At 41.1% G+C, this 140,398-nt stretch overlaps 10 protein-coding genes, 1 long non-coding RNA gene, 8 other non-coding genes and 1 pseudogene across 23 annotated transcripts; 4 read left to right on the top strand and 16 right to left on the bottom strand.

The window, feature by feature from the left end:
- Positions 1-233: 233 nt before the first annotated feature.
- On the bottom strand, positions 234-327 carry trnai-uau. Its single transcript has 2 exons — positions 290-327; positions 234-269 (listed from the first exon to the last, which is right to left on the bottom strand). It is a non-coding gene; the product is annotated as a tRNA-Ile (tRNA).
- Positions 328-1,543: 1,216 nt separating this feature from the next.
- Positions 1,544-1,637, bottom strand: trnai-uau. Its single transcript has 2 exons — positions 1,600-1,637; positions 1,544-1,579 (listed from the first exon to the last, which is right to left on the bottom strand). It is a non-coding gene; the product is annotated as a tRNA-Ile (tRNA).
- A 2,166-nt stretch (positions 1,638-3,803) lies between these two features.
- Positions 3,804-3,897, bottom strand: trnai-uau. Its single transcript has 2 exons — positions 3,860-3,897; positions 3,804-3,839 (listed from the first exon to the last, which is right to left on the bottom strand). It is a non-coding gene; the product is annotated as a tRNA-Ile (tRNA).
- Positions 3,898-6,630: 2,733 nt separating this feature from the next.
- On the bottom strand, positions 6,631-49,050 carry LOC120737906 (NAD(P)H dehydrogenase [quinone] 1-like). 4 transcript variants are annotated; one of them, XM_040038818.1, is made up of 6 exons: positions 49,032-49,050; positions 7,648-7,812; positions 7,442-7,572; positions 7,255-7,362; positions 7,078-7,179; positions 6,631-7,001 (listed from the first exon to the last, which is right to left on the bottom strand). In XM_040038818.1, exons 1-6 carry the CDS (start codon positions 49,033-49,035, stop codon positions 6,702-6,704), a joined length of 810 nt encoding a protein of 269 aa, XP_039894752.1. In that variant the 5' UTR covers positions 49,036-49,050; the 3' UTR covers positions 6,631-6,701. The 4 variants fall into 4 exon arrangements, with proteins under 4 accessions (XP_039894752.1, XP_039894751.1, XP_039894750.1 ...); XM_040038817.1 differs by lacking the exon at positions 49,032-49,050 and adding an exon at positions 19,405-19,423; XM_040038816.1 differs by lacking the exon at positions 49,032-49,050 and adding an exon at positions 13,598-13,668.
- On the bottom strand, positions 6,640-13,712 carry LOC120737905 (NAD(P)H dehydrogenase [quinone] 1-like). 2 transcript variants are annotated; one of them, XM_040038813.1, is made up of 7 exons: positions 13,598-13,712; positions 13,280-13,444; positions 13,078-13,208; positions 12,582-12,689; positions 12,405-12,506; positions 12,011-12,328; positions 6,640-6,674 (listed from the first exon to the last, which is right to left on the bottom strand). In XM_040038813.1, the coding sequence occupies exons 1-6, from the start codon at positions 13,599-13,601 to the stop codon at positions 12,029-12,031; spliced, it is 810 nt and encodes a 269-aa protein (XP_039894747.1). In that variant the 5' UTR covers positions 13,602-13,712; the 3' UTR covers positions 6,640-6,674; positions 12,011-12,028. The 2 variants fall into 2 exon arrangements, with proteins under 2 accessions (XP_039894747.1, XP_039894746.1); XM_040038812.1 differs by lacking the exon at positions 6,640-6,674 and having other exon boundaries at positions 11,969-12,328.
- Positions 8,686-8,779, bottom strand: trnai-uau. The gene is made up of 2 exons: positions 8,742-8,779; positions 8,686-8,721 (listed from the first exon to the last, which is right to left on the bottom strand). It is a non-coding gene; the product is annotated as a tRNA-Ile (tRNA).
- On the bottom strand, positions 15,845-15,938 carry trnai-uau. Its single transcript has 2 exons — positions 15,901-15,938; positions 15,845-15,880 (listed from the first exon to the last, which is right to left on the bottom strand). It is a non-coding gene; the product is annotated as a tRNA-Ile (tRNA).
- LOC120737913 lies at positions 20,585-21,213 on the top strand. The gene is made up of 2 exons (XR_005696868.1): positions 20,585-20,845; positions 21,127-21,213. It is a non-coding gene; the product is annotated as an uncharacterized LOC120737913 (long non-coding RNA).
- Positions 30,309-30,402, bottom strand: trnai-uau. Its single transcript has 2 exons — positions 30,365-30,402; positions 30,309-30,344 (listed from the first exon to the last, which is right to left on the bottom strand). It is a non-coding gene; the product is annotated as a tRNA-Ile (tRNA).
- Positions 31,823-33,237, bottom strand: LOC120737911 (NAD(P)H dehydrogenase [quinone] 1-like). Its single transcript, XM_040038825.1, has 6 exons — positions 33,119-33,237; positions 32,832-32,996; positions 32,631-32,758; positions 32,447-32,554; positions 32,270-32,371; positions 31,823-32,193 (listed from the first exon to the last, which is right to left on the bottom strand). Exons 1-6 carry the CDS (start codon positions 33,120-33,122, stop codon positions 31,894-31,896), a joined length of 807 nt encoding a protein of 268 aa, XP_039894759.1. The 5' UTR covers positions 33,123-33,237; the 3' UTR covers positions 31,823-31,893.
- trnai-uau lies at positions 38,096-38,189 on the bottom strand. Its single transcript has 2 exons — positions 38,152-38,189; positions 38,096-38,131 (listed from the first exon to the last, which is right to left on the bottom strand). It is a non-coding gene; the product is annotated as a tRNA-Ile (tRNA).
- LOC120737910 (NAD(P)H dehydrogenase [quinone] 1-like) lies at positions 39,566-40,961 on the bottom strand. The gene is made up of 6 exons (XM_040038824.1): positions 40,858-40,961; positions 40,573-40,737; positions 40,372-40,499; positions 40,187-40,294; positions 40,010-40,111; positions 39,566-39,933 (listed from the first exon to the last, which is right to left on the bottom strand). The coding sequence occupies exons 1-6, from the start codon at positions 40,859-40,861 to the stop codon at positions 39,634-39,636; spliced, it is 807 nt and encodes a 268-aa protein (XP_039894758.1). The 5' UTR covers positions 40,862-40,961; the 3' UTR covers positions 39,566-39,633.
- Positions 46,133-46,226, bottom strand: trnai-uau. The gene is made up of 2 exons: positions 46,189-46,226; positions 46,133-46,168 (listed from the first exon to the last, which is right to left on the bottom strand). It is a non-coding gene; the product is annotated as a tRNA-Ile (tRNA).
- Positions 49,051-57,883: 8,833 nt separating the features above from the next.
- Positions 57,884-59,284, bottom strand: LOC120737907 (NAD(P)H dehydrogenase [quinone] 1-like). Its single transcript, XM_040038819.1, has 6 exons — positions 59,149-59,284; positions 58,888-59,052; positions 58,682-58,812; positions 58,504-58,611; positions 58,327-58,428; positions 57,884-58,250 (listed from the first exon to the last, which is right to left on the bottom strand). Exons 1-6 carry the CDS (start codon positions 59,150-59,152, stop codon positions 57,951-57,953), a joined length of 810 nt encoding a protein of 269 aa, XP_039894753.1. The 5' UTR covers positions 59,153-59,284; the 3' UTR covers positions 57,884-57,950.
- A 909-nt stretch (positions 59,285-60,193) lies between these two features.
- On the bottom strand, positions 60,194-89,554 carry mta3 (metastasis associated 1 family, member 3). The gene is given in 20 exon segments (XM_040038810.1): positions 60,194-62,490; positions 69,010-69,128; positions 69,210-69,241; positions 69,832-69,993; positions 70,121-70,213; positions 71,891-72,113; positions 73,565-73,722; positions 75,117-75,168; positions 75,170-75,236; positions 75,386-75,444; positions 76,842-76,916; positions 77,615-77,803; positions 77,897-77,996; positions 78,506-78,608; positions 78,778-78,895; positions 80,363-80,426; positions 80,606-80,732; positions 86,166-86,259; positions 87,309-87,376; positions 89,284-89,554. Coding segments are annotated over 20 exon segments (2,103 nt in total). The 5' UTR covers positions 89,312-89,554; the 3' UTR covers positions 60,194-62,318.
- Positions 89,555-90,794: 1,240 nt separating this feature from the next.
- On the top strand, positions 90,795-97,126 carry kcng3 (potassium voltage-gated channel, subfamily G, member 3). The gene is made up of 2 exons (XM_040038811.1): positions 90,795-91,776; positions 93,371-97,126. Exons 1-2 carry the CDS (start codon positions 91,160-91,162, stop codon positions 94,014-94,016), a joined length of 1,263 nt encoding a protein of 420 aa, XP_039894745.1. The 5' UTR covers positions 90,795-91,159; the 3' UTR covers positions 94,017-97,126.
- Positions 97,127-100,506: 3,380 nt separating this feature from the next.
- LOC120737912 (cytochrome c oxidase subunit 7A-related protein, mitochondrial) lies at positions 100,507-108,824 on the top strand. Its single transcript, XM_040038826.1, has 3 exons — positions 100,507-100,671; positions 106,626-106,760; positions 108,470-108,824. Exons 1-3 carry the CDS (start codon positions 100,600-100,602, stop codon positions 108,608-108,610), a joined length of 348 nt encoding a protein of 115 aa, XP_039894760.1. The 5' UTR covers positions 100,507-100,599; the 3' UTR covers positions 108,611-108,824.
- Positions 108,825-118,043: 9,219 nt separating this feature from the next.
- Positions 118,044-121,945, bottom strand: LOC120738125 (phosphatidylinositol-glycan biosynthesis class F protein-like). Its single transcript, XM_040039197.1, has 5 exons — positions 121,562-121,945; positions 120,842-120,933; positions 120,424-120,540; positions 120,227-120,335; positions 118,044-118,388 (listed from the first exon to the last, which is right to left on the bottom strand). The coding sequence occupies exons 1-5, from the start codon at positions 121,787-121,789 to the stop codon at positions 118,275-118,277; spliced, it is 660 nt and encodes a 219-aa protein (XP_039895131.1). The 5' UTR covers positions 121,790-121,945; the 3' UTR covers positions 118,044-118,274.
- Positions 121,946-123,502: 1,557 nt separating this feature from the next.
- Positions 123,503-132,494, top strand: cript (cysteine-rich PDZ-binding protein). The gene is made up of 5 exons (XM_040039198.1): positions 123,503-123,637; positions 123,886-123,951; positions 129,185-129,239; positions 129,390-129,493; positions 132,164-132,494. Exons 1-5 carry the CDS (start codon positions 123,622-123,624, stop codon positions 132,226-132,228), a joined length of 306 nt encoding a protein of 101 aa, XP_039895132.1. The 5' UTR covers positions 123,503-123,621; the 3' UTR covers positions 132,229-132,494.
- Positions 132,495-138,909: 6,415 nt separating this feature from the next.
- The window catches only part of LOC120737894, a 6,518-nt pseudogene continuing 5,029 nt past the window's right edge, over positions 138,910-140,398 (bottom strand).

The raw sequence follows: 140,398 nt of genomic DNA, 5'->3' as shown, positions 1-140,398 counted from the left end.
TAAAAGGTACACACACACACAAACAGCCAAAATTCTCTGACTTTGGAAGAACATGTATATCTCGATGGTTAATAGCTCGCATTGAAAATAAACGGAAACAAAAATAACAGAACAAACATACAGAGAGTTTCTTAATCTTTATTTTGAATGTTGTTCATTTTTAAAGATGCTATAAAGTCTGTTGGCATTTTCAGTGTGTTCAGCATTTATCGCTTTCATTAGCTCAAAGTTTATGCTCCAGGTGAGGCTTGAACTCACAGCCTCGGCATAGCTCAGCCCAATACTGCCATATAAGTACCGCGTGCTAACCGATTGCGCCACTGGAGCACATGCACAAAGGTTTTATTCCTTTCTCCCTTCATTCAACTGGTCTAATGGAAAAAACAGGGGGACAGAAGCAGCTTAGTCAGTCACTCATAGGACAAACGCTTTACACTATACTATATTGCCACAAATCTCACGCTTGTAGTCTATGTACTATATATAGGATTAATCTATAGATGCATTGTAACAGAGTCTGGCGAGGGAGGAGCGGTTAGCAGGTCCAGCAGGCATGTGGTGTGGAGGTTAGCCGGTTTTAGTGTAGTTTACTAAGAGATATTGAACTAATTGATAAAGAATTCAAGCATGTGGCAACAAAGTCTTTGTATCCCTGTATTCTACCACTATACCATGAACTTCCATTTAGCAAAACTAAATTAAATGAACGAAAGTGTAAGTCTGTCTACTTCTTTTCATATGAGCTTTGCCTCAAATAAAATTTGCCTCTCTGTTATACTATTTCCCAGTAATGTTTTAGAAGCAGTTAACTGTACTATTTGATCGACTTTCACGCATTTAAATGAGCTATTCTGACATCCTTGGCTCTTACTTTTTAAAAAGCAGCTAACTACATATAAATGTTATTTAGCCTTCAGTACAGTTAGCGTGCTGCCACTGCAGCGAGAGGTGATTGGCTTCTACAGTTCTTGGTAGTGGAGGAGCACATGACTGGCTAAATCTTGGTTGAATTGGGTACACAAAACTATTGCCTCTCACATGATGGATTTGCTTGACCAACCGGTGGCAGGGGAATAGAAATGCTTAAAAGCCTTCAGTACAAATATTAGAAAAAGGACAAACACAATCTTTAAATATTAAACATGCTTTACTCTTCCTGTGCACTGGCATCACAGTCAGCTGATTTCACACACATCATTTTCCCAATGGTGATTGTTGCCCAACATGACGAACCAATGATTTGCCTTACGCCCTGCGGTCTGAGAACCTTTGGTATAAACTATACATAAGGATTTAAAAGGTACACACACACACAAACAGCCAAAATTCTCTGACTTTGGAAGAACGTGTATATCAAGATGGTTAATAGCTCACATTGGTCGACAAAAAAGAAGCAGAAGAAACACAGAGAGGTACAGTTCTGGGTTTGTTAATCTTTATTTTGAATGTTGCTTGTTTTTAAAGATGCTTTAAAGTCTGTTGGCATTTTCAGTGTGCTCAGCATTTATCTGTTCTCATCAGATAAGTATTAGCTCAAAGTTTATGCTCCAGGTGAGGCTTGAACTCACAACCTCGGCATAGCTCAGCCCAATACTGTCATATAAGTACCGCGCGCTAACCAATTGCGCCACTGGAGCACATACACAAATATTTTATTCCTTTCTCCCTTCATTCAACTGGTCTAATGGAAAAAAGAGGGGACAGTAACCACTTGCTCAGTCATTCATAGAAAGAATACTTTACACTATACTATATTGCCACAAATCTCACGCTTGTAGTCTATGTACTATATATAGGATTAATCGATAGATTCATTGTAACAGCAGTCTGGCGAGGAAGGAGCAGCTAGCAGGTCCAGCGGGCATGTGGTGTGGAGGTTAGCCGGTGTTCTGACAAACCATCCTACTTTGGCAAAACGTCCTACCGTAAGTAGTTTATGCACATTTCTGCTGTCACAGAGTAATTCCAGCACAAAATTAAGTAGGTATGACGGTTTGCCCATCACAGTATGCTTTTAGCTCATATTGATAAAGCCAGGATGGTTTGTCACTTCATTTTACCAGTTAAAGTATGCTTGTAGGTAACATTCACAAAGGTAGCATGGTTTGGCACTTAATTTTACCCGTCAGAGTATGTTTCTAGCTCTTATTAACAAAGGTAGAATGGTTCGCCACTGAATTTTAGCTATTAAAGTATGCTTCTAGCTCAGATTAACAAAGATAGGACGATTTGTATGGGCTCAAATTGTGGTCATAAATATTTTGTACTTTTAAATCAGTTTTGTATCTGTAAACTGGGATTTGTATGTGTAAAAAGAATTTGTGTGTGCGTAAAAAAGATTTGTACGTGTAAAAAAAAATTGTATGTGCGTAAAAAAGATTTGTGTGTGAACTTAGCCAAAAAATACGTGTGAAACTCAAGTTACAAGTATGAATTTCTGAAGGTCTGAGGAGATGTGGACACCAAGATGTCCACAGGACTGCACCCTCTCCACTGGAGCTCCATTGATGATAATGGGCTTGTAGTCTCTGTGCTGACCCCTTCTGAAGTCCACCACCAGCTCCTTGGTCTTGCCGATGTTCAGCTGGAGGTGGTTGTCCTGGCACCATGATGCCAGATTCTTCACTTCATCCATGTAGGCCGCCTCATCGTTGTTGGAGATGGCACCCAACACCACTGTGTCATCAGCAAACTTCACAATGGTGTTGGAGCCGTGGGTGGCCACACAGTCTGAAGTGTAGAGAGAGTAGAGCAGTGGCGAGAGGACACATCCCTGAGGTGCTCCTGTGTTGATGGTGATGCTGTTAGAGACGCATCTACACACCCTCACCACCTGAGTTCTGCCAGTGAGGAAGTCCAACACCCATGCACACAGACGGCTGTTAAGTCCCAGATCCCTGAGCTTTGTGAACAGTCTGCAGGGCACTATTGTGTTAAACGTTGAACTGTAATCAACAAACAGCATTCGCACATAGTTACCCTGTTTCTTGTCCACGTGGATGAGAGTGGTGTGTAGGACGTGGGCGATGGCACCTGCTCCTTGTCGTTTCTATCTCAGACTTTATGTCCTCTACAAGAGTTTCTGTTTTTTTTTTGCTAGTTCTTCAAATGTTCAATAAAAACATGTATGCTAATTCATAACGAAGAAAGCTTTGTAACTATCCCCACCAATGAAGACTGTCATTTCCAGAAACCCCCCCGCCCATGGTCCGCAGCGCTGTTGAAAAGGCTGTGGAAGTCCCTGTATTAAGCACGTAAACCTGTGACACAAAAATCACCAAACTCGGACCACCACAGACTGTTTTCCTTCGTGGTGATGAAGGAAAAAGGGCATTTATTCCCTTCAAGGACCTGAAGCTCCATAAAGCACCCCTCCAATAGCCAAACCCATCTGTTCTCTGATTGGATAGTTAAATTTGTGATTGACATGACGTTGGCCAATCAGATGAAAGGAAGAAAAGTAGGGTCAAAATTCATACTTGTAACTTGAGTTTCACGCGTATTTTTTGGCTAAGTCCACACACAAATCTTTTTTACACACACACACAAATTCTTTTTACACATACAAATCCTGATTTACAAGTACAAAATATTTATGACCACAATTTGAGCCCATAGAGTTGCCACTGAATTTTAGCTGTTAAAGTAAACAGAAACAAACAATAGCACAAACAAACACAGAGAGGTATAATTCTGGGTTTCTTCATCTTTATTTTGAATGTTGTTCATTTTAAAGATGTTATAAAGTTGATTGATATTTACAGTGAGCTCAGCATTTATCTTTTTCATTAGCTCAAAGTTTATGCTCCAGGTGAGGCTTGAACTCACAACCTCGGCATAGCTCAGCCCAATACTGTCATATAAGTACCGCGCGCTAACCAATTGCGCCACTGGAGCACATGTGCAAAGGATTTATTCCTTTCTCCCTTCATTCAACTGGTCTAATGGCAAAAGCAGGGGGACAGAAGCAGCTTAGTCAGTAACTCATAGGACAAACGCTTTACACTATACTATATTGCCACAAATCTCATGCTCGTAGTCTATGTACTATATATAGGATTAATCGATAGATGCATTGTAACAGCAGTCTGGCGAGGGAGGAGCGGCTAGCAGGTCCAGCAGGCACCTGTGGTGTGGAGGTTAGCCGGATAACTCAGAGCCAGTCAGTTAAACAGACCTTTATTTGACGTTAGCAACATAAGACCATACAAGCCAGGTCCCACGGCTCTACCCTGTCCGTACATACATGTGCGGGGATCGGTAGTCGCCGGCGCCAGCCAAGTTACAACGGTAAGGCTTCTCTGAACAGCAACGCGATCAGCATGTAACGGCCACCACTATACTCCCACACCCACTAGCAGGGATGGGTACTGGTATCCGGTGCCATGATGGCACTGGTTCTGACATAAACGGTAGTAACCAGACCGAAAAGCAGCACAAATTTCGGTGTTTTTTTTTCGGTGCTACTGCGGGTGTGGTGCCTGCTATCGGACCTGGAGCAACATCCCCCAAAAACCCAAAGAGGGGAGTCCTGGCCCGTAGCCCTGCCAGTGTAGCAGAAATGATGGCGGATGATGATGGCAGCAGCAGCCATTCTTCTCTGCGTGACTAGCTTAATGTTGTTTGTGTGTAATTTACGTTGAGTAGGCTAACCACATTATTACATTAATGCACGTAAGGTGAGCTAGCAAACACCGTCGTAGTTACATGCGGCTGTCTTCTTGTTTGATGGCAGATACTCCCTTCACCCTGGCTAAAAAGGCTAAATGACCAAAGAAAAAGTGGAAAACGGCTAAATATGAGAGGTTTTTGGACAAAGTTAGTGTTCTCCATTCTTTAAGGACCGGTTCAAGCACTGTTTAAGCACCAGCACCATTTCAAAAGTACCGGTTTGGTAGTGGTATCAGATAAAACCTAAACGATACCCATCCCTACCCACTAGGGGACTCCCCCAACTACAATAATAGTAGGGCAGTGGTGCTATAATACAATAAGGGTTGTCACAGCATGCATTAACACACACACACATACAGCCAAAAATCTGACTTTGAAGGAAAAACTATATCTTGATGGTTAATAGCTCACATTGGTCGACAACACAGAAGCAGAAGAAACACAGAGAGGTACAATTCTGGGTTTGTTAATCTCTATTTTGAATGTTGCTTGTTTTTAAAGATGCTTTAAAGTCTGTTGGCATTTTCAGTGAGCTCAGCATTTATCTGTTCTCATCAGATAAGTATTTGCTCAAAGTTTATGCTCAAGGTGAGGCTTGAACTCACAACCTCAGCAGAGCTCAGCCCAATACTGTCATATAAGTACCGCGCGTTAACCAATCGCGCCACTGGAGCACATACACCAAGATTTTATTCCTTTCTCCCTTTATTCAACTGGTCTAATGGAAAAAAGGGGGACAGTAACCGCTTGCTCAGTCATTCATAGAGAGAATACTTTACACTATACTATATTGCCACAAATCTCACGCTTGTAGTCTATGTACTATATATAGGATTCATGGATAGATCCATGCATTAATATATGTGGGAAATCAGTCTTTTTTTCTATACATCTACCTTACAAATGTTTTTTCAGTCTGTACACGTTTGTTTCAGATCATTTATGTTTCCTTTTTTCATATTTCCCTTTTATTCTTTAATTTTTGTAGTTTTTAGTGTATTTTACCTAATAGATATGGAACTAATGGATAAAGAATTTAACCATGTGGCAATAAAGGCTTTGTATCCCTGTATTTTACCACTGTATCCTGAACTCCTGTTTTACAAAACTAAAATAGATTAAAGAAAACTGAAGTCTGTGTGTACTTCTTTTCATGTAAATGAAATGTGCTTCTCTGTTATACTGTTTTCTAATAACGTGTTAGCAGCAATTAACTATACTAATGGACCTAACGGCACACATGTCATTGCTATTCTCACTTCCTTGGCTCTAACTTTTTAAACAGTAGCTAAGTGAACGACACATAAATATTGATTAGCCTTCAGTATGATTAGCTCGCTACCACGGCAAGAAGAGACCATCATATCAATACTTCAGTGTTTTTAACACTAACCTTTGACAGATTTAATTACAGTATTGATGCGAGTCAAGCAGAACATTGGTAGCAATAACAATGAATGGTCAAATCCTGGTAGGTGGTTTGCTTCTCTATTCCTTGGTAGTGGAAAAGCATATGATTACCTATTTACCAAGAATTAGCCAAAGATACTGATTTAATTCATTTCCCTCCACAATTCCAGCAGTGGTGCTGCCGGAATAGAGAGACAGTACAGGAAAGCAGCAATCAAGTGTTCCCAAGTAAACCATCACGTTATAGATGGTGTAGTGAGCTGGATGGATCAAGCTGTTACTCAGCAGGATCATGTGGAGAAGCTAACCAAATTCACCATGCATTCCATCAGTTTGTGTGCAGTTCCAAGTTACCATTGCCAGCTCACATTTCGAGTGGGCAACAAAGTCCCAAGCAGCAATTTGGTCAGTGTTGGGTAATGACACCAGTCTTGAAAGCCTACAAAGACAACTTTGTGTATCCTGTTATGTATATGTACCATTTTCTAGATGGCTGAACTGTATGAAACCAAGTGGTGCATTTGAAACTCATTGCTCAAACTGAAGTTCCAATAAAGCAGCCTTTTTATTGCAGCACACATTTTAAGACAAAGACATTTCATGGACCCACTCCATCGTCAGATCCCGGCCTTGGTCTGGCTGTTGGCTGGCAGTGGCTTGCCCATGTGGATCCCCACTGTGAGGCCAGACTCTTTGCTGGCATATTTCTCTTTGACCTCAGGCTTCAGCAGGAAACCCTTCTCCTTGTCAAAGTAGTCCAAGGGAGCAAAGTACACAGTGGCTTCCCCACAGAGGTTTTGCAGTCGTGTGCGCCAGCCCTCCAGCATGGAGCTTCGAGATTCAGGAGAACCAGTAGCAGGATCCCAGAAGATCTGAGGGGCAAAAACCTGGAAGCCACAGTAGTTCAGGATCCCGTTCTGCACACAGGGAGGAGCAGCTGTTACCACATGACAGATCATTTCATGCTTGGCTCTGTTTATAGTGAGACCTCACCTGCAGTGGCCACAGTGTGACATTGATGTCACCATTGATGCCAGTGTCACTGTACACAGATTCAGGACAGTCAGTGGTGAAGGACAGCATGGCTTTCTTGTCCTGTACAGAGAGCAAGGAGTGAGCAGAGAGGGAGAGGACACAGCCTGAACACAGACATGTTGGTGGAGCTCTCACCTTGAAGATCCCCTCACTGTACCGCTTCTCCTGTGCGTAGGCAAAGCCCAACACCCGATCCATCCACCCCTTCATGATTGCAGGAACAGATGACCAGTACATGGGGAACTGGGAACACCGGTTTAATGGTCATTTTGATGTGGACACCTGTTAGCTGACCACAAAGTCAATTCCAGTCAGACACTACCTGAAAGATGACAAGGTCTGCCTCCTTGAGCTTCTCCTGCTCTTTTTTGATGTCATCGACTAGTTTGCCCTCCTCTGATGCCAATTTGATCTCCTTTGCGTAGCAGAAGTTCTCAGCATCCTTCACTCCACCTGTGACAAAAATCCAGTATTTGTATCTGAAGAGCAGAGATAAAGCATTGCTATACTTGCAGAATGTTTGTATACCAGTGATGTCCTCAGTAGTAGCAGCAGCTTTGAACGTCATGGCGTACAGATCAGACACCTCTACAGTGCAGCCTTGAGCAGTCAGAGCTGCCACAGCAGCATCTTTGGCAGCAGCATTGAAGGAGGCAGGGCTCTCATGGGCATACACAATCAGGACTTTCTTGGCTGCAAAGCCAAAGAATAAAACAAAACAAAACATAAAGTTCCATTCAGCACAGAAACCTTTCACTCTTCTTGTCAAAGATTATCAGCTTTGGCCAAACAAGTTTCAGCAATTACCAGGAAGAAAAAGTCTTACCCATTCTCAAAACTGGTGCGCAACAGTAAATGATGCGTTTTCTGTCTAACTGGTATAACAACAGAAAATGTGCCCATATTGAAGCAAAACACACCTGCTGCTTTTATACACACTTCAAGCACTACTTCACACAGATGCTGTCAATCAGCAATAAACCTCAAGAGTCAGCCAGCTGGTACTGCGGCATTTTCTCTCAGACCAGTTGGTGGCGGTAATGCTCTATTTTGCTGTTTGCCAACTGCCAATAAACCGTATAAAGAAGTAGAAGAAGAATTTCTCTCAGGTTTCCCATTTTGTATGGAAACTGGTGGAAGTAACCCTGAGATTAACTTAAACCTTCAGCCCAGTTTAAACACAAGATGAATATATACTTCATATAATCATAATCATCTTAGTTTCACACACATCATTTTCTCATGGTGATTGTTGCCCAACTTAGCGAACCAATGATTTGCCTTACACCCTGCGGTCTGAGGACAAAAAAGGTACACACAAACACACACACACACACACACACAGCCAGAAATCTGACTTTGAAGGAAAAACTATATCTCGATGGTTAATAGCTCACATTGGTCAACAAAAAAGAAGCAGAACAAACAAAGAGAGGTACAATTCAAGGTTTGTTAATCTCTATTTTGAATGTTGCTTGTTTTTAAAGATGCTATAAAGTCTGTTGGCATTTTCAGTGAGCTCAGCATTTATCTGTTCTCATCAGATAAGTTTTAGCTCAAAGTTTATGCTCCAGGTGAGGCTTGAACTCACAACCTCGGCATAGCTCAGCCCAATACTGTTATATAAGTACCGCGCGCTAACCGATTGCGCCACTGGAGCACAGGTGCACAAAGGTTTTATTCCTTTCTCCCTTCATTCAACTGGTCTAAGGGAAAAAACAGAGGGACAGAAACAGCTTAGTCAGTCACTCAAAGGACAAATACTTTACACTATACTATATTGCCACAAATCTCACGCTTGTAGTCTATGTACTATATATAGGATTAATCGATAGATGCATTGTAACAGCAGTCTGGCGAGGGAGGAGCGGTTAGCAGGTCCAGCAGGCACCTGTGGTGTGGAGGTTAGCCGGATAACTCAGAGCCAGTCAGTTAAACAGACCTTTATTTGACGTTAGCAACATAAGACCATACAAGCCAGGTCCCATGGCTCTACCCTGTCCGTACATACATGTGCGGGGATCGGTAGTCGCCGGCGCCAGCCAAGTTACAACGGTAAGGTTTCTCTGAACAGCGACACGATCAGCATGTAACGGCCACCACTATACTCCCACACCCACTAGGGGACTCCCCCAACTACAATAATAGTAGGGCAACACCCCCCCCTCCCCCCAGTGGTGCTATAATACAATAAGGGTTGTCACAGCATGCATTAATATATGTGGGGAATCAATTTTTTTTTCCTATACATCTATGTTACAAATGCTTTTTTTTTCAGTCTGTGCACATTTGTTTCAGATCATTTCTGTTTCCCTTTTTTCATATTTCACTTTTATTCTTTAATTTTCGTAGGTTTTAGTGTAGTTTACTAAGAGATATTGAACTAATTGATAAAGAATTCAAGCATGTGGCAACCAGTGTTGGTCAAGTTACTTGAAAAAAGTAATCAGTAACTAATTACTGATTACTTCCCCAAAAAAGTAATCCCGTTACTTTACTGATTACTTATTTTCCAAAGTAATTAATTACTTAGTTACTTAGTTACTTTTTAAAAACACGATTTACAACCTGAATAGGTGATAAAGAAATAGATCTTTCAGCCCAATTCTACTTTTTTTGCATAATCCATGATACAAAATGTAATCAAATGGAAAAGTCTCTTTTTAAAACTTGTTTTATTAGTTTTAATCTTTTAACTTTATGCATCAAGCAAAAATGTAATTATATGCAACATTCTCTGACTGGAAGAAATTTGTTTAATATTTAAACCTATTTTCTGCACATTCCAGCACATAAAATATTTTTTTTTTGTGTGTGTTTACACCCAGTCTTTCAAATAGATGCAAGTAAAACACAGCAGAAAATAAATAAAGTCAAAGACTAGCAGTCCTTTTGCTCTATTTTCACCTGTAAAGCAGGAGCAGGGTAGGCGGAGGTTTACCCTGGTGCAGGTGTGCCGCAGCGGTCAGTGGAAGAATCCACGAGTTTCTCTGTGAATTTCCCATTACATCGTAGCGCACTCGGTGCTTGCTTGGAAGTTTAGGGGGTTTTTTTTTGCTGTAAAAATAAGTTTTCGTCCCACGCACAACGGACACTAATGTTTTTGTCACTTTTTATGGAATCAAACTCAAAGTAAGGTCAGTACTTCCACGCTTTAAACGCTGCACGCTCGTACTCTCTCCCGTACTCGATATATGATCCACTGTTGATCTGCCCACAGCTGTTGTCACGAACGTTGCACTCGCTTACGTCACTGTCATGAGACACTCTCGCAAGAAAATCACGGTTTTAGTAACGCAGTAACGCAGCGTTCCTACGGGAAAGTAACGGTAATCTAATTACCATTTTTGCAATAGTAATCCCTTACTTTACTCGTTACTTGAAACAAGTAATCGGATTACAGTAACGCGTTACTGCCCATCTCTGGTGGCAACAAAGTCTTTGTATCCCTGTATTCTACCACTATACCATGAACTTCCATTTAGCAAAACTAAATTAAATGAACGAAAGTGTAAGTCTGTCTACTTCTTTTCATATAAATGAGCTTTGCCTCAAATAAAATTTGCCTCTGTTATACTATTTCCCAGTAATGTTTTAAAAGCAGTTAACTGTACTATTTGATCGACTTTCACGCATTTAAATGGTAAATGGCCTGTATTTATATAGCGCTTTACTAGTCCCTAAGGACCCCAAAGCGCTTTACATATCCAGTCATCCACCCATTCACACACTGGTGATGGCAAGCTACATTGTAGCCACAGCCACCCTGGGGCGCACTGACAGAGGCGAGGCTGCCGAACACTGGTGCCACCGGGCCCTCTGACCACCACCAGTAGGCAACGGGTGAAGTGTCTTGCCCAAGGACACAACGACCGAGACTGCCCAAGCCGGGGCTCGAACCGGCAACCTTCCAATTACAAGGCGAACTCCCAACTCAATAAGCTATTCTGACATCTTTGGCTCTTACTTTTTAAAAAGCAGCTAAGTGAACTACATATAAATGTTATTTAGCCTTCAGTACAGTTAGCGTGCTGCCACTGCAGCGAGAGGTGATTGGCTTCTACAGTTCTTGGTAGTGGAGGAGCACATGACTGGCTAAATCTTTGTCGAATCGAGTACACAAAACTATTGCCTCTCACATGATGGATTTGCTTGACCAACCGGTGGCAGGGGAATAGAAATGCTGAAAAGCCTTCAGTACAAATACTGGAAAAGGACAAACACAATCTTTAAATATTAAACATGCTTCACTTTTCCTGTGCACTCGCACCACAGTCAGCTGATTTCAGTTCATGTGTGGGAGGAGGGAAATCGTGGGAGATCCCACAGTGGCAATAGACATTTTGACCTCACAAAAATGTCAAGGGTGCAATGGTAGGGTATAAACTGCATGTAGGACAGAAAGAACACATACTGCTGAAAGTGATCCATGAAGCACCTTGAGGTGACTTTTGTGATTTGGTGTTATATAAATAAAATTGAATTGAAGCTGCGTTGATCCCAAACCCAGCCAAAGTCTGTAGTATAGGCAGTGAGGCGCAATAGGGCTTGCAGTCACCTGATCTAAAGCAGCAATCAGGTGTCAGTCTTGCTTTCAACCTTGGTGTACGGTCATCTCTACCCCCAAAAAGAAAAACCCTAAACACCTTTGTGTTCCTATTAGAACAGGGATTTGCATTAGCATGTGGAACCATAGCCAGCCCCCTAAACTCAGTTCCCCATCACATTTAAAGCCATACATGACTGGATCCTATACGGACTAAGAACAATCATTACATTGTGGTAGTATACATCATGTTCTAGAGGGATAACATGTATGAAACCAAGTGGTGCATTTATAACTCATTGCTCAAAGTTTGAATAAAGCAGGCTTTATTTTAAGATCAAGACATTACATGGACCCACTCCATCAGACCCCGGCCTTGGTCTGGCTGTTGGCTGGCAGTGGCTTGCCCATGTGGATCCCCACTGTGAGGCCACATTCTTTGCTGGCATATTTCTCCTTGACCTCAGGCTTCAGCAGGAAACCATTCTCCTTGTCAAAGTAATCCAAGGGAGCAAAGTACACAGTGGCTTCCCCACAGAGGTTTTGCAGTCGTGTGCGCCAGCCCTCCAGCATGGAGCTGCGAGATTCAGGAGAACCAGTAGCAGGATCCCAGAAGATCTGAGGGGCAAAAACCTGGAAGCCACAGTAGTTCAGGATCCCGTTCTGCACACAGGGACGAGCAGCTGGTACCACATGACAGATCATTTCATGCTTGGCTCTGTTTATAGTGAGACCTCACCTGCAGTGGCCACAGTGTGACATTGATGTCACCATTGATGCCAGTGTCACTGTACACAGATTCAGGACAGTCAGTGGTGAAGGACAGCATGGCTTTCTTGTCCTGTACAGAGAGCAAGGAGTGAGCAAAGAGGGAGAGGACACAGCCTGAACACAGACATGTTGGTGGAGCTCTCACCTTGAAGATCCCCTCACTGTACCGCTTCTCCTCTGCGTAGGCACAGCCCAACACCCGATCCATCCACCCCTTCATGATTGCAGGAACAGATGACCAGTACATGGGGAACTGGGAACACAGGTTTAATGGTCATTTTAATGTGATGAGAGCCTTTAGTGCAAGAGAATGTGAAATTCACATTGTTGCAGCAGTAAAGTAGACACAGAAGGAATAAAATAGCAGTTTACTTAAGCATACTATGTGAAGATATTTCTTCTACATTGTAGAGTGTATCCAATTTAGATATAAATATATGTACATCTATATGCAAATTACAGAACTACAGTATTTTGGTAGCACCAGAACAGAATCTTTCACAGTGCAGTGGCTGATGTTAATACAATAAAATATGTGCAGAACCTAGTGTGTGCTCATATGGTCTGTTTTGAAATGTACATTCACTGCTGATGTGGACACCCTTCATCCTATCACAAAGACACTTCCAGTCAGGCACTACCTGAAAGATGACAAGGTCTGCCTCCTTGAGCTTCTCCTGCTCTTTTTTGATGTCTTCTGCAAGTCTGCCCTCCTCTGATGCCAGTTTGATCTCCTTTGCGTAGCAGAAGTTCTCAGCATCCTTCACTCCACCTGCAATTAAAGCCAGTGTTTACATTTGAGAGCAATCAAAGCATTGCGATACCTGCAGAATATTTGTATACCAGTGATGTCCTCAGTAGTAGCAGCAGCTTTGAACTTCATGGCGTACAGGTCAGACACCTCTACAGTGCAGCCTTGAGCAGTCAGAGATGCCACAGCAGCATCTTTGGCAGCAGCATTGAAAGAGGCAGGGCTTTCATGGGCATACACAATCAGCACTTTCTTGGCTGCAAAGCCAAAAATAAAGATTTGATAGAGTTCCAGTCACATACAAATATTTCACATTAATTGCCAAAGGAAACAGCCAAAACAAAAACCAAACACTTTCACAATTAGAAACCAAACACGTTTCAGCAGTTACCAGGAAGAAAACCTCTTACCCATTCTCAAAACTGGTGCACAACTGTAACTGATGAGTTTTCTGACTAACTGACGTAGGAACAGGAAAAAAAAAAATACTCATATTGAAACAAAACACAGTCTGCTGCTTTTATACACACTTTGAGCACTACTTCACACAGGTGCTGTCAATCAGCAATCAGGGTCATGAGTCAGGCAGCTGCTGGGATTTTCACTCAGGTTTCCTATTTATTACTAAAACTGGAAAATATTTTAGTGGGAGTAACTCAGACTAAATTGAATGTTCATCCCAGTTGAAACACAGCATAAATGTATAACAGCTCATTATATTCATTCTGTTTTTTAATTTCCTCTTATAAATAATATTCACCTCAGTTTTTCTCCATCATCTCCTGTGATGATTGGTGTTCAACTTGGACCAATGTTGGATGTTTGACCAAGTCCTGCAGTCTCAGAACCACTGATATAAACTATACAAGAGGACACACACACACACAGACACACACACACACACACACACACACAATAATGCTTTATTTTTAAATCATTATTAGGAACGTTTACAATAATTTCTTAAGGTGTTCTACAGTGCCATCATGTGGTCGTGGTTTAAGTCATCATAATGCTTATGAAGCCAGACAGTGTTTTATATCTCTGAAAACAAAGAGGTGGGTTTTAAGAAAGAAGTTTTTATGTAATAAATAGATGGCAAAATTTCTATAAAATAATCAGAATCAGAATACTTTATTGATCCCTAGGGGAAATTACTTTTCGTTACAGTGCTCCATTATAAACAAACATTAACAAAGACAGATAATACACTAACTAAGATGCTTCCCCATCATGCAACAGCATAGAGGATCGCACTGGCCACAACAGACTCATAGAAAATCCTGAGCATTTTCTGGCAGATGTTGAAGGACCTCAGTCGCCTCAAAAAATAGAGACGACTCTGACCCTTTCTGTAAAGTGCTGTGGTGTTTGTAGCCCAGTCCAGTTTATTGTCAGTGTGTACTCCAAGGTATTTATAGTCCTCCACAATGTCAACACTGACCCCCTGGATTGAAACAGGGGTCAAGTGTTTCCTGGTCTTCCTGAAGTTCACTATCAATTCCTGGGTCTTTTCCACATTGAGCTGCAGATGATTCTGCTCACACCACGTAACAAAGGAGTCGACCACAGCCCGGTACTCTGTCACATCATCCCTGCTGACGCATCCAACCACCGCGGAGTTATCAGAAAACTTCTGAAGATGGCAGGTCTCTGTGCAGTGGCTGAAGTCTGTGGTGTAGAGGGTGAAGAGGAAGGGGGAGAGGACAGTCCCCTGTGATGCCCCTATGTTGCTGATTACCTTGTCAGACACACACTGTGGGAGACGTACATATTGTGATCTTCCTGTCAGGTAATCAACAATCCAGGACACCAGAGAAGCATCCACCTGCATTGCTGTTAACTTATCACCCAGGAGGGTCAGCCTGATGGTGTTGAAAGCACTGGAAAAGTCAAAAAACATGACCCTCACAGTGCTGGTCCAGATGGGTGTAGACACGATTGAGCAGGTAGATGATGGCGTCCTCTGTTCCGAGACGAGGCTGATAAGCAAATTGAAGGGGATCCAGATGTGGTCTGACAATGGGTCGCAGCTGGTCCAGGATGAGCCTTTCCAGGGTCTTCATGATGTGGGAGGTCAGTGCCTGTAATCCTGGGGGCCACTGGGACGTGGCGTCTTTGGAATAGGGATGAGGCATGATGTCTTCCACATCACTGGTACCCTCTGCAGACTCAAACTCAGCATAAACAGTTTATGAAAGACTCCACACAGCTGGGGGGCACAGGCCTTGAGGACGAGGGGACTCACTCCGTCTGGTCCAGCAGACTTGCCTGAGTGAAGTCTCCTCATTTGCATCTCAACCTGGTATTGAGTGAAGGTGATGGGTGGGGGAGGGGTGTCAGGAATCTCACAGGAGGCAACAGCGCCATGTGAAGAGAGAGGCTGGCACAGTCCTTAGTCACCCACGGCTTGTTATTTGGGTAACAATGAACAGTCTGAGCTGGAACAATGGAGTTGGTGCAGAAAGTTATGTAGTCTGTGATACACTCAGTAAGCCCATTGATGTCCTCGGCGTGAGGCTCACAAAGATACTTTCTTTGAAGAAAGTACACAAATTCACTTTATAATAGGCATACATGACATTTGTTGTCTCTTAAAGAAAACAGGTTAAGGAGAAATTTCTTTCCCCTTTAGGTAAAGATTAATTTCAAGAATCTACTCCAGGTGAGGTTTGAACTCACAACCTCGGCATAGCTCATCCCAATACTGTCATATAAGTACCACGTGCTAACCAATTGCACCACTGGAGCACATGCACAAAGCTTTGATTCCTTTCTCCCTTCATTCAATAGGAAGCCAATGTAGTGAAGTCAGAATCGGAGTGATACGATTAAATTTCCTTCTACCAGTTAAAAAACGTGCTGCGGCATTTTGCACTAATTGCAAGCGTGACAGGGTGCCCAACCCAACCCCAATTATAAGGGAACTGCAATAGTCCAAACGTGAGGTGATAAAAGCATGAATAACGGTTTCCAAATTGTGTTTGGAAAGGAAAGGCTTGACCTTCAATAGGTGTCTGAGGTGATAAAAAGACGATTTTACCACCCTATTTAAATGACCATCAAAGGAATTTTTAGTATTATATAAAACACGGGGGTTGTGTGAGTTGGCCGAAATAAGTTGAGAAAGACAGGCATGTTTATTGGCTTTAACCGCCTTCTGATAACTTTTCCAACTACTTTTTAAGGTTTCCAGACAGAATTGCAGCCTGTTTTTTCCGCTGTCTTTCACATCTCCCACATTGTTTTCTAATTTCTCGGGTGAAATCAGTTAGCCAAAACCTTGTCTTGGATTTACATTGTCTTAGTGTCAATGGGGCAACAACATCCAGCGCAGACTTACAAGCAAAATCAAAGTACAGAAGTAAGTCATTTGAGGTAGGCAACTCCGAAGAATATGACATGAGATTGTCAAACAATATAAAACTGTTCGGCAGTATCAGAACGAAGGGCACAATAATATCGAACAGGCACAGCCCAATTTGCAATGGCGTTAAGAGAAGCAATATCAAATAAAATAGGCATATGGTCGGAAAAAAACGCATCTTTAATACATACATTGCACACAGATAGATCATAAGATAAAACCAAGTCTAGCGTCTGTCCACATTCTTAAGTGGCACCATTTACAAATTGGACGAAATTAAAAGACTTTACTAAGTCCAGGTATTATTAAACACCGTGAATTAACAGTTTGGAGCACTAGAAGAAAGGGTGTACCCTGCCTCTTTTTTCATCTTGTTTAAGTCATCACAATTAAAACGCCTTGTAGTTGAGACATACTAAAAACACAGGAGTTTTAATAAAGAAAGATTTTAGGTAATATGTGAATGGCAAAATGTCTATTTTGTATTACTTATATTGAGTATACTTGATGTAATCAGTCTCTATTATTTGATAGTCTATGTATATTCTGTATATGTTTTTCCTATTTCACAATAGAGTGCTACCTAACACAACCTTTGTAGCAGTGACTGCAAGATCGCAGCACTGTAGCGCCAAAAGAGTTCCATTTATGAGCCTATAATAAATTACGGGGAAATAAATTTCAGGCCATTTAAGATATAAAATTGCCTCTGCAACAGGCTGGTTACCTACAGAGGTGGGGAAAGTATAATCGTTCTGTACTTAGGTAGAGGCACAGATACTAGTGCCAAACCCTCAGAAACACGGGGAGAATATGCAAATTCCACACAGAAAAACCCAAGGACGATGGTGGAATTGAACTCAGGTCCTTCTTACTGTAAGGCAACAATGCTAACCAACGTGCTGCTTCAAACTACTTACTCAAAGAAAAAATTAGCCTCTGAAATATACTCAAAATCAAAAGTCAAAGCTCTTTGGAGAACATTACTAGCAGCTATTTTTGTGCAAAGCTAAGTGAACACTGTGCTGTATGTATTATATAATAACAGTAAATGTGAATAAAGACTTTATTTCAGTGTAAGGTTGAGTCCTAATACATTGGGTGTACCTTGCCTGTTGTCCTATAGGTGCTGGGAAAGGTTCAAGTCCCAAGTCCCCATGCAGATGTGAGTTATGTATATATGGAAAATTAAACCAGAAAATGAACTGCAGAACAATTCTCTTTCCATACCAAAAGATTAGATAGATATAATGGTTACTCAATGAGAGTAACGTATTCTGAATACTTTGGATTACTTAATATATTATCATGGTGTTTACAACTACATGAATGTGACTTTTCAATACAGGGATCTGTCTTTTGACCATGACTAAAAAGAAAGTCACATTTCCTGTCCTCCCACATGCACAGCTGAGGTTTTTAAACATGGCAATCAGAATTCATCCAGTCTTGAAAGCTTGCCAAGTATCCTGTTATGTACATAGACCATTTTCTAGGTGGTTGAACTGTATGAAAGCAAGTGGTGCATTTAAAAATCACTTCTCAAACTGAAGTTACAATAAAGCAGCCTTTTTATTGCAGTAGACATTTTAAGACCAAGACATTACATTGACCCACTCCATTGTCAGAGCCCAGCCTTGGTCTGGCTGTTGGCTGGCAGTGGCTTGCCCATGTGGATCCCCACTGTGAGGCCAGACTCTTTGCTGGCATATTTCTCTTTGACCTCAGGCTTCAGCAGGAAACCCTTCTCCTTGTCAAAGTAATCCAAGGGAGCAAAGTACACAGTGGCTTCCCCACAGAGGTTTTGCAGTCGTGTGCGCCAGCCCTCCAGCATGGAGCTGCGAGATTCAGGAGAACCAGTAGCAGGATCCCAGAAGATCTGAGGGGCAAAAACCTGGAAGCCACAGTAGTTCAGGATCCCGTTCTGCACACAGGGAGGAGCAGCTGTTACCACATGACAGATCATTTCATGCTTGGCTCTGTTTATAGTGAGACCTCACCTGCAGTGGCCACAGTGTGACATTGATGTCACCATTGATGCCAGTGTCACTGTACACAGATTCAGGACAGTCAGTGGTGAAGGACAGCATGGCTTTCTTGTCCTGTACAGAGAGCAAGGAGTGAGCAAAGAGGGAGAGGACACAGCCTGAACACAGACATGTTGGTGGAGCTCTCACCTTGAAGATCCCCTCACTGTACCGCTTCTCCTCTGCGTAGGCAAAGCCCAACACCCGATCCATCCACCCCTTCATGATTGCAGGAACAGATGACCAGTACATGGGGAACTGGGAACACAGGTTTAATGGTCATTTTGATGTGGACACCTGTTAGCAGACCATACACATTTCCAGTCAGACACTACCTGAAAGATGACAAGGTCTGCCTCCTTGAGCTTCTCCTGCTCTTTTTTGATGTTATCTGCAATTCTGCCCTCCTCCCATGCAAATTTGATCTGATCTGCATAGCGGTCCGCTGCATTCTTCACACCACCTGCAACAAAAATTTAGTGTTTGCATCTGAAGACCAATCAAAGCATTCCTATACCTGCAGAGTATTTGTATACCAGTGATGTCCTCAGTAGTAGCAGCAGCTTTGAACTTCATGGCGTACAGGTCAGACACCTCTACAGTGCAGCCTTGAGCAGTCAGAGTTGCCACAGCAGCATCTTTGGCAGCAGCATTGAAAGAGGCAGGGCTTTCATGGGCATACACAATCAGCACTTTCTTGGCTGCAAAGCCAAACAAAAAATTGATAGAGTTCCAGTCAGATCACAAACATACAAATATTTCACATTGCTCAAAAGAAGAGACCAAACAAGTTTCAGCAGTTACCAGGAAGAAAAAGTCTTACCCATTCTCAAAACAACAGTAAATGATGAGTGTTCTCTCTAGCTGGTATAATAAGAGGAAAAAGGTGCCCATACTGAAGCAAAACACACCTGCTGCTTTTATACACACTTCGAGCAATACTTCACACAGATGCTGTCAATCAGCAATCAGCCTCATGAGTCAGCCAGCTGCTACTGCGGGATTTTCTCTCAGGTTTCCCATTTTGTACAGAAACTTGGGCATAACTCTGAGATTAACCTAAACCTTCAGCCCAGTTCAAACACAAGATTCATTTATAAGTCATAGTCATCTTAGTTTCACTCATTCTACAGTGCCATCATGTGGTCAAAGTGTCCTTTCAGTGTAGGAGCTATGGTACATGGTTTAAGTCACCATAACGTACCTTCTTCTAGAAAGTTGGTTCTGTTCATCTGGATGGTTTGTTTATAGTGGAAGGAACCTTTTGTCAGTCATCCATGTGAGCTTTTTGGTGAGAATCGGCTGATTTGAGGTTTTTCCAACATTAGAAACGCACCTTTGCACAATGTCTGAACGTTCCATCAGTATGTATGAATATGCAAATTGTCATGACCATAGACCAGGAGCATATTCGCAGCGAGATAGTATCTGCAACCACAGCACCCTTCCTTGGTTCCCATTTCAGATCAGTTCAATTCAATTCAGTTCAATTCAGTTCAGTTCAAGTTCAGTTCAATTCAATTCAATTCAATTCAATTCAATTCAATTCAATTTTATTTATACAGTGCAGTTTTAAATATTCTGGGAGACACAAGTCAGCCTGCAGTCTAAGAGAAAAGAGCTCTAATAGGGTGATATGATACTAGAAAGTCACTGAGTTAAGATGGGGCCTGATTATTGAAGACCTTGTATGTAAGGAGCCAGATTTTGAATTTGGTTCTGGATTTAACAGGTAGCCAGTGAAGGGAAGCCAATATAGGAGAAATATGCTCTCTCTGTCTACTCCCTGTCAGTGCTCTTGCTGCAGCATTTTGGATCAGCTGAAGGCTTTTCAGGGCGTTTTTAGGACATCCTGATAATAATGAATTACAGTTGGCCAGCCTAAAAGTATTAATTAATGAACTATTTTTTCAGCATCACACTGAGAGAGGATCTTTCTAATAAATATATGTGTTCCCTTCCATTTGCGCAAGATATTGCGCAAATGGAAGAAAGCAGTCCTACTGTTAGAAAGCCCACTGTTTACACATTATTTGCTTGGTTGAAGTGTTGTGGTTTGTTTATAGATAGTGTTTGCGCTGTGGAAATTGATATGTCCTACGTCATTGAACTCACCATATCTATGCTGACGCTCCTTGAATGCACCACTCTGTGCCGTGTGCTGCTAGTCTGCCTTGTAGCTGCTGATAGCCAGCATTGCTCCTTGTGTCCTCTCATCAGCATTTCGTGGGTTTTGGTTTATTGCTGTGTGTGAATGCCAGAAGGTGGGTTCTGTTTACATGATGTTGCGTATGTCAGATGCTATTGTGTGTATTTGTTCCCTCGTGACTATGCTAATGTTATCTTATGCTAATGCACTAATACGCTATGTAAGCTACTAAGCTAGTTAATGCTAATTATAAATCTTGTGTAATTATTGAAGTTGTTATAGATGTGAGTATTGAATACAGTTCCTTGTGCTATCTCTGTGCTAGAATAATGTCTGGGCATGTTGAATGTTTTATGTGTGCTGTACTGATAGTTGCTTTATGTATCGTTACTACAGACCACAGCTGAATAAATCTCCTAAACTTGGAAGCTGCCTCCGTGTTCTTTAACCGGAACACACCCACCATACCTTGCCGCTCTAAATCAAATCAGCTAAACTCCCGGGGACAACATTCTCTCCATTTTATGGTCCTTCGAGCCGGATTAGAGTACTGATTAAGGTATGGAACAGACAGATGTTCAGGCTGACTCAGCACCCCCACGTGTTTCGCAGAGAGAGCGACGGCCACCTGCTTACCTGACCGATTATGAGGTTTCAACACTCCCTCCTGAGGGACAAACTCAAACCAAGCAACCGGCTACTGCTTCCCAGTGTTCACATAGTGGTAAAACACGCTCATCCCAGAGGAGCTCCAGCTCCAGATCCACAAAGGCATCACGCTCGTCGATAGGCAGATTCCCTTCCCACGCCTTATCAGACCTGGAAACAGCCCAGCTCGAAGAGCGAGTGAAGCAGATGGAACTTGAGGAATTCCAGCAGCACCTAGAAGAGGATCAACAAGTCGAATATGAATGTCAACGACTTCAAGCTCAAGCCAGAGAGGCCCAGCAGCTACAGGAAGAAGCCATTAGAACTCAAGAGTCGTTGAGCAGACAGCTGGAGAGGCGACGACAGCTAAAAAAGAGGGTAAACGAGTTGGAGATAGCCAAGATGGTTACTTCTCTCCTTAAAGAGAAAGCACAAGAACCCAGTGGTTCCAGAGTCTCACCATGCCCATCGGAGAATAGTAATTCGAGCACCCATGCAGCTCTACCTTCAGTCGGTCCCGTGGGTCAGCCTCCTGTACCGCTAGTCGCTCCACCCTCAACACTTACTGTGGCTCAGCCTCCAGCGCCCGTGATAGCTCCACCTCCAGTAACCATGGCCTCGCATCCATTGCATTCTCAATGCATGCCCCAAGTGCTGCACCCAACTGTTCCAGCTGGACCTCGGTCTACTACCTTTGCGCCTGATATCTCTTACCAGGCATCTACTCCATTCTCAGTTCAGCCATCGCAGTACGCTCGTGCAGCCTGCACTAACCCTGCCAAAACAGAGTTATCTTGCACTCCCACCCGGACTAAGTCCGAGCTACATCAACTACCGACAGCTAATGCGTACCCTTTCCTCGCCACAGGTCATGGCATTCCCAAACCTATGATTCCCTCCTTTGAGAGTGGCCGTGAAAGTGACTTTGCCTTATTGAAAATGGCCCTTGACAACCTGTTGAACAGTCATCCACACCTGAATGAGCAGTATAAATATCAAGTGCTGCTTGGGCACCTACGGCTACCTAGTGCAATCCAGCTAGCTAAGGCATACATGCACGACCCAATGCCGTACACCACAGCCATGCACGCCCTGCAGGACAAGTATGGGCAACCCCGTCAGCTCGTCCAAAGTGAATTGGGCACAATTCTGAATGCTCCAGCTATCAAATTCGGCGACGCAGAAGCCTTTGATGCATTTGCCTTGTCTATCCAATCTCTAGTAGGGATGCTTAGGACACTAGAGGGCCAGAACGGCTTTGAGCTAAGATGTGGGTCTCATGTCGACCGACTACTGAGTAAGATGCCACCCAGTTATCGCGATGGGTTTGTAGAGCATTGCCTGAACCAAGGCATTCTTCGGACAGGTACTGACCAAACCTATACCCTGCCTGATCTGAGTTCCTGGCTGCAGATGAAATCCCAAGCGAAGCGCATCGCAGGTAGAGCTGCTTCACTCTATAGTCCTGAAGCTTATAAGCCGACAAAGAAAGACCAGCGTCTTCCCAATAAACCAAAGGAGAAATCTACAGCCTTCTTCCTGACTTCCCGGGAGACCCCCAGCGCAGAAGGGAGTTCTTTCCGACCAAAGACCTCATCCAGACCAAAACCATACTGTCCGCACTGCGAGAATAAGGAGCATTTCCTGAACGCTTGTGTAGAGTTTAAGAAACTGACCACTGACCAGATGGTGAGGTGGTTAACTGATGAACAGCAGTGCTGGAAATGTGGAAGAACTCACCAGCCGGAGGTTTGCACCCTCAAACGACCTTGTAATACCTGCAGAGAGCAACACCTGACTGTACTGCATGATGCTGTCCAGCAGATCCAGAAGAGTGTGCTCATGATGACTGCTCCGACTACAACAGTGTACTTGGATAGGCCAAATCGTTCCCCCAAGGTGATGCTGAAGGTTGTAAAGGTTTTGCTGTACAACAGGGACCAAACATTGGAGACTCATGCAATACTTGATGATGGCTCAGAACGAAGCATCATTTTACCACAAGCTGTTCGACGCTTAAAACTCACCCCAGAGCCTGAGACGCTTACCCTGCAGACTGTCCACCAAGAGGTAGTGCAGCTTCGTGGCGCCTCAGTCTCCTTCCAAGTGTCTTCCCCCTACAAACCTGGGGAGAAGTATCATATACAAAGGGCATTCACCGCCGATGCCCTTGGTCTCTCAGAACATTCCTATCCGGTGAGGATTCTCCAACGCCGCTATAAACACCTGCGTGACTTACCTCTGCCTTTGGTAGACCATGTTCAACCTCTGCTGCTTATCGGCTCTGACATGCCTCATCTCCTGGCCCCTACAGAACCAGTTCATCTGGGCCCGACAGGGGACCCATCGCTGTCCATACCAAGCTTGGTTGGTCGCTCCAAGGTCCCATCAGTATCGACCAGACTCCTGCAACTGAGCAGCAGTGCCTGTTCACAACAACCGTTGTGCCAACCAGTGAGCTTTTCAGGAATGTTGAGCGTCTCTGGCAGATTGACACACTCCCTTATGTGAGCGAGAAGCAGGTAACCCGATCGAAGCAAGATCAGCAAGCTCTGAACCTACTCCAGACATCCACTATCAGGGTCACTGTCGATGGGACACAGAGGTATGCCACACCACTGCTTCGTCGCGCCAACTCCGCCACGCTTCAAGCTCCTATGGACGCAGTCTTGCCAAGTCTGCGCAGTACAGAGAGGAGACTTGTCAAAGACCCACAACGTGCCGAAGTGTATTGTCAGGAGATTCAGAAGCTAGAGAAGTTGGGCTATGTAGCTGTGGTGCCACATGAGATAGCTAGAACCACTGCAGAATCCTGGTTCATACCTCACCACATGGTGCGACACAATAACAAGGACAGGATCGTCTTTAACTGCTCTTTCCAGTACGAAGGGAAGTCCCTCAACTCTATTCTCCTCCCTGGACCTGCCCTAGGTCCATCTTTGCTAGGAGTTCTTCTTCGGTTTCGACAGTATCCAGTTGCTGTGAGTGGCGACATCAAAGGTATGTTCCACCAGATACGCCTGTTGCCAGCAGACAAACCAGTGCTGCGCTTCCTCTGGCGGGACATGAAGAGGAATGAAGAGCCGAAGATCTATGAATGGCAAGTGCTACCATTTGGCACTACATGCAGTCCTTGCTGCGCCATCTATGCACTGCAGCAGCACGTCCGGGACACTTGTGGGTCCAATCATGACCTCGTCCATTGTGTAGAGCAGTCGTTCTACGTGGATAACTGTCTCCGCAGCACCCACTCCCAAGAGGAGGCTAAGGCCCTAGTCGACAGTCTGCGCCAGCTGCTCCACACCGGGGACTTTGAGATACGTCAATGGGCCAGCAACATCCCTGCTGTCATTGAACATCTTCCATCCAATGTCAGATCTGAGAGTAGTGACCTATGGCTCTCTCAGTCTAGCACGGACCTTTGGGAGCCAACTCTGGGATTGACATGGGATTGCCTTCGTGACTCCTTCAAATACAGACATCGACTGGGGGAGAGAACTGAACCCACACTGAGGAACGTCTACAAAACACTTGCGTGTCAGTATGATCCGCTAGGTTATATAGTACCGTTCACCACACGGGCCAAGATTCTGGTACAGGATCTTTGGAAGGACCAGCTCGGCTGGGACGACCCGATCCAGCCACCTAGCCTTCGTGACAGATGGCTTGCCTGGGAAAAGGAGATTCCTGATCTTATCCAAATGGAAATCCCCAGATGTTATGCACCAGCGTCTGCTGATTCATCTGCCTCGAGCAGAGATCTCCACATCTTTTGCGACGCTTCCGAGAGAGCGTATGGGTCTGTCGCTTACCTACGGACAGAAACTGCTCAGAAGGAAGTCTATGTTGCCTTTGTAATGGCTAGATCCCGAGTGGCCCCAAAGAAACAGTTGTCCATGCCACGGTTGGAGCTAAGTGCCGCTCTCACTGGTGCACAACTAGCTGGTCTCCTTCAAGCTGAGCTCACGCTGCCCAATCGAAAGGTTATTCTGTGGTCGGACTCTACTACCGTTCTCCACTGGATCAAGTCAGAATCTTGCAGCTATAAAGTTTTTGTGGGCACGCAGGTGGCAGAGATCCAGAGTCTTACAGATGGGAGTACCTGGAGATATGTGGATAGCGCGAATAACCCCGCTGATGACATTACCCGGGGCAAGACCTTGAAGGAGCTGTCACGACCACACCGGTGGCACCAAGGCCCTGAGTTTTTACGTCAATCCGAGGAACATTGGCCGACCAGCCCACCAGTATATCCAGAGCCAGAGGATGGTGAGCTGAAGAAATCATATTTCTGTGGACAGGTTAGGGTTAACTCCTGCCCTCAACTTCCTGAAATCAGCCTGTTCTCTACCTGGAAGGATCTCATGAAGACAACAGCGCGGTCCCTACATGGGGCGGCTGACCCAAATTCAAGCTCGCACAGTGAAGCAGATGATTACATCAAAGCTGAGAAACTCCTCCTGATGAAGGCCCAGTCAGAGTCATTCCCAGATGAGGCTAATGCACTCAGGTCTGGCAGACCATTGCCAATCAACAGCCGTTTGAACTCCTTATCACCCGAATATGATAAGGATACGGAACTCATCAGAGTTGGTGGAAGGTTACGAAGAGTTGAGCAGCTGGAGCTAGACACGATCCACCCGATCATACTGGACCCAAAACATCCTCTGACTAAGCTCATCATCCAAGATTTTGATGAGACCCTCCTTCATCCTGGACCAGAAAGAGTGTTGGCTGAACTACGTCGCCGGTTCTGGATCCTCCGGGGGAGGGAAGCAGTCAGACGGTATCAGAGGGACTGCAGGCACTGTCAGGCTTGGCGTGCCAATCCTTCCATTCCAAAGATGGCAGATCTGCCACCAGCTCGTCTGCGTCTGTATAAACCACCCTTTTACTCGACTGGAGTCGATTGTTTTGGACCCTTTACCGTGAAAATTGGACGTCGAACAGAGAAGCGTTGGGGCATAGTCTTCAAATGCATGACGACCCGCTGTGTGCATCTAGACCTCCTCGAGAGCCTTGACACTGACTCCTTTCTGATGTCATTAAGGCGCTTTATTGCCAGAAGAGGCAAACCCTTTGAGCTCCTGTGTGACAATGGGACAAATTTTGTCGGTGGAGCCCGAGAGCTCCATGAGGCCTTTGAGACCATGGCGCCTCAGTTGAAGGAGCGTTTGGCAGAGCAGCAGATTGCTTTCCGTTTCAACCCTCCCAGTGCTCCTCACTTCGGTGGTGCCTGGGAGAGAGAGGTCAGGTCCGTAAAAACCGCTCTTAAGGTCGTACTCAAGGAGCAGACAGTCCCTGAAACTGTGCTTCGTACGGTCTTTGTGGAAGTGGAAGGCATCGTAAATGCTAAGCCTCTCGGCTACGTCTCATCAGACATAGCAGATCCAGACCCCATCACACCTAACATCCTGCTGATGGGACGCTATGATGCATCACTCCCTCAAGTGGTTTACGATCCCAGTAACCTTATTGGGAGTCGCAGATGGAGACATAGTCAAGTTCTTGTCGACCATTTCTGGTCCCGATTCATCCGTCACTACCTGCCTAACTTGCAAGAGAGACAGAAGTGGCAGAAGGATGCGGAATGCCTCAAACCGGACCAAGTGGTGCTCATAGTTGATCCTCAGCTCCCAAGAGCTTTATGGCCTGTTGGTAAGGTAACGACTACTTACCCTGGAGCTGATGGACGCATCCGGACTGCTGCCGTTAAGGTCAAATATCGAACGTATATTCGACCGGTAGCCCGCTTGGTCTCACTCCCTATGCTTGAAGATGATAAGGATCCACGTACTTGAGTGGCCTTCTACCTTGGATTCGACTGTCTGTGCAGACAGTTGGGGGCGGCTGTGTTAGAAAGCCCACTGTTTACACATTATTTGCTTGGTTGAAGTGTTGTGGTTTGTTTATAGATAGTGTTTGCGCTGTGGAAATTGATATGTCCTACGTCATTGAACTCACCATATCTATGCTGACGCTCCTTGAATGCACCACTCTGTGCCGTGTGCTGCTAGTCTGCCTTGTAGCTGCTGATAGCCAGCATTGCTCCTTGTGTCCTCTCATCAGCATTTCGTGGGTTTTGGTTTATTGCTGTGTGTGAATGCCAGAAGGTGGGTTCTGTTTACATGATGTTGCGTATGTCAGATGCTATTGTGTGTATTTGTTCCCTCGTGACTATGCTAATGTTATCTTATGCTAATGCGCTAATACGCTATGTAAGCTACTAAGCTAGTTAATGCTAATTATAAATCTTGTGTAATTATTGAAGTTGTTATGGATGTGAGTATTGAATACAGTTCCTTGTGCTATCTCTGTGCTAGAATAATGTCTGGGCATGTTGAATGTTTTATGTGTGCTGTACTGATAGTTGCTTTATGTATCGTTACTACAGACCACAGCTGAATAAATCTCCTAAACTTGGAAGCTGCCTCCGTGTTCTTTAACCGGAACACACCCACCATACCTTGCCGCTCTAAATCAAATCAGCTAAACTCCCGGAGACAACATTCTCTCCATTTTACCTACATATTTATTTTATGTATGCACTGAAGGACATATCCTGGTCAAAATGACTCAAAGGTTCCTGACAGTTTTACTGGAGTCCAAATTCATCCATCCAAATAGAATATTATGGTCAACAGTATCGAACGCTGCACTAAGGTCTAGCAGGACAAGCACAGAGACGAGTCCACTGTCAGAGGCCATAAGAAGATCATTTGTAACCTTCACTAAAGCTGTTTCTGTGCTGTGATGAGCTCTGAAACCTGACTGAAACTCTTCAAATAAGCCTTTCTTCTGCAGATGACCTGTTAGCTTGTTGACAACTACTCTTTCAAGAATTCTTGAGATAAAAGAAAGGTTGGAGATTGACCTGTAACTAGCTAAGTAAGAGAGTAAGAGATTACTTTTTAGGTAATAGTTTAACTACTGCTAGCTTGAAGGCCTGCGGTATAGAGCCGATTATGAGAGATGGGTTGATCATATTTAAGATTGAAGCATAAATTAATGGCAGGATTCTTGGAGCAGTCTCGTCGGAATGGGGTCTAAAAGACACATTGATGGTTTGGAGGATTTAATTACTGAAGTTAACTCAGAAAGATTAATTGGAGAAAAAGACTAAATGAATACAAATTGTACTGAAATTAGATGGATATAATATTACGTCTGTGAGATGATTAAAGTTTTGTTTGTAAAGAAATTCATGAAATCATTTCTAGTTATCATTAAAGGAATGGTTGGCTTAACAGAGCTCTGAATTTTTGTCAGTCTGGCTACAGTGCTGAAGAGAAACCTTGACTCCGCGCTCAAACCAGCGTTCCTCCCTGTCCAGGATGTGTACATCCTCATCACTGAAAGAGTGTCCACTGGCCTGTAGGTGTAAATAGACTGCAGAGTCCTGGCTTGACGAGGTAGCTCTTCTGTGTTGTGCCAGCTGCTTCACCGGAGGTTGTTTGGTTTCTCTGATGTATAAATCCTGGCAATCCTACTTGCACTTAACAGCGTACAGTATATTACTCTGTTTGTGTCGAGGGACCCGATCCTTGGGGTGGACCAATTTTTGGTGCAGCGTGTTTTGGGGATCAAAAGTAACCGAGACGCGGCATTTAAGAGGAAATGTGTCTCAACTGTTCTGATACTCCTGACACATACGAGATCACTAAGGGTTTTTGCTTAGGCAGCAGTTGTCCTTCTCTCCTGGATTGGTTGGAGCTTTCTTTAGGCCCCTGGTTTGAGCGGGGAGTCAAGGAGGCCATTTGCGTGAAAAGGGAAAGACCATCTCTGAATCGAGGAGGGGGCCTAAGGGTAGATCTTTTGCCATCTTACAATGCTGTGATTGCAGCCATTCCCCAACTCTCTGTGAATGGTACTCATGGCCATTGATCAATGGGCTTTGATCAATGGGCTTTAATCAGTAAGCTTTGATCAGTGGTTGCTGATCAATCGTCATGACAATTTGCATATTAATGATCAAGGAACTGACCTCTGTGCAAATGTACTGTTTATAAGCTGGGGAAACTTGCAGTCAGCTGAGACTGAAGAAGTCACTTGGAAGAGTGACGAAACGTTTCTCCCATTGAAAACACTACGTTCAGATGAACAGAATCAACCTTACCTGGATCATTGAGCATGCATCAAGAGATTTTTAGTTTGTTGTTTAGGAGCTGACACAGTCTCTAAGGGGATGGGGTTTGGAGGATAACCGGAAAAGAGAAGCTGCAGAGAGGCATGTAAAACTGCAACTCTGCTTCCTGGTCCCAGTTCTGGATAGTCACATTTTGGGGGTTTAATCAACTTGGCCAGATTTCTAGAAATGAGAGCTGCTCCATCCAAAGTGGGATGGATGCCGTCTTTCCAAACAAGACCAGGTTTCCTCCAGAAAGTTTCCCAGTTATCTATAAAGCCCACATCATTTTTTGGACACCACTCAGACAGCCAGCAATTTAAGGAGAACATGTGGCTAAACATGTCACTGCCGGTTGGGGAGGGGAACAGAGAAAACTACACAATCCAACATTGTTTTGGCAAAGTTACACACCGATTCAGTATTGATTTTAGTGACTTCCTATTGATGTAACCGAGTATATCATTATGGGATATGGCATATATCTATAAGTTTTTAATTACATTTTCTGACAAGCTACACAAAAACACCACCGTATGTTGCAACAAGAACAGGAAGCTATACTCTACCACAAAGAGAGCACCACCCTTTCAACCTGGCACCAGCTTTTCCCTTCAATGGCCCCCTCAACTCCTCTTCAAGGTGAGTCAAGCGGTTCTCTTTTTGAAGAAAGCAGACAGTAGTGCTGTCAGTAGCATTTGCCTACATGAGATTTGTTATTTTCTCAAGAAACAAGGACACATTTTTTTTCCTTGAGCATTTATCTATTGGCATTAGGTAAAAAAAAAAAATAGCTTGAACACTCTGCTCCAGGTGAGGCTTGAACTCACAACCTCGGCATTGCTCTGCCCAATACTGTCATATAAGTACCACGCGCTAACCAATTGCGCCACTGGAGCTCTGAAAAAAAAAAAGCCATTCATGGACCTATAATAAATCAAAGAAAAATTAATGAACAAATGAGTACTAGGCTTGAGATAGGCTGGCAGCCTGTCTAGGGTGTGTACCGCCTCTTTTTGTTTGTTGTGTATTTTTGTCATTCAAGGACCATGGACATAGAGCCACAACATTGCTCTGTCTGATACTATCATACATGCACTGATTGGAGCACCACAAGAAAGGGTGTACCCCGCCTCATCTTAACGCTTAAAGTACAAGATACTTGTTTATAACTCAGCATACAAATAGGCTGAATTATTCGACAATCTGTTTATGTAGTATTTATTGCATATTTTCCTATTTCATATATGGGTGTTAGCCAACACAACCTTTGTAGCAGTAACCTACAAGAGTTTTTCTATCATAAATGTGGAGAAGCATGAAGCCACTGCTCCAAGTGAGGCTTCAACTCTCACCCTCAGCATTGCTCAGCCAAATACTGTCATATAAGTACCGCGCGCTAACCGATTGTGCCACTGGAGCTGCATTCAAATCTGGAGCATTCATGTACCTATTTACAAAATTAAGGAGAAATGAGAAATTTCACACCATAGGATATAAAATGGACTGTACAACAGGCCAGTTTCCTATTTAGGATGTACCCTACCTCTTGCCCAATGAGAGTTGGGATAGGTTCCAGCCCTGAATCGGTATCAGTTGGTGAATGGACCAAAACCAGAAAATGTATTGCAGAAAAATGAAATTTTGGATGTAATTGGACCCAGTGTTTTTAGGTTGCCGGCTTCAGGACAACTATTCCCATTTCTCTCAAAGACATCTTATGTTGGAATTTTGCATATACGAAATTCTAAATAGCTAATGAGTTAAAATATATTTAGATGTGTCATTTTTGGCCTTCTTTTGACCACTACTGAAAGGTAATGGTGGTACTGGCTGACCACACCTTCATATTTTAAAGTGCCACATTTCCCCTCTGCTCACATGCTGAAAATTACTTGATAATTGAGCTCCTCCCTCCCCTTGATGAAAAGCACCAACATTCCCCACAATTCCAGCAGTGGTGCTACTGGTAGAGAGACAGTACCTGTACAGGAAAGAGGCAATGAAGCAGTGCCAAGTGAACCATGAAGGTGACGACACCATCATGTTCTAGATGGTGTAGTGAGCTGGATGGATCAAGCCGTCACTCAGCATGCTAATGCCACATTGCATCAGTTCTTTGTGTACCATTGCCAGCTCACATTTCTGGTATACAACAAAGCCCCAAGTGTCAATTTGGTCAGTGTTGGATAATGACACCAGTCTTGAAAGCCTACAGAGACAGCTTTGTGTATCCTGTTATGTATATGTATCATTTTCTAGATGGTTGAACTGTATGAAACCAAGTGGTGCATTTGAAACTCATTGCTCAAACTGAAGTTCCAATAAAGCAGCCTTTTTATTGCAGCACACATTTTAAGACCAAGACATTACATTGACCCACTCCATCGTCAGAGCCCGGCCTTGGTCTGGCTGTTGGCTGGCAGTGGCTTGCCCATGTGGATCCCCACTGTGAGGCCAGACTCTTTGCTGGCATATTTCTCCTTGACCTCAGGCTTCAGCAGGAAACCCTTCTCCTTGTCAAAGTAGTCCAAGGGAGCAAAGTACACAGTGGCTTCCCCACAGAGGTTTTGCAGTCGTGTGCGCCAGCCCTCCAGCATGGAGCTGCGAGATTCAGGAGAACCAGTAGCAGGATCCCAGAAGATCTGAGGGGCAAAAATCTGGAAGCCACAGTAGTTCAGGATCCCGTTCTGCACACAGGGAGGAGCAGCTGTTACCACATGACAGATCATTTAATGCTTGGCTCTGTTTATAGTGAGACCTCACCTGCAGTGGCCACAGTGTGACATTGATGTCACCATTGATGCCAGTGTCACTGTACACAGATTCAGGACAGTCAGTGGTGAAGGACAGCATGGCTTTCTTGTCCTGTACAGAGAGCAAGGAGTGAGCAGAGAGGGAGAGGACACAGCCTGAACACAGACATGTTGGTGGAGCTCTCACCTTGAAGATCCCCTCACTGTACCGCTTCTCCTGTGCGTAGGCAAAGCCCAACACCCGATCCATCCACCCCTTCATGATTGCAGGAACAGATGACCAGTACATGGGGAACTGGGAACACAGGTTTAATGGTCATTTTGATGTGGACACCTGATCAGCGACATACACATTTCCAGTCAGGCACTACCTGAAAGATGACAAGGTCTGCCTCCTTGAGCTTCTCCTGCTCTTTTTTGATGTCTTCTGCAAGTCTGCCCTCCTCCCATGCCAATTTAATCTGATCTGCATAGCAGTCCTCTGCAGTCTTCACACCACCTGCAACAAAAATTTAGTGTTTGCATCTGAAGAACAATCAAACCATTCCTATACCTGCAGAATATTTGTATACCAATGATGTCCTCAGTAGTAGCAGCAGCTTTGAACTTCATGGCGTACAGGTCAGACACCTCTACAGTGCAGCCTTGAGCAGTCAGAGTTGCCACAGCAGCATCTTTGGCAGCAGCATTGAAAGAGGCAGGGCTTTCATGGGCATACACAATCAGCACTTTCTTGGCTGCAAAGCCAAACAAAAAATTGATAGAGTTCCAGTCAGATCACAAACATACAAATATTTCACATTGCTCAAAAGAAGAGACCAAACAAGTTTCAGCAGTTACCAGGAAGAAAAAGTCTTACCCATTCTCAAAACAACAGTAAATGATGAGTGTTCTCTCTAGCTGGTATAATAAGAGGAAAAAGGTGCCCATACTGAACACACCTGCTGCTTTTATACACACTTCGAGCAATACTTCATACAGATGCTGTCAATCAGCAATCAGCCTCATGAGTCAGCCAGCTGGTACTGCGGGATTTTCTCTCAGGTTTCCCATTTTGTACAGAAACTTGGGCATAACTCTGAGATTAACCTAAACCTTCAGCCCAGTTCAAACACAAGATTCATTTATAAGTCATATTTGTCTTAGTTTCACTCATTCTACAGTGCCATCATGTGGTCAAAGTGTCCTTTCAGTGTAGGAGCTATGGTACATGGTTTAAGTCACCATAACGTACCTTCTTCTAGAAAGTTGGTTCTGTTCATCTGGATGGTTTGTTTATAGTGGAAGGAACCTTTTGTCAGTCATCCATGTGAGCTTTTTGGTGAGAATCGGCTGATTTGAGGTTTTTCCAACATTAGAAACGCACCTTTGCACAATGTCTGAACGTTCCATCACTTACTTGCAACTGGCCATGAGGTCAGTCAGTATGTATGAATATGCAAATTGTCATGACCATAGACCAAGAGCATATTCGCAGCGAGATAGTATCTGCAACCACAGCACCATTCCTCAGTTCCCATTTCAGATCAGTTCAATTCAATTCAATTCAATTCAATTCAATTTTATTTATACAGTGCAGTTTTAAATATTCTGAGAGACACAAGTCAGCCTGCAGTCTCAGAGAAAAGAGCTCTAATAGGGTGATATGGTACTAGAAAGTCACTGAGTTAAGATGGGGCCTGATTATTGAAGACCTTGTATATAAGGAGCCAGATTTTGAATTTGGTTCTGGATTTAACAGGTAGCCAGTGAATGGAAGCCAATATAGGAGAAATATGCTCTCTCTGTCTACTCCCTGTCAGTAGTCTTGCTGCAGCATTTTGGATCAGCTGAAGGCTTTTCAGGGCGTTTTTAGGACATCCTGATAATAATGAATTACAGTTGGCCAGCCTAAAAGCATTAATTAATGAACTATTTTTTCAGCATCACACTGAGAGAGGATCTTTCTAATAAATATATGTGTTCCCTTCCATTTGCGCAATATCTTTAAAGATATTGCGCAAATGGAAGAAAGCAGTCCTACATATTTATTTAATGTATGCACTGAAGGACATATCCTGGTTAAAATGACTCAAAGGTTCCTGACAGTTTTACTGGAGCCCAATTTCATCCATCCAAATAGAATATTATGGTCAACAGTATCGAACGCTGCACTAAGGTCTAGCAGGACAAGCACAGAGACGAGTCCACTGTCACAGGCCATAAGAAGATCATTTGTAACCTTCACTAAAGCTGTTTCTGTGCTGTGATGAGCTCTGAAACCTGACTGAAACTCTTCAAATAAGCCTTTCCTCTGCAGATGACCTGTTAGCTTTTTGACAACTACTCCTTCAAGAATTCTTGAGATAAAAGAAAGGTTGGAGATTGACCTGTAACTAGCTAAGTAAGAGAGTAAGAGATTACTTTTTAGGTAATAGTTTAACTACCGCTAGCTTGAAGGCCTGCGGTACAGAGCCGATTATGAGAGATGGGTTGATCATATTTAAGATTGAAGCATAAATTAATGGCAGGATTCTTGGAGCAGTCTTGTAGAAATGGGGTCTAAAAGACACATTGATGGTTTGGAGGAATTAATTACTGAAGTTAACTCAGAAAGATTAATTGGAGAAAAAGACTAAATGAATACAAATTGTACTGAAATTAGATGGATATAATATTACGTCTGTGAGATGTAATATTATGAATTCATATTCATGAATTTCTTTGTTTGTAAAGAAATTCATGAAATCATTTCTAGTTATCATTAAAGGAATGGTTGGCTTAACAGAGCTCTGAATTTTTGTCAGTCTGGCTACAGTGCTGAAGAGAAACCTTGACTCCGCGCTCAAACCAGCGTTCCTCCCTGTCCAGGATGTGTACATCCTCATCACTGAAAGAGTGTCCACTGGCCTGTAGGTGTAAATAGACTGCAGAGTCCTGGCTTGACGAGGTAGCTCTTCTGTGTTGTGCCAGCTGCTTCACCGGAGGTTGTTTGGTTTCTCTGATGTATAAATACTGGCAATCCTACTTGCACTTAACAGCGTACAGTATATTACTCTGTTTGTGTCGAAGGACCCGATCCTTGGGGTGGACCAATTTTTGGTGCAGCGTGCTTTGGAGTTCAAAAGTAACCGAGACGCGGCGTTTAAGAGGAAATGTGTCTCAACTGTTCTGATACTCCTGACACATACGAGATCACTAAGGGTTTTTGCTTAGGCAGCAGTTGTCCTTCTCTCCTGGATTGGTTGGAGCTTTCTTTAGGCCCCTGGTTTGAGCGGGAAGTCAAGGAGATCATTTACGTGAAAAGGGAAAGACCATCTCTGAATCGAGGAGGGGGCCTAAGGGTAGATCTTTTGCCATCTTACATGCTGTGATTGCAGCCATTCCCCAACTCTCTGTGAATGGTACTCATGGCCACTGATCAGTGGGCTTTGATCAATGGGCTTTAATCAGTAAGCTTTGATCAGTGGTTGGTGATCAATCGTCATGACAATTTGCATATTAATGATCAAGGAACTGACCTCTGTGCAAATGTACTGTTTATAAGCTGGGGAAACCTGCAGTCAGCTGAGACTGCAGAAGTCACTTGGAAGAGTGACAAAACGTTTCTCCCATTGAAAACACTACGTTCAGATGAACAGAATCAACCTTTTGGGATTTACTTACCTGGATCATTGAGCATGCATCAAGAGATTTTTAGTTTGTTGTTTAGGAGCTGACACAGTCTCTAAGGGGATGGGGTTTGGAGGATAACCGGAAAAGAGAAGCTGCAGAGAGGCATGTAAGACTGCAACTCTGCTTCCTGGTCCCAGTTCTGGATAGTCACATTTTGGGGGTTTAATCAACTTGGCCAGATTTCTAGAAATGAGAGCTGCTCCATCCAAAGTGGGATGGATGCTGTCTTTCCAAACAAGACCAGGTTTCCTCCAGAAAGTTTCCCAGTTATCTATAAAGCCCACATCATTTTTTGGACACCACTCAGACAGCCAGCAATTTAAGGAGAACATGTGGCTAAACATGTCACTGCTGGTTGGGGAGGGGAACAGAGAAAACTACACAATCCAACATTGTTTTGGCAAAGTTACACACCGATTCAGTATTGATTTTAGTGACTTCCTATTGATGTAACCGAGTATATCATTATGGGATATGGCATATATCTATAAGTTTTTAATTACATTTTCTGACAAGCTACACAAAAACACCACCGTATGTTGCAACAAGAACAGGAAGCTCTACCACAAAGAGAGCACCACCCTTTCAACCTGGCACCAGCTTTTGCCTTCAATGACCCCCTCAACTCCTCTTCAAGGTGAGTAAAGCAGTTCTCTTTTTAGTTAGTTAGTTTTACTGGATCTCAGTGCAGCATTTGACACAGTTGACCACAACATATTACTCAAACGACTGGAGAACTGGGCAGGTCTTTCTCGAACTGTACTAAACTGGTTCAAAACATACTTAGAAAACAGGAAATACTTTGTATCAATAGGTAACTTCACATCTGAGCAGACAAGTATCACATGTGGAGTTCCCCAAGGTTCCATCTTGGAACCCCCTCTGTTTAACATTTACATGCTCCCACTGGCACAGATTATAAAGAACAACAAAATAAACTACCACAGCTATACAGATGACACACAAATATATATCACAATGTCACCAGGAGCCCGAGGCCCTGTACAGGCTCTTGGTAAATGCATTGAGGAAATTAATGACTGGTTGTGCCACAATTTTCTCCAGCTAAACAAAAACAAAACTGAAGTAATAGTCTTTGGCGCCAAAGAAAAACGATTACAGGTCACCAGAGAACTTCAATCTATACACCTAAAAACCACAAACCAGGCGAGAAATTTGGGTGTAGTGATGGATGCAGACCTAAACTTAGAAAAACACATTAAGACAATAACAAAATCAGCTTACTATCACCTCAAGAATATTTCAAGGATAAAAGATCTGATGTCTCAACAGGATCTGGAAAAACTAATCCATGCATTCATCTTTAGTAGGCTTGATTACTGTAACAGCATCTTTACAGGTCTACCTAAAAAATCAGTCAGACAACTACAGCTCATTCAGAACTCTGCTGCTCGAGTCCTCACTAAGACCAAAAAAGTGGACCACATCAGTCCAGCTCTGAGGTCTTTAAACTGGCTGCCTGTCCGTCAGAGGATAGACTTTAAAGTTCTGATGCTGGTCTATAAAGCTCTGAATGGTTTAGGACCAAAATACATCAGTGACCTCCTGACCCAGTATGAACCTTCCAGATCCCTCAGGTCATCTGGATCCGGTCTTTTATCAGTTCCCAGAGTCAGAACCAGACACGGAGAAGCTGCATTCAGCTTTTATGCTCCTTATATCTAGAACAAACTCCCAGAAAGCCTCAGATCAGCTGAAACACTCAGTTTATTTAAATCCAGGTTGAAGACTCACCTATTCTCAGCTGCATTTGAATAAAACACCAAATACACACTTTTAAGCTTAAATTTCAAAACTAACATTTTAACTACTGATTTTATCTATTGTTCGGATTTTATCTGTTTTGATTTTATATACTGTTTTGTTTGTTTGTTTGTTAATTAGTTAGTTTGTTTGTTTGCTTGTTTTAATCAATTTTAAATCATGCTTTTTATTTGTTTTTGTTTCTAATGTCTCTGTAAAGCACTTTGAATCACCTTGTTGTTGAATTGTGCTATACAAATAAACTTGCCTTGCCTTGCCTTGAAGAAAGCAGACAGTAGTGCTGTCGGTAGCATTTGCCTACATGAGATTTGTTATTTTCTCAAGAAACAAGGACACTTTTTTTTTTCCTTGAGCATGTATCTATTGGCATTAGGTAAAAAAAAAAACTTGACCATTATGCTCCAGGTGAGGCTTGAACTCACAACCTCGGCATTGCTCTGCCCAATACTGTCATATAAGTACCACGCGCTAACCAATTGCGCCACTGGAGCTCTGAAATAAAACACCATTCATGGACCTATAATAAATCAAAGAAAAATTAATGAACAAATGAGTACTAGGCTTGAGATAGGCTGGCAGCCTGTCTAGGGTGTGTACCGCCTCTTTTTGTTTGTTGTGTATTTTTGTCATTCAAGGACCATGGACATAGAGCCACAACATTGCTCTGTCTAATACTATCATACATGCACTGATTGGAGCGCCACAAGAAAGGGTGTACCCCGCCTCATCTTAACGCTTAAAGTACAAGATACTTGTTTATAACTCAGCATACAAATAGGCTGAATTATTCGACAGTCTGTTTATGTATTATATTTTCTTATTTCATATATGGGTGTTAGCCAACACAACCTTTGTAGCAGTAACCTACATGAGTTTTTCTATCATAAATGTGGAGAAGCATGAAGCCACTGCTCCAGGTGAGGCTTCAACTCTCACGCTCAGCATTGCTCAGCCAAATACTGTCATATAAGTACCGCGCGCTAACCGATTGTGCCACTGGAGCTGCATTCAAATCTGGAGCATTCATGTACCTATTTACAAAATTAAGGAGAAATGAGAAATTTCACACTATAGGATATAAAATGGACTGTACAACAGGCCAGTTTCCTATTTAGGATGTACCCTACCTCTTGCCCTGTGGGAGTTGGGATAGGTTCCAGCCCTGAATCTGTATCAGTTGGTGAATGGACCAAAACCAGAAAATGTATTGCAGAAAAATGAAATTTTGGATGTAATTGGACCCAGTGTTTTTAGGCTGCCAGCTTCAGGACAACTATTCCTAATTCTCTCAAAGACATCTTATGTTGGAATTTTGTACATACGAAAGTTAAAATTTATTTAGTTGTGTCATTTTTGGCCTTCTTTTGACCACTACTGAAAGGTAATGGTGGTACTGGCTGACCACACCTTCATATTTTAAAGTGCCACATTTCCCCTCTGCTCACATGCTGAAAATTACTTGATAATCTGAGCTCCTCCCTCCCCTTGATGAAAAGCACCAACATTCCAGCAGTGGTGCTACTGGTAGAGAGACAGTACCTGTACAGGAAAGAGGCAATGAAGCAGTGCCAAGTGAACCATGAAGGTGACGACACCATCATGTTCTAGATGGTGTAGTGAGCTGGATGGATCAAGCCGTCACTCAGCATGCTAATGCCACACATTGCATCAGTTCTTTGTGTACCATTGCCAGCTCACATTTCTGGTATACAACAAAGCCCCAAGTGTCAATTTGGTCAGTGTTGGATAATGACACCAGTCTTCAAAGCCTACAGAGACAGCTTTGTGTATATGTACCATTTTCTAGATGGCTGAACTGTATGAAACCAAGTGGTGCATTTGAAACTCATTGCTCAAACTGAAGTTACAGTAAAGCAGCCTTTTTATTGCAGCACACATTTTAAGACCAAGACATTACATGGACCCACTCCATCGTCAGATCCCAGCCTTGGTCTGGCTGTTGGCTGGCAGTGGCTTGCCCATGTGGATCCCCACTGTGAGGCCCGACTCTTTGCTGGCATATTTCTCTTTGACCTCAGGCTTCAGCAGGAAACCCTTCTCCTTGTCAAAGTAGTCCAAGGGAGCAAAGTACACAGTGGCTTCCCCACAGAGGTTTTGCAGTCGTGTGCGCCAGCCCTCCAGCATGGAGCTGCGAGATTCAGGAGAACCAGTAGCAGGATCCCAGAAGATCTGAGGGGCAAAAACCTGGAAGCCACAGTAGTTCAGGATCCCGTTCTGCACGCAGGGAGGAGCAACTGTTACCACATGACAGATCATTTAATGCTTGGCTCTGTTTATAGTGAGACCTCACCTGCAGTGGCCACAGTGTGACATTGATGTCACCATTGATGCCAGTGTCACTGTACACAGATTCAGGACAGTCAGTGGTGAAGGACAGCATGGCTTTCTTGTCCTGTACAGAGAGCAAGGAGTGAGCAAAGAGGGAGAGGACACAGCCTGAACACAGACATGTTGGTGGAGCTCTCACCTTGAAGATCCCCTCACTGTACCGCTTCTCCTGTGCGTAGGCACAGCCCAACACCCGATCCATCCACCCCTTCATGACTGCAGGAACAGATGACCAGTACATGGGGAACTGGGAACACAGGTTTAATGGTCATTTTGATGTGGATACCTGTCAGCCGACCATACACATTTCCAGTCAGGCACTACCTGAAAGATGACAAGGTCTGCCTCCTTGAGCTTCTCCTGCTCTTTTTTGATGTCTTCTGCAAGTCTGCCCTCCTCCCATGCCAATTTAATCTGACCTGCATAGCATCCCTCTGCAGTCTTCACACCACCTGCAACAAAAATCTAGTGTTTGCATCTGAAGAACAATCAAAGCATTCCTATACCTGCAGAATATTTGTATACCAGTGATGTCCTCAGTAGTAGCAGCAGCTTTGAACTTCATGGCGTACAGGTCAGACACCTCTACAGTGCAGCCTTGAGCAGTCAAGGCTGCCACAGCAGCATCTTTGGCAGCAGCATTGAAAGAGGCAGGGCTTTCATGGGCATACACAATCAGCACTTTCTTGGCTGCAAAGCCAAACAAAATTGATAGAGTTCCAGTCAGATCACAAACATACAAATATTTCACATTGTTCAAAATAAGAGACCAAACAAGTTTCAGCAGTTACCAGGAAGAAAAAGTCTTACCCATTCTCAAAACAACAGTAAATGATGAGTGTTCTCTCTAGCTGGTATAATAAGAGGAAAAAGGTGCCCATACTGAAGCAAACCACACCTGCTGCTTTTATACACACTTCGAGCAATACTTCACACAGATGTTGTCAATCAGCAATCAGCCTCATGAGTCAGCCAGCTGCTACTGCGGGATTTTCTCTCAGGTTTCCCATTTTGTACAGAAACTTGGGCATAACTCTGAGATTAACCTAAACCTTCAGCCCAGTTCAAACACAAGATTCATTTATAAGTCATAGTCATCTTAGTTTCACTCGTTCTACAGTGCCATCATGTGGTCAAAGTGTCCTTTCAGTGTAGGAGCTATGGTACATGGTTTAAGTCACCATAACGTACCTTCTTCTAGAAAGTTGGTTCTGTTCATCTGGATGGTTTGTTTATAGTGGAAGGAACCTTTTGTCAGTCATCCATGTGAGCTTTTTGGTGAGAATCGGCTGATTTGAGGTTTTTCCAACATTAGAAACGCACCTTTGCACAATGTCTGAACGTTCCATCACTTACTTGCAACTGGCCATGAGGTCAGTCAGTATGTATGAATATGCAAATTGTCATGACCATAGACCAAGAGCATATTCGCAGCGAGATAGTATCTGCAACCACAGCACCATTACTCGGTTCCCATTTCAGATCAGTTCAATTCAATTCAATTCAGTTCAGTTCAGTTCAGTTCAATTCAATTCAATTCAATTCAATTCAATTTTATTTATACAGTGCAGTTTTAAATATTCTGGGAGACACAAGTCAGCCTGCAGTCTCAGAGAAAAGAGCTCTAATAGGGTGATATGGTACTAGAAAGTCACTGAGTTAAGATGGGGCCTGATTATTGAAGACCTTGTATGTAAGGAGCCAGATTTTGAATTTGGTTCTGGATTTAACAGGTAGCCAGTGAAGGGAAGCCAATATAGGAGAAATATGCTCTCTCTTTCTACTCCCTGTCAGTGCTCTTGCTGCAGCATTTTGGATAAGCTGAAGGCTTTTCAGGGCGTTTTTAGGACATCCTGATAATAATGAATTACAGTCGGCAAGCCTAAAAGTATTAATTAATGAACTATTTTTTCAGCATCACATTGAGAGAGGATCTTTCTAATAAATATATGTGTTCCCTTCCATTTGCGCAATATCTTTAAAGATATTGCGCAAATGGAAGAAAGCAGTCCTACATATTTATTTAATGTATGCACTGAAGGACATATCCTGGTTAAAATGACTCAAAGGTTCCTGACAATTTTACTGGAGCCCAATTTCATCCATCCAAATAGAATATTATGGTCAACAGTATCGAACGCTGCACTAAGGTCTAGCAGGACAAGCACAGAGACGAGTCCACTGTCAGAGGCCATAAGAAGATCATTTGTAACCTTCACTAAAGCTGTTTCTGTGCTGTGCTGAGCTCTGAAACCTGACTGAAACTCTTCAAACTCTTCAAACTCTTCTTTTATCTCAAGAATTCTTGAGATAAAAGAAGAGTTGGAGATTGACCTGTAACTAGCTAAGTAAGAGAGTAAGAGATTACTTTTTAGGCAATAGTTTAACTACCGCTAGCTTGAAGGCCTGCGGTATAGAGCCGATTATTAGAGATGGGTTAATCATATTTAAGATTGAAGCATAAATTAATTGAAAAACATCAAATAATAAATGTTGGTCAGTATGGTTTCAGAACGCAAAGCACCACTTCAATGGCGATAATTGAGGCAGTAGAAGAAATTACTGATACACTGGATAAAAATAAATATGCAGTTGGTATTTTTGTTGATCTCAAAAAGGCCTTCGACACAATCAATCACTCAATTTTATTGGATAAATTGGAAAGATATGGTATTCGAGGGAAAGCTGGTAACTGGTTAAAAAGTTACCTAACGGGTCGGGAACAATATGTTAGCATAGGGCATTACCATTCAGAGAAACTTGGTATTACATGTGGTGTTCCCCAAGGGTCAGTGTTGGGACCAAAACTTTTCAATGTATACATAAATGATATTTTTGATGTTTCTCAAGTACTTAAACTCATACTGTTCGCAGATGACACCAACATATTTTTCAGTAGCGATGATTATACTGATCTTGTAATGACCGTAAACAGGGAGCTAAAATTAATTTAAAAAATGGATGGACATAAATAAATTATCATTAAATATAAATAAAACTAAAGCAATGTTTTTTGGTAATTTAAAATATAATATAGAATTACCAATTATCATTGAAGGTGTACCAATTGATAATGTGAGTGAAAACAAATTTTTGGGAGTCGTAATTGATAATAAAATTTCATGGAAACCCCACGTCAGACACATAAAAACCAAAATTTCCAGAAGCCTCGCAGTTTTGAACAAAGTGAAACAATTCCTTGATAAAGATGCACTTCGTACTCTGTACTGTACCCTGGTTCTTCCATATCTTACATATTGTGTGGAAGTGTGGGGAAATACATATAAAAATACAACTAATCCATTAGTCACAGTACAGAAACGAGCACTGCGTATTATTCACAAGGCTGGTTATCTAGATCATACTCACAAACTCTTTCTTCAGGCAAAGTTACTTAAATTCCAGGATCTGGTTAATTACAATACATCCATAATTTTGTATAAAGCTTTTACTAAACTTTTATCGGCAAATTTACAAACTAGATTTGAAATTCGAGAAAAGGTTTATAATGTGAGAGGCTTTGGAGAATTCAAATTACCCAGAACTCGAACAACCCGTAAAGGTTTTTGTGTGTCTGTATGTGGTGTGAAAATCTGGAACAGTCTGAGTTTACAATTGAAACAATGCAAAAATATTCATAGATTTAAATTTCTCTACAAACAGTTGGTCTGGTCACAGTATACTCAATGATGGTTTTTAGTGTGCTCTGTAATGTCTGTTCTCTTACCATTGCTGGTATGGATTCCGAAAAAAAAAAAAAAAAAAGTGTGCGTATGTATGTACATATATGTACATGTGTGTGTAGATATATATGTATGTATATGTATGTGTGTTTGTTACTTGTAGTTATTACTGCCTGTTACCTGTGGTAATGCAATTTATAATTTATATATTCTGTATTCAGTTATGAAAGCTCTAATTGTTGTTTGCGAGCTGCCGTTTAGATGCTTGTATGTGCCCGGGGCTGTTGATGGGTCTGTATGCAATGATGGGCGTAGCTGCGGGAAGTTTATTGGGTTTTTTTTGTTGATGAGTGAGTATAGGGGTGGGATTTAATAAGTTTTCTTCGTCCCACTCCTTTTTCAGGCAATTTTTGTTTTTTGTTTTGTGCATTTTATGTTCAATATAGGTATTTGTTGTGCCTGAAAATGAACAAATAAATGAAATGAAATGAATGAATGAATGGCAGGATTCTTGGAGCAGTCTTGTAGGAATGGGGTCTAAAAGACACATTGATGGTTTGGAGGAATTAATTACTGAAGTTAACTCAGAAAGATCAATTGGAGAAAAAGACTAAATGAATACAAATTGTACTGAAATTAGATGGATATAATATTACGTCTGTGAGATGATTAAAGTTTTGTTTGTAAAGAAATTCATGAAATCATTTCTAGTTATCATTAAAGGAATGGTTGGCTTAACAGAGCTCTGAATTTTTGTCAGTCTGGCTACAGTGCTGAAGAGAAACCTTGACTCCGCGCTCAAACCAGCCTTCCTCCCTGTCCAGGATGTGTACATCCTCATCACTGAAAGAGTGTCCACTGGCCTGTTGGTGTAAATAGACTGCAGAGTCCTGGCTTGACGAGGTAGCTCTTCTGTGTTGTGCCATCTGCTTCGGCGGAGGTTGGTTGGTTTCTCTGATGTATAAATCCTGGCAATCCTCCTTGCACTTAACAGCGTACAGTATATTACTCTGTTTGTGTCGAGGGACCCGATCCTTGGGGTGGACCAATTTTTGGTGCAGCGTGTTTTGGGGTTCAAAAGTAACCGAGACGCGGCGTTTAAGAGGAAATGTGTCTCAACTGTTCTGATACTCCTGACACATACGAGATCACTAAGGGTTTTTGCTTAGGCAGCAGTTGTCCTTCTCTCCTGGATTGGTTGGAGCTTTTTTTAGGCCCCTGGTTTGAGCGGGGAGTCAAGGAGGCCATTTACGTGAAAAGGGAAAGACCATCTCTGAATCGAGGAGGGGGCCTAAGGGTACATCTTTTGCCATCTTACAATGCTGTGATTGCAGCCATTCCCCAACTCTCTGTGAATGATACTCATGGCCACTGATCAGTGGGCTTTAATCAGTAAGCTTTGATCAGTGGTTGCTGATCAATCGTCATGACAATTTGCATATTAATGATCAAGGAACTGACCTCTGTGCAAATGTACTGTTTATAAGCTGGGGAAACCTGCAGTCAGCTGAGACTGCAGAAGTCACTTGGAAGCGTGACGAAACGTTTCTCCCATTGAAAACACTACGTTCAGATGAACAGAATCAACCTTACCTGGATCATTGAGCATGCATCAAGAGATTTTTAGTTTGTTGTTTAGGAGCTGACACAGTCTCTAAGGGGATGAGGTTTGGAGGATAACAGGAAAAGAGAAGCTGCAGAGAGGCATGTAAGACTGCAACTCTGCTTCCTGGTCCCAGTTCTGGATAGTCACATTTTGGGGGTTTAATCAACTTGGCCAGATTTCTAGAAATGAGAGCTGCTCCATCCAAAGTGGGATGGATGCCGTCTTTCCAAACAAAGACCAGGTTTCCTCCAGAAAGTTTCCCAGTTATCTATAAAGCCCACATCATTTTTTGGACACCACTCAGACAGCCAGCAATTTAAGGAGAACATGTGGCTAAACATGTCACTGCTGGTTGGGGAGGGGACAGAGAAAACTACACAATCCAACATTGTTTTGGCAAAGTTACACACCGATTCAGTATTGATTTTAGTGACTTCCTATTGATGTAACCGAGTATATCATTAAGGGATATGGCATATATCTATAAGTTTTTAATTACATTTTCTGACAAGCTACACAAAAACACCACCGTATGTTGCAACAAGAACAGGAAGCTATACTCTACCACAAAGAGAGCACCACCCTTTCAACCTGGCACCAGCTTTTCCCTTCAATGGCCCCCTCAACTCCTCTTCAAGATGAGTCAAGCGGTTCTCTTTTTGAAGAAAGCAGACAGTAGTGCTGTCGGTAGCATTTGCCTACATGAGATTTGTTATTTTCTCAAGAAACAAGGACACTTTTTTTTTTCTTGAGCATTTATCTATTGGCATTAGGTAAAAAAATAGCTTGACCATTATGCTCCAGGTGAGGCTTGAACTCACAACCTCGGCATTGCTCTGCCCAATACTGTCATATAAGTACCACACGCTAACCAATTGCGCCACTGGAGCACTGAAAAAAAACACCATTCATGGACCTATAATAAATCAAAGAAAAATTAATGAACAAATGAGTACTAGGCTTGAGATAGGCTGGCAGCCTGTCTAGGGTGTGTACCGCCTCTTTTTGTTTGTTGCGTATTTTTGTCATTCAAGGACCATGGACATAGAGCCACAACATTGCTCTGTCTAATACTATCATACATGCACTGATTGGAGCACCACAAGAAAGAGTGTACCCCGCCTCATCTTAACGCTTAAAGTACAAGATACTTGTTTATAACTCAGCATACAAATAGGCTGAATTATTCGACAGTCTGTTTATGTATTATATTTTCTTATTTCATATATGGGTGTTAGCCAACACAACCTTTGTAGCAGTAACCTACAAGAGTTTTTCTATCATAAATGTGGAGAAGCATGAAGCCACTGCTCCAGGTGAGGCTTCAACTCTCACCCTCAGCATTGCTCAGCCAAATACTGTCATATAAGTACCGCGCGCTAACCGATTGTGCCACTGAAACTGCATTCAAATCTGGAGCATTCATGTACCTATTTACAAAATTAAGGAGAAATGAGAAATTTCACACTATAGGATATAAAATGGACTGTACAACAGGCCAGTTTCCTATTTAGGATGTACCCTACCTCTTGCCCTGTGGGAGTTGGGATAGGTTCCAGCCCTGAATCTGTATCAGTTTGTGAATGGACCAAAACCAGAAAATGTATTGCAGAAAAATGAAATTTTGGATGTAATTGGACCCAGTGTTTTTAGGCTGCCAGCTTCAGGACAACCATTTCTAATTCTCTCAAAGACATCTTATGTTGGAATTTTGTACATACGAAATGCTAAATAGCTAATGAGTTAAAATATATTTAGATGTGTCATTTTTGGCCTTCTTTTGACCACTACTGAAAGGTAATGGTGGTACTGGCTGACCACACCTTCATATTTTAAAGTGCCACATTTCCCCTCTGCTCACATGCTGAAAATTACTTGGTAATCTGAGCTCCTCTCTCCCCTTGATGAAAAGGGCCAACATTCCCCACAATTCCAGCAGTGGTGCTACTGGTAGAGAGACAGTACCTGTACAGGAAAGAGGCGATGAAGCAGTGCCAAGTGAACCATGAAGGTGACGACACCATGTTCTAGATTGTGTAGTGAGCTGGATGGATCAAGCCGTCACTCAGCATGCTAATGCCACACATTGCATCAGTTCTTTGTGTACCATTGCCAGCTCACATTTCTGGTATACAACAAAGCCCCAAGTGTCAATTTGGTCAGTGTTGGATAATGACACCAGTCTTCAAAGCCTACAGAGACAGCTTTGTATATCCTGTTATGTATATGTACCATTTTCTAGATGGCTGAACTGTATGAAACCAAGTGGTGCATTTGAAACTCATTGCTCAAACTGAAGTTCCAATAAAGCAGGCTTTTTATTGCAGCACACATTTTAAGACCAAGACATTTCATTGACCCACTCCATTGTCAGATCCCAGCCTTGGTCTGGCTGTTGGCTGGCAATGGCTTGCCCATGTGGATCCCCACTGTGAGGCCAGACTCTTTGCTGGCATATTTCTCTTTGACCTCCGGCTTCAGCAGGAAACCCTTCTCCTTGTCAAAGTAGTCCAAGGGAGCAAAGTACACAGTGGCTTCCCCACAGAGGTTTTGCAGTCGTGTGCGCCAGCCCTCCAGCATGGAGCTGCGAGATTCAGGAGAACCAGTAGCAGGATCCCAGAAGATCTGAGGGGCAAAAACCTGGAAGCCACAGTAGTTCAGGATCCCGTTCTGCACACAGGGAGGAGCAGCTGTTACCACATGACAGAGCATTTCATGCTTGGCTCTGTTTATAGTGAGACCTCACCTGCAGTGGCCACAGTGTGACATTGATGTCACCATTGATGCCAGTGTCACTGTACACAGATTCAGGACAGTCAGTGGTGAAGGACAGCATGGCTTTTTTGTCCTGTACAGAGAGCAAGGGGTGAGCAAAGAGGGAGAGGACACAGCCTGAACACAGACATGTTGGTGGAGCTCTCACCTTGAAGATCCCCTCACTGTACCGCTTCTCCTGTGCGTAGGCAAAGCCCAACACCCGATCCATCCACCCCTTCATGATTGCAGGAACAGATGACCAGTACATGGGGAACTGGGAACACAGGTTTAATGGTCATTTTGATGTGTACACCCTTCAGCTGACAACAAAAAAAAACAAAAAAAAAACCCCACACACCACACGATTCCAGTCAGGCACTACCTGAAAGATGACAAGGTCTGCCTCCTTGAGCTTCTCCTGCTCTTTTTTGATGTCTTCTGCAAGTCTGCCCTCCTCCCATGCCAATTTAATCTGATCTGCATAGCATCCCTCTGCATTCTTCACACCACCTGCAACAAAAATCTAGCGTTTGCACCTGAAGAGCAAATAAAGCATTCCTATACCTGCAGAATATTTGTATACCAGTGATGTCCTCAGTAGTAGCAGCAGCTTTGAACGTCATGGCGTACAGGTCAGACACCTCTACAGTGCAGCCTTGAGCAGTCAGAGATGCCACAGCAGCATCTTTGGCAGCAGCATTGAAAGAGGTAGGGCTCTCATGGGCATACACAATCAGCACTTTCTTGGCTGCAAAGACAAGGAGAATAGATTAAATTCCTACTCTGTCAAGAATATTTTAAATCACACACTATTGGGGGGGGGGGGAAACAAAACAAAACAAAAAACACTTTTACAACTGCCAATGTTTAATTTAAGTAACAATACCAGCAATCATGACCACAGAGAAGAATGGGGAGGAATAAAAAGAGATACTTACCCATTTCGAAGCAAGCACCTGACTATGACTGATCAGCTTTGCAAGTAGGTTGTTGGCGAAAGCTGCTGCTACTAGTGGAAGGCTTGGCATGGTGGTTTTATATACCTTCTAGCTCTCGTTACTTCAGGTGCTGTCCATCAGCAATCAGGGTCATCAATCAGACAGTTGGCTGATTGATGTCTGGCTCTGAGTACCACTGAATTGGCTCAATAACAGCTAATAGTATTATTAGTACTAGTATTAGTATTTCAACAGGTGTCTTACCTTGAGAAATGCAAATATACAATTACCTGGCAGAACACAGGAACTGGACTGTACTTCATAGTTAGCAAAAGGTGCAATTTAAAAAAAAAATCATGTTAAATGCAAAGTAAAATGATCAAAGTCAGAAGTGAAAAGTATTGTATAGAAACAGATAAAACCGCAGTGACAACTTAATTGGGAAAACAGTACAAGGGGAAGGCATTTGTATTCATTACTAAATAAAACTGGCACCCTACTCTATCAAAGGATCAGTAGAAGGAAGCATAGTCTTAAACAGAAGCCCCAGTTACACCACCAACCCGTTCATGTGTCTAACCGTTTTTCCCCACTCGGCGACACACCCGCCGCGGGTCAAACTCTGGTAATTGGTGATTCTGTTCTCAGACATGTGAAGCTAGAGACACCGGCAACCATAGTCAATTGTCTTCCAGGGGCCAGAGCAGGCGACATTGAAGGAAATTTAAAACTGCTGGCTAAGGGTAAACGTAAATTCAGTAAAATCATAATTCACGTCGGCAGTAATGACACCCGGTTACGCCAATCGGAGGTCACTAAAATCAATATTGAATCGGTGTGTAACTTTGCCAAAACAATGTGGGACTCTGTAGTTTTGTCTGGTCCCCTCCCCAATCAGACCAGGAGTGACATGTTTAGCCGCATGTTCTCCTTAAATTGCTGGCTGTCTGAGTGGTGTCCCAGAAACGATGTGGGCTTCATAGATAATTGGCAAACCTTCTGGAGGAAACCTGGTCTTGTTAGGAGAGACGGCATCCATCCCACTTTGGATGGAGCAGCTCTCATTTCTAGAAATCTGGCCAAGTTGATTAAACCCCCAAAATGTGACTATCCAGAACTGGGACCAGGAAGCAGAGTTGCAGTCTTACACGCCTCTCTGCAGCTTCTTTCCTCCTGCTACCCCCCCAAAAACCCATCTCCATAGAGACTGTGTCAGCTCCCAAACAGACAAAAAACAAACTAAAAACCAGCAACAAACCACTTAAACATAAACAATTACAAAGAAAGAACAATACAGTATCCACATCTGAACCAAAGAGTAAAACAGTGAAATGTGGATTATTAAATATTAGGTCTCTCTCCTCCAAGTCTCTGTTAGTACATGACTTAATAATTGATCGAAATCGATTTACTCTGCCTTACAGAAACCTGGTTGCAGCAGGATGATTATGTTAGTTTAAATGAATCAACACCCCCGAGTCATTCTAACTACCAGAAATCTCGAAGCACAGGCCGAGGGGGCGGTGTGGCAGCAATTTTTCACACCAGCCTATTAATTAACGAAAAACAAAGACAGACTTTTAATTCATTTGAAAGCCTGATGCTTAACCTCGTCCACCCCAGCTGTGAAACTCAGAAACCAGTCTTACTTGTTATCATCTATCGTCCACCTGGGCCTTACACAGAGTTTCTCTCTGATTTCTCAGACTTTTTATCTGATTTAGTTCTGAGCTCAGATAAAATAATTATTGTGGGTGATTTTAACATCCATGTAGATGCTAAAAATGACAGCCTCAACATGGCATTTAATCTGTTATTAGACTCAATTTGGCTTCTCTCAAACTTTAAAAGAACCCACCGATCACTTTAATCACACTCTAGATCTTGTTTTAACATATGGCATAGAAACTGAACATTTAACAGTGTTTCCTGAAAACCCTGTCTGATCATTTCCTGATAACATTTACATTTACAATAATTGATTACACAGCAGTGGAGCGTAGACTTCATCACAGTAGATGTCTTTCTGAAAGCGCTGTAACTAAGTTTAAGAATATAATCCACCCACTGTTATCATCTTCAATGACCTGTACCAACACAGAGCAGAGCAGCTATCTGAACGCTACTCCAACAGAGGTCGATTATCTTGTTAATAATTTTACCTCCTCACTACGTACGACTCTGGATACTGTAGCTCCTGTGAAAACTAAGGCCTCAAATCAGAAGTACCTGACTCCGTGGTATAATTCTCAAACAGATGACTCGTAATCTGGAGAGGAAATGGCATGTCACAAATTTAAAAGATCATCATTTAGCCTGGAGAAATAGTTTGTTGCTTTATAAGAAAGCCCTCCGCAAAGCCAGAACATCTTACTATTCGTCACTGATTGAAGAAAATAAGAACAACCCCAGGTTTCTCTTCAGCACTGTAGCCAGGCTGACAAAAAGTCAGAGCTCTATTGAGCCAATCATCCCTTTAACGTTAACTAGTAATGACTTCATGAACTTCTTCACAAATAAAATTTTTATCATTAGAGAAAAAATTACCAATAATCATCCCACAGATGTAATATTATCTACAGCTACTTTTAGTACCATTGATATTCATTTAGACTCTTTTTCTCCAATTGATCTTTCTGAGTTAATTTCAATAATTAATTCCTCCAAACCATCAATGTGTCTTTTAGACCCCATTCCTACAAAACTGCTCAAAGAAGTCCTGCCATTAATTTATGCTTCAATCTTAAATATGATCAACCTATCTCTAATAATCGGCTCTGTACCACAGGCCTTCAAGCTAGCAGTAGTTAAACTATTACCTAAAAAGTAATCTCTTACTCTCTTACTTAGCTAGTTACAGGTCAATCTCCAACCTTTCTTTTATCTCAAGAATTCTTGAAAGAGTAGTTGTCAAACAGCTAACAGATCATCTGCAGAGGAATGGCTTATTTGAAGAGTTTCAGTCAGGTTTCAGAGCTCATCACAGCACAGAAACAGCTTTAGTGAAGGTTACAAATGATCTTCTTATGGCCTGTGACAGTGGACTCGTCTCTGTGCTTGTCCTGCTAGACCTTAGTGCAGCGTTCGATACTGTTGACCATAATATTCTATTTGGATGGATGAAATTGGGCTCCAGTAAAGCTGTCAGGAACCTTTGAGTCATTTTAACCAGGATATGTTCTTCAGTGCATACATTAAATAAATATGTAGGACTGCTTTCTTCCATTTGCGCAATATCTTTAAAGATATTGCGCAAATGGAAGGGAACACATATATTTATTAGAAAGATCCTCTCTCAGTGTGATGCTGAAAAAATAGTTCATTAATTAATACTTTTAGGCTTGCCGACTGTAATGCATTATTATCAGGATGTCCTAAAAACTCGCTGAAAAGCCTTCAGCTGATCCAAAATGCTGCAGCAAGACTACTGACAGGGACTAGAAAGAGAGAGCATATTTCTCCTGTTTTGGCTTCCCTTCATTGGCTTCCTGTTAAATCCAGAATTGAATTCAAAAACCTGCTCCTCACATACAAGGTCTTAAATAATCAGGCCCCATCTTATCTTAATGACCTTGTAGTACCATATCACCCTATTAGAGCACTTCGCTCTCACACTGCAGGCCTACTTGTTGTTCCTAGAGTATTTAAAAGTAGAATGGGAGGGAGAGCCTTCAGTTTTCAGGCCCCTCTTCTGTGGAACCAGCTTCCAGTTTGGATTCGGGAGACAGACACTATCTCTACTTTCAAGATTAGGCTTAAAACTTTCCTTTTTGCTAAAGCATATAGTTAGGGCCGGACCAGGTGACCCTGAATCCTCCCTTAGTTATGCTGCAATAGATGTAGGCTGCCGGGGGATTCCCATGATGCATTGAGTTTTTCCTTTCCAGTCACCTTTCTCACTCACTATGTGTGAATAGACCTCTCTGCATTGAATCATATCTGTTATTAACCTCCGTCTCTCTTCCACAGCATGTCTTTATCCTGTCTTCCTTCTCTCACCCCAACCGGTCGCAGCAGATGGCCGCCCCTCCCTGAGTCTGGTTCTGCCGGAGGTTTCTTCCTGTTAAAAGGGAGTTTTTCCTTCCCACTGTCGCCAAAGTGCTTGCTCATCAGGGGTCATATGATTGTTGGGCTTTTCTCTGTATCTACTGTACAATATAAAGCACCTTGAGGCGACTTTTGTTGTGATTTGGCGCTATATAAATAAAATTGAATTGAATTGAATTGAAGAGACCAAGCCATGTTAAGTGGAATCCAGAGTGGGCACAGCAACCTTAATAATACTTTATTCATAATAGAACATTCATTTGGTCTCTGTGAACAATGCCAATAGACTGAGACAGTTAAGCACGTTCTTCTGTGATGTAGGAAATTCATTAGGGAAAGAAATGTTACAAAATTATGTAGACTGAATCAAGGGAAGCACTACAGAGTTATCTTTAAGTGACCGGACTAAATAAGGGCATCTACAGGGAGTGCAGAATTATTAGGCAAATGAGTATTTTGTCCACATCATCCTCTTCATGCATGTTGTCTTACTCCAAGCTGTATAGGCCCGAAAGCCTACTACCAATTAAGCATATTAGGTGATGTGCATCTCTGTAATGAGAAGGGGTGTGGTCTAATGACATCAACACCCTATATCAGGTGTGCATAATTATTAGGCAACGTCCTTTCCTTTGGTAAAATGGGTCAAAAGAAGGACTTGACAGGCTCAGAAAAGTCAAAAATAGTGAGATATCTTGCAGAGGGATGCAGCAGTCTCAAAATTGCAAAGCTTCTGAAGCGTGATCATCGAACAATCAAGCGTTTCATTCAAAATAGTCAACAGGGTCGCAAGAAGCGTGTGGAAAAACCAAGGCGCAAAATAACTGCCCATGAACTGAGAAAAGTCAAGCGTGCAGCTGCCAAGATGCCACTTGCCACCAGTTTGGCCATATTTCAGAGCTGCAACATCACTGGAGTGCCCAAAAGCACAAGGTGTGCAATACTCAGAGACATGGCCAAGGTAAGAAAGGCTGAAAGACGACCACCACTGAACAAGACACACAAGCTGAAACGTCAAGACTGGGCCAAGAAATATCTCAAGACTGGTTTTTCTAAGGTTTTATGGACTGATGAAATGAGAGTGAGTCTTGATGGGCCAGATGGATGGGCCCGTGGCTGGATTGGTAAAGGGCAGAGAGCTCCAGTCCGACTCAGACGCCAGCAAGGTGGAGGTGGAGTACTGGTTTGGGCTGGTATCATCAAAGATGAGCTTGTGGGGCCTTTTCGGGTTGAGGATGGAGTCAAGCTCAACTCCCAGTCCTACTGCCAGTTTCTGGAAGACACCTTCTTCAAGCAGTGGTACAGGAAGAAGTCTGCATCCTTCAAGAAAAACATGATTTTCATGCAGGACAATGCTCCATCACACGCGTCCAAGTACTCCACAGCGTGGCTGGCAAGAAAGGGTATAAAAGAAGAAAAACTAATGACATGGCCTCCTTGTTCACCTGATCTGAACCCCATTGAGAACCTGTGGTCCATCATCAAATGTGAGATTTACAAGGAGGGAAAACAGTACACCTCTCTGAACAGTGTCTGGGAGGCTGTGGTTGCTGCTGCACGCAATGTTGATGGTGAACAGATCAAAACACTGACAGAATCCGTGGATGGCAGGCTTTTGAGTGTCCTTGCAAAGAAAGGTGGCTATATTGGTCGCTGATTTGTTTTTGTTTTGTTTTGTTTTTGAATGTCAGAAATGTATATTTGTGAATGTGGAGATGTTATATTGGTTTCACTGGTTTAAAAAAAAAAAAATAATTGAAATGGGTATATATTTGTTTTTTGTTAAGTTGCCTAATAATTATGCACAGTAATAGTCACCTGCACACACAGATATCCCCCTAAAATAGCTAAAACTAAAAACTACTTCCAAAAACATTCAGCTTTGATATTAATGAGTTTTTTGGGTTCATTGAGAACATGGTTGTTGTTCAATAATAAAATTATTCCTCAAAAATACAACTTGCCTAATAATTCTGCACTCCCTGTAGAAACAGAATGGTTAGTAATGTTAAATGACTGGAGAATCCTACAGGAGGCAGTACTGCATTGTCCTGGATGCCAGCTGTAATAAAGCACCAAGCAAGAAGAAGCAGCAGACCACTGAACAACTCATAGAAGTGGCTTTAAGCATATATGTTCTACTTCAAAACAATGTATGTGTTTTCTTTCACCGGGTCGCCCTCAGTTACTGTCTCAGTGAAAAGAAAGTTAAATGAGATAAGACAGCTTTTAAGTATCTGACATTTATCATTTATAAAGTCAGTTTATTTATATGTGCCACTGTTATATTTTCACCTTCTTTGTCTCAAAGTTGTGTGCTCATTTATGATCCTTTGATTTTCTTATAATTGTCTACTTCTGAGCTCTACAGTATAATGTGCAGGGAACAATGGCTGACAAATTTGGAGTAGCAAGAACTGCTGCTGCACAAACCTTCAGGCCAAAACTCAGTCCTCAAAGGAGAGATGAAAACAGTGTAAATGACCAACATCCACCAACAGAAATATATTTTGCTTCCAAAGAGCCAGACTCTGTTGTAATTTTTCAAAGTGGTCTTTAGCAAAATGACTTTTTGCTAAAGTCAGTTGTCTGTGTCTAATTCTTTGGACATTATCTTCAGTTCAGTGGTTCCATATAAAGGATGCCTAACTCAAAGGATGAACCAGTGTTGTGTCTACACATAATGGACAACTTGGCAAAGAAACAACATTAAATTGTATATTTAGGCACTTTGTTACTAGCAGCCAGTTGCCCAAACACATAATTGGTTCCATTTTCTTCATCTGCATCTATTAAAAATGCCAAAGATAACAGAGTTTGACAGCTAAAAATTTTACTTTTTACCAAAAAGGTGATTCTCAAATAGCTTGTAGCCAATAACTTATCTTAGTCATATCTTAGTAAGTGTCCTTAAAAATGAGGGAAACTGGAAAAGTGGAGAACAAAAGAAGAAGTGGCAGAAGTAGTGAAAAGCAGATGGAAAGTATCTGAAATCCCTAAGAAATAGGGGGAAAAGCAAAGACCTGATACAGAACCTGAGAGATGCATCAGGCCCTTTAGCTGAACCATCTACTGTTCACTGAAGGCTCATCAGAAATGTTCTCAGTGGATGGTTGGCTGTCAAGAAGCCATTCTTACGGAAGGGAAATGGGGAGAAAAGGCTGAGGTATGCCAAATTACACAGAAACTGAAGTGAAACATCAGTGGTATTGGGTCTCATGGAGTGATGAATCCAAATGTGAACATTTTATTCACGTTATTGTCAATATAAGGTCAGGAGAATGATGAACAGTGAGTATCCATGGCCACCTGTAAAACGTGGTGGGTGCCACATCAGTGTCATGGTCTGGGGCTGCTTTTCTGACAGTGATGTTTGGATCCACAATGATATAACATCTGGAAACTTCAGACTGGCAACATTTTTCACCATAACAATGATCCCAAACACATTGCCAATGAAGCAACGCAGACCTGGATAGAAAAACACACACTGGGACACTATCAGTCATTGATTGGCATCCCCAGAGTCCAAAACTCAACATTACTGAAGCAGTGTGGGATCATCATCAAAGAGAAAAGAAAAAAAGGCAGCAAACATGAAAAGAAAAGCTTTGGTGTGACCTCCAAGAGACCTGGAGAATTATTCCCAAAACTATTATGGAAATCACAAGAAAGCTTTCCAAAGAGAGTTCAGAATAAAGGTGTCATACAAATATTGCCAAGTTTGTTAAAATTGTACATGTACTGTATTTCCATGTAAGTTTGCACACATTTCAGTAAGTAGCTCCACCGATTTCCTATTTTCCTAACCACCCCTTATATAAATAAAAAAAGGTGGCTCAAGATGTTCCAAACTCTTTCAAATATCTGCTCTAGCTACCATAAATAAAGCCATTTACAAAAGCATTCCTGCATAAAATTGCACACTTTGAATGTTATCAGCCCCAACCACCACTCGGTTGTTTTAGTCACTAAATTAGGTTGAGAGTCAGTGGAGTCAATGCTCTGACAAAAACACTTTAGAGGATTATGTATGAGATATAAGAGAAAATATACTGTATGCCAATGTTTAAGGTCTGGTTTGCTAGACACATGTAATTAAAACTTTAAACTTTACTGTTGATGCTGGGAGTGACTCAGCTAGGGAGAATATTAGCATGGCCATGTTAGCTGCTAGCAGTGACAGAGTTAGAAATATGGCAACATTGGTTTTATAGTTGAAAAGAAAAGTCAAGTGCTAAATTACTGGCACAGGTGGCAGGACTTAAGAGTCCTGTGAGGCCTCTGGCAGCTCTCATTTCTTGACCTCAGCATGGTGATTAGCTCGCCAACTATAACCCAGTGTTCAGATTTTGCTGCAAATAGCATATTGTAGAAGATTAATGAAGTCCATTTGACAAAGCCAGAAAAAAAAAAAAAAAAAAAAAAAAAAAAAAAAAAATCACTTGACTGCACTTTTAAACACTTGGGTGGCTGCACTGTACAATTGCACCAACCTGCTCAGTCGCGTAGATTGGTCAGCACAATTACACGCGTTTGGTGGCAACTTGTGTCAAGTGATGACTATAAATCAATGACGCGTCAGACTAATCAGGCCAGCCTGAATAAGAACAGGCATCTCCATATAGAAGTAGTCTCTATACAAACTTGCTATGCAGGGTCGTCAGTGAGTACTTGTAAGTGGCAAGTTTCTGTAAGTCATTGTGCAGTAGTAGTGTCCAAATTACTGAACTCAAAACCACTTTACACACATTATCCAGTTACAACTTGAGAGCGTTGATCCATTAATAGACTATGCTCAAAAATCAGAATAAAGCAGCCTTTTTATTGCAGCACATATTTTAAGACATTACATATTGACCCACTCCATTGTCAGACCCGGGCCTTGGTCTGGCTGTTGGCTGGCAGTGGCTTGCCCATGTGGATCCCCACTGTGAGGCCAGACTCTTTGCTGGCATATTTCTCTTTGACCTCGGGCTTCAGCAGGAAACCCTTCTCCTTGTCAAAGTAGTCCAAGGGAGCAAAGTACACAGTGGCTTCCCCACAGAGGTTTTGCAGTCGTGTGCGCCAGCCCTCCAGCATGGAGCTGCGAGATTCAGGAGAACCAGTAGCAGGATCCCAGAAGATCTGAGGGGCAAAAACCTGGAAGCCACAGTAGTTCAGGATCCCGTTCTGCACACAGGGAGGAGCAGCTGTTACCACATGACAGATCATTTCATGCTTGGCTCCGTTTATAGTGAGACCTCACCTGCAGTGGCCACAGTGTGACATCGATGTCACCATTGATGCCAGTGTCACTGTACACAGATTCAGGACAGTCAGTGGTGAAGGACAGCATGGCTTTCTTGTCCTGTACAGAGAGCAAGGAGTGAGCAAAGAGGGAGAGGACACAGCCTGAACACAGACATGTTGGTGGAGCTCTCACCTTGAAGATCCCCTCACTGTACCGCTTCTCCTGTGCGTAGGCAAAGCCCAACACCCGATCCATCCACCCCTTCATGATTGCAGGAACAGATGACCAGTACATGGGGAACTGGGAAAACAGGTTTAATGGTCATTTTGATGTGGACACCTGATCAAAGACAATTCCGGTCAGGCACTACCTGAAAGATGACAAGGTCTGCCTCCTTGAGCTTCTCCTGCTCTTTTTTGATGTCTTCTGCAAGTCTGCCCTCCTCTGATGCCAGTTTGATCTCCTTTGCGTAGCAGAAGTTCTCAGCATCCTTCACTCCACCTGCAACAAAAATCTAGTGTTTGTATCTGATGAACAGAGCAAAGATGTTTTAATACCTGTAGGATACTGGTATACCAATGATGTCCTCAGTAGTAGCAGCAGCTTTGAACTTCATGGCGTACAGGTCAGACACCTCTACAGTGCAGCCTTGAGCAATCAAAGCTGCCACAGCAGCATCTTTGGCAGCAGCATTGAAAGAGGCAGGGCTCTCATGGGCATACACAATCAGCACTTTCTTGGCTGCAAAGTCAAAGAGAACAGATAACAAAGTGCCCATTAGAGCAGAACCAGTTCATTAAAGCACTGAAAATAAAAACAACCATCAAAAATACTTACACATTCTGACACAAGTGCTCCGCGGTGACTGATGATGCTCACAAGTCACTAGTACTCTAATGGGGGGGGGAAACTGCTACTGGTGTAAAGCTCAGTATCCAGGATTTATACACCCAATGGGCTCTGCTTCAACCAGGTGCAGTCAATCAGCAATCAGAGTCATCACTCTGCCAGCTGGAAATGGGGGATTTTCTCTAAGGCCTCTCATCTTCAGATCTTTTTGTCTTTTAACTGCATGGACACCAAGCATGCGTCACTCCTATGATTAAAATTAGTTTTTCAATGTCTGTCATTTAAAAGACATGAAAATGAATCATCTTTCAGAGAAACTGATGTCGTCACCATGACATGAATGTTATCTAAGGGTTAATTAATTCTATTAGATGTTGAAACGAGGAGCTAAGCAATTAAACAGGGGAATGATCTTCATTAATCTATATACTTATGCAAAATTAGCGCCAAGATAAAAGTTTGGAGCTATTACAGATATTATGAAAGCAGCCGTGAAATATTATTACTAAATCCTTCATGCCTGTAGCTGGAAAAGCAAATTATAACATGTCAAGTTCAATCTGCTACAGATCGCATAGAAAACATAGGTTGAGAAAGCATCAAAACAATCGCAACAGTTAACTGTGGTCATTCTTCTCTAGCTGCAGGCTGTGGGGGGAGCATAAGCTGCAGGTTAAAAACCTTTTTAAACAGAACAACGGGGGTGCAACAAAGCGTGCACATGTACACACAGTGAAGTCACTCAAAGAAAGCTGCGTGCTCCCACTAACATGATTTATATTCTGAAAACACTCCTCATTCTTCACCTCTGTGTCAAATTGCCATATTTTGTGGGGGTATATTATGGCAACCTCACGCAGGCCACAGTGCGTATGAGGCCCCATCTATCATATACAACCCACCCTCTCGAGAACAACACAAACAGACACACAGAGGCAGAGAGATGGAGTAGGCGGCTGGTAGACAAGGCAGAATGTGAGTGTATAACACCACCAAATGACTCTCTCTGACAATGGACACCATTATCTAGCACTGCGTTGTTTTTCTCTTTTATTGGTCTCAGCATATTCATAATTCAACACATGACATACAGGAAACACTAACATAAACATTCTGACTGAAAGAAGAAATCAAGTGACCCATCGGTCAGCTGAGGCTCTCACCTCAAAGACATGCGGCGGCAATGCCAGTTCTAAAACTCAGAATAAACACACCCGGATGCGCTGGCAGGCAGCTTTTTGAGGCAATTTGGCGGTACAGCAGGGGGAGAGAGGTTTGAAATCAGTAAAAATGCAATCGTTAGCTTTAAAGAACAAAAAGCAGAGGATGTTAGCTCATAGCAAACAGCTGCTGGCAAAGCCGCATGTATTTTTATGCCTCAAAAAGTTGCCGGGACATCACAGCCTTGAGGGAAATGTGACGGATCCATGCCCTTTTCTGCTGCAAAGGAAGTGCTTTAGTACCCATGTTTGGGATAGGTAGGTAGAACTGGCCATAGAAAGAAGATGAGTTCAATTTACAGTGATGTAATGACATATACAATATATTATACAGCGGTTTATGTGGGAGGTTTATGTTGTTTGATGTAAGCTGGCTCTTAATTTCTCTGCCTCATTATACTTCAAGCAGATTCATCATGAGTAACATAGTTTCTTAGGTAGAATTATACACGTTTTGTTTTTATTGTTGTTTTTAAGAGGGCCTGTTATGCATTTTCTTATGTTATGACATATATATATATAGAGAGAGAGAGAGAGAGAGAGAGAAATTACAAGTTTCATGACCATATTAAAGAGGATCTGTTCTATTCATTTATAGTCCGTATTTCTATTCCTGGGCACTACTAAAGTACCTTTTAATAAAAGCAGCTCAAAATAATCCTTATTTATATTTATTTGATCCTTTTTGCAGCCCTTGCTCCGTCCTCTGAGTGAAACAAGTTGCTCAACTGTGTCGCCGCTCCATGTAAGCTATCTTATTCTAATTGGATATCCCTCGTAAACAGAAGGTTTGAACAACAGGTGGGCGGGACTTCTGTTGTCACAGTAAGAGAAGGAAAAACTGTGTGAAACTGAGCATTTGGCTCACAGGCGTTACTTGTTAAACTTTTAATATCAGCAACACTGATAATACGACCCCTTTAAACATGCCAAAAGTGTGTGTGTATGAAACAAAAGCTTTTGCTTGAGACAGTTTTTTCCATTATTAACTCTGAATTCCTTTTAGGATGTTCTGTTTGCAAGAAGCAGCCAATCAGTTAAAAGTTGGCTTGAACAGGAGAGGAGATAAAAATGCTTTACTTTGCTTGTGAGAATCTGCACCAAAGCCCAGCATAAGATATACAAGGCTCATTTTGAGCCTGAGTGAATGATGCAAAACCACTTCAAGTATAGTCCAAGAATAGAAATATGGAGCCAGAAACAGACCCCACTTAAATATCTCATCTCTCTTCAACACTGATTCCAGCTCATTTATTTAGATTTCAAGAGGTGTGTGAATGACTGAAACTAAAACACAGTTTATAGCAGTCGTGTCTTAAATGGCCAATCTCAGTATAGTGCATTTTCTTTTTCAATGTTAGCAGTGGACTCGTGTCTTGATACCCATATTAAAAGAACCCCATTCCCCCTTAAATGCAGCGCTACCCCTTCCCCACACTAATTCAAGCCCCCATGCCCCCACCCAAAATAACTTTATACAAACTGATAAAACTTCACGAAAATTCACCATCAACACAAAGGTCACACAAAGTCCTGTGGTTACGTCCATCCTGTAAAAACTAAAAACAGCGGATATCAACATCCGCTCGGACCGCTCCCTCATGTGTTGGTTGATAGGGTCACATATATATAAGCACGCTCTCTACGTGCACCCAGATACAGTATATACATATACAAATGTAATCCCCAGGGGAGTAAAGACAGGCAGCATTTGCAGTCAGGTCAGGCTTATGTTTCTATTGCATTGCAGCTCATTGCATCCTTCTGTTGCCAAACAGTTAGACAGGTTGTTTAAGTGTTGTCAGGGGATACAATGGTATTTTTAGGACTAAAAGTAAAGGGGGAGTTTGAGGATTTAATGGCAGAACAGGTGGTGAGAATTCATTAGTGTGTACGCAGAAGTGCAGGTGGAGTGGAGGTCGGAGAGTCCATATCCGATCAATCGTGGATAACAATGGGGCCTCGCATTCTCAGGCTGGGGTGAGGGTGTGGAGGGGCGAGGACAAGCCCCTGCGGTGGACCCTGGGAGACCCTGCGCAGGGTGATTTGCTCACAAGGTTGCCGGCAAGCATGCCTCAGCTGGGAGCGAGACAACATCCGTCGAGCCCGCCTAGATGGATGGAGACAACATGGGACAAGATGAGTGAAGAAAAAAAACAGGGATGCAGAGATAAATAGCATTAATAAAACTAAAAGGATGTTCCTGATCTTAGGCGTTTGGTACTTGTTTTATGCTTCCTCTCTGCCATATTTCAGGGGCTTATATTATGTTTTTCATTCAACTCCAGGTCTGAAGCAAACTTCTAAGTGCCTCAGTCCTACAAAAGACTACCAGAGACTGGCTTCATAGTTGGTTAGTCTGGTTGCCATAAACTCATGTGTTAAAATGCACAACTTTGCAGCTGAAATTAACATGTTTACACCTGGGCAGTAGTTCAACTATGCTTGTAGGATTTTGAAATTTTTTTAATGCAGTAATCTGAAAAAATGGCATACTGTGTGGTGCAGTTTGTGCTCAACATCAGACTGGCTATGTTCATACTATATATTCATCTTTTATTTTTACAACCTTTTCTAACAATCGACACTACTGACTTTGCAAATTCAGATTAATAATACAAAGATTTGGTAAATTTTATAGGTAAGACTTTATCGATCCCCTAGGAAATTCCCTAGCAAGCCAAGCTGCAATGTCAGCAGTTATAACCCATTAGACGACATTTTACAGAAATGATATTATAAGTAAATTTACCTTTGGTACTTTAACTGTATTTCACTGCTTAAAAATGCAAATATCAGCAGCTAATCCAACTATTGCCTCGAGGGTCAGGGAAACGATAATCACTCAACTCCACATGAGTCGAAAATCCTTAAATAGATAAAACAAAACAACAACAACAACGAAAGGTGTTTTTACTAATACTTTAGCACTGAATTGCTGTCATGTGACTGACTGATTGTACAGTAACAAGCAGATGAGTAGGTGTACTTAATAAAGTGGCTTCTGAATGTATTTCTTAGCCTGCAAATAATGCTTGTCTGAGACGATTACTCATGTTGACTGCATCAACACATAGAGCCCAAATATACGAATTATGAAACTGACTTCATGAGACAGCTGATTTATCACCGTGCCATACTGCGCTACTGGTTGTTAATCATCTGGTTGTTTGGCTGGAAAAAATGTAATCATCAGTCAACATCTGATTCTGGTTTTAGAATCAGTATCTCTTAAATATGAGCAAGAAAATGGCTTCTGATTTCTCTGATCAGCACAACTTAAGTAGAAAAGTGCAAACAGCCAGAGAACGGCGAGTTCAAGACACAAAGATGAAAAATCTCATAAAGAGAGAAAGCTGTGAAGTTTAGGGTAGTTTGAATGATTTAATATGAGCACAGTTCAGCTGGAGGGCAATACATTGCGGATCCAGGCTGTTGAGAAGGTAATTAGATACAACTAGATTCTTCTCATCTCGAGAGATTTACTATAGGAGAGTGCAGCGCGTTCCGAGCACCAGAACAAATACACGTGTCTGTTATGAAGTAATAGAGGAGAACATTTTTGCAGGATTTTCTGGCTCGTAGACGGTTTTGTAGGTAATTTCCAGACTGCAGTGGGCTTTGCGGCGTGACAGGAAAGCACTTTTTACAACCCACAGGCACTAAAGAATCCCAGATTCTTGGGACACACTCACAAGTCTTGGACGGAGCGCTAATTGAATCTAAATGGAGACAAATGCAAGGTGCATAACCACAATGTATAGGTGATTATTCATGGTCCCCTTAGAGCAGTCTGAGACTTAATGCACAGCAAAGCTCTTTGTGCAATCTCATTTTCTTCCCCTTTCCTATTGCTGTAAATGTTGTCTCGTATTGTGAATGCAAAACACACCGGCTGCCTCCAAATCCCCGCTGCACTGCACAACTATAATGTGCCGAACCACAGGGATCTCCTACCGAGCAGATTACAGTACATTATGTGCCAGTACATCCAACAACACCAAATGTGTCTGAATGTGCATGTAAGAGTCTCCACACAAATCTCTCAAGTACAGTATACCCTGACACTGAGCACCGCATGCGTGTGCTATGGCTCAAAGTTAGAGGACACGCAGTTATAACACGGAGGGAAAACAGAACGGATTTATCTCTGCTGGTTGTCTGTTCATCTGGTTGTTGGGAGGAAGAAAGCAAACATGTAAATCTATCCTCAAACATATCAGCCTGTCTCATTTATATTCTGCTCTGCTCTGCTTCTGTATCCTAATGTTCCCCATTTCTGACGCTTTGCTATAGACAATCATTCGATATATGATATTATAACACTGTTAATACTGAGGCATTGTTAAGCACTTTAAGCACCATTTTGCTGTTTTAGCTGTGAAGCTTGTGTATCCATTTTATTTGCAGTTTGATTGCTTAGTTCAGAAGTTCGGAGCCTCTCCAAATGCAAATCCATAAAATCTGAAGGATAATGTGACAAATTTGGGGAAGAAATGAGACGTGCTCATTTTCCAGCTCCATATTTAGCGCTTTGAGTGCTCCGGAAGAGTAGAAAAGCGCAATATAAGAATCAGTCCATTTATCATTTGCCATTTATTTTTAATCATGGATTCTACTATAGTAGCTTATCATGATTCATAGTTTAAAATAAGCCCCTTAGTTTTAGCTTTTCTATCCTTAATCTAGTTTTCTTCTGACTGGCTGCAAAAGATTTAATCACCAGTTGGGTGGAGCTTCCTTGCCTCGGATGACCAATCTAGGGATAACCAATTTGTCTAAGACATCATGAAGACCAAAGCCCTAGCCTTTGTTTCACAAGGATTACCTTTACATACACTTATTATTTAAAACATTAGCCGTGTTAATGTAGAGCTCCACCATTGTAGTATAACTTGGTTGTTGAGTGTTTATCCAAGTTACATTCTATGTAAATCCTAGATATGGTTGTGTGGGAAAATCTCTGTGAAACTGAAGTTTTGGAAAAATCCAGATCAGCCGATCTGGCACAAGAGCCCGACCACATTCAAAGTCACTTGAATCCCATTTCTTCCTAATTCTCATGCTCGATTTGAACTTCAGAAAGTTGTGCTGCGAGTTACTGTCATGCGACTGGCTGATTAGAGATTTACAAGCGATTAAACAGGTGTATCTACAAAAGTATTTGGTAAGGATATATGAGAGAAAATAAGGAAAACATATTAGGTCCAATTTATAGCAATTTCTCTTTGCAAACATCTGATTTTTGTGATATCTTGGGAGTATTCGATTTCAGGAATTAAACAAGCTGCCATTCATTTACTCACCAAAATGCAATGGGGGGTTTTCCAATTAAATAAGGGGGAAAAAGTCACTGGAGTGCTATTTTTTATCAGCAATGAAAGAAATGAGGAACAGTGGTGTAATAGTTTCGTATTTACTGGTTATTTATGGACTGCAGTCACCTCAAGGGAGGAAAACATTAAAAGGTAGTAAAAGTGGGCTCTTTATACCTGGTTTATATTTTGAGTGTAAAATGCAATTTACATGCGAACAAAATATTTTAACATACAGTCTTTACATGAAAGCCATGAAAGATTGCTAAAGATTATTATAGTTCCCAGAGGATGTTCTCGCTTGCTTTCTTGTACTTTCTTTAAGTAGTCTTCAGGAATAGTTCTCCGGGCTACATGAAAGACATGCTTTGGATGTTGGCTGCCTTTTGTTCCATTTACAGTTGAGTTCATCCACCTCTGCCTCAATAATGTTGAGGTCCAGGCCCTGGGGGTGCCAGACTGATGGTGTTCCATTCTCTGTTTTTCTATCCAGGTATGTTTTTATTGCACTGGCAGTGATTTTGGATTCATTGTCCTGCTGAAAAATTAAGTCATGCCAAGTAGATCCTTTCCAGATGGCATTGCACGGTGGATGAAAATCTGACGGTACTTTCTGCATCTACAATGCCATCAAGTTTGACAAGATGCCCAACACCACTGGCTGAAATGCAGCCCTAAACCATGACAAAGCCTCCAGCATGTTTTACAAATAGCTGTAGACACACATGTTTTGCTTTTTTCCTGACCTCCTCTAGACACAATGATGGCAATTCAAATAAAAAGTCTTTCATTTGGATTGATCTCTCTGTAAAACCTGCTGCCGCTGATTTTAAGTCCAGTTCTTGTGTGATTATTGCACAATATTTTAAAAAGTTTAAATTTTCCTGTCCATAGTTTCAAATTTTTTATTGCCTAACTAGTAGAATTGTTTTAATGACGCTCCACTGCGTCACCTAAAATGAAACACATTTTGTCATGTCTACTTTCATTTCTATTTATCTCTCTCCCATCTCCGAATTAGTGGGAGACATCTCCAACCCCTTGTCTATACTCTGTGTTTTCATCATACTCAGAGAGAAGGAGAGGCAAAGAAAGGGAGTTGATGAAACCTCTGATCATTTCTCATTAGCACCAACTTTTCAGGGCACATCTATTAATGCATTTTGTTCAGAAAGGCATTAATTGTCTCTACTAGGAGACAATTAAACAAAGGGTGCAGAATTCAGATCGATGCTGTCCCACTCACACGGCCATGTTGCCTTGGTGGTAACTGAGTGATTCATGCAAGTGCAGCCATGGTTAATGTGGTAATGATATTTCCACTCAGGGCACAACGGTGCCAGGCTCCATCTGCACCAGTTAGCCTCCTCTAATTTTAGCCCCAGCGGTCCGAGGGCGGCTGTGAGAGCCGAGCGCTATGGCTCATTTAGACACAGGCTTAATGGAGGAACATCTTTCTCTTGCACATGGGAACACACACATACGTGTATGAGTCCATGCGGGAAAGTGCATGTGTACATTTAAAGAAAAAGTAAGTAGGTGAATACACTTGAATGAAGAGGTTTTTTATTAAAAATGTATACGCGTATTCAAAGCTTTAAAAACATTTGTTTATAATGCAGAAAAAAAAACCAACAGCAACAAAATCAATGGCAGGCTGTTTCAGCTGAAAAGCTGGAGGATGATGAAACAGCATGTTTTGAACAGCTGTTTAAGACACAGTTAATCGCGTTTATTAAATGTTTTATTAAATTACCTGAATGCACCATGAAATCTTACATTTCAGCTGGACTTTGATTAAATCTTCAGAAAGTATACCATCTTTCACCCGTGCCTTCAAAGACATGCTTGTGCTTATGAGAGGATTCATCATAAGTGGGATATGATATTCACATTCACCCCTTGGGAACCTGAATGTCTGCACCACCTAACCCTCAGACCCACAGGGCTAATGTAGCTAAAAGGTAACTGAACTGAATCAGACAGCAATAAATAAATAACCAGAAATCTGACCGAGACAAATCCTTAAGCGCCTTGAGGCAACTATTGTTGTGACTGAATTGAATTCACAGTGAAGCACAAGATTAATGTCTATATGGGAAAAAAATGCATCCACATCCTTGACTGAATCCAAAGGTTAGTCTCAAAGGTTTGAACTGGAATTGTTGTTCTCTGTTTGTTTCTTTGCTCTCTTTACTGTTAGTTTTGATTTTATGTGAGTCTTCAGTTCTGGATACATGTTAGCTCTAGTTTGTTTGTGTGTCTGCGTTTCACTGTTTCCAGTTAAAAACTATGTCATTTTTTTTAGTTATCAGGCTCTTATGTCTTCCATCTTTGCTCTTTAGCTCTACTTCCCTTCCTCATTGTCAGTGATTGTCCTCTGCTGTGTGATTCACCTTCACTTGTGTTTCATTACCACACTGTGTTCATGGGGTAATCCCCTGATTAGCCCATGTGTATATAAAATAGTCCAATTCTTCTCCTTAGTCTCTGTTTACTTACCTGCATGTTCTCTTGTGCTGTCTGAATAACATCTGTTTAACATTTGGGCTTTTATCAGTGAATATACAGCTTGTTGTTAATTGGTCTGTTGCACTTTGGCTCTTATGCACTGCACACTCCCCACAGTCTGCAAACTTTAACAAACTGTGACAGGGGGCCAAATTTAGATATAGTGAGCCTAAAAACGCAAATCAAGCATGAAATTTGTACTATTTATAGATCCATTAATTTTCTCCCATGTATCTAATTCGAAGGAGGGGTTTTGAGTCTATCTCAGTGGCCATAGGGCAAGAAGCGGGGTACAGCGGGGACTTTGGACTGCGGGAGGAAGCCATAGTACCCCAAGAGAAACCACGCAGACACAGGGAGAACATCTGCACAGAAAGGACCTTCAAATCCAGGACCTTCTTGCTGTGAGGCAACAGTGCTAACTATCACACCACTGTGCTGCCCAAGCTTCTTACTGATTTAAAATCCTTTAAAGTTGTCAAAACCCCTTAAACCCCCTCAAAAATAGTACAATATGACATGAGTGTGTTAATCAGTTTCCAAATTTTCCATCCAGTTGGTCAAAACAGTGTTGAATGATGCGCTGATGTGTTTGCACTCTTAGGGCATTGTGTTGTATCCTTTTGAGCTGATGTGCATTGTGCATCTGTCTCAAGGTCACCATGAGACAAAAATAACTCGCTGTCCATTTCTGTCCCAGCCTATTTCCTGTCATCTGCTTTCGCTCAGCTGTCAGCATCTTCCTTCAGACACACACACACAACAAGCCTATCAGAATTCAAGAAAGGGTCACCTTTGCTTACCTGGTCTCCCGTGTGACAAGGAAGAAGCTGTCATCGGGAGCATCAATCCAATTAGGGCGCCTCTTGCGAATCATCACTCCTCCCCTGGTATTTCCACTGCTGCTGCTGCGGCCGTTATGCTGCAAAACATACATCCGAACGTTAGAGAGCAGTCGATGCAGCTGTAGAGGAAGTGTAAAGCAAATAGAAAATAAGCCTACCATGAGAGGTCCACCTGTTGTACCTGGGTTCTCTGCAAAAACAAACCCACAGCAGTGAGAGAAAGAGGCAAAGTACACATGAGGGAATCTGCCAGTTGCGAGTAGTATTGATTGGTTTTATTTCTTGTCCTAGTTACAAGTTGTGCAACAAATGACTGTGTTTCAATTTCAGTAAAAAAAAGTGAAGTTACCAATAAAAAACAAAGTGTCAAACTGAAGTTGAACCATCCAAATTATCCAAATGACCCCCATCTGCTGATTCGTTTTCATTAGAATTAGTTGTCATTCTCTCCAACGAGCTAGTTTAGATAAGAAATGGCAGAAAAGGTTATCAACTCCAGATGTATTCCTACTAATTGGATTTTTTATTAAGCATAACGATAACAAAACATTGGATATCAACACTATTTATTCCCCAGACTTAATTCACATTATGAGTAACTTAAAAAAAAGAAAGAAGGGATGCATTTTCTTTTTTCTTTTGAATGTGGGGGGCTTTAAACAGAATGGACTTTCTGCTTTTGAGCAGGATTAAATTAAGCAAATCTGAAAATAATTACCTTTGTGGGATTAAATCAGATCTCTTTTTCTTTTTACTGATTAATAAGAGTCTGTGATGTACCTGTGCGCCTGTCTGGGTCAGCCCTGCTGTGGTGATGATAGCTGCGTTTTCCCAGCATGCCGTGAGGCCCGTGTGGTAGAGAGGAGAGGAGGCGTCTAGGGGGAGGCGTCTGAAGGCCCGGGGTGCGGTGGGAGCGAGGGGCGTGGGTTGCTGGACGGGACTCTGGAAAAGACACACCGGAGGTGCATGAAGTGGCTCCTACAGACCATCTGAGTTATTTCTGCTCATGTTTTATTGGCTTAATGGGTTAGACTCCTACTGCTCAAACACTGACTGTGTGTTCATTTACCTAGAAACTGCAGGACACTAGTCAGAGTGCTCCTTTGGGCGGCTCTGGTTTTAGGTAGGCGAGTCCCCTGCCCTTCCGACACCCTTAACATGTCTAAACCAAACACACATACACAGAAATTTTTGTCAATCCCCTCTTCTCCCTGTATTTAAATAAAAAAAAAAAACAACCCTATTTATCCGTTTATCAACATGAACATCTCATGCAGATGAAAATGGCCTTTTCTCAGGTACATGATTATGGATAAAGACCACAAGATGCAGGATTTGATGCAAAGGAGCAAATGACTGAGGTATTTTGCAGCGACTTGCTCTAAGGGAGGAGAAATCTCTCACCCTCTCACATGCGCATACAGATGTCAGCACATGCTTACATGCATGAAAACATATCGTAGACACATACATTCAATTATGAAGACGGCATGACAGCAGGCACTGGAGGTTGAGTCCATGCTGAGGAGTGGGGGAGGCGGGGGTGCCGCTGTGCTTCCTCTGAGTGTGGTGGAGTTGATGGACAGAGAACACAGACACATGAAGCACAAGGACTCGGAAAAGATGCTTTCAGGTGTGACTTTATTGCAGGTCTACTCCACATTCACACAGCAATGAAAGAAAAGAGCAAAAAAAAAAAAAAAGTAGAGGTAGAAGATGAGATGAGAATATTGCAACAGTCGTTAGAGAATGAAAGATGAGGGAGGGGAAATCGAAGGCGAGAAATGAGTCTGAGTGGCAAATCCTGTCCACAGGATATACGAGACAGGGTGGATTCATATGAATATTGCATGATTTGAAACACAGGAAATTAGCTGAGTGAATAATATGGCAAAAGGTCCATCCCCAAATGGGATCTGGACTCCTTATGATTGGGCCTGATCTACTAGGGGCGATGCAGCCAGCAGCTATACCCAAGTCTTCTCTTCACCTTCCTTCCTTCAGGGTTCCAAATCTGTCTGAAGCTCACAATCAATCCAAACAGTTCACTTTGTCTTGTACACAGATACACACATGATCAATAGGAGGGAAAAACGCATGTGCAAAAAAAAATAAAAAATAAAAAAAAGAAGTTTAAATTAAAAAAATATTTAAAAATGGTGATGGCAAAGACAGTGAAGCTGAGGTTCAGTATTTACAATGAACATATGTGGCTGAGACAACTCACTCAGTCATAACAGCACAGACTGGACGCACCTTTACCAGGAGCGCCGTGCAAAATAGAGCTTTTCTTAATAAAATACATTTCCTCTACCAGCAACTTCAGCAAATATATACGGCTCAGACTAGACTTCTACTGGATGCTGTTACAATCTATTCATTATGACAGGAGCGACTTCAGTCACAGTGTGTGTGTGTGTGTGTGTGCGTGCGTGTGGGTGTGTGTATCCCTGTTTAACCACTCGAACAATGGCTTTTGGTTCAAAGTGACTCAGAAACATAACAACAGGCAAAAGAATAAAAAAAATAAAAAATAAAGAAAAAAACACGAATGAAAAGATGATCAAAACTCATAGTTATGAGGACAGGCAGTCTTTATTGGAAACGGGGGGGAGAATACAAAAAACAAAATAATAACAATAATTATAATAAAAACAGAAAGAGACAGACGGGGGGGTGGGTGGGGCAGAGGCGAGCAGAGATGTTGGGGGTTGATGGTGGGGCAGTCGGGGTGAGGGGAGGTGTGTGTTGGTGTGTGTCTCTGTATGTTGTGTTCTGTCTGGAGATGTGTATGTGTATCCATGTGGCAGAAGTTAGGAGGAATTGAAAGAGCTCTTACACTCTGCCTTTATGGCCCCACAGTTAATGGGGACAAAGGGCCGGCGCGCAGCACGGCGCAGCCTGATGATGTCACGGCACATGTGCCGGGCCAGCTTGGTGAGGCGGGTGGCCTGCAGCAGGAAAGCCTGCTTGGTCTTCATGGAGGATTTGGGGCTGTTGCTGTTTCGCATCGGCACCATGTGGTTGGACTGGCGGGGAGCGTGACCCCTTGAGCGAGACTCCTGAGATCGAGGGAGGGACAGAAAGGAAGGAAAAAAACAAACAAACAAAACACAAAAGAAAATTTAATCAGTTTGACATCCGGCAGAAAATGTAAAAGTCAGAGATGGTTCAACAAATCCAATGGTTTTTAAACTCTTGGGCTGGGAGTTGGAACTTCAGTTGAATGGTTATATTTTTGCAGGGGGAAAAACTCATCTTCATTTAAATGCAGCCTTAGTGCATATGTGCACATTTGGTTTTATTAACAAAGGCTATTACCGGTAGTTTAAAATGTAGAATGGTGGCTTTCTTGGAGGGGGGGTCATGCCAGAAAAGGTTTGATAACCACTGCACTAGCTTCTGTATTATTGGATTTTATTTTGAAAAACCATTATCAAAAGATTCACATTGGCTGGTTTGAAGGCTTTAACAAAAATCTGAAAAACAAAATAGATTTTACTGTTATTTATTATTAAAAACATGCATGTTTAACACAAAACTGTTTTGTGGTTCAAACTGTTGTAGAGGGGAGTCTAATTCACTCTGTCGTCACTGTGGAGGCTACTGTTCGTGGTGCTGTTGAACTGTATTGTGTAATACAGTGAGGAGAATCTAATCATTTGCCCGCCCCGTTTATCCCAGCGGATAATTACAGCCTCTAAAATGGCCATAAAGTTGAATCAGCACCCTTCTGAAAACAGTTTAGATAAAAATCAAGCATTACAACCTTCCTGAGGGAAGGATTTATTGCAGGGCCGCTGCATTAGATAACTGGCAATCAAGCTTGTTTTGTGAAACAGAAGCAAAGCCACTGTTTGGAGATGAAGACTGATATTAGTAAAAGCTTCTATTATGGTTTCCATCAGCCACTTTCTTGGACTACTATTATTTTTACGTCTGGATATTTTGATATTTTGTCACTGCATCCATAAAATTTACATCAAGATGGTAAACGGGTTAAACTACTGAGTGCCTGATGGTCCCTTAAAAATATTTTTACTGCAGCACAATCAGCAACCTCTCCGGTGAGTCATCATGCAGCTAAACTCCAACTCCTTCGTCTTAGACTGCAGCTAGTAATGGTAACCCTTGTTCTGCTCTGCACCAACGAGGGGCTTAGCATAGAGCACAGCTGGGTAATTAATCTTCCCAAGAGGCCACGAGATGTATTCCAGTTTAAGAACATTTTTACCACAGCTTAAGATCATCTTTTTGGGATTGCCTCATCAGTGATGTGAAAGGGCCAGGAGCTAGCTGGTTTCTAGTGTCTGAACTTAAAATAAAGGCAAATTGTGGCCAAAAGAACAGCTTAAAATGTGTCACCAAATTTAAAGTGTCAGGAACGCTGCATCACACAGGAGGTACAGATTTTTACAAGTTTGTTTCAAAGGCTTTGTTTTTGTCTAACTCTAATATGAACATGTTTTAAGGACCTGCAGAAACCCTTCTCTGTACCCTCCACTGAGCTTACATTGCTTGCTGGAGTGGGTGAGGTCCTCTCCTCTGGACCCTCAGCTCTGCTTGGCATCTTCAGACCACCGTACTTCTTCCAGTACATCCAGCAGGAGACGCACAGACGACACTGCATGTTTGGAGGCCCCCATGAATACCACTGGGCAGACTGCATGGCTGTTAATGTATGGAATCCATTAACACTTGTTAGAGAGATGGCAGAAAAAACTGGTCTCAAGACACTAAGAATATTGATCACCATCTTTCCCTGTGTGATTTTATCAATATTCATACTACACAAGACGTCACTATATGCCTGCTACTGACTTTAAGTGCTTACAAACATGAAACGGTGCACGAGGCCGTTGTACTGCAAAGTGAGCAGATATTAGGCATTTAGATTTATCACTTCCATCAAATAATTTTAGTTGTCAGCTTTTTTAAATATTCTACATTTTAAAGTCGATTTTAAGGGGAATGTTAGGATGTGTTCAAGAACTAATAAGCAGAACTCAGGTTATAATTTTTACAATTCTCCCAGTTCTCAGTGCAATTGAGTCCCACCAAGGGACACAAAAATGAATATCATCAATAAAACGTGACATCAGCAGAAGTCTGCCGCAGACAGTTTTTATGTCCAGCAGAATTATTATTACTGAAAAGTCAAATATCCAGAGAATCTTGCAACTTGTGTTATAGTGGATTGTTAGAATTCAGAAACAGTTATGTTGAAGGAATTTTATGCTACTTAGATTTTTGTTGACAAGGGGCAAAAAAATGTGTATCCTCCAACAGGTTGATTTAAGGTGAAACTGGTCACAAAGAGTTAAACACTGCTGCACCAAAAGCCTTGGGGCAATGGGTTTGTTTTGGTTGCTAGCAGACTGCCACAGTTGCCTGCAGTTTGCACGCAAGATTCAGATTTACCTACAAATATATGCCAGCCCTTCCCTGAGCAGCAGCAAAACTGCATGGCACTACACAACCAGAAGCAGAGTCTGTACACCTTCAGTCTGTTTGGGAAATACTTTTTTTCCCCCCTTCTTTGTGATCGGTGGTTGCAGTGGGTCATCAAACGCTCTCTGGGCCTTTGTTCCAGGTTATTTATCAAAATCATTGCACCCATGCTTAAAAATGGCTCTCCTCGTAAGGGTGAAAGTAAAAGTAATAATAGAAGAGATAAGAAAGAAAGCAAAGTAGTTAAAATTATCTTGGTTTTGCTCTAGGAATGTGTGACTTGGGCTGTAGCTAACCACCCTGCTTGCTAATCCTCTTGCTAAGTGAAATCTAATATTTTTAGGCAGCTAGAGGCACTCTGTTAACACTCTGGGTTGCATACTGTGGGACAACGATTTCCCCTTTCAGTCTGTGAAGCTGTTAATAATAAGCAAAGACTGAAAATAAAAGGAAAGCATTTCTTCTTTAAGTAAGAGAAGCGACAGCTGTCTAAGGCTTCATTTGTTTCCATTAGATTTCTAATTGACTTATGTTCACTGCCCTCACCACTTAATTTCACACTTGCCATGGCTAATCACACACTCACTCACTCTCACACGCACACACTAACTCACTGTAGCAGCTTTCGCAGGCTCTGCCCCCCCCCTGCTGCGTGGTAGGCCCCGGGGCCCGCTCCGTTCACCGTCGCCATCTTGCCATTGGTCATCGAGATCTGGTTGGGGTTGGGTTTGTTACTGTCAGAGGACAGACAAAGTGATTTAGGAAGCAGAATGACAGCAGCTATACTGCATAAAATCATCATCTGTCCACCACAAGCAGAGTAACAGACAAAAGACATCCAATGTCATCTGCAAACACTGAAATATGAAATAAAGAAACTTACTATGTGGGGATATAAACCTGCTTCAGCTTGCTTTCTGCCTCTGCTGCCTTCAGTCTCTTCTGTTCAAAGAGAAAAAAAAATGGATTTCTTCATTAATCCCAAAATAAAAACAACTGTTGTCTTTAACAAGCATTGCTTCAAATAAAACTCAGCCCTGCATCCTGAAAGTTGGAGTGTGGAATTACAGTGCTAATAATTAAATCTGTCGATGTAATTCAAAGGAGTTGTTTTCTCCCTCTATGCTTTTTAGGGGCACATAAACACAATTTATATCTGAGCACATGAAATCCTTGGAGAGCAAAGGCTATCCCTTTGTGCATGCTATACATTTGGTTGCTCTTCTCAAACACAAGGACCTTTTTAACCAGATTTTTTGCTTCTTTGGTTGTAAACATGTTCTGCACCACCACGCCTATCTTAAAGGGAACTACCCTGTTTCTACACAGAGGGCAGTTTTATCATAAGACGTAACACTTAGTCTGTGAATAGCTATATAAAGTTTTCGATAGCTCTAGAAAAAGAAAAGGTTTAGTAGGCCGTGCAGCAAGCATTTTTCAAATTTATTAAGCAATGGAGGTCCAAGGAATGGTGCAACTGAATTAGACGTAAAAGTATCCTACAGTTTTTAAGCTGCACTCGTACAGACTGCCACTTCAGAATTAATCACTGCAAATACATTTATATCGGTATAATAAAAACATAATGAGGACCATTTTACTATGTGTGGCAGCTCAGAAAAAATAAAATAAAGTAAAAAGAATAAAAAAAGACATTTCAAAAGTGGTCAGAGCTGTGGGTGAGAACTTTATTTCAATAGAAAGCCTGTCTCTAGCCACTTCTACTTATTTTGTATCCCTAGGGACACGGTTATAATTTTAAAAACTGAACAAGCATGAAAACGTCACTTTTTAAGAGGGCAAAAGCATTTTTTGTCCCCTTTTATTTTAAAATGTTGTGGGGACAAATTTTGAACTGTGTGAAACCGTTTGATTTTACAGAAAGACAGTTGGAATAGTTGTCGTGAACTGCTTTGGTTTAGTTGTGCCTTTCTAATGAATCAATGAGTTTTTGCGCATTTTTAAAAGGAAACAAAATCTTGAGCTTAAGCTATTCAGCCCCTTTGAGAAGTCTTTTTTTGAAGATGTTGACTGCCTGATACGCTTTTCCTTTTCTTTTTTTTTTTTTTTTAACTCTTGCAGCTTCAAATAAACATAAAAACTGGAGTATCCTTTTCAGATTAAAGTCCCTTGTAGTAGTCAATAAAAAAACAAAAATAAACAAAGCTAGGACAAAGTTGCTTTATTTATTTATGCAGGAGGAGTTTTTGCCCACTAGAAGTGCGATGCAGTTGTTAGGGATGGCATCGTTTAGTTTAATCTTGTGTAAATGTAAGAAAAAACACACACTAATTACAAAAAAAGATGCATGTAGCATAGCAGCTACATGGTTTTCTCACCTGTTGCACATATCTGTCTGTAGTCTTCCACATGTAGTAATACTCTATGATACTGGTCAGAGACTTCCACGGCAGCTTCACAAGAAGAAACGGTCGAGCACGGGGAGAGAAAGAGAGACAGACACAGAGCAAATTAATGATATTAATATCTCATGTTCTTGCCATCTGGGTGCGAAGCCTTCATGTATATTCATGAGCAAGAGGCATCGTGACCACAGAGGCTCAGAGTTACTGGCTTTGCTTGGTTCTGGGCCTCAGACGGAAACACAGAGAAATTCACACATTTAATAAGTATTCATGAGCACCTGGTGCCACCGCATACACCCATACCCTGGCTTTATTGTACAGTAGAGGTAGATGGTGGGAAGGAGAGTTCAAAACAACCAAACAGTCATCCCTCACCCCCACAGGCTTGAAAGGCGAGTGCTAAAATTGGTAATTTTGTGCTTCACAGAACAGCAGCTTCAATTTATGCAGATTACAATGGATTTCCATTGTGACAGATTTTCACTGATGAGGGAGGACGACTCTTTGGAAACTTCTCAAAGCCTCAAAGTCGAACCTCTCAACTGTCCATCGGCATGCTGTGAATACATTTCACCACATGAAGACTTTAACTGCACAGTGAGCAGTCTCTCACAGTAACGGGTAACAACCAATCAAATGCTACATAAAAACAAAATATCTTAAAAGCACCATAAATAATGTAATATTCTTTTGAATAACTTCTACGTTAACAGGATTACCAGGCAGAATGATAACAAAACACTTACAAAGTCTTGTCGGATGTCATTGAAGTCTTTTCCATATTTCTCTAATGCCTCTTCAAACATGGCAGCTTCCGAGGCGCTCCACTCCTCCATCTCATCCCTGCAAAGCACCGGGCCCCCCGCTGGGACCAGTACGCTCAGCGCACTGGACAAATCGTAATTATGGCGGTGCAATGTGTCCATCGCATGGAACTGTAATCAATGCACGCAGAAAAAAAGCTTACAAAACCATAAATTAAATCCCAGCGAGGTGCTGCAGGGTTCGACTGTGTGTGTCCCACTGACCAGTGTGATATCTCGTGAGGCTGCAGCTGCACTCATGTGTAAGCTTGGCTGTCTAACAGAGCTGCTGCAGTCCAGCGCTCGGGCAAAGGTCCCGACCGCCCTGAAAATTACCCACAGTCAGTCAATACATGATACATATATGCACAGCTTACTGCATGGTCTGACATATTAATGTGCAGGGCATGTCTGCAAAGAAAACACTAACAGCCTCACAGCTCAAAATATGCACTGGGTGGTATGGAGCAAAAATAAATGGCAAACACAGATGAGTCGTTCATCAGAAACAGTAAACAGTCGTTTGTTAACCAAAAAGCGATTTAAATCTCTGCGTGATTCATTTTTAATTCATTTTCATCCTCCCTTATAAATAAAAACCCATGACAAATTCACATATTGAATGAATAAAAATGAAAATAATGAGCCAAACTTATGAGCCATGGCTCATAACAGTGTGCATTTATATTATCTCACACACTAAATATTTCAGCCAATCCTTCACAGCACCACGGGCTATTAAAGTGCTAAAACTCAGAATTATTACATCTGTGAAACTGCCTATCCAGTGCATGCGATCGAGAAGTTGTTGCTGTAGATGTGAGGGCGACCTACCGTGCCACCACTAAGAATTGGTCTATCTGTTTGTTGGTGAGTGGGCACTCTGGATCCCACAGTTTCTCTTCTAGTTTGGCCTGATCTCTCTCATCTGCCTCACCTGCAAAGCCCAGAGACAACAGCTCACACACACACAGTAGGATAACAATGGATTTGCCTTCCACGCTTATTTGCTTATTAGTGATGGTTTTAATTATAAACTAATTACATTTTGTTTATGCTTTAGAAAAAGGGTTAGGAAAGAAATAAAGGTGAAATCTGCGATTCACCTTCTTGTAGCATTTCAGGTACATCTGCCTGAAAACGCGGTCCCACTCTGATCTCTCCTTTGTCAGCCAACAGGGTTTTCTGTGTTGGGTCATAAACCAGCGAATAGAAGAAGGTATCCTAAGGAAAACATCACATCCATTAATGTGGAGCTTCCCAGATTTTGGCAGGGCTGGGATTCCTGTGATCTCCAGGTGTTATAACAGATATAATTATACTTATGTGACAGACAACATGCAAAATATAATAAAGAGTTTTAGTAAAAATATAATATAATCAGTCAACTGAGAAGAAAATATTACTCAACTGTTTACTGATTATTTGTTTAGGTCATTTTTAAGCCATACATGTTTTGACCGTTAAAGTAAACAATAAAAAACTGTTAAAAAAAAGAAAGTAAAAGGAACGTAGCATCAGCCACACGGACCTAGCGACGTCCACCACCCCCAGGCACCCTGTGGTTGCAGGGGGAAAATATTTATTTCCCCAACTGGTTGTTGCTAGGTGAAATTGTTGCAAACAGTGTGACGGTTTTTTTGGTGCAGCACCGTATACCTGTGTTACTAATTTCACCTACCAACTGCCGGCAACCTCCAGCAATCACTCAGCCAGAAAGTGGGGGAATACAAACTTCCTAGCAACAAGTTGCCGACAGGTCCAGGCTTGCATTACCTCAGCTTTTTGATAATATTGTCAAGATTCTTCCCACAAATGGCAAACTGTTTTTGTGCATTCCCCAATTTTTATTCATCATTACCAATATAAATGCATCACAAGTCACTAGTTCACCTGGCCGTTCACTCCCCACCAGTCAGGCCTTACTCTAAGACAATAAAAAATTCCCGCTTTCTGTGCTAATCAAGCCTAATTCTTTGCAATGGTATTTCTGTCATGTAACAGCTAGCTCCTAGGCCTTATCCAGTGAGCTACAGACACTGTGGATTCTTTATGTATTCCACTTTATGTCTACCCCAACAGCACCCTGTATTTTCCTGATGAACGAAATGAAACACTACGTTTTTCTCTATTGGTTAACAAACCCATTTTATAGCAATGTGAACCAGCGCTGCGTCTGCCTCCGTGTACCAGAGGAACTTGTGCGCATGATGTCTTGATGCATACTCAATCATCCAGGTAAGTAAACCTGTAAGTAAAATTATTCTGTTCATCCAGATGAACAGAATCATCCAGATGAACAGAATCAACTTTTGGGGAGTTGTGCACATGATGTTACAAATGAAGAAGAGTGGGCCAAGGTGCAGGCACTAATTTGGATCTTCATAGATTTGCTCATGGTAAATGAAGCAACGGTGTAGGCAGCTGCATCTAAACCCTTTAAGACACAAATTGATTATTTGTATTGAAACAGATTTCTAATGTGAGAGTCTTTTTTTAGGAGTTTAATAACTGGCAGGGACACATCTGAAAAGCCTGAATACTTCCTGAAGCAACAGAATTTAACAACAACAACAAAAAGAAGAAAAGGAAAGAAAAAGCATGTAAATTATGACCGGACTTTCTATGATGCAGCTTGAGGTAACAAAAACCAGAAAGAGACATCAATTTGTTCCCCCCTCTCAGGCTTACCTCTTTGTCAAGGTATGAAAGAACGGCTTCAGTCTCATTCAATAATGCGACACTGCACTTCCCCCTAATGGAGAGAGAGAGGGGAGGAAGCACACACCATATAAAAACACAAACAAAGGAAGTGCGCACTGTGTGATGGATGGATTCATGGCTGAATGAGTGACTATCCATGGGCACTGCCTTTAGTTGGCGAGCTGTACAGTCCATTTTCTGTATGTATTTGTATGCCTCTGTGCACTGTACCTGATGTGTGTCGCAGGTAGACTCTCATACTGCCGGGAGAGGAAGAGCTCTCTGTGGCGGAGCTGGTGTTTCTGTTTTTCTGTTAGCTCTGTCTCTGTTGGGTTCTCCTTCTCCTCCTCGAGCTCCTCTGCAAAGGAAAACACAAAACAAATGAATCCATTTTATGAGACACTTTTGTCATCAATATATCCCAGAGACAAAAAAAACAAAAAAACAAAAAAACAATGACTGATAAATGCAAAAAAACCCATCAAAACTCACAGATTCTTCAATTTATCCCTCAGACTGTAATTTCACATTTGTTAGCAGTGCTTTCTCAAATGAGGAGGCCCATGCTTTTATGACTCTGGATTTGCTGGTTGGCACATAATACTAGGCAGTATATAAACATATTAAATCACTGGTAAACAGTGCAGGCACTGCATACACTTTGAATAAATATATTTCTATAAGTGGATTTTCAATATACTAGAACTTATATAGTGTCACATTTATATGAGGGAAATGCATGCATTTGTCAGTTTCAGAGAGAAATATAATTATTTTGTACACAGTCAGTGAGGTAAGACAAAGATCTTAATTAATAGGTTTGACATTTACAGGGGAATTACTTCAGCAGCTTTCATACCATATACAGTGAAAGATCCCAAGTGATGCTGAAAGAGGAAGCAGCGAAAAGCAGCCTTCATTTGAAAGTGAAATTTTTCAACTGCCACGAACATTATTTTATTCATCTGCAATGTGCTGAGGGAACAGCAAAAATTGCTTTGCTCGATTGATTAAAACCCAGTCTGCCAATCATGCGTCAATGGCTAAACTCTGAAAACATGACAGTATTGTTTGCTGAAGACAACATGTGGGTGGAACAGCAGCAGCAGCGAAAAATACACCAACATTAGAGTCTGGAAAATGGTGGCATTTCAGTTAATGTTACATTAAGAAATGAAACAAATGTAATATCCTGAAAAGAGTTACTGTTAAAATGTATAAACTGCAACAGATAGCATTTGTTGCAGAAAATACTCTGCACATCATCTGCAAAGGCTCATGTTTTTGTAAAATACTATTATATATAATCCCCCTCTCACCCTGTGGGCAGTCTTTATTCATTCTTCCAGCTCAGGTCCTCTACCAGAGGCCTGGGAGCTTGAGGGTCCTGTGCAGTATCTTAGTTGTTCCTAGGACTGCGCTCTTCTGAGCAGAGATCTCAGATGTCGTTGCTGGAATTTGCTGGAGCCACTCTCCCAGATTGGGGGGGTCGTCACTGCTCCGAGTGTTACCATGGGGACCAAAGTTGACTTTACTCTCCATCTTGTCTAGCTGCTCTCTCAGCCCTTGGTTTTTCTCCAGCTTTGTGTTTCTCCTTACTGTTGCTGCCATCATTTGGTATAGCTACATCCATCACTATGGCCTTTTTCCTCTGCTTGTCCACCACTGGTTAACCATCTGTATCCCACAGGATTTTAGCACGGTCATCTTTGGAGTCGTGTCCCATTGCGACCTCAAAGCCATACCTGCGTTCCTGTATACTATGCTAGGCACATTGTTATGGTGTTGCCTGTATGCCCTGCCTGTTAGCATCTTGCACACTGCTGTTAGGCGCTGGATTTATTCAGGGCCTTAAACCCCTTATTGATCTTGTGCTACCATGATTAGTGTCTCTGTACTGTCTTTCATTCCAGCCAATGGCAGGATTTTTTTTAATTTAACACAGAAACATCTCATTACTAAAGTTAAGTGATGTCATAAGCTTAGTTAATGTTAAAACAGATGTGCCTGATTGCACCATATCCAGTACAGAAGAGTAGGAATGCAGTCTGCTGAGATGTTAAAGCATCTAAATGCTGTGTGTTTACAGTGGTCCACAGGCTTAATAAAATATAAAGTTTGATACACGCAGACTGTACAGTGCCTGCTGAATTGAGGCAAAAATGTACAGCTGTTATTTCTCTTTCGCTTCTTTCAATGCAACATCCCCCTTGGCTCAGTCTTAACAGCTGGAGGACACTTCATACAGACCATTACTCAACTAGACTAAACACAAGGTTTTTCTTCTATTTTGTTTGAGTTTGTTTTTGTCCTCCCACATGTTCTGCTGTCATGTTGATCAGAAGATCATTTCTACCTGCGCTCCTGACTCCTGGATGGTTAGTAGACAGTTATATCCGCAGTTACTGAGAAATGGGCATCTTAAGTTTATAAGAATCTTAGGTTGGAAGAGCATTCGAGACACTTCTAACCATCTCTCACTGTGTGATCACCGCTCTGGAGACTCAGTTCCTTCCTTTGTTGGTTATCTTTTATCTGGGGCTGCCCAAAATTGCACAGCATACCCGGCTTCACACAAAAAGACAGAGCCACACATCTGTATCTTTCTACCTTCAACCCACACACCGATAGTCAGGTAATAAGTAAAAAGTTTTCAGCTATGACTCTTACATAAACTTTCGTCCTGTAAAAATCAAATTTAGTTGCTGTTCTTTTGTTTTCCCTCTGAAATAATGTCAAACATAAATTAACTGTGTTTTTTTACGCTGCACTAGGCTGCCATAAATTTTATTGTTGTTTCTCGATTTTCTTCTGACCAGCTGGCAGACGAAGGACACCAAACACCTTGCAGAACTGTCACAGCACTTTGATCAATGCTCTGTCTCTGCATACTGCAAGTTTTATCTTTTTGTTCTTGCTTTATGTTTATAAAGTCTACCTCAATCAGGATAACTGGTTTTTACCAGCAGTTCTATGACACATACACAGGGAACAGTATTTTTCCAGTCAGTGCTGAATGACGTGAATGCAGTAAACATGTTGTTCACTGGGTCTCCTGCTGCTCTTCATTGCAATCACCCACATCTAAACTGGAAATCTGCTTTGGTGGAAAGCATGTTTTTTACTTCGAGAAACTAACTATTAATGCGTTTTATTCTGGCCATTAGCCTTCTGGAATCAGGTAGTCTGCTTCCCACACTGAATAGGTGTTGCTGTGATGACACTTTCTTTTCCTTTTCACTTCACACATCCACACTCAAATTCTGTAAAATGCAGTAACAAGCAATTGAGAAATTACTGTGAAATACAAACATGAATCCCCCCAAGTTGGAGTACAAATTTAAGTTTCAACGTCTCCATCTCTGGCATTAAAAACCTCTTATTTCTAGTTAAATGCGCAATTTACAAAGTTGCCAAGAGAAATCACTATTGGAAATGTCATTCTGATTGACAGAAAGCTTAATTACATTTTTTTCTGAAAAAAAAAAAAAAAATCCAAAGTGTCATGTCTCAAGTTTAAAGTCTTTAAAAAATTTTCGATAATTAAGTCATCCAGATATCATCTGTCTGTTGAAATTTAGCCATCACATTACATCCTCAAAACAAGAAGGTTCTGGGTTCAAATCAAGACTTGGGCCCTTTTCTGTGGTGCTTGCTTGTTCTTTCCCATAGGGGTGGGCGATATAAACAATATACGATAGAAACAATATAAATTTGGCCAACGATAGAGATTTTGACTATATTGCTCTATCGCGGTAGCGCTTGTTGATGACGTCATCAAGCTGCGCCTGTTTTGGTCGTCTGGTCATCTGCAAATTATGCCGAGAGTCATAGCAAAGAGATGAAGCACTTTTGAAATATGTGGAAAGCCAAAAACTGCGCTTCCCCCACTTCCGTAACATTGATTCATTAATGCTGAATTCTCTCGCAGCTGTTGTATTCCCATGTTGTTGCAGTATATTAATAACTAACCTCGTATTGTGGATGAATAATCTCAGTTGTTCTCCTGACTGAAGTTTGGCCCGTGTATAGCATCCTGCTATGCGATTGCATTTGTCCCTAACCACCAGAATCCCTCACGTTAACTTTTATCAAGTGGAAAAAAAGTTGGCGTTCCTCCTCCAGCTTCACTGTGCTAATGTTATGCTAACATAGCTGTGTTGCTAGCAATCACGTAGCACAACATTATATACCAGGTAGTCCAACTTCAGTAACCCTGCAAACGCCACTGCTGTTTATTTTTCTGTCTTCATTTATGTTGGAAGTGGTAGCAGAGCTGTACGTTTTAAATAGTTTCAAAAATCTCTCAGAACATGGTATGCCATGTTTAGGTGGAAACTAGCGAGCTAACTTCCTGTTAACTTCTAACTCCGTTAAATTTAATAACTTCTGTTTTCATGGATGCCTGGATGTTAAACTTAATTGTTACACCTGGTAAAGCAGCAATGCTGATGATTTTATTAAAGATGAAAGAATTTAGACCGTTTTAACTCTCAGTGTTCGTTTGACTTTGGGACCTGAAGGGGACGGAGTTTTGGGCCCAGATTACTCCGAAGCTCCTCACTACGGCAGCCGTAATGCTCTGACAATCCATCTAGCAGTGCGGCTTACCAAAGTTGTACTAAAACATTTTTTAACAGATTTCTGCACGCCAAAATCGGTTCGAGGTCAGTAAGCACAACCAGAATTCATACATAAGGCGCACTCTCGATTTTTGAGAAAATTAAAGAATTTTAAGTGTGCCTTATAGTGTGTAAAATACATTATACAGAAGAAAAGACTATATCGCGATATATATCGTTACCGCACATGCTTCAAATTATATCGCAATATGAATTTTAGGCCATATCGCCCAGCCCTACTTTCCCAGTACTCCAGCCTCCTCCCACCATCTAAACCATGCGTGGGCTGCGTTGATTGGTAATACTAAACTGGCCCCAAGTGTGAATGGTTTCCCGTCTCTCTGTGTCAGCCCTGTGACAGACTGATGACCAGTTCAGTCCAGGGTGTACCCTGCCTCTCAGCCTATGACAGCTGGAATCAGCTCCAGCCACTTGTGATTCTAAACTGCATAAGTGAAAGAAAATGGATGGATGTATGGATGGCTTAATCTTCACCACTGGTTACACTTCTGTCACATAATTGACTAGTCTAAAATATCACAACTCTCCTTAAAGGAAAAAAATACAATTTAGAATACAATATTTCATAGAGTCCAAGGTGACACTGCTTGATTTGTCCAACCAACAAAGACAAGTCACTCTAAAGTTTAGCAGAACAGAAAGAACCCATCCACCCAGTTTCTTCTGCTTATCTAATTCAGGGTCACAGTTGAGCTGGAGCACATCCCCACTGCCATAAAGCAAAAGGTGAGGTCGCCAGTCACCGGGCCAACACAGAAAGACAGAAACCATTCACACTTACCCAAAAAGTTTATTCTGTTCATCTGAACATAGCGTTTTCAGTGGGAGAAACATTTCGTCACTCATCCAAGTGACTTCTTCAGTCTCCAACTTTTTGGGTTTTCCTTACCTGGATGATTGAGCATGCATCAAGACATTTACACTTACATTCCGACATAGAAGCAGTTTAGTCTCACCAATTAACCTAACCCCACTAACTGCATGTCTTTGGGCTGTGGAAGGAAGCCGGAGTACCCACATAGAACCAGATGGTGAATTAGAGCACAGAACCCTCTAATGTAAATACAACAGTTTAATGTGTATTAATGCAAACACAATCTAAAGAAACTGTAGTTTTACACAGATGATGCGTCACGACTGCTACTCACTTGCATGTTTATCTGCAAGCTGGATGAGGCTGTGGGAGATGTCTCTCCTTCTGTAGAAACAAACTACCTTGGCCTCCACGTTCCCACTGGCAGTCTAAAAGAGAGGAGGAGAGACATCCAGGTTGACTCAAATAAGTGGCAACACCTACCTGTGCAACCCTGTAATTTCCCAAGAGACCTGGCTCCTTTGTGTACCTATCAAGCTGTGCTCAAACTCAGCCAGTATTAAATGTCGTGACTGATGACTAGATGTGGGGGTAAAAGGTTTGAAAAAGGTTTGAAGAAGAAGAAGGAAAAAAAAAAAAGAAACAACTTATACTCCCCACCTACCTGCTTCCAAGTTTGTGTACAAAAGCAAATGTAGCAAATGTATCTATATAAAAAGGGATCTGGAGTAAATAACAGGAACAACGATGTGCATATCGATGCACTAGCTAAAGCCACAAAAATGTCCATCGTGCTTGATCAAGCACTCCATTTCACCTTTACCAACACGATAAGCTTCATACAGCTTGTATTTGCAACAGCAGAGCTTTATTAAATGGTATCATGCTGCAGGGACTTCCTGTTACTTCATCATTTATGATAATTACGATGTCTCCTGTCTTTAGATTATAACATTGAGCCTCAGTACACTCTTTCAGGATGATAATGTGATCTAGCATTATTCCACCCACACAATCCGATAATGACCTGCATTTATCTGAACATCTCAGTGCAAGCATGACACAGGAAAAGCTTTTACACACCTATTAACAATGCTTGTGAAGGATTTCGAACAAAATAAAACAGGAATTACGGTAAAATGCCAAGAGAAAAAAGAGAGAGCAACAACACTGCTGTTCAAGGTTGGTATCAGCTTATAATTAAAATAAATCTGCACCTTTAACCCAAAGCTACATGAGCTTGTGAAATGTTGATAATAGTCACCCCGCCTACACACACACAGGTGTGTCAAGTCATACTAATGACAGTTGGTAGATCAGGGAACACCTGTCTTTTCAAGCCATATTACAAACAAGGTCACAAAATCCACACAAACAATGGGAAAGTGATAGGGTGGGGACAGGAGCACAGAGGAATTCAAGGAATTCTCTAACATATTCTCACACTCATGAAAATGAAAAACGCACACATCAGTACCTTATTGAGTTCTTCTATCCGACGGATCAGGTAAGGGTTACTGGAGGAGTTCTCAAAGAATACATAGTCTGCAACAGGAAACACGCACATCATATATTTAAATATATATAGACCACATGAACTAATACATTGGCGCTACAGTAGGTCAAATCAAAGAATATGCATGTCCTTTAATCAATAAATATGTGCAAAGTTGTGACTTTCAGAAAGTGTTGCACCAGAAAAGTTAAAAGGAAAAATCTCTAGTCAACAACCACCAAGTTATGGATGAATAAAAGTGCAAAATTATTATAGTCTTTCAACCTGTTGCCATATGTTACCACACTGTTTCAGTTTGTATGAAAAAATAAATTAAAGACAATAAAAACTTCAATATGCCATTTAAAAAAAAAAAAAAAAAAAAAAAAAAAAAAAAAAAATTGCCCATGCATATAAATAACATCACCAGATGCCAGTATAGCTCTCTGGGTTTGAGTAGATGACCCATATGCCATAAGCCTAATGCAGAAGCACTGGTTTGAATCCCCATCTTTCTTCCAGCTTATGTGTCTTGAACTTCTAGACACTGCCAGGTCCCAACAAATGGGACAAATAAAATAAATGTAACAATATCTCTATTTTTTTTTATTAAACTTTACACAACTTTAGGTTGTGGCAAAGGCAGCATTCACACAAAGTCTGTAATATTTCATTCCACATGTTCCAGACTTTTAAACGGTGCAGCGGCATATTTGTCAGAGTTGTCAAAATTCGTATCACTTCATGCATGTCATTAAAGTCTATGTATCATCATGCTAATGTGTATGATAATCCTCAGCCTCTGGGATGGGAATGTACTGCACATCAGTGTTGCAATGCTGTAAAAAATCAAAACCAAAACAAACCCTAAATAAATGAATAAACTACAGATCCCACCTTTTTTGTTTGCAATGTAGCAGCAAAATACTGACTACATTTGTTAAGACTGGTTCCATACAGGGAGAAAAACTGTACCTGAATGTACCTGGAAGTTTGTGTGTCCTACCGACAAGTTCACGGAGTTTACAATGAGCACCTAAAAGCAGCAGAAGTTAGCCTAAAGGTGACGTGAGGGGACAATAAGCTGATGCACCTCGAAAATACCGGTTATAAAGTGCTGCAAGATATGTCATTAGACGCCTATAGTTTGCGTGGCATGTCAAGCATTAATGCAATTAGGCTACGTGGCCGTCTGTGTATGGATTTAAAGCTCAAGTATTCCTGAATAAATGTGTAAAAGCAGACGCAGCGACGCCATGCGCGGAGACAATAATTTGATGTTGAATTCCAGTAGACCGCTAAGGAGCTAGCTAGCAAATCAGCCAGCCTGCATCCCTGTTTGATAATTAATTGCACTTGTGGTTACTGTAGGTGGTCACTTTGGCAAAACAGTTTGGCACCTGATGTTACCGAGATGGTTAAATGCGATCATTAAATGCAGCAAACGAGCGCTGAGACGGCATTAATGGTAATCAGTGAAGCCATCGCTGGTGCTAACGTTAGCTAAATAAGGTCTCGTACTAATGGCTGCATGCCAGGAGTGGCAAATACAAAGGCAGCTTCAGACTGTCCGTGGTAGCATGTTAACAACCTTTGAAACACACGTCTAGTCGTGAGGTCTATCCGTGTAGATGCCCCCTGTATCCCCTGGTTTAAGAATTCAGAAACCCGGGGAGCAGCAAACAAGTGAAAAATGTTTACATTGCCAGCTAACCATTTAGCAAGCTGGCGGCTAGCTGCTGTGGCCACGACAGACGCGAGGCCTGACCCATTTTGAATCTCAAATATACACCAACTCTCACCTTCCTGCTTCAACTTAACGCGTCCACGTTGCTGTAGCACACCCGCATCTCCACCATTAAATGCAAACGGCTCAAAATAACACAAAATAACGCCCAGAAGGTGCAAAACTGTAACGGTTTCTCTTTGATAAAAAGATCCACATTGACATACATACCTCCGACCCGGTACATGTTGGCCGCCATTTCTGCCCTCCCAGTGTGCAAACCATAAACTAAGAGAAATGGAATAAATTAATAAAAACAATAAAAGTTACTCTCTTTGAAGGGAAAAGGAGCGACAAATTAAGATGGTCGGGACTCCGGATGTGTAACCTATCGGGAGAATTATGGCAATTCAACCCCCCCTCCTCCTTCGAGTCACAGCACCCTTTATGATACAGTTAACTCACGGCAGCCAAAAGAAGTCGGATCAACCCGAAAAACCACTGCTGACGCTGGAGGGGGCCCGCGCACGCGCAGCACAACCACACGCGGCCCACACGCGCAGACACCAGCCCACCTCAGAAAACATAAGAAAGCAGTATGTACATTATTTTTTAGGACATTTTTATATCTGTAAAGCCAGAAGTTTAAACTCTAATCTAATCATTGAAACTGAGTCTCTTTAAAATTCCTAACAAATCAGAAAGGGCTCTAAAGCTTAAAAGGAACTGTTTACATGAAGAAGTCTCTGTGTTGTTGTTGTTATTATTATTATTATTATCTTTTACGCATCGTTACATGATCCACCTTGACCAGAGTGGACAGAATTAGAAATGAGTACGTAATTTATAATTCTAATAACTTTAGAGAAGCAAGGCTTAGATAGCTTGGGGGGATATACTGTGATATATTAGAAAAAGGATGTTAAAGATTTACCTTCCAGGTAGTAGTAAAAGTAGAAGACTTCGGAGAAGATTTATGGCTGTATTGAAGAAAGATATGCAGATGGTTGATGTAACAGTGACATAGTGAGATGAAGGCAGATGATGCTGTGGCAAAGAAGAAGAAGATTCAATATATGATTATGTTTTGTATACTTGATGTAGACATCCATCCATCCATCCATTCCCTTTCGCTTATCCTTATCAGGCAGGCAGAGGCAGGGTACACCCTGGACAGGTCGCCAGTTTGTCGCACGGCTAAAACATTGATGTAGATATTATTATTATTTTATTTTGCTATAAAATGAGCTGGTATAGAATATTTGCATTGCTAAGTTAAAACAATTACTATTTTCTTTATGTTTGTTCAAAACAAATACATAAATAAATAAAGCTGCACAAATCTGCATAAATCAAAATAATAGTAAAAAAAAAAGCTTTATTTGTATAATAATAATACTACCAATAATAACAATAATAAATTATACATGTGTGCATATATTTCTCTTGCTATTTATTTTTTTTCTATTATACTTACCTCAAAATAATGTGTCTTTTTTTTTCACAAGTCATATATAAGTATCTCTATCTATCTTAATCAAATGATATAAAATGGTCTAAATTTTAATAATGGTGCAAGCATATCAAATACAAGCTTCATATCTATTTTTTTGTCAGTGTAACAGGGAATATTACAGTGAGACATAACTAAGCTTTCTTAAACAAGAATTTTCCTCCCGGTTTTCATCATGTTTGACGATAATTTCTCATCTGTTTCCAGGAGAATCTAAACAGTATTTTATGGGAAGAAGCAGTCTCCACTGTGGACTTAAATCACATATTACGCTCTATACTCCTGTTGCTTATGGATTTTTCTCTGCGTGTGTCCGCGCGCGCGCTTGTGACATCACTGATGGGATTGGCTGGAGCTGACTGGGGGGATGAGTCTCTTCTTCAGGCTACAGAGGGAGACGGAGAATAGAGTCAATGACAGAGGGAAGAGTTAACAGTTAGCAGGCACGGACTTCAGCGCAGGGCCACCTTCACTCAAAGCGAACCACGCCCCGGGGCAGGGGAGACGAGTTCCCCAAGTGCCCAAACTCCTGCGATGGAAGGAAGAATGGACTGTGAAGAGTTCTTTTAGGCTTTCATGATTTAAGTTGTCAAAATGAAGTTCGGGAAGAGCATCTGCGTACTTAACGTCGGGGGAACCCGGTACGCCTTCACCCGTGAGGTGATCAGGGATTTCCCTCTTCGACGCGTCAGCCGCCTGATTGCCTGCGCAACCGAGAAAGAGGTCCTCGAACTCTGCGATGACTACGATCGGGACCGGAATGAGTTTTTCTTCGACCGCCACGCTCAGGCTTTCGTGTTTATTATGTTGTACGTGCGCTCCGGCAAACTCCGATTTGTTCCCGGAGTGTGTGAGCTGTCCTTCTACACAGAGATGCTCTACTGGGGACTGGAGAGCGCGCACTTGGACTCCTGCTGCCAGAAACGCCTGGACGATAGGATGTCCGACATCGGACTGGACACACTCTCTGAGGGGGACATCGAGGATGAGCCCCAGAGCACAGGGGAGTCAGTGCAAGAGGCTGAGCTCACATGTCGCACTAGGTGGCTCGAGAAAATGCGCAAGGCTTTTGAGGAGCCCAACTCTTCCCTTGTAGCGCAGCTTTTGGCTTCAGTGTCCGTGATCTTTGTTATCGTTTCTATGATCATGCTGTGCGCTAGCACCCTGCCGGATTGGGATACAGCCAAGAGAACTACTGTGGAGGAACACAGGTAGGCGATTGTCAAGGGTCAGTTAACTTGAAGGAATAGAAGCCCCCTCATGAAAATGCTGCCAAATGTTTCGGCGCAATGTGTGCGGATATCCTACAACTGAGACAGTCTTGTGTAAAAGTGAGCTGAACAGATGAAATCGTGTCAAATATTTGATTTTGTCATTACAAGTAGCATAAATAAATAAATATACCTCTTAACATTTGATCATGCATGAGTTCAAGGCAACGGCCAAAGTCATTGCGCACTAATATTAACCACGAGGTGTATGCATTGAGATGTTTTCTACCTCAGCTTTTTGAGTGTTTTCTAGGATGTTTGGTATAATAACATAAAAATAAGAATGACAGCGAAGCAAGATATTTAAAACATCCATGTATTACGTTGCCTGCAGGGGATTTGTTCTTGTGCTTTAGTGAATTGATGCCCCTGAACTCAATATGCCCGCTGACAAGTTTCAGGCAGCACATTACACCTTAGGCTCCTCACATGACAGCCGGACAGGCCCCCGAGGAAGCAAATCAATAGCCAATCCATAGTTTTCCCCTCTTATTTCTCCCACCCTCTTCACAGTTAGTCTGAATATGTTTACTGTCCTGCTTAGTTTACACTGCATTGCGCACATGAAGGGCAAACATCAGGTAATCATAGATTCATAATATTTGAGTGGGCAATGAGATAAAAGTAGAATGTGTACTGAGGGAATTATATAATAGTGCAAGCAAACAAAGAAATTAGGCCACTTACAGGAATCATCATAAGTCAGAGTTTTGTTTCTTTAACTTAAGCATGTAGGCGCAAAAACGTGTATCTCCATGTCTGCGTAATTTTGGCCTGTACTTTCCTGGAAGCCTGAGCTGCCCATTCTCTATATAAGGTTAGGTTATGCTCCCTCAGGCTGGACATAGTTTTGAGTTTTGGATCAGCTACAGTGGTTAAGTAGCCAACTACAAGTGGCTTGTATACTCTGAGGTCAAAAGGATTCCAGTTTAGTTTCATGTCATTAGATGATGCAGTTCTCTCAGTTGCTACATAATTTGGGTTGGTGCAACTATTCTGATAGTTGCTTTGCAGGTATTTTAGTCATTTCTGGGCTTCACTGCATTTATATCTAATGCAAGAATCATCATTCTCTAATTCATTTTGACTGGCCTTGCTCTGCTTGTCAATGGGGTAATTATAATAATAATAATAATAATGGATTGGATTTATATAGCGCTTTTCATGGCACCCAAAGCGCTTTTACAATACCCTTTCTTACTCTTGGTGGAGCAGCTTGCCGTGTAAGTTTTACCGCTTTGACACAGTCTTTCTTTGAAGGGTTTAAACCCTCCCTCTGTGCAGTTTGCCGGAAATTTACTAGCCCATGTATCTGTCCTGCTGTCTTTGTTTACTTGTGCCAGGCCTGAACTGTGACAGCTTTGTTTCCTTATTTCCCATCATTTAACTCCCCTTGCTTTGCTTCCTCCTTCCTCACATTTACTGACTGCGAGGCAGTATTTCATATTTCATGCCATCCATATCTCACTGTACCTCCTCTGTCATTTCCTGTTTACAGTGTGTGCAACTAATTTTTCTTCTATCTTCTCTGTAGGATAGTGGAGGCAGTGTGTATTGGCTGGTTCACGGCAGAGTGCATAGTGCGCTTTCTGGTGGCTAAAGACAAGTGGGACTTCCTCCGCAGGCCACTCAACATCATCGACGTGATTGCCATTACCCCCTACTATGTCACTATGGCGATGGCCCGGGCAGGGATGCCGGGTGCTGGGCTCGGGGTTGCTGGAGTCATACTGCGAGTCCTGAGGATGATGAGAGTGTTCTGGCTCATGAAGCTGGCCAGACACTTCCTGGGACTGCAGACTCTAGGGTTGACTCTCAGGCGCTGCTACCGAGAGATGGTCATGTTGATGGTGTTTGTCTGCGTTGCCATGGCTATATACAGTGCCCTGGCCCAGCTACTGGAACACGGCTTGGATCTGGAGACCCAGAACAGTGATTATGCCAGCATCCCTGCTGCTGCCTGGTGGGTTATTATTTCAATGACAACAGTGGGTTACGGGGATGTGTACCCGGTAACAATCGGAGGACGGGTGCTTGGGGGAATGTGTGTAGTGAGCGGCATTGTGCTCCTGGCGCTGCCCATCACATTCATCTACCACAGTTTTGTTCAGTGCTACCATGAACTCAAACTGCGCTCTGCCAGATATGCACGCAACCTGTCGGCAGAAATGCTGCGATGAACATGTCCTATCCTGCCTACCATCCTGCCGACAAAAAAAAGAAACTCTAATGACCAGAAGACCATCAAATGTTCGATGTGCCCTTTTTTCCTTCCAGATTTTATTTTGTCCAGTCTAGATCCAGGTACAATAAATTTCCTAGAAAAACCCTTTAAACATTCATATATCAAACAGAAAAAAGAAGACTAAGAAAACATAACATTTAACAATTGTGAAATTCTGCAATATCTTCATGTGTTTCAGTTTATTTTGTTTTTGAAGTTATTTTTATTTCCCCTATGCATCAGGAAAACAAATTGTCATTCTAAAAACAACTATCTGTGAACATTTAGTCAGTGCAAAATATATAAATGTCAGTGAATGACATTGGTAAATGGCATCTTGTTTACCAGTAGAACAACATCAGTCAACAAGGCTGATACAGACAGCAAGGCACATATGTTGGAGTATACCTACCAAAAAAAAAAAAAGGACAGAAAATAACATAAACCAGACATACAAAGATGGACTATACAAATATATTAACTTAATAGTGAAACAATAAATTAATATGTTTGCTTATGTTTTCAATAATTTATTCTACTCTGAGTTGACAAAACAAGATATTTTCAAGTCAGTGAAAAAATAACACAGAGCTCATATTTAAAGGTACTAAGCTTATTTTAGTCAAACACAAAATGAAACATAAATGCTGTTGTTTTAATTCCTTAACACTATTAGAATAGCTTTGCATGAATTATTGTTCAATAGGGCCTTGTGCAACCCCTCAGTTCACCCACTGTCTGAAATAAGCTGTTATAGCTTTCTCCCTTTAAAGGCACCCTCCCTTTAATCCAACTTTCTTCTGATTCGCTGTCCCTTGCAGACAGAAGCTCTGAAAGGCTGATGGCTGGGGCTTTTGCACTCATAGACAAAGCTGTGTGCTTGAGATGATCGTGTTAAGTATATCTGCTGTTTTTGGTATCTCACAGATCTAAGTGTGAGCATCAGAGCAGACTAAAGGCTACTTGTACATATACACATACATATCACTATTTTTTAAACTTTGCCTTGTTTAATATGAGATTTCACCAGTGCAACATTATATATGACAGAACATAAGTAAAAGAATAAAATCTATTTTAAAACAGGTTTAGATCAAAGCTTCTAATACATGATGTAGAAGTTTAAAAAAGTGTGACTATAATCAAAATAATGCATTAAAAACACTACAAATAAAAATTATATCATGTATTTACTAAGTCACATTATGTTAAAAAAAAGAAAAAGAAAGCGCAGCCAATTGTAAATCATAGTATGTACCATTGAGATGAAGAAGATCAGGGTAAAAGCACTTCAATAGGCTGTAAAAAGAAAAAAAAAGTCTCTCATGTGGAACAATGCAGAGCACCAGCACCAAAGCTTACCTTCACGAAATGATCGATGTGTGGTTGGAAGGTAAGTTCAGAGTCAACCCACACACATAAATATTTCATTTTCTCCCCCTATTTTCTGAAGAGTTCCAGCATCATTATGGGTTAAATGCAGCAAATTAGATTTAAGTTGATGTTCTGTCTCAGGCCAAAGAGCATAAAGCAGGTTTTTATTGAGCAGTAATTTGTTATCTGACAGCCAAGTTTGTAGGTTATTAAAGTCTGATCGCAGAGCCTTTTGTATGTGTAGAATAGAAGCTTTTGTTTTCATTGTCTTGAACCAACATGTTGTGCGACTCTCTTCTTAACTGCACCATACATAACAATAGGAATACACAGATATTTATTTATTAAACGCAGACAGGACAGATGCAGTCAATCCAGATCTGACAGCGGCTGCTGTTTACTCATATTCCCCTGATTATAACACTGGCAGAGACGGCTGCGTCAAGTGCAACGTGTGTGTATGTTTGTGTTTGTTTGTCTGGCCATCAGCCTTTCACTTTGTCTAAGCTTTGCACACAGATGGTACAAGTTACACAAGATTGATGTGTGACCTAGATGCATCCTGTTAAACCTGTGAAATAAAGAGAAGGAGTGAACAGGGGACTGCAAAGTGGGGATGGAGGAGTTAAACAGAGGGCTTAGTTTGGGGGTCTGTGGGGGGGAGTTAAGCCGATGATAATGAAATATGGAGACAGGTCACCGAGGACTGCAAGGTGGCAGACAATAACACTGAGATAGATATGACAGGGCAGATGGAGTGTGAAAGTGAGCATAAAAGATTCTGGGCAAAAATGTTGGAATGTGGTTCAAACCCGAGCACGAAGAATGAATAGATGCAGCGTGCATCGCTTCTCTGTTTGCCAGTGAATGTAAGGCATTTTGTATTTTTGTGTCTCCAAGGCAACATCATCCTCCAGCATGTCAATCATAATTGTGGTTGATTTGTGTGCACGCAAATAGGCTACATCCACGCACACCTCCTGGCTGGCACGCAGCTTTTTTGTCCTACGATTATCTGGAATATCACAGCATCAGAGCGATTATTTAAAATTACCAAAAACAAACGTACAGGGGGAAAAAAATCAAGTGTAGAGGGAAAAAAATAAAAAGAACAATGGAGGCTGTCAATGTCATGGTTCTGACATTCATGATTCAGACATGTTTGCACGGTTTGCCAAGATGATACGATTTGTTGAAGAGACACATGATCCAAACAAACAAGTCAACACCTCTCCCACACAACAGTCTTTCTCTGCATCTCCTCTCCTCTTCCTCCTGTTGCCATCAACAATCCTCTTTTTACACACACGCATCAAAATCCTGCTCTTCTTCTTCTTGCAAAGGAAATTTAAACAATGTTCACTGTGTCTTTGTACTGATAGTAGTCTACATATGTTAAATCCTCATAATCTGTGCAGCCCTGTATGTATTTAATGTGTACTGTAGACACCTCCGTATCCTCGTAGCTGCTATTGATGTGCTTTTTAAGTAGTTGCACAATTGAATTAAACACAATCAATATTTTATTACCTACCTTCCAATGCATTATTCATGTAGCATAGCTTTTTACCAGTGAAGTTTGGCCAGGCCTGATTGAAACCATCAATCAAAACATTTTCATCGGTACACTCTGGAGTTGTAATTAATGTGATCAATGTACGAGCTTTTATAATAAAATTACTCTTTGCAAAATGCCTCTGACTGTCTAATAGCGTATTAGAAATCAGATTGAGCCAGAAAAATAGTCTGATCTCAGTGTCATGTTCTGAAAATTATCAGTCTCAATCATCAGCTCTCACAATATTCAAACTCATGATATTCTTAATGAAATTAGCAGAACTAAAAATTGACCTCAGGACGTGATCAGTGAAGGTGCGATTTTGAAATATTCATGCAATGATCGCAATACCATTTAAACCCTTCTCCCATTACTTTGTGGAGGCAGTGGGAATGTAACATTTAACCCGAGGAACATCTGAGCCTGTTGGCAAGGTCATTTAGTGCACTCATTGGATTCACACTGGAGCGATCATTGCACTGCAGTCTGGTTCACAAAGTACTGCCATGAGGGTAAATTGGCACTAAACCAAAAAAAGCCATGCTGACGCACTGTTCTCAGCTCTCAAACCTTTTCAACATGTTGCACATCTGTCAATGAGCTCTGATAGCTGTGTTTACTCACTCAACTCTTTTAGTGTCATAAGCACCTGAGGTTTAAAAAAACACCAAAAAAACAAGTATCCATTTTTTGGTGGTTCTTCCGATAAATTGACCAAACTGTTGTTTTTTTTTCTAAAAATTCAGGGTGCTATAACAGCAGTCACATGTTCATACAGTACTTTATTTATGTCACACCTGCAGCCAATTTAGAACCGACAATTAACCTAACATGCATGTGGGAGGAAGCCAGAGGACTTGGAAGAACAGGGAGAACATGCAAACTCAAAATCAATGCCCCAGTAGACCAGAGAATCTTGAAACCCTGAAATTCCTTGCCCTGAGGTGAAAGTGCCAACTAATGCACCATCACGCTGCCTGTTTTTACTGATAGAGCTGGTGTTTATTAATTGAATTGTGGCCAAAATTTTGTTTCTCCTCATTTTGTTTTTATAACCCCTTATTCTTGCCGTTAACTACTGAGATCGCTGAAGCAAGCCGCTCTGTGGTGCTGTATTAAAGCACAGCTGTTCATTTTGCTAAATTCTAATTGGCACACTCTGAGAAGCTCACAGGAGTGCTGCCGATGTTTAGTAGGCACACCTGTTCAACTGCTTGTTAACACAAATATCTAATCAGCCAATCACATGGCACTAACCCAGTGCATTTAGGCATGTAGATATAATAATAATAATAATAATAATGGATTGGATTTATATAGCGCTTTTCAAGGCACCCAAAGCGCTTTACAATACCACTATTCATTCACTCTCACATTCACACACTGGTGGAGGCAAACTACAGATATGGTCAAGATGACCTGCTGAGGTTTAAACCGAGCATCAGAATTTAGAGGAAAGGTGTTTTAAGAGAGTTTGAATGTGACACGGTTGTTGATGCCAGATAGGCTGGTCTGAGTGTTGCAGAAGACTGTTGATCTACTGGGATTTACAGCCATCTCTAGGGTTTACAGAGAATTGTCTAAAACAAAAAGGGGGGGGAATATCCAGTGAGCAGTGGTTCTCTGGGTGTAAATTTCTTGTTGATGCCAGAGGTCAGAAGAGAATGGTTAGACTTCTTTGAGTTGACTGGAAGGCAACAGCAGTTCAGATAACTGCTTATTATTACCTGATAAATCTGTAGGAACTGTGCGATGCTATCATGTCAATACGGACCAAAATGTCTAAAGAATGTTTCCAACACTGTATTGAATCTATGCCACAAAAAATTAAGATAGTTGTGAAGGCAAAAGGTGGACTTACAATTATAAGTCACAACTGGTGCTAACAGGGTTAAAGGTCAACAGAGAATAAGACCCACATACAGACACCTGAGGCAGAGCTAATATAGCAGAAGTAAAGGTTGAAGCAGGCTAGGGTCCAAAACCAGAAAGGGCAATCCAACCAGACAAACTAAAATGGGAATTCACAGGCAGGCATCCAATGTCCAATAAACAGACAAAAGGTCAAAATGCAAGCAGGCAGAACCTGGGAACCAAGCTGCACTTGGCAGCGGTTGGCTGCTGACACTGAGAAAAAAAAGAAACTTTGAAGTGTAAAAAGACAAATTCTGCTTTCAGCCAAAGTAAGACGGCAAACTCAGGAATCTTCTTCAGGGACGATTTTAATTGCAATCTCAGCAGAAACTAGCACAAATCATGAAAGGCTCGTGTTTCTTTTATTACTAATGTCGACTTGCAAACAAAAACCATAATGTTATGTGACCTTCATGCATGCAGGTGCTCTATACACCTCTGGAAACCATTAAAGAGGGCCCGTGTGTCACTTTGTTATAATGGGCCACTTTGTTATAATGGGCCTTTCTGTGTTCTAAGCTACAAAAACAGCTCCTGGAAGAACGAATTAAAAAACATGACACAGAAGACAAAGCACACACATATGAAGCCGGTGGGGTGAACATATTATGTAACTGCAAGGCTTTTAGGGAGTTACATACACATGAAGCTAATGTTACAACTAGTACCACTTTTCTACAATAGTTTTGTCCTGAACAATTGCACAACCACTGATAAGAACTGCAATTCTCTTAAAAGAATGATCAACAATTAAAAAATATTCAAGACATTTTTTTAACAATTACGTAAGAAGGCTTGTTATAAATGCATCCTTATGGTGTACTTCTTTATAGCAGTCCATTTGAATAATGTGTGCGCAGAAAATGTTCTATTTTAGAGTTATTTCCAACAACACTTTATGCCTTTAGACCTTGATGACACCAGAGGAAAGATTCTCAAATCGCCAAAGTTACTGAACTTCATTATGATGGCAGTGTGAGTGCTTAATAAATCTGAAATTATCATTTTTGAGTTATTTCACTCAAAACCACAAAAAATTTGACCTGCTGGTGGGTATATATAACCAAATCCGTGACGCTAGCAGTGTTTATGTATTGCCATTCCCATTTAACACTTTTCACTGTATTATTGTGACATTTGTCTCTATTAAATAAGATCTCCCACAAAACAAATGAACTTCAAAAAAGTTCAGTGTTTGAGTTCATACTTGACTCAGTTTAGCTTTTCACCAAACTCTTTAAATGTACGTTTATTTATGTATGTGTCTGTGTAAAGCTGTTTCGGCTGATTTTTATTCTGTCATATTATTTTAGTTTATTTTGAAAAGCATGGCAGAAGTTTAAAGAGTTTATTATCAGAAAAGGTACTTAATAATTTTATTATTCTATCTGAAGTTTGAATCAGTAAGTCGAAATAGAAATTGAGATTGGCTTCCACCCCCCTTTCGTGTACTATTTTCATTTCTTTTTTTCCCGTTGTTTGAACTCCTGGTGACATTTTGTTGTCCACACTTTGCATTTAACTGTACGCGTACGCTTCCGGTCGCCCTCCGTTTTGGTTCGACTTTTAAACAGGCAGTGTTGGGTCAGCTAACTGTTGCGTCACTTTCCCTCGAAGGTCCCAACAGGAAGGTCCTTACCGGTGGATTTCTTTAGTACATAACACCTCGTCCCGGTCCTCCTTCAGAAGAAAAATGTACTACAAGTTCAGTGGTTTCACCCAGAAACTAACGGGCTCTGCTCCTGCAACCGCCTACAACCCTCAGGTGAGTGCCGGAAGCGGGATGGCTGTAAGAGAGCGTGTGGATAACCGCCGGGGTTGACCTTGATGTAGCACTCGACTGTAGTAACGAGGGTTTAAAGCTCAGCTGGAGAGCTTTAGAGTCGGTGAAGCCAAACATATGCCCGCTTTAAAGCCTAAACACCAGTTTCCTGTTTGATCACACGATAGTTAGACGCGTAGTCTTGATCTGGATTTCATTTTAAAGGTCTTGGAAGCTCTTTAGACAAATATCAAAAAGGTTGTGGCCTTTCTTTTCCATTTCTTTGCACAATGTAATTCGCTTCCCCCCCATCATCATCACGTCCTTATCACGGAACCTTTATTTAACCTTTAGCCTGAACGGTCAATTCCAATCTGTGGATCTGGCCTTGGTGTGACTCTACAGGCAATTTCGAAATTGAATGGCCTCGGTGGCAGGTGTGCTTGATGTGACCTTTATTATGGCTCCCTCGTGGGTCCGTGAGTGGTGCTCTGATAGGGGGTTAAATTACCTCGAAGCTCCTTTGTGTCTCTGTTTAAAAGTCATGTCTTCGTTTGCTAGGAGAAAATTGAGCTTTAATTTAAATATGTACTTACTGAAAAGCTTGTTTACCTCCAGTCCACCGGTGTGTTATTATTCCTCTCACCGTCACAGGTGCTTGTAAAACTTGGTGTAGTTTTTCATGTTCAGAAAGGAGCTTAAAATCTTAATTTACCTCCTTCACTATATCCATGAATCCTTTGTGGTCTTCCCCTCTGATAGCTTGACAGCTCCACCTTCAACATCCTTGGTCCAATACATTGTCTCTACACATCTCCAAACCACTTCAGCCTTGCCTCTCCAACTTTCTTCAGACCTGAGCATTTCTAATCCCGTCTATGATGGTCACAACCAGTGAATATCTTAGTATTTCCAGCACTGCCCCCTGTCTTTTTGTCAGTGCCACAGTCTCCAACCCCTACATCACAGAAGGTCTCACTACAATCTCGTAGACCTTCCCTTTTCACTCTTGCTGCCTGTCTTTCTGTCCCGATACTCCTCTCCACCCACACTTCCCTGCCTGCAGCTTCTTCTTTAGCTCTCTTATGCACTGTCTGTTTCTTTGAATGGTTGACCCCATGTGTTTAAACTCATCTGCCACCACCTCCTCTGCTTACATGTTTACTGTTACTGGGGATTTATGCTTTAGTGGGAAGTTTACGCCCTAACCTACGTCATACCCCGACCTGCACGTCTGCTACTTTTTTCTCTTCGGGTTTTTAATTTATCAAGACAATAACAATCATTATCTCACTATAGGGAGTAATAATTATAAGAGGCTGGGATCTGATATAAAACACTGGTACAGGATCACTTGGTAATTAACACATAATTAACCGGCACAAGCTTGAAGGCTGGCAGTGACACTGACCACTCGTGTGGGCTATGTTTTACAAAGCAGAAGTCTAAATTGGGGTTACACTTACCTCCCTCTTATCACGCACACACGTCCTCCCTATAAATTCAGCTTTTGCATCCCAGTGACCATTCAAATGAATTTTAATTTAGATGATGCTTAAAAATAACCCAGCAATATAGGAAATAGTTAGTTTCAAAACAAATACCACACAGAGTTTGCTAAATTACATCAAGAAAGTACATTCACGCAAAGCTCCATTTGGCCATCCCAGCATGCCACCTATTATGTGCCAGCAAGGGCACCGAACCCTGCAGAGCGCAGGCAGCATACGAGGCGTCAGATACAACACTCGCTTTCCATGAGCTGATAATCAACAGCAGCAGGTGGTAGAGATTTTCTGATGAACTTTAATTTCATCTTTTTACAGCTTAATTGTATTTGCAGACACCAAATATTACAGTGGGTTTTCCATTTTCATACAGCCAAATGTGATATTAAAAAAATATGTTTGCCAGTGTTGTTTTTACACCCAGTATTCACACGCAGGCACAGTTGTGCTGGTGATGGGTGTTTCTATTATGTCCCACCGATTTGTGAGGCTAAATAATAAAAACACATCTGTTAAATAATGCACATCGTATGCTACGTCCAAAAATGACATTACAGCTGAATCAACACCTTTCAAGCACAGAGTATTACAGCCTTCAGTCTGGAGTGTGCTCATAAAAGTGCTTTCACTTTTTATTGCATCAGTATTAATAAGCCTGTACACTTCTTGAGTTTACTTTAAATTACTTCTGTAATAAATTACTTCTGCTTTGTTCATATGGATCAAATGCACACTTGCAGTTAACAGTGAAGGAGTGTCTGGGGTGCACCTGAAACGCAATTTATGGTTCAGTGTGGGTGGCACGTTCGCAGTCTGTCTGCCTGCAGCAGATTCTGTTGTCAGATGGAGACGATGTAAAAAGTGTGTGGCACAACTTGTGTGTGTGTGTGTGTGTGTGTGTGTGTGTGTGTGTGTGTGTGTGAGAGAGCCACTGTTGTTATCAGTCAACCAGCCACAGAGAGGAGCAAAGTTAAAACATAAAAAAGAGCTGAAGTGAAACGCTGTTAAAAACAATCAAGTGTCCACAGCAGCCACTGTCTTTGCTCTTTATTATGTATAAGTTAAGTCATAGAACTTTTCTTTTTAGTAGTTCTCCTAGTGGCAAATAAGCAGGTCTGTGGTGCGTTGAAACGCCCCTCCCCTGTGTGTACACACACTGATACAAATCAAATCAAAAGCCACATACAGCAGTATACACTGGCTTATTCTTCAAATCTGGACCAAAAGTAAATTGCCTTCACTTCTAGCAAAAGCTTAACTTCCTCTTCCACTGTTAAAATCAAATCAAAATGTTTTTTATTTAGCTAATTTGAGCCAAATTGATTTATGTTTTCAATTAGAAATGAAAGAGGTGGTTAAAACAATAACAATCCACTTAAAGATCAAACAGTTCTTCGCAGAAAAACAAAAATCCATCTCATATTCTCTAGATCTGTTTGTCTTGGCTAACCTGGGAACACTTCAATAACTCCGGGATGTGCTTCGAATTAGTTCAGCAGTGATGATTAAAATTTTAAAAGGCGACGAGTCAGTTCCGCTTTCAGTCTCGTCCATTTTGTTTCTCTCAAACGACTGCAAACCGTAGTGAGCATAGGGTAAGATTATCGTTTTATCAGATAGAAAGCCTTCCTAATCCCTTATCAAACCTTTGTCAGTGTGTTGTTCGACCCGATGAAGCGAATCCACACATTTAATTGAAGGTGTTCATTCTGTTTGGCTCATTAATGGTGTTTCTAGCACCATCGTCATTTTTTTTTTTCTTCTTTATCCAGATACCTGTAGTGTCAGAAGATTGGTGAATACAAAATAGTTGGAGATTACTTAAAGATTTCTAAGGAGCTTATTGGTTGTTTCTTACTAAATCCAGGCATTTTATATACTTTATTTAATTGTACACTGGAGAAGTCACTTGTTACAGCAGCACAAGACACAGGAAGCAAAAGTGAACTCGAGATCTATTAGGGGGAAAAAAAGATGCCAAAAATGTCCTTTTTCTAGTTAAATCTTAGCCTTTACTAATGAGAAAACTCTAAACTAGAACAATTCAAACAGAAAAAGGTTTAGACTACTTAATGTTGTAATAAACAAGCCCGAAAATGTCATATAACATTTAAAGTCTTTCAGCATAGCAGTGTAAAGATTGATCGACAGCATAAAAACCTGAATTGTGGAGTACAGATCCCTCTGTTAGAGATGTGTTGACAGCAGTATAAAAGTTTCCCTTCACACGAATCATAAATAAACTAAATCATGTTTAAACACAGCAACAAGTGTTCAAGAACATTTGGCCCCACTGCGTTTCCCTGCTTTTTATGTTTACGGAGTCTTAATTTCCCAGCCTCTTATGTTGGTTAGCAAATGTTAACATTTAAAATTTGAAATTCATGTGGCTTGCACAAATGCTTAGTGATATGTACTATTACTAAAACAAAACTGATGACCGCTGTACTAAGGCATTGTGATATAACCGGTATATGAAGTATATGTATTTCTGGTAGAATCCATAAACATGACTTCCTGCTGTGAACACATTTAGTAATGACCTCTGTTTAAAAGTTAAAGTAAAAATAATCATCTTTCACTGCCTCTGCATTTTTATATGTCAGATTTAATTTACCCACTCCTACACCATCTGCCTCCACACACTCTTAACAAGCTAATGGGTGTCCCACTAACTTTGAACAACCAAGAGAAGCTTCTTCCAAATGAGAGGATACTGAGGTGTATTTTTTAAAATGTATATGTGCACAGCAATGTTCCGGTGGTTTATTTATTTACAGTGTGTACTGTCGGGAAAAATAGGACAGCTTGAGGTTTGAGTCTAAGAATTTTGAGATTAGTTTTGAAATGTGAGTGCGTGAAACACTCGACCTTTACACTGGTCTAAACACGCTGTTTATAGCTGGGTATCTTCTTTTTCCTGCTCTAGGTCGATGCGATGTCATTGACAGTTGATAACATAATATGGTCATCTGAGGTAAACGGCTCTGATTGTTTTCAGAGGGCAGCTGATTTAAAGATAATGAGAAAAGAGTCAAACAGATTATTTTAGTTCAGGGCAGATAAACATGTGGGCTGGGGGTCAGAGCTGGACCACCAAAGTCCAAAGTGTCCCCTTTGACCCCCAGAATAGCTGGAAATTGATGACATGCACAGTATTTCTAGGTTTTGTTTTCTTTCCACTGTGATCTGTAAATTATAGCAAACATGAAAGGATCATTGAGTGACATCTCAGGTTATTCATATTCTTTTTTGCATATTGATTGCGCTTTAAATAAGAAAGATAATTACACTTTGTTTATAAAAAATGAGGTAAAAGGTGTGTTTCATCTGAGCTTCCAGGTTCAGCGTTTTTAAAATCTTGGCTAATCAGAAGTTTTTATGCATCTCGGGGTTTAGATCGAGGATGGTTTTGAAGCTACTTTCTTTTATGAGACAGTTTATAATCTCTAGGTTCAAAATATCCATAAATGATAAGGCTGTTGTTATTTGAAGATATAACAATGAACTGTTTTATACAGAAATAAGCTTAAATGCCTTTTGTTTATAAAGCTGAACTGCTGCTGGAAATGATCTGTATTAATCTAAAGGGGCACTTAAAGCGTCTCACATGAGGAGATACAATTTGCAGAATGAAATCGATCATGCACTCATTTAATCTGCTGTATTTATGTAGGAGCACTCTGCTCAGTCAAGTGTCTACAAAAGACTGTGGACTATTTTTACTTAATATACAGAAGATCGATATGAAGAGGTGTCCTGGTTTATTGTTGTTAATATTAAGACATCCCAGTGTGTCATTAGTCTTGTAACTAGCCAGTCCCCTAATATTTGAACAGTTCAGAAAACCTTCTGATTTATACTAAGTTAGTTTCTTCTACATTAAGCTGTGTTCAAATGCCATTTAACATTCATGCTAGCTGGGCCAAACCTGTAAAAAAAAAAAACAACACAATAAATAAGCTTTTGCAGGATGCAAAGACGCTAATGTCTTGAGACTGTAGGTTCAGAGATTTGATCAAAGAGTGCTGGACTGCATCAAACTGGAGGAAACAAGATTGTTCTCTCACATAAAAAATAAAATTGCCTCTGGTGCCTGATGATGCTGAGGTTGGCTGATTGCCTCTCATCTCTTTCTCTCCCTGGTGATTTCCTTTTAATTTATTTATTTGTCTATTTTTATTTTTATTTTACATTCTGTTCTTGTTTTGTTTTTTGTTTTTTTGTTGAAGTCTGTCAAGGTCTCGTACCCTCAGGATTGGATTGGGTGGCGGGGAAGTAGAGATGGTTATGCAAGGGGTAAATGTTAAAAATGAGGTTTCTGTTTAAAATCTTAGTTGATAGATAGATAGGCAGGAGAGAGGATGTTACATTCACTCTGACACTTTCATTAGATTTTTATTTCGTGCATTATTGTGACCAGCATGTTGTTTCTCTTTATCTTTTCAGGGACTGAGATCCGGTTTGCCAGCTGAGTCTCCAACCATGATCTTTGCTACACCCACAAAGGTGGTGTCAGAAGCAGGGGCCACAGCGGAGTACATGGGAGCAAACAAGGTTCCCGACCTCCAGAAATTTTTCCAGGTAACACAGAGCTCAGACTGAATAAGGCGCCAGTTTGACCAAGAAGCAGCGAGGGTTCACGACCTGCTAGCTTCATCGGTCGAAGCAGTGAAGGCTGATTAGTAGAAGTTAATAAGTGATATTTATTTCACAGTTCTTAATGGCCCTTTGCCACTTCCAACCCCACCACCATCAGTAGCAACCACACAAGTTGCATTAATAGGAATAAGAGAGGCGAACTCTGAACAGAGCAATCAAGTCAAATAAGTGGAAATCACAGTATTGGCTGCTGAACATGTTTTCTCTTTTAGATTAATTAACGAAATTGTTTAAGAGCAACACTAGTACAAAAGAGAAGAATATAAAAATAAATCACCTTTCAAAGGAAGCTGATTAAATATTGATTGGAACTAAAACAACCATTTTAATTACAGCTTTTGTATAAACTTTAAATTAAAGTTTATACAAAAATACATTCAGTTAACTTGATATTTTAAGCTAGTATCAGACTACACAGTGTGTATATATAATATATATTAGTTTGTATGTCATATTAGAGTCTCAAAAGAACACGTTTCACAACAATCAAACATGAAAAATGTAATTGGGATGTAAACTCTCATTGTCTTCAGGAAAAGGATGTAAATGGCTAATGGCAAAGGAAGCAACGGATCACAGTGGCGGCCTTGTTACTTAGTTTATAAGCTCCACCTAACTACACCATCAGCATCAGACCTTCTTTATATTTGTACATGGCTAAAATAGCTGTGCTCATTTTGATCAAATTCAGAGGCAATAAATCCAAGTCTAACAGGCTTGTCTTTCAGATGCAGCTCCATTTTTCATCAGTGGCACGCATGATAAAATCAAATGTCAGGCTGCGATGGTGGCTGTAGCTCAGGAGGAAGAGCAGGTCGATTGATATTTGATATACATCTCCTCTGTCCAAAGTGTCCTCAAATCCCAGATTGCAACTGTGTTGCAGTAATGCATAGAATAAAGTGCTGTATGGATGATTGGTTTAAAGGGGCTTATAGTGTAAAGCACTTTGAGTGCTCAACAAGCATAGAAAGTGCTATTTAAATACCAGTCCATTTGCAGTTCACCATCCATTTCTGTTCCCAACCCAAATCACCCAAACCCGATGCACTGCATTGTCCGGGCTGAACCGTGATTCTGGTCATGTGTTTGCAGTTACATGCAATCTGTTTGCGATACTGCAGTGATGAACTGCAATCAATTTCCAATCTTCTGCTGTTTGCATGCACAGACATTCACATTAAGTATTTATATTCGGAGTCCAGACCGAATCTTATAGACTTGAAACAGAAATTCCTTCACAAATGGTGTCAAGAGTCAAGTCCTCTATCGCTAATAGATGCATTAGACAAGCTGCGTTCATCAGAGCAGGCTGATTCTGACTCGTTGGCAGTCTTTATAAATTAGCAGTGTTTTTTGCAAACCTTTGCCAATCTGTCTGTGAGTAATTGCAGTCAGACTGCAACTATTTGGAGACAGGCTGCCTGTAACCAGGTGACCTGTACCTTGCAGTGGAGAGTTTCTCTGAACTACCTGAGTCATAGGGAGGTTATGTACTACTTTTACTCTGATGTAATTGAGTCATGTGACTGTAAAGATGATGACGACGCTCTGTATTTGCTGCGATTAACATCATAAATTAATTTTGATTTTCTTTTTTTCTTGCCCCTCCCTGTTTCCTCTTATTTCAGACGTCAGACGGTATCCCCGTTCATTTGAAGCGCGGTTATCCCGACAGGCTACTGTACCGCACCACTATGGCTCTCACTATAGGAGGTGTTGCCTACTGTCTGGTGGCGCTCTACATCGCAGCCCAGCCCAACAGAAAGTGACCAACACAACTGCCATCTTCCTTTCACTGCTCCCGTTAACTACCATTCACAGCATTCATTTATCGGCCCTCGCTATACCAACTCTTGGGACTCTTCTTAGATGATCTTCATCAAGCCACTGAAAACTATTTTAATGTCTTTCTTCTTTGAAAGAAAAAAAAAAGATGTCTGATTTAATAAAATTTCAGGAAGAAAGAAGTTAAAAGATGCCATACTTGAAGTCTTTTTTTTTTCCATTAATCCTGTATCAGCTGGTGTCTCACTGGAACGTAAAGCCATCTATAGGCTAACAGGTCCGTCTTCTCTTTCAGAGAAAAAGCAAAGCTCTTTCTCACAGCTTTCAAATGGCTTGCCGTAGTGCGGCGATGTATGTGCGAGAGAGAGTGAGCACGATGGAGACACCCTGTGTGGAGCATAGCTGCTGCTCACTTGGATTAAGTTCTGTCTCATACAGAATTTGTATGTGTGGGCCCTGGTGTGATGTCAGATGCTCCTCGCCAGCTCATCTGACAATCATCTCAGTGTCTGCCTTTTCTCTCTTGTCTTGATGTGTAGCGTATGTCTGGTTTTCTTTTACAGATACTTTTATTCAAGTTTTCAGAATCAAAGAGAGGAAAAGGTCTGATTTTTGACAGTAATGTGACATGCCATCTTATGCCCCACCTCTGTTTTATCGCAGTTTCTTTCTTTACTCTGGTTATCATATGTTGATCTGACAAAAAAAAAAAACTATTTGCTGCTTGGGTACTGAAGTTATTTCCTTAGTATATCTCACATTATCAGCCTAAACAATGACCTAAGAATCTTAAAAAGAAAGGCCCCCTAACTCAAGGAATGAAACATTGTTTTGTTATAACTTGGCAAATACCCAATTTTAAATTGTCCTTAGATACTTTATTAGCAGCCTGTTGCAAAAACACATTTATTCCCATGTCTTTAGTTGAATCCAGCATAAAATGGTGTGCTTGCATCGATGAGTTAAAAGGGCTGTGAGCTGAAAAGAAATATCCGATTATATCTCAGCCTCGTGTGCAATGTGTCATTTAAAAAAAACAGAAGAAGCTGAACAAGTAGAGGTCAAGACCCTTAAAAATAGAAGAGAAAAAAAATCCTGCAAAGATGTGACACAGGACCTGAGAAATGTACCTGATCCATCTACTGTTCACTGAATCCTTGTCTGAAATGGTGTTAAGGATGAGAAATGGGGAGAAAAGGCTGAGACGTGCCAAATTACACAAGAACTGAACTGAAACTCAGTGGTAGCAGCTCTGATGGAGTGATAAATCCATTTGACATTTTTGGTTCAAATTATCAGTATGAATAGAGGAGGCCAGGAAAGGGTTAAAACGGCAACTATTTCCCATTTTACTAGCAAAAACTTGAATAAAACAAAACAATGGGTGGCTCAGGACTTTTGCACAGTACTGTATTTTAAAAATATTGGTGATTTAAAAAAAAAAAAAAAGAAGAAGAAAAAAAAGCAGAACTAGCATGATCATCTCTGGATGCCAGCATAGAAGCCCCACCCATCTGTTATTCAAACCTTGTGTTTACAAAGGACGGCCAATCAGAAGAAAGCTGCCTTAAACAGAGAGAGAGGGTTTGTTTCAGACAGGATGAACTGAAGGGCTGCATCAAGTATAAGAAAAATGAGGATTATTTTGTATTGTAACTCACGAAAAGCTATTCTACCAGAGCATCATATTTGTTTCCTTTTAAACAATCAAACTGTGTCTACTACAGTGCTTGTAAATGTATTGGATTTCTGTACAGGTGTGCACACACAAGCTGGTTAATTATCCCAAACACCAGAACGAGAGGAAATGAGTTGTCACTGACGGTGCTGGTAGTGCCAGATGGTTTGAGTTTCTCTGAAACTACCAATCTCCCAGGATTTGCTGGCATGGGTTTTACTTCTTTTTTTTTTTTTTTTGTTAAATGCTGTCCCTTGATGACCAATTGGAACTGACAGAAAGTAGACGCTAACTTTGGTGAGCAGAAAAGCATCTCAGAATGAAAAATGTGTTCAGCGGCAGAAGGCCGTGCTGGGCTCCCCTCCTGTCGGCCGCAAAGACAAATGTGAGGCTGCAGTGGGCACAGGCTCACCAAAAGTGGCCAGCTGAAGACTGGGGAAATGTAGTCTGGTCCGATGAAGCTCAACTTCTGCTGAGGAACACAGATGGTGAGGCCAGAATTTTGCACTGGCTGTATGAATCCACAGACCCAACCTGCCTCATGTCAAAAGTTTAAACTAGCTGTGGTGTGGGGATAGTTTTCTTGGCACGGATTAAGCCTCTTAATATGAATCGAACTGACTATTCCTCCTTACTGTCTGCACCCCTTTTATGGCTAAAATGTTTCTAATGGCTGCTTGAAGCGTGGTAACCAAAGCATTAGACATCTCAGAGAAATGATGTGGTAGAGTGAAGCAATATCTCCTCTTAATCCATGCCACCAAGAAGTGAAGCAGCTCGAATTGCAATGGAAGGCACGGTGTGTTCCTAATAAGGTGCTCAGTTACTCTGCATATAAGATTTTATATACAGATCCCATTTTGCTCTTGAGATGAATACAGTTTTTCCATTATATTTTTTTATAATTGAAGTTGCAGTTCAGTAGTTTTTAGGAGTGTTTGTCTGCAGCCATATCTATGTGATGGCTTTTCCCACTGGCAGGCAAAAGCAATTTAAAGTTTATCGAAACTTATTTCTCTAGCAGTCTTTGTCATTGTGAATAAAATCAAGCCAAAAATCTGGGAAAAAATCCTCCATCCTTTTGTATTCCAGCAGACTTTTGCTTCTTGTTTCCAAAAACCAATATCATTTGGCATTATTAGCCTGTCTGTTTTTATATATTTTATACCAAATGAAAATTTCCATCAGAATTATATTCCTTTCCAGTCTCAATGATGTAATCCCTGATCTTGAGACATCAGAGGAAGTCTTTCTCTTCCAAGAATGTAAGTGCAGTGAAAGTGTTTAAAAACCGCAAGCCATTATCATCCGCTATAGTGCAGTAAGCTGTTATGACTTGATGTGCCTTTTCCCTCTGATTGTGTAGCAAGAGTTGGGGTTCACATTATGCTTGTGAGGCTGAACTCCCACAGCTTGTAGCCTCCTCCAGATTTTTTTTCCTCTGCTTTTAAAGAAAACGTGGCTATTTCAGCCCAGAGCAGCAGGACAACCAGGTCCTCACCAGACATCAACGAGCTGAGTGATCAAGGCCACCTGACCTCAGTCTGTTCAGTTTTTGTGGTTTGTCACTGCCGAAGAGAAAAGCAGAATCAGATTGAAGTGAATATATCTGATATCCAGACCATCGCCGAAGATAACGGGATACCAAGTGTAAGCTAATGTCTGATTGCAACTAGTGATTAAAGTAGACTTAATTGGCTCATTTCCAGCTTCAAATTTTTAATTTTTGGACCCAGCAGCTTTGCATAATTTACAGCATTAAATGTGCTATAATGAAGGTCCTCAGTTCATGCTCTGCTCTTTTCCTTTTAACGCCACCTTCACTTTAAGCCAAATTCCTTCTGGCAGGCAGCTCCTCACAAACAGGTTTTAACAGTTCTCGCTGACCTCATCAAGAGCCAAGGACTTAAAAAAATATTCTGAAACAGCATTTATAACCATTGAAAGTCTGATGTTTTAGCTCCCATGCACTTGTACATGAGCTCTTTTTGTTTTTCTTTATACCTCTCCCATGTTTGATATGAGCACCCAGTATTGTAACAGTATATATATATATATATATATATATATATATATATATATATATACAGGGCTTGACAAATTTATTAGACCAGCACTCAATGTAGGGTTGTGTAGTGGTCTAATATTGTGTAAATACATCATCATCATGTACACAGGAGCATTAATTTAGTAGTAAATTTTTAAAAAAATTATGTTTCTTTGAGGTTTAAGTTACCAGAATGCACAAACTCTTTAATCAGAATGCAGAATGTCAGATATAGTTATTGTTGTTTTTCATGAGTTTTAAAATTCACTGTTTGGCAAAAAAGTAGAAATAAAATAGTGAAGCATGTTATTATTTTAGTGATTAAGATGCGAAATTACAGTTATTTACTTGCAATCCTGGACAGAAAAAATTGTTATAGTGGTTGAATGTTATGCTTGATTAATTTCTGGCTTTTTGTGGAAGTCAAGTGCGCTGGCTCAAATTTGTGTATAAAAATGTGAATTCAATTTAAAAATTCCTCCCTCCTGTTCAAAAAGGAACTCGCTAAAAAGGAAAGAATCCCTAAGACACAAAATGTTCTCACAGTGTGATCAAGTATGCCTTGTAGTCATCCACCGACACGGGTAATTACAAAATGTGCCGAAGAAGAGGCAAAAAATAAAAGCTGATCGTAACAGATGTGAGGAATCTCAAGATTTTAGGTACTAGAAACAGAAAGAAGGCCGCTGGGGATTGTCATGCAGAGATAACATGCTTCTAGATCTGTCTGAGAAGTTATCCAGAATGAAAACAAGGAGACGATCAAACGAGCAAGACTTAGAGGGAAAAAAGCTGCTAAAAAGCCCTTATTGAGGACTGCAGAAATCCTGGGAGTGCAAACACTGAAGTGGAAAAGTTCAAATGAGTCCAAGATTGAACTCTTCACTCAGCATTGTTGCGCTTATGTCAGCAGAACAGCTGGAGACCGATTTGATGCTACATCCATTACACCCACAATGCAACAAAGTGGAGATCCCATTATGGCATGGAGTTCCATTTGTGGAGATGGTGTGGGCAAGTGAAAATCAACAGTATGATGAACAGGAAGGTGTACCAGAACAATCAGGACTGACACTGACTGGTTATGTGCTCGTATAACAAGTAAGTAAAATGTATTTATAGAGCATTTTTCATAGATAAAAATCACCAAGTGCTTCACAATAAAACCAGAAATATAAATAAACTAAAATTATAAAACAATGAAAAAAATAATTAAAAGCTCATTTGTATAGAAATGTCTTCAGCTGCTTTTTAAAAGAGTCGGTGTAGTCTACACAACGTAAACACGACGGAAGAGAAATCCACAGCCTTGGTGCCAGTGCCTGAAAAGCCTGATCCCCACGTGTTTTGAACATAGTACATGGGACCAACAGTAACTTCTGACCTGAAGACCTAAGTGCTCGGGAAGAAGCCTGAGGTTTCAACAGGTCAGAGATATACTGGGGAGCTTTACCATGTAGAGCTCTAAAAGTTAAAACTAAAATGTTAAAATGAAACCAATGAAGAGAAGCCAAAACTGGAGTAATAAGTGACGTCTTGTTAGTGCCAGTTAAAAGTCTTGCCCCAGCATCCTGTACAGTAGGAAGGCGATCCAAAGCTGATTTGTTGAAACGAGTAAAAAGACCATTACAATAATCCAAACCAGGAGAAATAAAAGCATGAATAATCATCTCAAGTTCTGCCTTTGACACCAGTAGTCTGAGTTTAGAAATGTTTCTTAGATGATAAAACCAGTTGGCAATGATGCCGAACATCCTTCAGAGCTGTGCAGAGACTCTGACCAAGAAAGAGGATTCTGGAGTACTAATGGAGTGGCCAAGTCAAAGTCCAGACTTGAATCCTATTGAACAAATTTGGCATTTAGTGGGTTTAAAGATAGATCGCACAAAAGTTTCATCCAAAGCTATTTCAAGAATTTTAACAAACAACATTTAACATTGAAAAGCAAGAATTTAAAGTCTCACAAATAACAATAAGAATATAACTTTATTCTCCTGGGTGAGATGTTCAGGGCATGCCCCACCGGCACCAAGGGCACGCCCTATAGTTATAATTTTTAGTTTTAAAGTAGTTTTTGGCAGATTTCTAAAATATTTCTGTTAACAGGTGGTCAGATAAATTTGTTAAGCACCCTGCATGTTAGAAAATAAGGAAAAGGATGATTTATCCCCCATTTAATTATACTACGCAATCTTCTGGATGGCTGGCTTCAGACTGGGTGATGTTTAACAGGAAGGCTCTCCAAAAACAGCGCTGCCTATTTTTTTTGGCTTGCCACCATTTAAAGCAATTAGAGACCTGAAGTGGGTGTATGAGTAAGACTCTCAATAAAAACAAATGAGAAAAAAAGTTTTTCACTGGTTATAAATGCCAAATTTAAACAGCGAAATTAGATGAGGTCATTAGGATACATCCTTGGGGTACCAAAAAGTATCTCAAACTAAATTTCATGGAAATGCATCGAATAGCTGTTGAGATCAAATCTAAACCAAAACAGTGGACTAACCATTAAGTCAGCAGAGAGCCTAACATGGCTAACAAATCTAATAAAAAATAAATCTCCTGCTCAGGCATCCTCTTTCCGGCCACTTTCTTTTAGTCACTATCATCCCCTCGTTCCTCTAAAAGCATATTCATCATGTGGAGCTCTTTTTAAGAGAGTCATCTCACGTCTTGTTTTGATTTGTACCTGCTTTTTATCAAGGAATCCTTCAGCATCCCCTCTTGCATCATGATAGCCCACTTGAACTCTCCTCAGTAACAACAGACCCTTTGTTGTCGCCCTTGGAGCAGATAGAAGAGACACAAGAGCTCTGCAATAACATATGTGCGACACACCGCTCTAACTGTTAATGAAGAGCACACCGGAGTGTGAATAGAAGAAATTGGGGGAAAACGAGAAACAAAACGCAGGAAGAAAGTGGGACGTGAGGAGCAAGAGACTGAGCGTAAGAAGAAGGGTGTTAAATGACGCGTGGGTGTGACTCATCGGGAGAAAATTGAAATCTGAATCCCTCTTTGAAGGAGCTGCTTACATGTGGAACTTGACTATCATGTCATGCTATCTTTTTATTTTATCAGGAGTTAAGTAGGCATAAAATTCTCTGTGATTATTAAGCCTTTTTTTTTCTTCTGACGGGGTATATTTCAAAACATCAATCCGCCAGCCTACTTTAAATCAAGCCATCAATCACAGCAGAGCATCCCTGCGGCTGATCCAGTCTAGAACTGATCCATTATTACCTCTCAAGAGCTACATAGCCAGGATGGATAAAATCAATTTTCTTTTAAATAAAGGTAAATAATTTCTACTGCATGAGAAAGAAAACACTAGCCTTTTTATTATTTAATTGCATTACTTGTCTTACTACCGTGTTTGTAAATTCCCGGCACATCAGGCAGTAACACTCAGCTGGTACACTTTGCCAGTACTGGGTTTGTACCCCCTTTGCCTTCAGATCCACCTTAACTCTTTGTGGCACTGATTCAACAAGGTGCTGAAAACATTCCTTGGAGGTTTTAAACAGCCACTAACATGGCAGTTACAACCATACCACATTCAAACGCTTAAATCACGTCTTGTCTAGATGCCTAAATGCAGTGAGTTTCTGCCATGCGTCTAGTTTATTAAATATTTATAATAATGAGAAGTTAATACACATTCATAAATTTGGTATAATTTATGAATCCAATATTCACTCGGCTGTGAATACTGGTGTTTGAGTGGTATCCACCATCTCCTGAGAAAAATCTCCCTTTCATTAATAAGATGTTTGACTTTCTTGCTGAAGCAGGTGAAAAAGAGACAAATTGAGGGGCACTTTAAGAGCAATCTCCTCTTTAAAGGCCAGTGGCTTACTTCACAATTTTAAACACGGTGATCCAGATCAGCACCCAAATTTAATGTATTCTTCCTTAGCCTGTGCAAGAGTCATCTCAGCTCCTAGCTTGACAGAGAGTTATGAGACACAGCCTTACATTTAATGTGCAGGCTGTCAAACCAAGATGATCTAAAAAAAAAAAATGTTCAAAGGCTGCACAGAACGGCATGCACAGATGTGTTTTAATTCGGTGTGCTGTCAGCAGCATGAGGAATCTTAAAAATACTACCCTTAAAAATACTCATTCTGGCAGGCTGGATTTGGGGTAACACCAGAGAGAGAGAGCAGAGGACCCGGCTGGTTTCAGTCTGCTACTCTCTTTCAACAAAGCAGAAACATAACAGTTCTGCAAATACATGCATACCACAGCCGCCCTGGAGAAAAAGGCTGAGGAGAGAGGACGGGCAGAGAGGACAAATTACCTCTCCTCACAATGCCCCGCTACAATAGAGCTGCCTGAGAACAAATAATGAATAAATAAAGTTCTCTGAGATTGAATGTGGGGAACAATTTGTGAAGCAGCAGCTTTTGTGTGTGTGTGCGTGAATGAAGGGCCTTGTGCTTGTCTCACAGATTGAAAAGGCCACAGGTGACTGAGCACACGAACAAAGCAACTTCAACCAGATTTCAGTCCTCAGAGTAAATAGACTACACCTGCAAAAAAACCCTCAAAGGACTCAAAAACATATCTAATCTTAGCTTTTTTTAAAGACTTAGCGTTTTAATACAATGCACAAGGTCAGCGTGATACCCGTTTGATCATACCTTATGCTCTTCCAAAGCCCTCCTCTCCAACTCCCCTGCTCTCCACATGTAATGACGCATCAGAAGTGAAGTGTAAAATTGAAAAAAAAAAAAACAGAAAAGAAAAGAAAAGCATGGAGCACAAAGGGTAATAGAGTTAACAGCATGAGGTCAGATTGAGTTTCATCAAAGAGAGGAAGGGAAAGATTGATGCTGTAAGCATATGTAGACTTTCAAAGACTTTCCTCTGCTCCATCTTTCATCTGTTTCCTTCACGCTGTTTTTTTCCCTGGCAACAAGGAAGGAGTTCAAGCACAGGGCGATTGGGCAGCTTTGCTTCTGATTTTTTTACTGAAACTTTCCAGCACAAAATGCTCAAACAGCAAAGATAACCGACAATTTCTTCCTCTTTTTTTATTTTAAATCTTGGCCATAATTACTTGTGTATACCAATCGTTCGGACGATCTGCAAGGAACATCACTCATTTAACTTTCAATTTCACATTCCGGTCTGGAAAATGTACATTTCATTCCGGTGACTGGGTGCAAGGGAGGACTAAGAGATGTGGTGCGGCGTGACAGGAGGGAAATTAATGTCCTCGAAATGAAAGTGAATCAATATGGTTGCCCAAGGATGTGAAAAAGGTGGAATGGGAGCTGGGGAGGCGGAGAGGGTGTTGAAATAGAGTTGGAGCGAGATTAATGGTCGTTTAAAAAGGAACAGTATTCATCAGCAGTTGGCTTCAGGTGCAGAATAGCGTCTGTGTGTGTGTGTGAGAGAGAGAGAATGGAAGCCAACTCTGCAGCAGGTTTACATTTTCTCTTTAATTTTCTAACTTCCTCTCATGACTCTCTCAACAAATGGCCATCCAACCATAATACTGATTACTTTGCATTTCACTGCAAATGAGCCTCAGTCTGTTGCTTTCATTAAAACTCCCCTCACCTTCACATAAACACACGCACACAGGTGGCGAACCAACAGCACCACCTGCAGGTTTTTCAGAAACACACATACTGACGTCAAGGAGCTTTAATCGCCCAATTTCACAAGTAAATACACATTGTTAACGAAGAAAATATTTTATTACGTTTAAAAATGTTCCGTTTCAGCCATCACATGTACAAAATAATACCTCTGAGCTTTTACAAAACTGCCTCACAACCCTACAGGCTGCAAAGGGGGTGAATGCTCCCAAATAAATAATAAAAAGTGAGAGAAATTCAGCAGAATCAGGAGTCACGCCATCGTGGATACATTCGCACAAGCACAGGCATAATACACGTGTGTCTGACTATCACTTGCACTTGTATGTGAGCTGTTTGCGGTGATAATGGATCCACGCTGGAGCTGCAACCAGCCCGGTCAGGTAGCCGAACAAAGAGCCCAAACTGCAGGAAACAGGCCAGACCTACAAAAAAAGAAGTAGTAGAGAAGTGAGCATGATTGTTGACTAAAAGCTTGACACTGGTCCGATACATCAAAGAGAAGCTGAACTATTAGTCTGTCAATTTGAGTTACACCCCAATTACCTCTGCATTTTCCCTCAGTCATTTTACACAGAATTCCCTGTGCAATTATAACTTTAATGTGTTCCATTTTCCATTAAACAAAACAAAACAATCTAATTCATTATTCATTGGCTGATTACTCTGTCCAGTGCTTAGAAAAATCATCGTGGAGAATTTGGAAGTTAAGAACTTAAATCAGCTACAAAAAAATGTGTAATTTACACCAGTTTTTTTTTTCCACTCTGACAGCTACCACACCAGCTTCATGCAGGTTATTGCCCAGTATCATCCTGTGGCACACTTGTGTTATATCACCATAGCAACCTATCACTTCATTCATGCTTTTGAAAGACAATCTTCACTTCTGTCGCTACAGAGCATCAGCCTGATGTTGCTGCTATTAATACATGTGTATTCCAATTTTTTCCTGTTGTTTTCTCTTCCTTGTTTCCCTTCTACAACACTTTTGCTACTCACCAACTAACAAAGCAGAAAAGTACCCATTTAAGGTCATTTTAAAGGTACTTTTAATGGAATAATGAAATCACAAGGACATCCACCTCCTCCATTCATCAGAATGAAACCAGTAATTTACTTTAATTTAAGTCCATGCAGTTAAGAGGCCTTTGTGAATCCAATAGTAATTTGAGAAAACCTCAAAAAAAAAAAATCTAAGAGAGGCTTCGCGGGTAATATGGTTTAAATGGTCGTGTTAGTTCCCTGGTCGTAAGAGCAAAAACTGCACTGTGGATAGAGAACATTTCCACATACAGTAGATTAGAGGTTTAATCAGACTCTCTCTTCCAAAGCAAGAAATATTCATGTTATTTGCAAAAAAAAAAATTTAAATTGACATTTGATTCTCCGTGCTGTAGTGGTTAACAAATTAAACCAGGGATGGAAAAGATCCCTGGTTTCAGACCAGAAGACACAAACCCAACCTCAGGGTCACAAGCTCAGATAAATGTGAAGGTTGTGACAGGAAGGGCATCTGGCACAAATTCTGTGCCAAATTAAACACGTAGATCCATCTGCTGCGTCGACACTTGGGGAAAGAAAAAGTACTGAATGTACCTTCATTGCCAACTAATTTGCTTACGAAGTGCCACAGCCAGACTACTGACTGAGCCACTTCTTGTGTTATTTTGATCTAAATGATATGAATGTGTGTAGAGGAAATATCAGGAACCCTTTTATTAAACTGTAGCATGTAATTTAATGAAAAACAAGCCTAAACATAAAAAAAGTCACATGCTACAGGTCATATTTAATTGATATGGGTGCTGACTGAGGCTCCGAAGCAATGATGTCTGATTATGGCAAAATGCCTTGACTCCTTTCTCTTAGTGCCTCTTCTTTGTTTCCTATGCTGATATCTCTGGTTGGAGAGACAAGAACATACAAACTGACAAAGGAGCAGTGAGATATAAAATACTCTTCGGAGTAAAGGTAACAATTAAAGTCTCTCTTTTGGTATCTTTTATAAAAGTTATAAAAGCACACAAACGTGCATTTGCTATAAAATCGAAGCAGTGTTCAAGAACTACACGTCCATCAGAAGGCAATGTCAGCACAACTTTTAATTGTTGAAGAATTTTTGAACCAGGTTTAAACGTGGACTATAAGCCGACCGATTACTCAAAGTCAAAATGTTTGCTGGGTTAGGTCACAGACTGTATAAGACCTAATGTGAGGATACAAATCCATGAGTATACGCTTTGTCCATGCATAGAATTACCTGCCAGGGCCTATCCCAGTCCAGAGGTATGGGGAATGCTCCAACCCAGGCTCCAACAAGTGTGCAGGCCACAGTGATCTGCAGGCAGGTGTCCCACACAGACATAGCTCTGGAGCAAGAACAGTTACTATCTTCGACACAGAGACATGTGAAAAGCCAGGAGGAAAGAAAGAGAAGGAAAATGATTTCAGCCTTACCCATGGCGACTGAAGACTCGTATCCAGGCCTGGACGTTGGGGCCGAGGACACAAAGACACCTCAGCGTGGTTAACGAAGTCAGCAACACAGCAAGGGAGAATGTTTCTAAGGCAGATCTGTAAGAAATGATAGGTTCAAGGTATCAATGACAACTACAATAAGAGAGTTATTGACAGTTTTGTAGAAAAAGAATTTTTAAAATGCACATAAAAAGCAAGCAGAGACAAAGTAAAACACTTGACTTTGTATAAGTGACAGAATCCTTTCAGGGTTTGAAGATTTCTGTAGTTGCCAGCTGTTTTCATTCATTTATGTGTGATCCTTCCATGGATCCTCAGTTTATTGTGTATTACTGTCGTGATCTCTACTCTCTGCGTCTCTCTTTATCAACCTCTGTTTCACAAAACAATAACTCACTCGATCAGTGGAGCTCCGTATAAAACGACAACAGTGTGGAAGAACAGGCACGACAGGAAGAAGTACAGGCAGGAGCGAAGCAACCTCGACAGCTGCAGAAAAAAAAAAAAAAAAACAGCAAGAAAACAGTCAAACTTTTAAGATCCAGATATAAAAAGATCACTTCCTGGGGAAAAAAAAATATATTGGTTTGATGAACATGCAAGAGTCAAGTATTCACATTAATTTATATACAAATAAGTCAAGATGTTTTTCTTTTTTTGGAAAGGCAACTTCAATTTTACTTGCCATACCCTGTCCTGATTACTGCCAGACCTGTTGAATTAAAACATCACTTGAACAGAGCCTGTTGACAAAGTGAAGTAGTCTAAGAGGAACACATTACACCACAATCCACAAACCACACACAAAGACTGGGCAATAATGGCATCCATGGAAGAGATCCGAGGACAAAACCACTGCTGGTCTCACATTTGCCAAACAGCATCTTATTCATCCCCTAAGAATTTTGGGGAAATATTCTGTGGGCTAGCAAGACAAAATTTGAATGGGGCAATTAGTGTTTCACACAGTGCCAGGTCGGTTTGGAAAGCTTTTCCCCCTTAACAAATGAAACCCTCATTTAAAAACTGCATTTATTGTACTTTTAAAAAAAAATAATAAAACAGCCCATGTGGCACTGCGCGCATTAATCCATCGTTATTAAAGCGTTATCAGCACCTTGTATCCCAGCGTGTGCTTCTTGGCGGGCGGTGTGATCCCGAGCAGCCAGAACACGGCCACGCTGACCGCGGTGACCGCAGCGGACACCGAGTAGAGCCACAGCAGGTGTGTGCCGTACACCGAGAAGCCCGGTAGGAGCACAGCAGGTAGCACCGTCGCCATGAACACCGAAGCGGCGATGATAGCGTGAGTGGACGCCATGGCTCTGATTTCATGGTCCCACATTGTGAAGGCTGTACCGAACTACAGCAGGACACCGACAAATTGAACACAAAACACTTTAAACCTCAACGTAGCGCTGGAATTGTAGCACAGGTAACATCCATAGATGAATCGCTTGACCTTGTTTCCGTAAACATGGAACCAAGCTCACTTCCGCTTTCACTTCAAAATAAAAGTGCAATACTTCTTCCTTGTAGATGAGGCAAGACAAAGTTCAATAAATGTAAATTATAGTTTTAACAACTTTAAATATATTACAGACAGTCATGCATTTAGTATACATTTATTGCTGCCACAGTGAAACTAGAAAGCTTTCATCCAATACCATGGCACTACATATAACAGTAAATCAACACAGGACTAATTAAAGTGCAAGTGTGCAAAAATGGCAAAAAACAGTGCAACACCAGATAGAGCAGAACCATACAGAAACGAGATGGTGCAATAATGACATTGTGTTGTGCAAAAAGACTTTAGCATTGTGCAATAAGTACTTGAGGTAATGGAATGTATAAAGGTGTGTGTGTGCCAGTCTAGTCTCTGAGTTTTCAGGAGTCTGACAGCTTGGAGGAAGAAACTGTTTCGCAGTCTGGCAGTGAGGGCGTGAATGCTCCGGTGTCTCTTGCCAGAAAGTAGGTTGGTGAAGAGTGTGTGTGAGAGGTGTGTGGGGTCCTCCACAATGCTGGTAGGTTTGTGGATGCAGTAGGTTCAATAAGTGTCTGTGATGGAGGAAAGAGAGGCTCCAATGATCTTTTCTCACTTTGTGCTGTATGGTCTTGCGATCTAACACGGTGCTGTTTCCATACCAGACAGTGATGCAGCTGCTCAGGATGCTCTCGATACTCCCTCTGTAGTAGGTGGTGAGAATGGCTGGTGGGAGATGGGCTTTTCTCATCTTTCACATGTGAGACCTGGGCCAATGCAATCAGTCCAGTGTAATTCAATTCAAAGTGACAAAGTAGTCATTGAGACTTTTGTGTTTTTATATTTGTGTAGAACATTTTCTAATCCATTTTCAGATCTCTCAGCTGCTCCCTTTATGGGTCTGTGGATCATCTGCCTCCATCTCATCCTACCACTACCCTGCTCATCTGTCACACCAACCCTCTCCATATCCTCCTTTACTACATCCATAAATCACCGTTCATTTTATTATTATTGTGGATTTTGTTTTAAGCCCCTTTTACCTCAGATTTATTTTGGTTGAAAACAAATTGTATGTTTGCGGTATACTTGTTTGAACACAATCCTTTATTTAATCAGTTTCCCCATTTAATCAGAACATGTGAACACTGTCACATGTAGCTAGATGTGAACCATTATTTATCAGTGAGGGCCATTCTTTTTCTACTTTCACTGCTATAACGTTATTCTGACAGCAAATAGAAAAACGAGATTCTTCAGTGTTCTTTAAACTGTCTCTGCCTGACTGCTACAGTCGCCTACTGTTTGTAAGCTTTAAAAGTTTTTTTTTATTATTATTTATTGGATTTAATTATTTCACACGTATTTCACGTTATATTTCACACGTTATATTCACACGTGTGAAATAATGCAGCAGCAAACTTTTAATTTTTAAAGAAAACTTAGAGGTTTTTGTCCACTTTACAGATGAACAAGGGAAACCGCAACCAATTACAAAACGGGTTACTTGGACCCTCGCCGAAGGGCAGTACAACTAACCAATGGCATCTGAGATTTGAAATCTAGGCTTTGACCAATCAATCGCTTGCGAGCTGCAAGGAAACGGAAGTAACGACCGGAAGTTTACATTAACAGAGAAAGCTAAACGCAGCTAACGCTTCAGCTTCTATTTTAACAAACAAAAAAGGACAATGGTTTGTGAAAAGTGTAGGTATCTCGCCATTCTTCTATCACTTAATTTATTTTAGATCTTCAATTCTAATGTCTTTTTTCCCGTTAAGAGAAGCTCGATGATCCTTAGAAAGCTGGCTAACGCTATGTGATGCTAACTGTTGTTATTACTGTCCTCACTGTTGTTTTGGTTGAGGAAAACATACCTTCACCTTCTAGGCTTATTTCCTTTAAATCCACTGCGCTGTTTTTGTTACATATGCTGGGTTGCTTTTTATCTCCAGGTGAGAAGAAGCTCGGTAAGGTCATCACTCCTGACACCTGGAAGGATGGAGCCCGGAATACAACAGGTGAACAGAGTAAAATCTGGATTTGTTTCAGTTCAATGGCATAATGTCACCAGTGTGCAAGGGCTGCTGGAAGTTTTGGAAGATTAAATAGAAAGATCACAATTAAAAACCACAGAAAATATATAGATAATACAACGGGGAGGGGGGAATTAAGCTTTTAAACCAAAATCTGAAATAGCGTTCAGTTAGTGTGTGATTTCTCTTGGTTTTTTGTACATTCTTAGGAGCATTGACTTAAAATATTAAAAATAAATCATTATATACTAAGTGACTCAAGGAAAGTAGTTTAAATACGTTCATGAACATGAATTTGGGGCTTTTAATGATTTCTTTAACCTTGTTGCTTTTATAGGGTGGAATAATTGTACAGCACGAATCTTGAATGACTTAAAACAAACAAAAGAAAAACAACAATAAGGTTTGTGGCGTAATTCTGGCTGCTTATTTGATTCCATCCACTTTATGCAATCTACCAGTATCACTGGCAGCATGATGCTACCACCAGTCCTTTGCAGTATAAAAGTCACTTCACCGTGGAAATGAACAGTGGTGTTCGAAAAATTTCTAGTTCATGACCAATCTTGTGCCTTGGTGATTCCTCGTTTCCATCCTCATTCAAACCTTGGCAAAGTGCTAGCACATGTAAGTAGTTTGTATTTACATAGAGTTGTTTGAACTGACGATTTTGGAGTCCACAGTGGTTTAAAATTGCTCCAAGAAAAGTACCTAATTTGTGTAAATCTACAGTTCTGCTTCTTAGATCTTCACAGAGTTCCTTTGACTTTCCCATTGTTCTGAGTATTGATGACTCCAATGAGTGCTGTAAAACAAATTATTTTTGTGTTAGCAAAGCGAAATTACCAGTTGTAGTCAATCATGATCACTAAGGAGAAGTTAAGAGGTTTTGGCCTTGTCAGGTTAAAATACACCGTAGAACATTCAGCACCATTTATTGAAAAACTTCTGTGTGTATATTTTTGATCCTGTATGTATACTTTTGACCCGGTGTGGATTAGAGAAAATCCAAACCTGTGCACCCAATTGTTTTTTTGTTTTTGTTTTTTAAAGTCATTCAAGATGTGTTCTGTACAATTATACCCTTGGAAAAGGAACAGTTGAAAGAAATAATTTGAAGTCCAAACTTACTATTACTATTATTCAGAATGTACATACATTTACTTTGGGGATGATCTGATATCCTCTTTTCTTTTCTTTTAAACCAGTGATATTAACTCAAGATTATAAACCTACAATCATCTCTGACTTGCATATCTACAGGGCTTTTATCTGCAGTTTATGGAGGACATGGAGTGTAACATAACATACCAGCAGACCAAATCACAAACGTCCATACAAGATTGCCGAACAACCAAGGCATTTATTTACAATCAATTTACAATAATAAAGTAAACAGCAAAAACCCCACTTATTTTTATTGCTAAAAAAGAAAAGAAGCACTAAGTTACATGTCAAAGCCTACGCAAAGACAAAGCCTACACTCCCTGTCTGGCCACAAAAGCTTCTGCTAACATACAGACGAATTTAACCAAACACAACAGAACAGAGCAGGTCCCACAGGTTTGCCACAGTTCAACTCCCAAGATCACTATAAGTAATCCTGAATCAACATGCATGTCTTAGCTCGGTAACTAAATGGAAAGGGGCACTTACTGCTGGAGCTAATTACATGGAATTTTGCAAACAAGCATAATCCCGTTCAGCTCTGGCGTGAGGTGTGAGAGAACTGCAACAAAGACAGGCAAGAGCAGCTTTCTTTCATGAAGTGGCCAAACGACCGGAGGGCATAGCAGACACATAGAGAACTCCACTGATGTATCATGAGATTAGAAAGTAAATTTCTTTTAAATGGTTGAATATGTTTTAAACATTTATACACGTTATAATGTGACTTTGTGAACTTTAAAGGTTCTCATTTTGGTCCAATTTTTAGAATTTTACTTTTAAAGTTAACCTTTACTAAATTCTTACCACTAGATGACACTCTTTAACCATTAATTGTTTATGTAAGTGCTGCTGAAGTGAGAAAACAAGGAAATACCAGGTTTGCCCTGAGATTAGTGTGGTACAATGGTTAGCAGTGTCACCGTACTACAAGAAGGTTCTGGGTTCAAACTTCTTCTGGGAGCTGATGTGTCTTCCACAGTATGATAACATGCTTGTTAGGTTGACTATAAATCAGTTGTAGATGTGGAATTGAGAGTGAAAAACTGTCTCTCTCTGGTGGCTGTGTCTGCTGTACCGTGTCTGCTATGCTATGACAGTTGGATAAGTGGTTAGGAAAACACTGATAGATGGCCTGAGATCTGCCAGTTATGACGGGCTAATCACACAGAGCAAATGTGTTGTTATTCTAAGGTGAACTGAGCCTAAGCACTGAGGACTCGATGAAGGCTATAACTATAAGGCTATAACCTTTTTTTTTTTTTTTGTAAATATTTTTATTGAAAAAAGAAAACAACACAGTATTTGCAGTTACGGAAATACAATTAACCGATACTTATATATATCTGCGATAGGTTTGCTTAGCATAGGGGGTCTAGCCTTAGGACCCTTACGGCCCAGGCGGGAATCGAACTTGTGATCCTCTGCTCCAAAGGCGTGTAGTCTAACCACTATGCTGTCCAGCTGCGCGCTCGCTCGCTCGCTCTCTCTCTCTCTCTCTCCATATATATATATTTTACAGGAATATAACAGTATAATAAAGGGTTGCCACTTGTGGAAAAATTTGGCTGTGCAACCTCTCGACGTATATTTAATTTTTTCAAGTTTTAAAAAAAACATGACGTCTTTAAGCCACCGGGAAATAGTAGAATACTTAACAGACTTCCAACGTCTCGCTAATAGGGATGTGAAGGCTATAATATCCTTTTGTGTAGAATCAAGTGTAAGTGATTGCTCAGCTTATTACCGTTAGAGGGACACACAGCTGGCGAAATAATGTTTGAGAAGATTTCAGCTCTTTTTGAGGAAAATGGTCTGGATATGAAGCGTGTCTGTATACTTGTGACGGATGGGGCTCCATCCATGGCAGGAAAAGTGAGTGGTCAGCAAAATATTTATTTTAATTTGAAAGGAATTATCAAAATGGGTTTTTTTTTATTATTATTTCAAATGTGCAAAAAAAAAAAATAGTTTAGTTATAGCTCCCTTTTTTTTTTTAAATGGACCTTTTGGTGTGCATTTGTGAGAGGTCACCAGATTTACAGGGGAAAAAGTTTGTGTGGGTTTGAAATTGATCATGATCTGCTGCTTACTGGCTGCAAAAAAAGTATCTGGCCCAGATAAATTCCTCAGTTTGAAAATCTGGCCCAACTAACTTCTTAGTTGAATAGCCATGCATTATAAGAATACATAACTGATTTGACCTCACTTTCATGTTAAAGTTTCCAAAACCATCCAAGCCTCAAGCAGGCTGTTGTAACCCTGTTGTTGAATTCGTATTTGCCGAACCACGCGGGAATGAGGAAGACCGTACCCTCGCTATAGCCTGTTCACAAGACTCCTCATGTATTTGAATTCCAAGTCTCCTTCCCATGTACACTTAAGCTTAACATTAGAGTGGTTACTAAAAGACAGGATAGTATCATAGAGTTTCGAAATGGTTCCTCTGTGATGAGGAATAAATGATAAAGTAGTTTCCCACTGCTGTTCTGGAGGTAAAGAGGGGAAATTTGGGAAACTCTTGGCAACAAAATTTCAAATTTGAAAATGGCAAAACAAATGGGTAATAGGGAGATCGTAACGAGAAGACAAATTGGGAAAACTATCGATAACACCATCCACATATAAATGTTTGAACTGTTTTATACCCTTGTCACACCACACTGAGAATGTTGAGTCCAAGAGTGAAGGGGGAAACAAATAGTTGTCGCTTAGAGGACCCGAGGAAGACAGCATTACAAAATTAAAGTGCCGTCTAAAGTGAAACCAGATTTTGAGTGTGTTAAGAACCACCTGATTATCAGTGTCCCTGTTGCATGGGCTAGACATTTTTTTTTTTTTGGCCAGACACCATGCACTATAAGTAACATTAGGCAGTTAGCACATGGCAGACATTACCAATGACCTAGCTCATCTTTCCAGTGCAAAAGCACAGAAGCACAAAGAAAAATGTCAGTTCAGCATAATTTATCCCTTTACTATAATCCTGCAGTCCTGTAAAAACTAACACCCTTACTGTAGGAATTAAGAGGGTAGGTAGCATTCAGGGACTGATAATCAAATCCATTTAGTTTTGGTTTGATCATCAGCAAGTGTGAGCATCTCTATAAAAGCATAGGTTTTAGCAGTTTGCTTGTCTGGAGCATTCAGGTGTATTTTAACATGATGCCAAGGAAGAAAGATGTCAGCAATGATCTTAGAGAAGCATTTGTTGCTGTTCATCAGTCTGTTTATAGTTTGATCATTCTACAGTGATTAAAAATTATTATAAAGTGGAAAACTTTCAATCTTCCCAGGAATGAATGTGCCTGCAAATTCACACAAGACCAGAAGAAAGCCTCTTTTCTCTAACACAAACAAGTTGCATCTGAATAAACCAAAAGACTTTTGGAGCAAGGTTCTTTGCACAGAAGAGATCAGAATAGCCATAATGCGTAACACTGTGCATGGAGAAAATCAAACACAACATGTCAGCACAAACACGATGGGGAAGGAGTTATGATCTGGGGTTGTTTTGCAGCCACAGGACCTGGTCACCTTGCAGTCATTGAGTTGATCATAGACTTATCTGTGAGGCCCTCTGTCCAACAGCTAAAATCTGGCTGATGCAACAGGACAATGATCCCAAGAGCAGCAGCGAATCTACAGCTGAATGTCTGAAAAGTAAAACAATCAAGGTTTTGCAATGGCCCAGTCAAAGTCCAGACCTCTACCTAATGGAAATGCCACTATGCATAAACACATGCCTGAATCATGTTGTTCACTTAGGTTTTTATACACAATTTATCCATTTCTGCTTAGTTTTTGTTCAAGGAAACAATCACACGGTGTAAGATGTATTGTTGTTCATCTGATGTTGTTTTTGAAGTTTTTATTTATGTCCTGATCTGCAAAAGCTTAGAACTGATAGATGGGGCACTTTCTTTTCACAAGTGTAGGCTGAGTGGTGATACAGGACTACCGGCCTGCACAGAAGCTTTTTTTGTGGTTTTAATGTGATGTTACTTTAATGATGATGTTTGATTGGATCCTTTCTGCTTTTTCCAATCAGAGAGTGGTGGGCGCAAACTAAATGAGAATAAGATGTTGACTTCTAAGAAAGCCAGGTGAGCGCCATCAGCGTCTCTATTTTCACATAGAAGATCTACATACTTTCTCGCATGAAAATCACCATTTTAACTTGCTAATTCATTACAGCCATGGCGCTAACTTTACTGCATCTGTAGTTATGTGTCTATAATTCTTTCCCATGGCAGGTTCGACCCTTACAGCAAGTCCGGCTTTGCTATCTGCAGGATCTGCAAGAGCTCAGTTCATCAGGCTGGATCACACTACTGCCAGGGCTGTGCATACAAGAAAGGTACAAAGTCGCACTGCTTACCATGCAGGAATGCTACTGTGGGTCCAAAACTTGAATGCATTTATTGCTTTCAGCAGATTCTAACAAACTGCCTCTCTGCATGATACACAGATCAATACACAGATGTTCTTTGTAAACATTATACTTGTAGTCCTGCTTTTCTTCACAGCTTTAAGCTCTGAAAACCGTTAAGCAACTGCTTCTGACACATCTACTTATTTTTCTTTTTTTGTCTTTAAATTGAGGCAAAAATGCTCAGATTAGGATGTGGCAATAGCTGGGAATGTGAGAGGACTCTGACCTGCCGGTGGGCTTTCCCCCCCTCTTTAATCTATTTTATATCTACTAAAGGTCTTAGACTAGATCTTTGTTGTTGAGTCAGTCAGATCAATGAACAGTCCCTCTTCCGTAGTGCTGAAGTCAGCATTTGCCTGAGTGGTCTAAGATTTAATCTTTCAAGAAGATTAGTTTAACAGTTCAAAGGTAGCATGGCTGACAGTGCTAGCTGTTTACATTAGATAATACAAATGACATTACGTCTCAAAAGGTATAGATATGTTGATCTTCATGTTACTTACATGGTCCAGTGTGGCTACAGGTTATCAGGCCAGATAAAGAAGCAAGGGGCAAATATAATAACAAATACAAAGGATGAGTAGGGCAAAGTACGGTGCATGACAGCTTCATTCCCACGTGGTTCGGCAAATACGAATTCAACAACAGGGTTACAAAAGAACAGCCTGCTTGAGGCTTGGATGTTTTTGGAAACTTTAACATGAAAGTGAGGTCAAATCAGTTATGTATTCTTATAATGCATGGCTATTCAACTAAGAAGTTAGTTGGGCCAGATTTTCAAACCGAGGAATTTATCTGGGGCAGATACTTTTTAGCAGCCAGTAAGCAGCAGATCATGATCAATTTCAAACCCACACAACTGTATTGAAAAACATGTAATTTTTTATTCCTTTTTCCCCTGTAAATCTGGCGACCTCTCACAAATGCACACCAAAAGGTCCATTAAAAAAAAAAAAGGGAGCTATAACTAAACTATTTTTTTGCACATTTCAAATACTAATAATAATAATAATTCCCTTTCAAATTAAAATAAATATTTTGCTGACCACTCACTTTTCCTGCCATGGATGGAGCCCCGTCTGTCACAAGTATACAGACACGCTTCATTTCCAGACCATTTTCCTCAAAAAGAGCTCAAATCTTCTCAAACATTATTTCGCCAGCTGTGTGTCCCTCTAACGGTAATAGCCGAGCAATTTTGCATCCAAAAACCAGACATATATGCACAACTGTGCAATATCAGTTCTGTCTGTGAACCCATATCCTTACATCAGTTTTCTTCAGGTCATCTAACAGCATTTCAAAATTGTCTGACGCCAGAACTTAAACTCTACGAATATTTGAACTGTCTTGACAGGGGTACGCTTTTAATAGCAGATGTCACACTTTAATTTTTTCGTCACTTATCACCGCATCCACCACGGCCAGCATGCAGTATTTCACTGTTTCAGAATCTGTGAAAGGCCTTTTCTTCCAAGAACCAAACATGAAGGGAAGCTGCTGCAGCTCTCTCTTGGGCTGTACAGGACCCTCACCATGGTAGTACAACTCTGGTTGTAAGATTATTAAACTCGCAATTAAACTGTACTTTTGCAGCCCTCTCCTGAGATTGCTCTGGAAAGTTTGTGTAGAAAGTCTGGTGTTTGTCATTGTGGTGCCTTCGTACGTACCGCAACACACTCACTGCAAATGAAACAAATAGGTTTGGCATTTGGATTTGGCGGTAAAATGAATAAGTATTTGTCAGTCCAGGCAGGGTTAAACCGACAGTTTTCATTGTCAATTTTACACTTTTGGACTGAGAAAGACATGCTGTTGTCACATCATACGATGATAGTTTAATATGTTTACATCAGGTGTATTGTGGGTTAAATATTGCTAGGCTACTAGGAGTGTTGCATTCACAGTCTACACTACACTGTAGGAATTTTTAATTTTTTTTAAATTAATTAATTAATTAATTTTTTGCGTTTTCTCTGTGTTTCTGCCAGGACCACAGGCAGGGCCACTCGCAGGTTGCTCCTGGGCCGCCATTTGAATAGGCTTGTTATAATGCCTTGGAGAAGTTGTGCTTTTGACCTTCTGTTTTGGCTATCGGTCATTTCATCAGATGCCTCACATTTTCCTGGGGAAAAAAACTTTGAGGAAATATGCACTTCTTCATCAGAATTATGCAAAATTTTAGGTCTCTACTGTCATTTCTTATTTGCCTGCCCTTTGTGCTTTTTCTGTCATTGAACAGGGAAAATTGGAGAAAAACATGCTTTCGGCAGGACATTAAGAACTCGCTAGAGAAACAATAATGCTCCCAGATTTTCCACCAGATGCCTTTTGGAGTCTGGAACCCTGAGCTGGGGCATATTGCAGATAAAAGGACCTCTGGTCTTCCTCAGGAATTGATGTGATCAAAAAGCATAGTTACAGGAGAGTTAATATTTAACTTAAACTCATCAGTTTGATAGACGGAGCTGATGCTGCTGTTTTCTGTTCACAGTTCAGTTCTGCTGCCCCAAAGAGGCCAAAAACCTCTGATAAAATAATGATGCTTGCTTAAACCATTTTTGCATTGTTCTTTTCTCTCTCTGTTGTGTCCAGGAATCTGTGCAATGTGTGGAAAGAAGGTTTTGGACACCAAGAACTACAAACAGACGTCTGTGTAACTGCATGCTGATCAGGGAGAGGCTCCACACGTGAATAACGGACTGAAAGAGAGGTGGCTTTGTTTGCTGGAGCTGTTACAGTGGCCATACGCAGGCCATCTCTAAATACACCACCCGTTATCGCTTGTTTCTGCAGTCAACACTCTCAGACTTTTCCTGTATTTTAAATTCAGTTCTTTCCTTTTCAAGATGTTAATTTCTGTATGTAATATATGCCGTGTTGCTTTTGTTATGTGAAATAAAGCTTCCACTATGAGGACATCTGACCGGGTCGTTTTTGTCTCCTTGCCTTCAGACATAAAGTGTTTAAATTTAGCCCGTGACGCACATTTGTCTCATATGCCTGAAATAATCAGTTTATTCTGACATAATCATATTTGGAAACGGTCAGGTGTGACCCCTCTGCCCCCCCCCCCCATCCCCTCAACTGCTTTCAGAAAAAGAGGTTAGAGTTCACAAGCTCATCAGTTGATATTTAAAGGGCTCGCTCTCCCCCAGGCCTTTAGCAACATGTGCACATTTTTTTAACGTGTCCTTATTAATTTATACTGCCGGTCAACAAGATACAAACGGCCTTAGTTTCTGGGTAATCTACAGCAGGTAACTCTCAGATATGACTGATGTAAATGAGTCAGCTGTTCATAGCTATGTTTAGCAGAGCTTTAAAGTACAAAAAACATTATCAAGAGACAGTTATATCATTCTGGACAGGGGAAATGTTCTAACAAATCCATGTTATTCGTTTAACTAAACCCAGGCTAAATGTATATATTCATAAGATTAAGTTAAATAAGTCGCATACTCGTACCTGGGTGATTTGGTGTGCCACTTTGTGTCTCCATACTGAGACATAAAGTGGCTCTAGCTTTAAAAAGTCTGGATGCATTCGTATTTTAACCCAGAGGTGATTACCAGACAAAACAACCGCTAAAAAGGAGAATATGTGAATGAGCAAGACTGCTGCTCCTCCTGGCACAACGTTCCCATTTATCTGGGCTTGTGACGCCCTGAGGGTGGATTTGTATCCAATCCTACTCTCAAACCAGGGAGCTTCATGTGTAAGATGAATCCATTAACCACTACACAAAGGACCCACATACAGCACATGCTATTTACTACTGCAAAATGAAAAAACAGTGTCCTGTCCATTCACATATTTTTTAAATATATGAACAAACTGGAACTGCCAATTACACTTTAAAAAGAGAAGATTTCCCTCGTTTTATTGTGTTCGAGGCCTTGCTGGATGTGGCTCGTTATCATTTATCATATGTTGACATTCAAAGAGAAAACAAGAGAGAATATGGAAACATACCAACTGTTAGGGACTTTAGCAGCATGGCTGTAGTGGCAGAGCATCAGTCATTGGGTCACCGTCAGAGCAGAACCGAGGACATCTGGTTCACCTCACTTTACTGTCTCAGGGAGAGTAGCACAATCACAAAGTCACTTATGTGCACCGATTCGCTTACACTAGTACACACGGTGTCCACAAAACAGAGATTATGAACTAGGATCCGCAGTCAGAAACCTGTTAAACTCCTATTTAAAACTATACTTTAATATAATATATATCAGTCATACACCTATAAACAGGCCCAAGTTTAGAGTCTATACAATACAATCAAAGCCAAAAAGCCTGCTTTAAACTACATCAGGAACCGGCCTGGGGAATGACAATGATCACAGACAAGCCTATGAGCTATGAGTTTGAGGCAGACTGTAAGACCATGGGTAATGAACTCTCTTCCACAGGTGCTACTGTGTATTTAAGAAAGGGAAAAAGCTTCATAACACAGTAATAACTGAAGAGCGTTTATAAGTCCAAATCAGCTGAGTTGCTCACAAATATCTCTCATTCATATATTAATAAGAAAATAGGTTTATACTAGATGAGAATTTATTTAACTTTGGCAACTTATAGCACAACTAAAAATATTTTCAGTGTTTCTAGGCTACTTATTGCCATTACTTTACTTGGGAACATGCAAATAAATATGGTATATGCTGCAAATACTGCATTTAATATATACCAACCTTAAGGCCGCCTATGTTATCCTGGCAATATTCTTTCATGCTAATAAAAAACTGACTTTAACTACTAATGATGACATAGGCCATGATAATTAACACCCATCTATAATAATATTGATAAAAAATACAATAAATGTGCCGACTTTATATTCAGCTTTAGCTTTAGCTTAGCTTTAGCTTAGCAACAGGGTCAAATTCTGACAAGCCACCTATCTAAGGTTAAAACCCCGCCCCCCAAAAAAACCGATATAAGCCCTGATCAATCCTCTCTACATATTAATGAAGCAGCCAGTGTTCTACCTTGTGCATAATTACGCACCCCTTTCCTATTGGTGACGCAGGCACTATCGATCCTGAAGCTGCCTATTTAACATGGGCGAGCAGCTGGAAGCATGGGACACGACCTGGGCTCCTGAAGGCTGCAGTCACCGGTGAGTCTTGCTTACTTCTTCTTATAGACAGATTTCTGGGCACTAAAAACTTTACTTTTCTTTCTCTAGTGTTTAGACCTGTGTTGGTGCAGAAACAGGGTCAAGGCTATTGTTAAGACTAAATAAGCAGTGGTGTGTCCAGCGGGGTGGCCTGGGAGGGCAGACTGGCCACCCCAGGTTCCACCCCAAAGGCAAAACAATAAAATTCAATCAAATATCAAATGTACGATTATGTTTTAACGGTGAAGCTCAGATATCCGAGTGTAAGTGAATGCAGCATCGGCTTCTGCGCTATGTGCATCAGGTTAGCAAAGGTAGGAGAGCCAAGCACGAAAGACGGCACTGCAGGAAACAATTTTTCGGTGAAAGAAAATGAGGACAGAATAAATGTCCCGGTAAGTAATATTAAGTTTGTTGAGTTTAGTAAACTTCGGTGAAATTAGAATACCAAGGAAAAAAATAACACTTAAAGAATTATTGCAGCCATGGAATATATCAGACAGTAGGCTACTGAGGGCAGCTAACATAAGAGTTATGAGTTATAAGATATAATCTAAGTCGTAACATTGCTGTATGGAGCTGCAGATTTGGTTGCAGGTTAACATAGCTGGACTGGCCATCGGGCATACCGGGCATATGCCCGGTGACTTATTTTTTATTTTTTTTGTAATGGCATGAACAATGAGAGGTGGTGGATTGGCCAGATGCAGGTCGATGTGTAAAAAAGTTATGACCTGCAGTCTATCTGGGTCAGATATAAACCAAGTTTAGGTGGAGTTTATTTTCGTTGTGCTGACTTTTTACCGTCAGTTACAATAACTCGTACTGCGTTCTAGCCAGCTTGATGGAGTTTTTATACAGTACAGCTGTTCGGTTGCTATGATGTTACTGATAGTGAACTTTATTTTATTCATAAGGTTAGTTAGTAGAGTTGCCAACGGCTCCTTAAAAAAAATGGAATGGTCCCTCATTCAGAGAAAATATTACACGTTTGGTATTGAGCTGAGAAGAGACTCAGTTTGTCCCGTACTTTCGCTATAATGAAAAAAGACACAAAGCTGGATTTTATTCTGTCATTACGCTGCACAGCTGCCTCTTCTTCTCTCATTCTCTCCCCCTGCCTCTCCTGTTGCTCCTTCAATCATGAAACTGATCAATGATCAGCTGATCGGCTTTTCTCTCTTGTTTGTTTATCGCCCACTTTGCGCCAGAAAGAGGAAACCAGCAGATGTCGCGCTAAACAACAGCAGCACGTTTAAGCTTGATCAGCTGTTGTTAGAATTTATTTAATATTAATTTCTAATATCAGCTGATGTTTGCTGGAGCCACAGCTGTAAAGCTGCTGGTCATGATGTCGGTTTGGATATGTGGTGAGAGGGAAACATGAGGATGAAACCAGCAGATGTCCTTACTGAATCATCAGAGCTGAACAGGTGACGGAGAAACGGGTTTACCTTTTAGTTCACGTGAATGAGTTGAAGGGAAGTTATGAACTGTTTCTGAGAGACAAATAACACCAGGATCCTTTTCTAAGCAGCTGACAGCTGGTAACTGTGCAGGGGCGGGTCTAGCAAAGTTTTGCCAGGGGGGCAGGTAGGGCATTAACAGGGAGAGGGGGGGGCACAAGGAAATACACTTCTTTCTTATTCTCATTTAAAATATCTCGCTTTTATTAAATAATTATCTAAATCTTACAACCAAAGTTTTTATCTGACGTAAAATGTATAGAAATCATACATATACCAACAAGACTGTACATCACTGTCACAACAGCGTTTGTTTTCAGTCAAAGTCTTTATGGCTTTAATACCTGGTGGGCCGGTCTCTAGTCAAAATGCCCGATTTTGTGTCCCAGTCCAGCCCTGCAGGTTAATACTGGCAGTGTCACCATGCCAGCTGACTGTATTTCATCATCAGCCAGTGTTGTTCTTTATACATCAATATTACCAAAGTTTACCATAAGGCAGCATATAAAGTATTTACTTGCTTTCAGGTTTTATTCAAATGTTAGTCTTTTCAGTTGTTTCCCCACTTTTTTCCTGTTTCAAAATCAAACACCAGTTTGTGAGAAGATTATCTTCTTTTTTTAACAGGCACATAAAGTTTTACATTGGCACTGGCTAATTTGTCAATTGTTTGTTACAAATGTTCGTATTTTAATATTCAAAAATGTTTTTGCCCAAAACATATGTGCACAACATGTCAGTAAAAATACTATGCAAATATTGCTGTCCTTGACTGCTGAATAAACACTGACTGATTGTATCTCTTGTACTTTATCAACGCAGTATCTAAAAATTTTGCACCGTAGTGGTTAAAATCTCATTCTAATAAGAGTTAAAAGTGCATTCGGTTGTTAGGTTTATAGGGTTATTGAATTATGGTTAACGGTTGGTAGAATTTTCTTTTAAACATTATCTGCCAATTACATCTGCCACCCTTCTCCAAATCTGTGCCCCTACCTGGCCCCCCCAACAAAAATTTTCTAGACGCGCCACTGTAAATAAGTACTAGCTTCTATTTTGTCCCTGAGATTTATTTCCCCAGCATAAAGTAGTGTTGGTGTTAGCAGTGGTAGCTTAGAGATGGCAAACCTACAATAAAAAGTAACATGGATTAACAACTCTGTGCACTGGGATGGTGTAGATTGTGAGCACAGAATCTCCTCACCAGGTTTCGTTTTGTTTCTGTAGTTTTCCGAGTGAGAGCCTGTGCTAAAGCTAGCTGTGCACCACTTCTTAGTTACCTCTTTTAGTTCTACAGAAATTTTTTTGTTTGTCCCATCTGCTCCAAGTAGCCCCGTTAGAGGTGCGCTTTGCCCCCTGTGGTCCGAGTCTAAGAATATTTGAGTATACATCTGTTAGCTGGTGCAACTCCTTCTGATCCACAGGTTTCTTATATGACTTATAAAACTGTCTTCCAAAAGTTTTACCCATTTAGTAGGAGTTTCTCTATCTGTACTACACTGCTATTTTCTTTTAGGTCTTTTAGTTTTCCTTACACTCCACAAGCATGTTGCATAGCTTGTAGCTTTTTGGGTGAATATGACTGTATATAAAAATATCTGCAGGGAAAACTAGACCCTTGAAAATAATTAAAATAAACTGAAACAGTTTTGTGAACTTGGAAAAATAAAATATAGTAAAAAAAAAAATGTAGAGGAAGTTTTAGTATTTGTTAGTTTGGTAAAATTTTTACCACAATTCCCTGATGAAGTTTTTGAGGGATATGTTTATTGACAATTCTGGATATCTACAAAACTGTGAGACAACTGCTTTAAAAAAGGCGTGTTTTTATTTTTTTTTAAAAAGCAATATTTTAATAAATTCTATTTCTGACATGCACCCTCCAAACTAAAAGTTAACATTTTCAAACATGAAAACTAAATTGAAACAAAAAACTTGCTCTGCACTTAAAAAAAGCAAGACTAAATCAAAATAAAGTTATTAGTCCAATCAGTGTCAAACAATAGTCTAAGTTTTACATGAGTTCACAGGTTGTGTGAACAGAGCACAGAGAAGGTCTCAACAGAGAGCTTTAGAGGACTTGAGTACTTAGAGTGAGAGTGGAGGATGTGTGCTTGCCTGGCCTGACAGGCTGTTGTTAGGCGGTTGTTAACAAAATCTAATATCCAGTGACATATGTAGTTTGACCACCACCTTATTTGGAATGATAGCGTTGTTGCTGAGCTGTAGTCAACAAAGAGCAGAGAGATATAACTCATTTTGGCTTCATTTTTCCCATTTGTCTAGTGTGTTGGGTGTTTGCTTCTGAAGATTCTTGAAAGGTCTTGTGAATTGTGGGTCTTATTTCATATCATATCTTATTTGTTCCACAGTATGAACGCTCTACATACTTACAATCTTATATAATGTCAATCGAATAGTTCAAAACACACAACAGTAAGTTGCCCTTGAGGTTTTATTTATTTTTCAACATGAACAAAATTGGACTGAAAACTTTCAGAATGCTGCTTTTGACTTGTCACAGTGGCCACTGATCAAACAAACATCTACTCAGTACTTCTATCAGCTCTACTCATTTGAATCATTTTACAGCCATAACCGTTGAATATGCATCCTAAAATACCACATAATGCATAAAAGACTTTATAAATGTATTTATAAAGGACACAAGTTTTGTTAAATTAGCAAAACCAGTGAATAACAAATGCAATAACTTTGCAAGAGCACCTGTGAATGTCCCATCAGAAAAATTTTTAAATCTTAAGTACAATATTGCACTGAAGTTGTATACTTGGCAATAATAATATACTATACTGCCAATCAAGACTGTACAATATCTTCTAAAGGCACCATCAAAGTAAGTATGTTGTGTTCACAGTGATTCCAACAATAGATGATCAGCAGTAAGACTGAAATCTTCACGGTTTCAGTGTATTGAGGTTAGATTGATAGGTGAAGGTCTTGGATCTGCAGCAGTCAGATGCAGATCCCCTGGAAACTCTAGAGCTTTCCACGTGCAACTGTAGACAGTGGCTCAGGAGTGGATGGCACGTAATGTCTGTTAAGTGCGCCGTGAAAGATACAGGAACTCCTCCCGGGTTTTGGGGTCCTCGAGGTAGACTCCCAGCATGGCGCTTGTCACTGTGCGGCTGTTCATCTTCTGGACACCACGCATCACCATACACATGTGCCTGCAAAACACACAAGTGCGCTTATCAAACCTCTGCAGCTCCTGAGCTTACTGGCTCCTAAGCTCTGCTTAAGGCCAGTATTTTGTGTCATATAATGCTATATGAATATCTGTGCAATATAACAGCAGCTTTAAGCTGTACAGATAATAATGTTGAAGGTAGGTAGTGTGTGTATGTTTGTACTTACGCCGCTTCAATAACCACAGCTACACCTTTTGGCTGCAGAGCCTCAGATATCCCAACGGCGATCTGCTTAGTCAGTCGCTCTTGAACTGAAACCAAAACAAAACAAAGAAATTCAGCTTATACGGTACACTAGACAATGCCAGTTTCATGCTGTTACTGCGTGCACACATTTGCCGGTTGCTTACCCTTGAAGCCTACGGCTGAAGATCTCCACAATCCTGCAGAAATCGGAACACAAGCAAAGCCAAGGAGATTCATTAATAATGATTCAGTTTTTAATAAACACAGTCTGGCATCAGTCCCTGACTACCGGCCTCTTCTCCAGCCAGCAGACTGTATAACTTGTCATTTGTGAATCAGTCACATTCTGTGAATTTGTCATTCACAGTTCAACGTTAGTGAGACTGTCTCAAGTTCATCTGCAGCTACTGTAACTCTGCATCACTATATTCAGATTTAAAGAGATATTTTAGGACAGGAGGAGAAGGAGACAAGCAGAGAGGCTGTGATAATAGTCTGGGATTCCCACAGGTCCAAAAGGATTTTCTCATGGCTCGAGAGCGAGCAGAGTTTAGACTTGTGTCTGATGAGAGGCCTAGATGATAGCCAGTGTGTTTAGGCTCTAAGCCTCCAGGTCAATGCACTGGAATAACAGAAAGAACACAGTCAGCTGACACTAACACGAGAAAACATACAGACACAGTGGCAGCTGTGAGGGTACAGTGAATGTGTGTGTGTGGGTGCGTACTCTGTTACCTTGCAGCTTGCTCAGTCCCACCACTTTTTTGTTGGGAATATACCGATTGTGAACCTGGAGAGGGACGACAGCCAGTGAGAGCACATAATCAGAGAAAAATACAGG

Source organism: Simochromis diagramma, unplaced genomic scaffold, assembly GCF_900408965.1.
Source record: "Simochromis diagramma unplaced genomic scaffold, fSimDia1.1 OVJJ01000402.1, whole genome shotgun sequence".
In the NCBI taxonomy this organism is placed as follows: domain Eukaryota; kingdom Metazoa; phylum Chordata; class Actinopteri; order Cichliformes; family Cichlidae; genus Simochromis; species Simochromis diagramma.
This window is presented reverse-complemented; position numbering and strand designations above follow the sequence as displayed.

Excerpts from the sequence above, each read along its gene's own strand:
- LOC120737907 (XM_040038819.1), bottom strand. Across the intron at positions 58,813-58,887 it reads TACTACTGAGGACATCATTG|GTGGAGTGAAGGATGCTGAG; the intron begins GTATACCAGTAT and ends TTTTTGTTGCAG. Across the intron at positions 58,612-58,681 it reads CAGACCTTGTCATCTTTCAG|TTCCCCATGTACTGGTCATC; the intron begins GTAGTGCCTGAC and ends CTGTTTTCCCAG.
- LOC120737912 (XM_040038826.1), top strand. The coding sequence starts at position 100,600 with ATGTACTACAAGTTCAGTGGTTTCACCCAGAAACTAACGGGCTCTGCT. Across the intron at positions 100,672-106,625 it reads CAACCGCCTACAACCCTCAG|GGACTGAGATCCGGTTTGCC; the intron begins GTGAGTGCCGGA and ends TTATCTTTTCAG. Across the intron at positions 106,761-108,469 it reads ACCTCCAGAAATTTTTCCAG|ACGTCAGACGGTATCCCCGT; the intron begins GTAACACAGAGC and ends CTCTTATTTCAG.
- LOC120737905 (XM_040038813.1), bottom strand. Across the intron at positions 12,507-12,581 it reads ACAGTGAGGGGATCTTCAAG|GACAAGAAAGCCATGCTGTC; the intron begins GTGAGAGCTCCA and ends CTCTCTGTACAG. Across the intron at positions 12,329-12,404 it reads TCACACTGTGGCCACTGCAG|AACGGGATCCTGAACTACTG; the intron begins GTGAGGTCTCAC and ends CCCTGTGTGCAG.
- LOC120737911 (XM_040038825.1), bottom strand. Across the intron at positions 32,759-32,831 it reads TACTACTGAGGACATCATTG|GTGGTGTGAAGACTGCAGAG; the intron begins GTATACAAATAT and ends TTTTTGTTGCAG. Across the intron at positions 32,194-32,269 it reads TCACACTGTGGCCACTGCAG|AACGGGATCCTGAACTACTG; the intron begins GTGAGGTCTCAC and ends CCCTGTGTGCAG.
- LOC120737906 (XM_040038818.1), bottom strand. Across the intron at positions 7,180-7,254 it reads ACAGTGAGGGGATCTTCAAG|GACAAGAAAGCCATGCTGTC; the intron begins GTGAGAGCTCCA and ends CTCTCTGTACAG. Across the intron at positions 7,002-7,077 it reads TCACACTGTGGCCACTGCAG|AACGGGATCCTGAACTACTG; the intron begins GTGAGGTCTCAC and ends CCCTGTGTGCAG.
- kcng3 (XM_040038811.1), top strand. The coding sequence starts at position 91,160 with ATGAAGTTCGGGAAGAGCATCTGCGTACTTAACGTCGGGGGAACCCGG. Across the intron at positions 91,777-93,370 it reads ACTACTGTGGAGGAACACAG|GATAGTGGAGGCAGTGTGTA; the intron begins GTAGGCGATTGT and ends TCTTCTCTGTAG.
- LOC120738125 (XM_040039197.1), bottom strand. The coding sequence starts at position 121,789 with ATGTGGGACCATGAAATCAGAGCCATGGCGTCCACTCACGCTATCATC. Across the intron at positions 120,336-120,423 it reads CGAGTCTTCAGTCGCCATGG|AGCTATGTCTGTGTGGGACA; the intron begins GTAAGGCTGAAA and ends TTCTTGCTCCAG. Across the intron at positions 118,389-120,226 it reads ACTGGGATAGGCCCTGGCAG|GTCTGGCCTGTTTCCTGCAG; the intron begins GTAATTCTATGC and ends CTTTTTTTGTAG.
- cript (XM_040039198.1), top strand. Across the intron at positions 129,240-129,389 it reads TTGACTTCTAAGAAAGCCAG|GTTCGACCCTTACAGCAAGT; the intron begins GTGAGCGCCATC and ends TTCCCATGGCAG. Across the intron at positions 129,494-132,163 it reads GGGCTGTGCATACAAGAAAG|GAATCTGTGCAATGTGTGGA; the intron begins GTACAAAGTCGC and ends TGTTGTGTCCAG.
- LOC120737910 (XM_040038824.1), bottom strand. Across the intron at positions 40,500-40,572 it reads TACTACTGAGGACATCACTG|GTGGTGTGAAGACTGCAGAG; the intron begins GTATACAAATAT and ends TTTTTGTTGCAG. Across the intron at positions 40,112-40,186 it reads ACAGTGAGGGGATCTTCAAG|GACAAGAAAGCCATGCTGTC; the intron begins GTGAGAGCTCCA and ends CTCTCTGTACAG.